This window comes from Giraffa tippelskirchi, chromosome 2, assembly GCF_054371585.1.
Source record: "Giraffa tippelskirchi isolate mGirTip1 chromosome 2, T2T-mGirTip1v1.2.pri, whole genome shotgun sequence".
NCBI lineage: Eukaryota > Metazoa > Chordata > Mammalia > Artiodactyla > Giraffidae > Giraffa > Giraffa tippelskirchi.
This window is the reverse complement of record NC_137276.1, coordinates 155,354,304-155,498,482: the sequence shown is the minus strand read 5'-3', so window position 1 is coordinate 155,498,482 and position 144,179 is coordinate 155,354,304. Positions and strand designations below refer to the sequence as shown.

Below are 144,179 nucleotides of genomic sequence, written 5' to 3'. Positions count from 1 at the left end.
AGGAAGGTTATGACCAAACTAGATAGCATATTTAAAAGCAGAGACATTACTTTGCCAACAAAGGTCCATCTAGTCAAGGCTGTGGTTTTCCAGTAGTCATGTATGTATGTGAGAGTTGGACGGTGAAGAAAGCTGAGTGCTGAAGAATTGATGCTTTTGAACTGTGGTGTTGGAGAAGACTCTTGAGAGTCCCTTGGACTTCAAGAAGATCCAACCAGTCCATCCTAAAGGAGATCAGCCCTGGGTGTTCATTGGAAGGACTGATGTTGAAGCTGAAACTCCAATACTTTAGCCACCTCATGTGAAGAGTTGACTCATTGGAACAGACCCTAATGCTGGGAAGGATTGGGGGCAGGAGAAGAAGGGGACGACAGAGGATGAGATGGCTGGATGGCATCACCGACTCGATGGACATGGGTTTGGGTACACTCCAGGAGTTGATGATGGACAGGGAGGCCTGGCATGCTGTGATTCATGGGGTTGCAGAGAGTCGGACATGACTGAGCAACTGAACTGAACTAAGTTTGGTAGTGAGCTAACGGAGTGCCTCTAATCAGTATGCAGAATTTCACTATCTTTCTGATTGCCTGTTGGTACTCCTTCCCTTAACTATGCCCAAGTTCCTAAGCCTCAAGTCCCTCTGGGTCAATGTCTTCAGAGAATAAACCTCCATTCTTCACTCTGGAGTGTGTAAAGAGTGGTTACAAGGCTGCGTTGGAGTGGAGAAAAGGAACTTTTTAGAAAGGCTTTTAGCCAATCCTCCCACTTCAGACTTCCTAATATCCCCCTTCAGAGATACTTATTGCCTACAGTTTTTGAGCCTTTCTGAAACTATGCCACATTTTTTTGCCTTGCACCTCAGTTTTCCTTTGCCTAACTTCTATTCCAGATCTCTGCTCTATTAAGTCAGTTACACATCAGTAATCTTCAGGTTGGAGTTTCCACCCATTCTCTTTACCCCTGTGAACTGATGCCTTGTTTCCCTATTTCACTACCATGCAGTGGGATTTCAAGAGCGATCAGAAGGAAAAGCATGTGTTGAATCCTCCATGTTTAATTAGGAGCCATTGACTTATTTTATAGATAGAGATACTGAGGCTCAGGGAGGGATAACGACTTGCAATAGGTCATATCATATAACCAGGCTAAAAATAAAGTCTCATCCTCATGTGTATGTTCATTATGAAAGAAACAAAAAGGTATGAAAACAGGAGAAATGCAGACATTCAGTAAAGTGGCTTAAGTATGGGGGCATATATAAAAGAGAGTGCTGCTTATACAAGTGGCGTAAGAGGAAATGAAATGAGATGGCCGGAAAAAAAACAAAAGAAGTGCTTTCATCCTTGGGTTTTCTGCCATCTTGCAGTTCATGGTCTTCAAACTCCTTCAGCATGTTTATTATCTACAAGAACTCCTCCCTGTGTTTGTGTTGGTTTGTTGTTTAGTTGATAAGTCTTGTCTAACTATTTTGTGATCCCCATGGACTGTAGCCTATCAGGCTCCTCTGTCTATGGGATTTCCCAGGCCAGAATACTGGAATGGGTTGCCATTTCTTCCTCCAGAGGATCTTCCTGACCCAGGGATGGAACTCATATCTCCTGTGACTCCTGCATCGGCAGGTGGGTTCTTCAACACTGAGCCAATAGGGAAGCCCTCTCTGTGTTTACCACTCTCTTATTTCAAGCCAGACTCCTCACTGGCTCTATCCTATACTCCATTCTTTTCCAGAAAGATACAATATTTAAAAAATGTTATTCTACTCAAATTGCCCATATTCTCAAATGTTTGCAATGACTCCCCACTGCCTATGAGGTAAAATCCAAATCCCTTCAGTTCAGTTCAGTTCAGTTCAGTCACTCAGCGTGTCTGAGTCTTTGCGACCCCATGAATCACAGCACGCCAGGCCTCCCTGTCCATCACCAGCTCCAAGAGTGTACCCAAACCCATGTCCATCGAGTCGGTGATGCCATCTAATCATCTCATCCTCTGTGGTCCCCTTCTCCTCCTGCCCCCAATCCTTCCTAGCATTAGGGTCTTTTCCAATGAGTCAACTCTTCGCATGAGGTGGCCAAAGTATTGGAGTTTCAGCTTCAACATCAGTCCTTCCAGTGAACACCCAGGACTGATCTCCTTTAGGATGGACTGGTTGGATTTTCTTGCAGTCAGAGGGACTCTCAAGAGTCTTCTCCAACACCACAGTTCAAAAGCATCAATTCTTCAGTGCTCAGCTTTCTTCACCGTCCAACTCTCACATCCATTCATGACCACTGGAAAAACCATAGCCTTGACTAGATGGACCTTGTTGGCAAAGTAATGTCTCTGCTTTTAAATATGCTGTCTAGATTGGCCATAACCTTCCTTCCAAGGAGTAAGCATCTTTTAATTTCATGGCTTCAATCACCATCAGCAGTGATTTTGGAGCCCCCCAAAATAAAGTCTGACCCTGTTTCCACTGTTTCCCCATCAACTTCCCCTGAAGTGATGGGACCAGATGCCATGATCTTTGTTTTCTGAACGTTGAGCTTTAAGCCAACTTTTTCACTCTCCTCCTTCACTTTCATCAAGAGGTTCTTTAGTTCTTCTTCACTTTCTGCCATAAGGGTGGTGTCATCTGCATACCTGAGGTTATTGATATTTCTCCCGGCAATCTTGATTCCAGCTTGTGTTTCTTCCAGCCCAGCGTTTCTCATGATGTACTCCGCATAGAAGTTAAATAAGCAGGGTGACAATATACAGCCTTGACGTACTCCTTTTCCTATTTGGAACCAGTCTGTTGTTCCATGTCCAGTTCTAACTGTTGCTTCCTGACCTGCATACAGGTTTCTCAAGAGACAGGTCAGATGGTCTGTATTCCCATCTCTTTCAGAATTTTCCACAGTTTGTTGTGATCCACACAGTCAAAGGCTTTGACATAGTCAATAAAACAGAAATAGATGTTTTTCTGGAACTCTCTTGCTTTTTCGATGATCCAACGGATGTTGGCAATTTGATCTCTGGTCCCTCTGCCTTTTCTAAACCAGTTTGAACATCTGGAAGTTCATGTTTCACGTATTGCTGAAGCCTGGCTTAGAGAATTTTCAGCATTACTTTAGGAGCGTGTGAGATGAGTGCAATTGTGTGGTGGTTTGAGCTCAAACTACTGCACAAATCCCCTCCGTAACTCAATAATCCAAGTCCCTGACCTGGTTTAGGAGAGGGGTTGATAGGGAAACATAGTGGGAGAGATGGGAGCAACTTGACAAGAGAAAAGATGGATAAGCATTGGTGACAGGAAGGAAAAGTTAAAGATGATTCTCAGGTGATAAGCTTGAGTGACTGAGGCAAATTAGAACAAGAAAACCAGAGATGCTGATGAGCTTGATTTTGAAAATGGGAATGTAGAGTTGGCAGTTTCAGAGCCATGTAAAAATGCCTAACACACAGATGGAAATAGAGAAAGGAAGATGTAGCTATGCATCACAAGATCTCAGGATTGGCAAGTTCTTACATGCTTCTAATCCAAGGTGAGAAGGATAGGTAGCCTCCTTGGGGGTCACCAGACTACTTAAGCCCACCCAAATATCTCCATTCTAAACAATTCTTTTTGATTTGATGACTCTTGAGAAAATCTCTATGGGGTAGGGTGGGAATATGTGAGTTAGTTTAAGTAGGAGAAAAAAAAGAACAAGAGGGGATAGGTATGCTAATATTTCTAATCTATGATCTTTGATGTTGTTGTTAAAGCTGAAGCATACCTAAAACATAATTTTGCCTGATCCCTGCAGTGATGTCAACTTCCTGTTGCTGCTGTAACAAATTGCCCATGAATTTAGTGTCTCAAAATCAATACAAATTTACTATCTTATGGTTTTGGAGGTTAAAAGTCTAAAATCAGTCTCATTTAACTAAAGTCACATATCAGCTGAACTGGCTCCTTCTGGATGCTCCAAAAGAAAATGTATTTCTTTGCCTTTATGAACTTTTAAAGGCTGCATGAATTTCTTGGCTCGTGACCTCTTTCTCCACCTTCCAGAACACATCACTTCAACCTCTAGTTCTCCCGTTACATTTCCTTTTTCTGACTTTGACTGACTTGTGTGTGTGTACCACCTGCTAAGTCACTTCAGTTGTGTCCAACCCTTTGCGACACTATGGACCACAGCCCACCAGACTTCTCTGTCCATGGGATTCTCCAGGCAAGAATATTGGAGTGGGTTGCCATGTCCTCCTTCTGGGCATCTTCCTGACAAGATGAATTGAACCTGCATCTCTTATGTCTTCTGCATTAGCAGGTGGGTTCTTTACCACTAGCACCACTTGGGAAGCCCCTTGACCCTCTTGCCCCCTCCTATTAGGACCCATGTGATTATAGTTGGCCCATCTGGATAACATAGAATAATCTCCTCATCTCAAGATCCTTAAAATTAATCACATCTGGAAAGTCCCTTTAGCCATGTAAAGTAACATGTTACAGGTTCTGGAGACTAGGACATCGACATTTGGGGGGAACCATTATTCATCCTACTACAATAATTTTCTGATGAAACTCAGGACCCTCAGTTCTTGTCAAGATGTGATCTATATATATTGATATCAATGAATGAGTGAATGTACCAGCGAAAATCTTTTAATGATTTAACAAATATTATTGGTTCCATTATCTGCTAGGTCATTCTTTTTAATTGGAGGATAATTACAATAGTGTGATGATTTCTGCCATACATAAACATGAATCAGCCATAGGTATACATATGTCCCCTCCCTCTTAAAACTCCCTCCCACCTCCCTAACCATCCCACCCCTCGAGGTTGTCACAGAGCACCTGGTTTATGTTCCCTGCATCATACAGCAAATTCCCACTGACTGTCTGTTTTACATATGGTAATGTATGTGTTTCAGAACTGCTCTCTTAAGTCATCCCACCCTCTCCCTCCCCCACTGTGACCCTAAGTCTGTCCTTTATGTCTGCGTCTCTTTTGCTATCCTGCAAATAGGATCATCAGTACCATCTTTCTAGATTCCATATACACTGTATATATGTGTTAATATACAGTATTTATCTTTCTGACTTTATAATAAGCTCTAGATTCATCCACTTCATTAGAACTGATTCAAATGCATTCCTTTCTGTAGCTAATATTCCATTGTGTATATGTACCACAATTTCTTTATCCATTCATCTGTCAAAGGACATCTAGGTTGCTTTCATGTCCTAGCTATTGCAAATAATGCTGCAATGAACATTGGGGTACAAGTATGTTTTTCAATTATGGTTTCCTAGGGGTATATGCCCAGTAGTGGGATTACTGGGCCATATGATAGCTTTATTCTTAGTTTTCTAAAAGGAATCTCCATAGTGTTCTTTATAGTAGCTGAATCAGTTTGCACTTCCTGGGTCATGTTTTAAACTACCTGCAGAGGAGGTCCAGGAACCATTGGTTATTCTCTAAACTTGACCCTGCATTGGTCCCAGAGCAAATATTGTCATATTAAAATGGCAGCCAGTTCATTGACTACCATGGAATTAAGACAAAGACAGCTCTTTTTTTTTTCCCCCATCATTCTACTCATAAGTATTTAGACACCAGAAAGGTAAACAGAGCAAAAATACAGACATAGCCCCACCTGAACAGCTGCTCCTGGTTACGGAAATCATTTGAGGGAGGTAATCTGAAAAAGCTGTCTGAAACAGACCCTCTAGGTGAGTACCTCTCCTCCCTGCCCCAGGCAGCTTGACTTTCACGTGAAGGTCCTACATGTGGCCATGTGGGCTGTGAGCTTGAGCCCAGTGGAGGACCCGCCCTCCTTGTAGCCTGAGTGTCTGACCCTACTGTGGCCTTTGGGATTGCCTCCCGTGTGGGCTGTGAGCTTGAGCCCAGTGCAGGACCCGCCCTACTTGTAGCCTGAGTGTCTGACCCTACTGTGGCCTTTGGGATTGCCTCCCGTGTGGGCTGTGAGCTTGAGCCCAGTGGAGGACCTTCCCTCTTTGTAACCTGAGTGTCTGACCCTACTGTGGCCTTTGGGATTGCCTCCCGTGTGGGCTGTGAGCTTGAGCCCAGTGGAGGACCTTCCCTCTTTGTAGCCTGAGTGTCTGACCCTACTGTGGCCTTTGGGATTGCCTCCTGTGCAGGCTGTGAGCTTGAGCCCAGTGGGGGACCTGCCCTCCTTGTAGCCTGAGTGTCTGACCCTACTGTGGCCTTCGGGATTGCCTCCTGTGTGGGCTGTGAGCTTGACCCCTGTGGTGGGGGGCCTGCCCTCCCTTTAGCCTGACTATCTGACCCTGACGTGGCCCTTGGGACTGTCCCTCTGGTGGGCTGTGGCTCTGTCACCTTTGTGGCCTGAAGCCGGGCTCCTTTTGTGGCTCGTGCCTCCTGTGTTGACTGCTGGCCTGACATCCTTATAGCCTGAGAGTACGTCATCCGAGGGGCCTGCGGTCCTCTCCCCAGTGTAGACTGTGAATATGCACACCCTGTAGGTAGTGGGCCTACTGCTTGAATGGGCCGTGGATCTGTCCACCCTGGGGGAAGTGATCCTGCTACTCGGATGGGCAGTGGGCCTGTTGCCCGTGCAGCCTGCCGATCTGCCCTTGGTGTGAACAGCTGGCCCGTCTCCCGTTTAGGCTGAGGGCCTGTCCTAGGCGCTTGGATCCCAGCAATGACACGGCTGGGCCCTGAGCCTATATGGACGCCAGAATACCCACTCCCCACTGCTGAGTGGTTCCTAGATTGGTTTTGGTCACACTCATCACCATTGTGAGGAGAGGAACTCCCAGTCTCCATGTAGGAGAGAGAGGAGTTTTTTGGCCCTGTCATGCAGTTTTCTGAGTTCAGTCCACAGTAGCCCAGAACGCAAGCTTCACAATTGGCCCTGTCATGGGACCCATCCAAAGGTACTTCCGGGATCACGGGTAACTCTGAAACCTTCCTGATACCATTTCTGTAGAATTTCTCCAGAATACGCTGCACCAGGTTTTTCAGAATCCTCTTGCTGCTTTCTGGGGAGAAATCAGGCTTCTCAAACTGAGACCGGGAGCACTTCTTGCACCTCTGTCCAAAGATCCGCATGAGCACCTTACCCGGGGATTTCTGGTTCTCCAGGTACATGTGACATAGGATCTGCACTTGGGCGGAAGCCCAGCTTCGACGGCATGAGGAACACCAGAACCTGCAGACAGACAGAAGATTGTTGTACACTCAGGTGTTGCTGACCTGAGAGAAATGGGCCTGGCCTGGTCTCTGAGGACCCTTTCAACTTGAAAAAGTGCATAGGATATTGACAATTTGACAAGAATGAGAGGGACTGTGTTTCTAATAAAGCTTCTTCCTGTGGCCCACTGAACTCCCACCCAAGTCTGCCTCTTTGCCGGTAAAACATCTCTGAATGTCTCAGAGGGAAAAACATTTCTGCCATTTGCCAATGAAATTTGGTCTTCACAAGGTCACAGAGAACTCTTAAAGAGTATCTATTCTGAAGCAATGTTTTACAGTATTATCCCATTTCATCTTTAAAACATCCCTCTTAGGTAGGCATTATTGATCCCAATATCCAGATAAGGAAACTGAATCATAAAATGATACACAACTTGCCTAAGGAACTCGCAAAGTTAAATGGTAGAGCCATGTTTCCAGCCCCAAGCCATTATCTATCTACTATACCACATCGCCTCTATTGAGCAATGGGGTTTGTTTTGTACCTCACTTAGGACCTGGAACCACAATACTTGAGTTGGAGACTCAAGTCAGTAATTTACATTGTTGTTTAGTTGTTAAGTCGTGTCTTACTTTTGCAGTTCCATGGACTGTAACCCACCAGGCTCCTCTGTCCATGGGATTTCCCAGGCAAGAATACTGGAGTGGGTTGCCGTTTCCTTCTCCAGGGGATCCTCACAACCCAAGGGTCAAATCTGCGCCTCCTGCTTGGCAGGAGCTTCTTTACCACTGAGCCATCTGTGAAGCCCATAGTTTATATTAGGGGAACTTTTTAAAAAAGCACTTCTCTAAGCCTCATTTTTTACATTCATAAAAGGAAAAATATTAAAGAGTTAGATTGTCAGCATTAAATGAGAATATGTGAAAGCATTTTGTAAACTACAAAGTATTTTTCAAAAACTGGTTAATATTTTTCTAAAACTGTGTTGGTAGGTTGCTTTTTCCATCTTTGAATGACTATCAGGTCAATTCATCTGAACAAGAGAAGCACCTGTTCATTTGGGAAAGTGCCAAACTGATTAAAGACATCATGAGTCCCTCAAAGAGCCCTGGCTGGTGCAAAGGGAGACTCTTACATGGTACACTGGGATTCAAGCAGAGCAGAATAACTGCCACATGGGCTCTAGCCAATGGCTTGAAAACCGTGTTCTGTAGAGCCCCGGGAGGCTTTATATAACAATAGGCTCTGCAGCTAAAAATAATTATATATAAGTATATATATGTGTTCTGTAATATGTAATATATGAACAAGTTATTTATAAATATGTTACCAACATATATATATATATATATGTACACATATAGACTCAAGTCAATAGTTTATGTTGTGTGTATATATATATATATATATATATATACACACACACACACCATATATATATATATATAGAGAGAGAGAGAACTATTCATTGTCTTATGAGAATAGAGAAGAAGGAACACTTATTCTGCCTAGGAATTCCAGGGCACTTGAGTTATTCCTTGAGGAATAAATAGGGAGGCAGGAAGGAAAGGGTCTGCTGAATAGGCAGAACATCATGGACAAGGGTATAGAAGTCTTGAAATGTATGTCATGGCTGCTGCTGCTGCTGCGGCTGCTAAGTCGCTTCAGTCGTGTCCGACTCTGTGCGACCCATAGACGGAAGCCCACCAGCTCCCCCATCCCTGGGATTCTCCAGGCAAGAACACTGGAGTGGGTTGCCATTGCCTTGTCCGATGTCATGGCTAATAACCCATAAAGAAGGGAAGAGAGGACATCTGAGGTGAGATAGGAGCAGGCCAGGAAGAAATATAACAATTGAAGTGAAGGTCCCTGCATGTATAAAAAAGTAGACTTGACTATCCAGGTCAGCATTTCTCACCCTCCTGCATGGGCAAGGAAGCTGATCCCGGCAACTTGAAGTCTCACTGGAAGTTAAAGAGGGAGACAGTCAACAAGGGAGGGGCAGTGTTTAGGGACATTAAGAACCAGGTTTTAATTTATTGCATCACCAATCCCTCTTCAGGTCTTCAGTAAAGTAATATTCAAAGCCATTGTCTGGCCTTAGTCAATTCTTGGGGCTGTAAAGGAAAGCCCCAGTCCTAGGCTGGTACTGGCCAGGACTAGACTTGTAGGGCTGCTGCAGCCTGTGGAAGCCAGCCCCGACTGTGGCGGGAAGTAAGATAGCAGAAGTCTCCATGTAGTGGCAGTCTGGAATAAATGGTGGTGAGAGGATAGGGGGGCAGATTTATTTCATCCCCTGGGGATTTCCAGAAATATTTAGGGAAGAAGCCTAGTAAAAGAAGAAATTTCCTACCATTAAGCCAAAATAGAGGCTTAGAACCATGTCATTTCCATACTAAAGAACACTGTAACTGCAAAAGGATGAACAGTCTGGTGACATATATTCTTTTTAACAAGCTCTCAAAAGAATTCATCAGTGCCAAGCTGAGCCTCTTGGCCCAGAAAGGCCCACAGCTAGACAGATTCACATACCTGCCAAATCCTTTCTGCTGGTATTTCCTCCACCCCTGGGCCACACAGTCTGGCTGAAGGTTTCCATCCATCTTCAGGGTCCATCTGGCCCGGGGTTTCTCCTGACAGATCAGCTCTTGAAATGTCTGCTCCCATTCCCTGATATCCATAGCTATTCTCTTGCTCTGAGACTTGGCGTCCATGTTGACAGTAACTTTCAGTTTCCAGCAAGAAGGAAAAAACAGTTTCAGTTTCTCTGAACATACGTCAGCTCTTTTTTTGACTTTCATTTCAGGCTGTCTGAGTACACAGAGCAAGTTTTTGTTCTGAGGACAGGGGGCAGCAGGGATTAGCTAGTTTGTGAACAGGTCTTGCTAAGGGACATCTGAGTACAAAACTCAGGTCTGAATTCTGGAGGTACCTATTAGTTTTTATTTTATTTTTTTCTTATTTTCACACTAGGCAAAGCACTATGCTCGGGCTTCTCTGGTAGCTCAGCTGATAAATAATTCACCTGCTGTGCAGGAGACCCTAGCTCGATTCCTGGGTCAGGAAGATCCCATAGCAACGCACTCCAGTATTCTTGCCTGGAGAATTCCCGTGGACAAAGGAACCTGGTGCGCTACAGTCCATGGGGTCACAAAGAGTCAGACACAACTGAGTGACTAACCACACACACACACAAAACACTATGCTCAGCACTGGGACAAGCAACATCAACTAAGAAGCAGTTCCTACCCCCATAGGTGCTCACGCCCTCGTGCAGACACTGGAGAGTAGGGGTCGATATAGGGGAGCACGTGTCCAAGGTGTCTCTCACGTACCTGACGAGTCCTCACAATAGTCCCTTAAGGGAGGATTATTCCTGATATCTTTCAGGTGAGTGGCACAGAGAGCCAGGTTTGGGGGGTTACCTTGTTCAAAGCCACCCAGCTAGTAAGCAGTATAAGTGAGACTTGAACTCATTCTTGTGTGACTCTTAACCTGCTATGTCTCCATCCACTTCCTTCCCCAAGGAGCACTCAGGATGGTGTTTTTGGATTCCAGGTGGGCATCCTGGAACCAGTGGGAAGAATCATCTTGAGACCCTGACCTAGTGATTTGGTCTAGTGAGATTTCCTAGGTCATGAGGCAGGACTATAGGACAAATGAAAGGATTTCTAAACTCCTCCTTTCATCGTGTAAATTATCATGCAAAGCAATATGCAAGCAGGAGTGGGAGCCATCTTTGGATGTCATGATAGAGTTCCCATTCCTGGGGTGAAGTATTGGGACTAGATGACCTGTAAAGTCAAAGTCACTTCTGGATTTCCCTGGTGGCTCTGTGGTAAAGAATCTGCCTGCTAATGCAGGAGACATGGATTTGATCCCTGGGTTGGGGAGATCCCCTAGAAAAGGAAATGGCAACCCACTCCAGTATTCTTCCCTGGGAAATCCCTTGGACAAAGGAGCCTGGCAGTCTACAGTCTATGCAGCCGCAAAGAGTCAGACACAAGTTAGCAACTAAACAACAACAACAAAGTCATTTTTAACTCAAAACAGCCTAAGATCCCAGAAAGTAAGCTCTGTCCCTCTGATGTTGCAATTCAAGTGAGAGAGATAAGATAAGCAGGATGCTTGTGTCCTTGGAAATCCCGCTACAATCCTTGGAAGTCCCAGACAGGATCACCCTAAGTCTTCTCAGGCTTTCTAGATTTTAACATGCTGTTTGGGAGGCAGAAACTTCTTCCTCTATCCTACCCTCCTGGGATATTCTGTTCTATACAAACTCTCTCCACTTTCATAACTTTATACATTGAGGGTGCTTATGTCTACAGAAACACTATAGGATACTCTTGTCTGCACAGATAGTTGTAGGAACTTCAGGTTAAACCTGTGGAGTATTAGAATTGGAAATCTCTTAGGAATCAACTTGTCCTCTTTTCCTTCTGATTATTATACATAAAAAAGCAGAGACCAGAGACATAGGACTTCCCTAGTGGTCAGTGGTTAGGAATCCACCTGCCAGTGCAAGGGACTTGGGTTCAATCACTGGTCCAGGAAGATTCCACATGCTACAGGACAACTAAGCCCACACTCTACAGCCTGTGAGTCACAACTACTGAGCCCACAGGCTGCAGCTACTGAGACCATGCACCCTAGAGCTGGTGCTCTGCAACATGAGAAGACTATGCAACAAGAATATGGAGAAGCTTCTGCTCACCACAACTAGATAAAGCCTGCATGCAGCAAAAAAAAGACCCAGCACAGCCAAAAATAAATGAATAAGTAGATAAGTAAAAACCAAAAACAGAGATACAAAGGAAAGAATCCTCCTGCCCAAGGTTATGCAGAAAATTATTGCCAATACAGGGCCAGAACACAGACATCCTATTTTCTAGCTCGGAACTCTGCTCACTTGCCCAACCATGCCTAGGCCCTTTCCCCATTCTTCCTCTTCTACTTTCTGCTGAGTTTAAGAGCCCAGTTCAGTTCCATTCAGTCACTCAGTCGTGTCCAACTCTTTGCTACCCCATGAATCGCAGCACGCCAGGCCTCCCTGTCCATCACCAACTCCCAGAGTTTACCCAAACTCATGTCCATCGAGTCGGTGATGCCATCCAGCCATGTCATCCTCTGTCGTCCCCTTCTTCTCCTGCCCCCAATCCTTCCCAGCATCAGGGTCTTTTCCAATGAGTCAACTCTTTGCATGAGGTGGCCAAAGTATTGGAGTTTCAGCTTCAACATCAGTCCTTCCAATGAACACCCAGGGCTGATCTCCTTTAGGATGAACTGGTTGGATCTCCTTGCAGTCCAAGGGACTCTCAAGAGTCTTCTCCAACACCACAGTTCAAAAGCATCAATTCTGCGGCGCTCAGCTTTCTTCACCATCCAACTCTCACATCCATACATGACTACTGGAAAAACCATAGCCTTGACTACATGGACCTTTTTTGGCAAAGTAATGTCTCTGCTTCTGAATATGCTGTCTAGGTTGGTCATAACTCTCCTTCCAAGGAGTAAGCATCTTTTACTTTCATGGCTGCAATCACCATCTGCAGTGATTTTGGAGCCCCCAGAATTAAAGTCTGACACTGTTTCCACTGTTTCCCCATCTATTTGCCATGAAGTAATGAGACCAGATGATCTTAGTTTTCTGAATGTTGAGCTTTAAGCCAACTTTTTCACTCTCCTCTCTTGCTTTCATCAAGAGCCTTTTTAGTCCTTCTTCACTTTCTGCCATGAGGGTGGTATCATCTACATATCCGAGGTTACTGATTGCCCAAGCCTACTCTTTTTGTCCTGTATCATCAGAGCATCCCTGTCTCCTGACTCCTCAAATGGTCCTTTCCCCCTAGATGTTGCCTTGACTGGTCCACTGCACTGCCTGCCATTTCCCTTAGCCTCCGCTTGATGTGTTTCCTTTGGTATACGCAACTGCTCCAGGTCAGCCTGGTCCAAGAACAGGAGCATGACGAGGCCATGGGGTATGAACTGAGACTTGAGAACTGGAGGAAGCCCATTATCTTCCTCACCACCATGAAGGGAAAAAAAAAGAAGAAACTGAAAGAAATCTCAGCCTTTTTAAAACCCCATGGATCCACTGTAAATCATTTGTTTCTTTGTGCCAAGACATTGTGACTTCAGGATAATCAAATCACGGAACTTACAGTTGGCTTAAAACACAACATTCAGAAAACTAAGATCATGGCATCTGGTCCCATTACTTCATGGCAAATAGATGGAGAAACAATGAAAACCATGACAGATTTTATTTTGGGGGGCTACAAAATCACTGCAGATGTGACTGCAGCCACGAAATTAAAAGATGCTTGCTCCTTGGAAGAAAAGTTATGACCAACCTAGACAGCATATTCAGAAGCAGAGACATTACTTTGCCAACAAAGGTCCATCTAGTCAAGGCTATGGTTTTTCCAGTAGTCATGTATGGATATGCGAGTTGGACTGAAAGCTGAGCACCGCAGAATTGATGCTTTTGAACTGTGGTGTTGGAGAAGACTCTTGAGAGTCCCTTGGATAACAAGGAGATCCAACCAGTCCATCCTGAAGGATATCAGTTCAGTTCAGTTCAGTTCAGTCGCTCAGCCATGTTTGACTGTTTGCGACCCCATGAATTGCAGCACGCCAGGCCTCCCTGTCCATCACCAACTCCTGGAGTTTACCCAAACGCATGTCCATCCAGTCAGTAATGCCATCCAACCATCTCATCCTCTGTTGTCCCCTTCTCCTCCTACCCTCAAACCTTCCCAGCATTAGGGTCTTTTCTAATGAGTCAACTCTTTGCATGAGGTGGCCAAAGTATTGGAATTTCAGCTTCAACATCAGTCCTTCCAGTAAACACCCAGAACTGATCTCCTTTAGGATGAACTGGTTGGATGTCCTTGCAGTCCAAGGGGCTCTCAAGAGTCTTCTCCAACACCACAGTTCAAAGGCATCAATTCTGTGGTGCTCAGCTTTCTTCACAGTCCAACTGTCACATCCATACATGACCATTGGAAAAACCATAGACTTGACTAGATGGACCTTTGTTGGCAAAGTAATGTCTCTGCTTTTAAATATGCTATCTAGGTTGGTCATAACCTTCCTTCCAAGGAGTAAGCATCTTTTAATTTCATGGCTGCAATCACCATCAGCAGTGATTTTGGAGCCCCCTAAAGTAAACTCCGACACTGTTTTCACTGTTTCCCCATCTGCTTCCCATGAAGTGATGGGACCAGATGCCATGATCTTAGTTTTCTGAAAGTTGAGCTTTAAGCCAACTTTTTCGCTCTCCTCTTTCACTTTCATCAAGAGGCTCTTTAGTTGTTCTTCACTTTCTGCCATAAGGGTGGTGTCATCTGCATATCTGAGGTTATTGATATTTCTCCCGGCAATCTTGATTCCAGCTTGTGTTTCTTCCAGCCCAGCATTTCTCATGATGTACTCTGCATATAAGTTAAATAAGCAGGGTGACAATATACAGCCTTGCCATATTCCTTTTTCTATTTGGAACCAGTCTGTTGTTCCATGTCCAGTTCTAACTGTTGCTTCCTGACCTGCATACAGGTTTCTCAAGAGACAGGTCAGGTGGTCTGGTATTCCCATCTCTTTCAGAATTTTCCGCAGTTTATTGTGATCCACACAGTCAAAGACTTTGGCATAGTCAATAAAGCAGAAATAGATGTTTTTCTGGAACTCTCTTGCTTTTTCAATGATCCAGCAGATGTTGGCAATTTGATCTCTGGTTCCTCTGCCTTTTCTAAACCAGTTTGAACATCTGGAATTTCATGGTTCACGTATTGCTGAAGCCTGGCTTGGAGAATTTTGAGCATTACTTTACTAGCGTGTGACATGAGTGCAATTGTGAGGTAGTTTGAGCATTCTTTGACATTACCTTTCTTTGGGATTGGAATGAAAACTGACCTTTTCCAGTCCTGTGGCCACTGCTGAGTTTCCCAGATTTGCTAGCATATCGAGTGCAGCACTTTCACAGCATCATCTTTCAGGATTTGAAATAGCTCAACTGGAATTTCATCACCCCCACTAGCTTTGTTCGCAGTGATGCTTTCTAAGGCTCACTTGACTTCACATTCCAGGATTTCTGGCTCTAGCTGAGTGATCACACCATCGTGATTATCTGGGTTGTGAAGATCTTTTTTGTACAGTTCTTCTGTGTATTGTTGCCACCTCTTCTTAATATCTTCTGCTTCTGTTAGGTCCTTCCCATTTCTGTCCTTTATCGAGCCCATCTTTGCAATGAAATGTTTCCTTGGTATCTCTAATTTTCTTGAAGAGATCTCTAGTCTTTCCCAATCTGTTGTTTTCCTCTATTTCTTTGCATTGATTGCTAAGGAAGTCTTTCCTATCTCTCCTTGCTATTCTTTGGAACTCTGCATTCAGATGGGAATATCTTTTCTTTTCTCCTTTGTTTTTGCTTCTCTTCTTTTCCCAGCTATTTGTAAGGCCTCCTCAGACAGCCATTTTACTTTTTTGCATTTCTTTTCCATGAGGATGGTCTTGATCCCTGTCTCCTGTACAATGTCATGAACCTCTGTCCATAGTTCATCAGGCACTCTCTCTATCAGACCTAGTCCCTTAAATCTATTTGTCACTTCCACTGTATAATCATAAGGGATTTGATTTAGGTCATACCTGAATGGTCTAGTGGTTTTCCCTACTTTCTTCAATTTAAGTCTGAATTTGGCAATAAGGAGTTCATGATCTGAGCCACAGTCAGCTCCCGGTCTTGTTTTTGCTGACTGTATAGAGCTTCTCTATCTTTGGCCGCAAAGAATATGATCAATCTGATTTCGGTGTTGACCATCTGGTGATGTCCAAGTGTAGAGTCTTCTCTTGTGTTGTTGGAATAGGGTGTTTGCTATGACCGGTGCATTCTCTTGGCAAAACCCTATTAGCCTTTGCCCTGCTTCATTCTGTATTCCAAGGCCAAATTTGCCTGTTACGCCAGGTGTTTCCTGACTTCCTACTTTTGCATTCCAGTCCCCTATAATGAAAAGGACATCTTTTTTGGGTGTTAGTTCTAAAAGGTCTTGTAGATCTTCATAGAACCATTCAACTTCAGCTTCTTCAGCATTACTGGTCAGGGCATAGACTTGGATTACCGTGATATTGAATGGTTTGCCTTGGAAACGAACAGAGCTCATTCTGTCGTTTTTGAGATTGCATCCAAGTATTGTAGTTCAGACTCTTTTGTTGACCATGATGGCTACTCCATTTCTTCTAAGGGATTCCTGCCCACAGTAGTAGATATAAGGGTCATCTAAGTTAAATTCACCCATTCCACTCCGTCTTAGTTCGCTGATTCCTAGAATGTCGACGTTCACTCTTGCCATCTCCTGTTTGACCACTTCCAATTTGCCTTGATTCATGGACCTAACGTTCCAGGTTCCTATGCAATATTGCTCTTTACAGCATCGGACTTTACTTCTCTCACAGGTCACACCCACAGCTGGGTATAGATTTTGCTTTGGCTCCATCCCATCATTCTTTCTGTAGTTATTTCTCCACTGATCTCCAGTAGCACTGATCTCCCTACCGACCTAGGGAGTTCATCTTTCAGTGTCCTATCTTTTTGCCTTTTCATACTGTTCATGGGGTTCTCAAGGCAAGACTACTGATGTGGTTTGCCATGCCCTTCTCCAGTGGACCGCATTCTGTCAGACCTCTCCACCATGACCTGTCTGTCTTGGGTGGCCCCACACGGCATGGCTTAGTTTCATTGATATAGACAAGGCTGTGGTCCATGTGATCAGATTAGCTAGTTTTCTGTAGTTATAGTTTCAGTGTGTCTGCCCTCTGATGCCCTCTCACAACACCTACCATCTTATTTGGCTTTCTCTTACCTTGGACTTGGGGTATCTCTTCACAGCTGCTCCAGCAAAGTGCAGCCATTTCTCCTTACCTTGGACAAGGGGTATCTACTCACGACGGCCCCTCCTGTCCTTGAAAGTAGAGTAGCTCCTCTCAGCCCTCCTGTGCCCATGCAGCCGCCGCTCCTTGGACCTGGGGTAACTCAGTCCTGAATATTCTTTGGAAGGACTGATGTTGAAGCTGAAACTCTGATACTTTGTCCACCTGATGCGAAGAACTGACCCATTTGGAAAAACCCTGATGCTGGGGAAGATTGAGGGTGGGAGGAGAAGGGGAAGACAGAGGATGAGATGGTTGGATGGCATCACTGATGCCACTGAACAAGAGTTTGAGTAAACTCCGGGAGCTTGTGATGGACAGTGAGGCCTAGCGTGCTGCAGTCCATGGAGTCACAAAGTGTCGGACACGACTGAGTGACTCAATTGAACTGAAATGAACTGATGGTTGGAAGAAACATCAGATATCATCTTGTGACCTTCCCACACATGTCATCGAGAGATAAGATATAGAAACAACATACTCATCTCACACAGGGTGATAGTGGTGAGTTGAATGTTTTCATCAACTGTTGGTGTCTTATCATAGATTGGCTAAAAAGTTTCTGAGAGACAGTCAGAAAAGAGGAAAGATCCTCAAAGAACACAAAGCACAGGTCAGTTTTGAAAAAGGAAAATTTAGATACTCAGCAGTATGGAGCTGAAATGAATCTTCAGGGTCATCTAATCCTTGGATGGCACATGATGTCACTGCCCTATTCTTATTCAAGACAGACATTGCTAATCAATGATTGCACCCTTCTCTTGTGTCTAGGCATAACTTCAAAAACTCTTTCATCAGTGATTTAGGCAGTAGCTGCCAACTGAATATAGATGACATTTTTTTTTTTTTTTGCCATTTCTGCAATAGTCCAGCTTCCTCATTTTACAAGTTGCAGAAGCCAAGGCCAAGATAGATTTGATTAAACTAGGACTAAAGTACAGTTTTCATAATCTTAGGCATGTACCCATTTTCAGAATATCACGTGACCTAGCACAAAGTTTGACACAAAGAGATGTGTTCTTTTTTGGGGCATTTTAAGTGGATCAAAAAAGAACATTATTGATAGGGATTGAGGGGGTGGGGCTGAAAGAGGAGAAGGAGGCCCTATCTATGGCAGTAATCCATTTGATGTTGTTGTTGTTCAGTCATCCAGTTGTGTCCATCTCTTTATGACCCCATGGACTGCAATATGCCAGGCCTCCCTGTCCCTTACCATCTTCCAAACCTGGCCCAAGTTTATGTTCATTACATCAATAATGCCATCTAGCCATCTCATCCTCTGATGCCCTCTTCTCCTTTCTGCCCTCAGTTTTTCCCAGCATCACTGACTTTTTCAATGAGTCGGCTGTTTGCATCAGGTGACCAAATTAATAGAGCTTCAGCATCAGTCCTTCCAATGAATATTTGGGGTTGATTTCCTTTAATCAACCAGTTTGATTCCTTTAATCAACTGGTTTTATCTCCTTGCTGTCCAAGGGACTCTCAGGAGTCTTCTCCAGCACCATAGTTTGAAGGCATCAATTCCTTGGTGGTCTGCCTTCTTTATGGTCCAGTTTTCACAACCGTACATGACCACTGGGAAGATAGTAGCCTTGGCTACATGGACCTTTGTTGGCAGAGTAATATCTCTGCTTTTCAACACATTGTCTAGGTTTGTCATCACTTTCTAACCAAGAAGCAATCATCTTCTTATTTCATGCCTGCAGTCACCATCTAGAGTGATTTTAGAGCCCAAGAAGAGGAAAATTGTCACTGCTTCCACATTTTCCCCTTCTATTTGCCATGAATTAATGGGACCAGGTGCCTTGATCTTATTATTTTTTTTTTATTTAATGTTAAGTCGACTTTTTCACTCTCTTCCTTCACCATCATCAAGAGGTTCCTTATTTCCTCTTAGCTTTCTGCCATTAGAGTCATATCATCCACATATCTGAGCTTGTTGATGTTTCTCCCACCTATCTTGATTCCAGCTTATAACCCATCCAGCCCAGCATTTCTCATGATGTGCTCAGCGTATTAGTTAAATAAACAGGGTGACAACAAACTACCCTGTCGTACTCTTTTCTCAACCCTGAACCAATCAATTGTTCCATACAGAATCCTAACTGTTGCTTCTTGACCTGCATACAGATTTCTCAGGAGGCAGGTAAGATGGTCTGGTATTTCCATCTCTTTAAGAGCTTTCCACAGTTTCTTATGATCCACACAGCCAAAGGCTTTAACATAGTTGATGAGACAGAGGTAGATACTTTATTTCAATAATTACTCTAGCTTGGGAATAGATGGAGATGAAAGGATTGGCTTGGTTAAAGGAGAGAAGCAAGAAACAAGAAATGTAGTCCTTAATGTAGAGATAATTTTACATTTTAAATATCTCCTTCCAGAGAAAACTCTAATTCAAAAATATTTACACACCCCAATGTTTATAGCAGTACTTTTTTACATGGAAGCAATGTAAATATCCACTGAAAGATGAATGGATAAAGAAGATGTGATATATATACACAGTGGAATATTAGCCATAAAAAGAATGAAATAATGCCATCTGTAGCAACATCGATGGACCTCGAGATTATGAGTTTAAGTGAAGTAAGTCTGAAAGAGAAAGACAAATATTGTATGATTTCACTTATTCGTGGAATCTAAAAAAAAAAGATACAAGTGAACTTATTTATAAATCAGAAACAGACTCACAGGCATAGATAACAAACTTATGGTTACCAAAGGGAAAAGGGAGAGAAAGAATGAATTAGGAGTTTGGGATTAACATATACACACTACTATAAAATAAACAAGGACCTACTGTATCACATAGGGAACTATATTCAATATTTTGTAATAACTTTAAAAAGTCTCTTTGATTAGTTAGCATAAACACTATAGATATATGGAACATAAATACAGAAAGACATTTAAGGTGATCAATCTGGGGAATGGTGAGGCTGAATGATTCCTAACCCAACTCCGTTTCTCCTGCCTCAGTGCTTCAGAGCACAGAAAGGTGAATTCTGGACTAGGAGTCCCTGATGTGCTGGTGATACTAGGCAAATATCTTCATCTCTTAGACCCTAGGATGACTTGTTCATAAAGTGGCAGAGTCAGGACTCAAATTTCTCTGATGCTGCACAAAGTCTCATGAAAGAAGGGGCTTGTCTGAGGAAAAAATGAGTTGCTCGTGGTAGAAGGACAGGCAAAAGGTATAGGGAGCCGTCTGGGGGAATCTGAGTGGGGATCTTCCTGCTGCTCCTCTGAGGGTGGCTCTCTCTGAGCTGGGGCTCCTGGGGATGTCCCAGGAAAGATTGCCACTCTGGTTAGAATGGGCATGCGTGCTAAGTCATTTCAGTTATGTCTGACTCTTTGTGACCCCATTACCTTGAATGTAATGGGATGGGATGGTTATACTCTTCATCATGGCCCCTGCACTGCACATATGGATAGCGACAGCAAAGTTAAGAAAAAGCAGCATTAGACAGTTGTCTTGAAGAGATCAAATCATACATTTATCAAATATCTATCACCTACTGGTTCTTAACCTCAGGCAGGGCATAGCCCAGCAGGAAAAGACAGGTATGTAAAAGAGCATCTAGCTTTACTTTGCCCTGTCTCACTTTTCTCAGTTTATCCTTTTAGTTAAAAGCATAGATCTGGAGCCAGCCCTCCCAGTTTGAGTGCTAGTTTCACTATTTACACCTTGGTGGTCTGGACATACATGCTAAGTAGCTTCAGCTATGTCAGACTCTTTGTGACCCCATGGACTGTGTAGCCCACCAGGCTCCTCTGTCCATGAGATTCTCCAGGCAAGAATACCAGAGTGGATTGCCATACCCTGTTCCAGGGGATATTCCCCACTCAGGGATTGAACTCATGTCTCCTGCATCTCCTGCATTGGCAGGTGTGTTCTCTACCATGAGTGCCACCTGGGAAGCCCAGTCCCTTTAACTTCTCTGTGACTCAGTTTCTCCATCAAAAAAGTAGGCACAGTAACACTACCTACCTAACAGGGCTGTTGTGAAGATTGAATGAGGTTTAGAAAGTAGTATTGACACCCATTAGGAGACTAACACATATACACTACAACGTATAAAATAGATCACGAATGGGAGGCTGCTGTAGAGCACAGGGAACTCTGCTCAGTGCTCTATGGTGACCTAGATCCAAAAAGAGGGGATATCTGTCTATGTGTAGCTGGTTCACTTTGCTGTACCACAGAAATTAATACAACACTATAAAGCAACTATACTCCAATAAATTTTTTAAAAATAGTTATTGGCACTGAGTAAACAAATAGAAGTCTTTTCTAGTTTTCTATTGTTGCTACGTTGCATGTTTCTTTGTAAGTTACCATAAAGTCTTTGGTCTATCTGTCTATCTATCTGTAGTGGTACAGGGTGAAAAAATCTACAACAAGTGTGTATGTGAGGACTCCGAGAGCACAGTAGTCACTTACGAACCCAGTCTGGGCAGAGGTACATAGTCCTATCACATCTTCTTATCTACTCTCAACCCCGCTCTGTACCGTGGACCTCCCTGGGTGAGGCCAGGGATACCTCAGGATTCATGTCCAACCCCTGTCTGGATCATCAACCCTTTTGTTTCACCTTTTGTAAAAGGTGAAATAAGAGTTGTGAAAGGAGCAGGAAGCCCAGAGCCTGCGGCTGCTCAGGCCCAGGGCTAAGCCTCTTGAGAACACCATTCCAGACAGCAAAAATCACACTCAGAAGATAATAGAGAAAAGTTTTTAGATAGAACCAGAAGCGATGTATAAAATCAAAAGAACTGAAACAAAAACAAATTTTCAGAGGCAACTTGTTTCACATTTTCTGTGAAAACTTGTTTGGTGTCAGGCCTCGCACAGTCCATCTAGGAAGCTGGGGCTTGCCTTGATAAAAAAGCATTTGGGTATTTTAGGGTAGAAAGACCTATGAGCTGGAAGAGAGCTGACCTCAGACAGGAGAATGGCCAACTCTAGGCTGCTTAACCTACAAACAGAGCCCCGGACTCCCCTTCTTGACAACCACCATCTCTTTTTCAGCACAGCTGGTTTTAGAACCAGAGTCAGAACTATTTGGGCCCTGTTCCAAAGCTGTGGTGAAGCTGTCTCTAGGTTCCACTTCATGGCCACCACAGGCCAAGCCAAGAAGGCAGCAGGTGGAAGCTGCACCCACTCATGGGCTTTTCTTTCATACCTGACTCACTTTACACAGTCCCTCACTCCTGCTCCAGGCATCACCCCTCACATTAACTACTGGCACCAAGTTCTCACCTCAGGCTGTGCTTCCAGAAGAACCCCAACAGAGACAAACAGCAACTTAATTTTCCTTCACTTCCTGCCCATGTGTGAAAAGGCAGTTTCCAGTCTGACATGGAAGGAGCTTAGAAGTCACCACTCCCATCCCTACAACAAGAAAAAAACTGAACAAACAAGATCAACAACTCTTCTTAGATTCATGAGAGCAAACCACTCCCCTGAAAACTGGAGGGACAGGTGGGGGGTACAGAGGATCACTGCTTTTTGCTGTCAAATGCTCAGAAGCATAAGCAACCACAGGAAATAGTAGCAGCAGGAACTGGAGTCTTAATGGCCAAGAATGGGAATTTAAAAAATCCAGGGGGCCCAGACTTAAGGTGTGGGAGTGTTTCCAGCCTTTTGTGAGTTTTCTCTCCAGGAAAAACTCACTAGGAAGATGGAAAAGTTTTCCTGTGCTTCTGCCAGGGAAGGAGGAAAAAAAGCATTTTTCAAAACACCTAGAACTCTGTTCTTTAAGTCTGCCTTTAAGTAAAACTGTTTCACTGGAGCATGACACATTTGGATTTTACAAAAGCCTAGCTGACCTGGGGGATGAGAACTATCCAAATGCTGGTCCTTCCATCCTTCACTGTGGGGGATGAGATGATTCCTCTGCTTTTCAGCTCAGTAATGAGTACAAAGCCCACCAAACCTTCAGTGCCGAGGATGCTGAGCCTGGCATACACTTAGGGTGAGGCTACCTCTGTGCTGCTTTCCAGGAGAGGAGCCAGGTCCCACAAAGGTCAAACTAATTCTCTATTCATTTCATAATACCTGATGGAGGAATAAAGAATTCAGCTATCAAGATTTCTAAACATACAACTAGAATCATTAAACCACCAAGCCACAGAAGAGATTTTAAAGGGCCTCTCAGGTCTATTCTTTACTTCCTTGCTTTGTAATGGTTAACATTTGAATTACGAGTTAAAATTCAGATACTATTTCTAGACCGACTCACGGAGAAAGGCATTGGACTTAAAATTAGAAGACAAGGGTATAGATTCCACCTCTAATACTTATTGAGTTACTTAAAATCATTGAAACTTTAATGTCTTCATCTACCAAATGGAAATAATAATACCCATTTCATTAGGTTTAATGGTATATATACTAATATGTTTTAGATGTGAACCATAACTACAAAATATCAGATAATATTTAAAAAAAAAGAAACTATATAGAGGCTTGAAATAGTAGCTCTTGGATGGAATAGAACCTTTGAACTGGATATATAAAGGGTAAGAAAGAGATAAGGACCTTTATTTGTAAAGGAGAGAGATATATAAGACCAAGAACCTAGAAGATATCTTTATCTTAGATATGTTTATCACCATATTGTTGTTGTTCTTGCAATAGCCCAATGGCTTATGACTCTTAATAAGGAATGTTTCAGAACAGATGTGTATAATGGAGCTTTGTAAAATCTGGAAGTCCAGGCTGACCTCTGGAAATTCTGATTCTGCATATCTGGGGATGGGATTTCCAAGAATGATACCAAAATACTCTCCTGCATAAAACTCAGTATAAATTAAAAGTCTGAGACTCAGGAAGCTTGAGCAAATCCTAAGATCTAACATGCTGCTGTTGTTTAGTCGCTAACTCACATCTGACTCCTTTGTGACCCACCTAGCCCATCAGGCTCCTCTGCCCATGGAATTTCCCAGGCAAGAATACTCTAGTGTGTTGCCATTTTCTGCTCCAGGGGATCTTCCTTACCGAGGGATCAAACCCACATCTCCTGTATTGCAGGTGGTTTCTTTACTGCTGAGCCAAGATCTAACACACAAGTAGCAGAGATAGGAAGTGAATCAAGGTATTTTAAATCCCACTTGTGTGCTTTTTTTCCACTGTGCAATTCTGGAAAGCAAGGTCAGTCTTCATTAGTTATTATGGCTGAGCTGATCCAGCACCAGAAAGCTGCTTGCTCTCTGATGGATGGAGGCCAAGAGACAGCCACAGTCCTAATGTAAGAATTTAATTAACGGCAGCACACACTGGAATCCAGTGTGTGGATTACAAAAACGAAGGCAGACCATCCAGGACCACGGCAACAAGATGCAGGAGACGCCACAAAGTCTGCTACTGTTCACACTAATAAGCCGAACTGGCTTCTCACCTCTGCAGCTTTGGTCTGGCCATGAAAGTATAGCTCAGGCTTCACTGAGAGCCCCAGGGCCTCTCCTGACGTCAGTGAGAATTTTCAACCTGTACAAAGAGCAACCAGGACCCCAGGTCAGGAGCAGGAAACAAGCAGACTCAAAGCCACAGACTCACCCAGGGGTGGTTTGGTGACTTCATGGAAGGACTCCTGATCGTGACCTCAATGTAGGTATTTTGCAAAGATTTGGCATTGCCACCCTACAGGATAGTTCATGAGATTCATGCTGGAGTAGTTTTACAATATAACCTAGAGTCTTCCACTGAAGTTATTGATTTCACTGGAGTTCATTGTGACAGGCTGTTTTTGTATCTGTCCTTGGGGTACTCTTCATTCTCAGCTACAAGATTGAAGATCAGGTTTTCCATTGTTGTTGCAGAAAAAGAGGTCAAAGCTATAGCTCTCCTTGCCAGCTCTTCAGAGAATTTTTTTTTCATTTCATTTTTAAAAATCCAGATACATTATAACCCTGATTCAATGAGGAGGAGTCTGTCTGGCCTGTGATCACTTTTAATTACAAGGTATAAGTTGCAAGTGTCAGGTCTGAAGAGAGAGATCAGTGAGGGCAGCTACTTCAGAACAAAACCTGCCCTGTACATGACCAGCTCCAAAGATGGAGAGGTTGGGAGATTATAGGTGATGAATGCTGCTTAAGGCATCAGCGCTGTTGCACTATTTTCTCTCCCTGCCCTTCCCTTATAGTCCCACGATTTATAATGCTCTGTCATGTCCAATCTCGGTCACGGCATGATGATTGTCATAAGGCTGTAAACACTCTGAGGTTTTACTTTCTTGTGTGTTTTCTCACACTTTGTATTTGTTATAATCCATGTCACCCAATAATGAATTGATTTTTTTTTAATCTATTTTTTTGTTCTTGTTAAGCTCCTGAGGTTTGGGGAATGAATATTCAGAGTACTGATATGTGGAACTGAGCTGAAAAATTATTCTGGCGTAGATATTTAGAGAGAAGAAAATGAGATATTATTCCAGGGAATTTGATAAACATCATTCAGTTCAGTTGCTCAGTTGTGTCCGACTCTGCAACCCAATGGACTGCAGCATGCCAAGCCTCCCTTTCCATCACCAACTCCCAGAGTTTACTCAAACCCATGTCCATTGAGTCGGTGATGCCATCCAACCATTTCATCCTCTGTTGTCCCCTTCTCCTCCTGCCCTCAATCTTTCCCAGCATCAGGGTCTTTTCCAATGAGTCAACTCTTCACATGAGGTGGCCAAAGTATTGGCGTTTCAGCTTCAACATCAGTCCTTCGAATGAATATTCAGGACTGATTTCCTTTAGGATGGACTGGTTGGATCTTCTTGCAGTCCAAGGGACTCTCAAGAGTCTTCTCCAACACCACAGTTCAAAAGCATCAATTCTTCAGCGCTCAGCTTTCTTCACAGTCCAACTCTCACATCCGTACATGACTACTGGAAAAACCATAGCCTTGACTAGACAGACTTTATTGGCAAAGTAATGTCTCTGCTTTTTAATATTCTATCTAGGTTGGTCATAACTTTCCTTCTAAAGAGTAAGCATCTTTTAAATTCGTGGCTACAGTCACCATCTGCAGTGATTTTGTAGGCCCCCAAAATAAAGTCAGCCACTGTTTCCACTGTTTCTCCATCTATTTGCCATGAAGTGATGGGATTGGATGCCATGATTTAGTTTTCTGAATGTTGAGCTTTAAGCCAGCTTTTTCACTCTCCTCTTTCACTTTCATCAAGAGGCTCTTTAGTTCTTCTTCACTTTCTGCCATAAGGGTGCTGTCATCTGCATATCTGAAATTATTGATATTTCTCCCGGCAATCTTGATTCCAGCTTGTGCTTCATCCAGCCCAGCATTTCTCATGATGTACTCTACATAGAAGTTAAATAAGCAGGGTGACAATATACTTGGATGCAATCTCAAAAATGACAGAATGATCTCTGTTCATTTCCAAAGCAAACCATTCAATATCACGGTAATCCAAGTCTATGCCCTGACCAGTAATGCTGAAGAAGCTGAAGTTGAATGGTTCTATGAAGACCTACAAGACCTTTAGAACTAATATCCGAGAAATATGTCCTTTTTATTATAGGTGACTGGAATGCAAAAGTAGGAAGTCAAGAAACACCTGGCGTAACAGGCAAATTTGGCCTTGGAATACAGAATGAAGCAGGGCAAAGGCTACTAGAGTTTTGCCAAGAGAACGCACTGGTAATAGCAAACATCCTCTTCCAAAAACATAAGAGAAGACTACACATGGACATCACCAGATGGTCAACACTGAAATCAGATTGATTATATTATTTGCTACCAAAGATGGAGAAGCTCTATACAGTCAGCAAAAACAAGACTGGGAGCAGACTGTGGCTCAGATCATGAACTGCTTATTGCCAAATTCAGACTTAAATTGAAGAAAGTAGGGAAAACCACTAGACCATTCAGGTATGACCTAAATCAAATCCCTAATGATTATACAGAGGAAGTGACAAATACATTCAAGGGATTAGATCTGATAGACAGATTGTCGGAAGAACTATGGATGGAGATTTGTGACACTGTACAGGAGGCAGTGTTCAAGACCATCCCCAAGAAAAAGAAATGCAAAAAGGCAAAATGGTTGTCTGAGGAGGTCTTGTAAATAGCTGACAAAGGAAGAGAAGTTAAAGGCAAAGGAGAAAAGGAAAGATATACCCATTTGAATGCAGAGTTCCAAAGAATAGCAAGGAGAGATAAGAAAGCCTTCCTCAGTGATCAGTGCAAAGAAATAGAGGAAAACAACAGATTGGGAAAGACTAGAGATCTCTTCAAGAAAATTACAGACACCAAGGGAACATTTCATGAAAAGATGGGCTCGATGAAGGACAGAAATGGCATGGACCTAACAGAAGCAGAATATATTAAGAAGAGGTGGCAAGAATACACAGAAGAACTGTACAAAAAAGATCTTCACTCAACTAGAGCCAGATATCCAGGAATGTGAAGTCAAGTGGGCCTTAGAAAGCATCACTACGAACAAAGCAAGTGGAGGTGATGGAATTCCAGTTGAGCTATTTCAAATCCTGAAAGATGATGCTGTGAAAGTGCTGCACTCAATATGCCAGCAAATTTGGAGAACTCAGCAGTGGCCACAGGACTGGAAAAAGCCGGTTTTCATTCCAATCCCAAAGAAAGGCAACGCCAAAGAATGCTCAAACCACCACACAACTGCACTCATGTCACACGCTAGTAAAGTAATGCTCAAAATTCTCCAAGCCAGGCTTCAGTAATATGTGAACCGTGAACTTCCAGATGTTCAAGCCGGTTTTAGAAAAGGCAGAGGAACCAGAGATCAAATTGCCAACATCTGCTGGATCACTGAAAAAGCAAGAGAGTTCCAGAAAAACATCTATTTCTGCTTTATTGACTATGCCAAAGCCTTTGACTGTGTGGATCACAATACATTGTGGAAAATTCTGAAAGAGATGGGAATACCAGACTACCTGACCTGCCTCTTGAGGAACCTGTATGAAGGTCAGGAAGCAACAGTTAGAACTGGACATGGAACTACCGACTGGTTCCAAATCGGGAAAGGAGTGCGTCAAAGCTATATATTGTCACCCTGCTTATTTAACTTCTATGTAGAGTACATCATGAGAAATGCTGGGCTGGATGAAGCACAAGCTGGAATCAAGATTGCCGGGAGAAATATCAATAATTTCAGATATGCAGATGACACCACCCTTATGGCAGAAAGTGAAGAAGAACTAAAGAGCCTCTTGATGAAAGTGAAAGAGGAGAGTGAAAAAGCTGGCTTAAAGCTCAACATTCAGAAAACTAAATCATGGCATCCAATCCCATCACTTCATGGCAAATAGATGGAGAAACAGTGGAAACAGTGGCTGACTTTATTTTGGGGGCCTACAAAATCACTGCAGATGGTGACTGTAGCCACGAATTTAAAAGATGCTTACTCTTTAGAAGGAAAGTTATGACCAACCTAGATAGAATGTTAAGAAGCAGAGACATTACTTTGCCAACAAAAGTACGTCTAGTCAAGGCTATGGTTTTTCCAGTAGTCATGTATGTATGGACGTGAGAGTTCGACAGTGAAGAAAGCTGAACGCCGCAGAACTGATGCTTTTGAACTGTGGTGTTGGAGAAGACTCTTGAGAGTCCCTTGGGCGGCAAGGAGATCCAATCTATCCATCCTAAAGGAGATCAATTCTGGGTGTTCATTCGAAGGACTGATGTTGAAGCTGAAACTCCAATACTTTGGCCACCTCATGTGAAGAGTTGACTCATTGGAAACAACCCTAATGCTGGGTAGGATTGGGGGCAGGAGGAGAAGGGGACGACAGAGGATGAGATGGTTAGATGGCATCACTGACTCGATGGACATGGGTTTGGGTAGACTCTGGGAGTTGGTGATGGATAGAGAGGCCTGGCGTGCTGCAATTCATGGGGTCGCAAAGAGTCGGACACGACTGAATGACTGAACTGAACTGAACTGATTTAACAATAAGTAGAATTTTTGGATCATGGTGACTAAATTTAGTGGAGATTGCCTAATTTATACAAAGAGGTTAAGCCTATTCATAACTGCCACATGTATGAGTTCCTATTACTTTACATTGACACTGATACAAGATATGGCTATTCTTTTTAATTGTAATCATTCTAGCGAATGTGTAGTGATATCTTCCAGTGGTTTCAATTTTGTATCTCAGGGATTAGTATTGAAATTGGGTGCTTTTTCATACATTAATTTCTTACAAATTTTCATCTTTTGTGAAATGCTTATTCAAAACTCTTGCTAACTCTTGGATTATCAGCCATTTTCTTGTTGATTTGTTTTATAACTTTATTGTTGGATATGAGGGCTTCCCTGATAGCTCAGTTGGCAAAGAATCCACCTGCAATGCAGGAGACCCTGGTTCCATTCCTGGGTCAGGAAGATCCGCTGGAGAAGGGATAGGCTACCCACTCTGTATTCTTGGGCTTCCCTTGTGGCTCAGATGGTAAAGAACCTGCCTGCAATGTGGGAGACCTGGATTTGATCCCTGGGTTGGGAAGATCCCCTGGAGAAGGGAAAGGCTACCCACTCCAGTATTCTGGACTGGAGAATTCTATGGACTGTATAGTTCACGGGGTCGCAAAGAGTTGGACATGACTGAGTGACTTTCACTTTCACTTTGGATATGAATCCCTTAAAAAAACATTCTCCCACTCTTTGGCTTGTATTTTCACTCTCTCAATGGCGTCTTCTGATGAGTGTAATTTCTTCATTTTCTCAAAAATTTTTTCTCAAAATTTTTCTCAAATTTTTCATTCTTTTATTATATGATTATTGCTTTCATGTCCTTTTGCTTTTATTATTTAGTTAGTTTTGACTGCATCACACAGTTTTCAGGATCTTAGTTCCCCAACCTGGGATTGAATTTATGTCTGATGCCATAGAAGCTGAGAGTCCAAACCACTGGACAGCCAGGGAATTCCCCTTTTATGTGCTTTTAAAGGAAAATTTACCTTCCTTAATGTATAAAAATATTTGCCTGTTTTGTCTTGTAAAATGTTTTCTTGTTTGTCTTCCACATTTAGATCTCAAATTATCTTGGAATTAATTTTTGCATATGTTGTGAGGTAGGGGTCCAGCTAATACCATTTAGTGAAAAAAAAAACTGCTCTTCTTCTACTGGTCTGAATTGTCACTTATATATCAAACATCCATATGTACTGGAGTCTGTCTCTAGGCTCTCTATTCTAGTCCATTGGCTTCTTATCCTGTGCTAAATTTACACTGTTTAATAGCTATAATGTTTACATAATTATTAATATTATGTAATTTAAATATTATACTGTTAATTTTTACTTATTACATATTACTTATTAAATATTACATTGTTTTAATACCTTATAATAAGTCTTCATATTTTTACAGCATGTCTTCTTGCCTTGGTTTCTTTTTCAAAAGTATCCTGGCTATGCTTGACTCTTCATATTTTCATATAAATTTTATAATCAACTTATAAAGATAAGCTTTGATATTATCACAAACATGATCATAACACTTTAAGACTCTGATTGGGATTGTATTACATATTTAGATCAATTTGGAAGAAATGTTATGTTACAGTAGGTCTTCGGTTCTTGAGTATATTGTATCTCTCCATTTAGTTTGGTCTTCCTTAATGTTTCAGCAAATTTATGCTTACTTGCAGAGAGGTTTGAACGGCTTTGTTAGATTTTATCCTAGATAGTTCATATTTTTATGTCCTTATAAATGATACACTTTTAGAATTTTATGTTTTAACTGGATACATTTGATTTTTGTACATTGTATATGCTCATGGTCCCTCAAGAAGAGACCCTTAGAATGCTTTCTTTCATTCTATCCTCTTTCTGCCTGCTAAGATGAATTTTTACTCTGAGTTGCTTAAACATTTATTGCAGTATTCTATTATAAGAAACTTGATTTATACTTAAAAATGAGATTTACTGAATTCATTGAATATCAGTATTTTTCTTACATATTTTATCTTCCCCAATCTGATATTTTTTCCTACTGCCATTTTAATAGAAAAGGCATACTTCTTCAAATCCTTTGTAAGAAGTCCATGGCTTAATGCTTTTTGAGTCCTTGAAGTTCTTGGTTGGAAAACCAAAGAATTACAGTCCTTTTCCACTGATATTCTTTAACTATTTCTCAATGTCTTCTAGTGTCCAGCGCTGTGATAGGAACTCTAATGTCAAAATAACTATCTTGCCCTTGTAAGTAAGCTCTTCTCTCTTTCTGAAAGGTTTATAATATGTATTTTATATTCTTGGAAATTAACATTTTCACCAGAAAATACTTGTTTATATTATTTTTATTAATCTTGTATATAATTCTGTGACTTTTAATCTAAAAATGTTGGTCATTTATTCAGCTTCAGAAAATTTTATTTTTATTTTTTAGTGTAATTCCTCCATTCTTTCCTTTTTTTCCTCTTGAGCTGCTTGTCTTTGTCAATTATGCATCCTGAGTCTCTCTTCATTTTGTCTCTCACTTTTAGTAATAATTTTCATTCATTTTTCCAAAATATATTCTGAATATATTTTTAAGTCTATTTTTGAGATCAATAATTCAGTTTTCTGTCCTTCCATATATTTTTACTCCTTCTGGATTGTTTTAACTTCAGAAACTATTTTTTAAATTATTTTCCTAATAATTAAATATTTTTCCTAATAAAAAGAGAGCTGTCTCTCTTTGATAATATCTTCTTGAATCTCATTGAAAATTTGTATCAGAGAGTTCTCTTTCTTGCTCTCTTGCCTCTATTCTGTTTAAACAGGCTCCACTTTATTGATTTCTCAATGCTATAGTTCCTCATTTAGGCTTCTCATTCTTTCAAATATCCAGTGTTTCTTTCTTCTTCTCTTTCTCCTTCTCTTTCTTCTTCTCTCTCTCCTTCTCTTTCTTCTTCTTCTTTTCTTCTTTAGCTTCTTCTGTATATGTGCTTTTTTATTTCTTATGGAAACAGGCCTAGACCTGCCAGCACCATCAGCCAGCGTAGGTTCCTTCACAATACTGATATCAGGCTGTTGTTGACTTGAAAGTATTAGACTCTTTCCAAGTAGATCAACAGCAAAGGGTAGACAAACTAGGATTCCTGAATTCAGATAAAGGACAGACCACTGAGTTCATAAAGTTGTCCAGGTTCATGAGAAGACAAACGGGGCACTGGAAAAGATCAATGCCCCTCAGCTGGCTGGCCCACCAGGATAGCTGATGCCAGTAGGGTCAGCTCCTCCTGGGATCAAACACGCAGTAACTGAAAGACTTGCTTTTCCTGGACTTTGCTCCTTCCTCACTGAGATGCAAGCCATTGCCCATGGCAAGCAAATCCCAGGTGGCTACCTGAATCATCTCCATGGAAACTGAGACTGTAATAAGGCCAGTGGGACCTCTTCCAGGCTTCCTTGCTTCCCAGAACTTTGTTCACAGGGTTAAGCAATCTCAAAGGAGTACTGACACAGGGAATGAGTTCAAAACATACACTTTGAATATTTCAGTTTCCCTTTACTTTTTCAGAAAAAAAAAAAAAATATATATATATATATATATACTTTCATTATTTTAAAACTGAAGGCAAAAATAGCTTTTATTTCTTAAAAAGGGAGCTCATGGCATAGTAGAATAACCTCATGTGCCAAGTCCAATACCCTAAACAAGATTCATGACTTAGAGCCATCCAGGCCTATGTTCCCCCACAGTGAAGTAGAGGTGATGGAACCAAGGGGCCCAGGCCTCTTCCAAACAACCTTTGCAAATCAAACACTATAAATGTGAAGATACTTTCTTGGAAGTAAATCACCATGAAAATGCAAGCCGGTATTACTGTTAATATCAATGAGAATTCAAGTTATAATTAAAAAGAAATGGGCTGCCTCATATAGCAATAAAACTCCCTGTCAGTGAAAGCATGTGTGGAAAGTTGCACAGCCCTCACTTAGAGATATTTGGCTAGATGGATGAATCAGACATTAGAATCATTAATCTCTGAGACCCTTTTCAATTTTCTAAAAGTCTGTGATTCATTCAGCACTTGGAAATAACATAGCCCTGGGAACTGAAATCTTCCTGAAGTTAAACTCAGCTCCATAAATGTGAAATCAAGTAGGACCAAATATATATTTCAAATTGGGATAAAGTATGGCCTTGATATGCGGCTAATGCACACAGACTTCTCTCTCACTAATAACAGAAAAAAATGTCAGCGGGAATTCTTCAGTAAAATGACTAGCTGCAGCCCATGGTCCTCATCCTGGCAGGTGGACAGAGTGATGGATCCCAGGATTAATTAGCAAAACTTGCCAAATTCTCTCTTGAGCTCCAGGCTCCAAGGCCACCTACTCCTGCTGCCTCCTAGGCATAGAATTCCAGTCTCCAATCTGTGCCTAGATAAGGTATAAACAGATGAGTTCATAGGCTACAAGTTATCAAGAAAAACCATCCACCCATAAGCAAATGAAACCTGAGCAAGAATCACATCTCTGTCAATTATCATATCCAATATATTCTGAAAACTAATGAGCCTGTTAAGCTTCCACTGGAAACTGACAATAGAGCCCCATCATCATGAAACAAAGTATCCCAATAAAAAAAGAAAGGGAAAAGGAAATCTGGCTGTTGAGGCTTTTCTTGATTTACTTGATCGCTTAATTCAACCAACACTTAGCAAGAACACATTATGTGTTGAAGCACTTGGCTCAGCACCATGGAGGGGATCCAGAAAAGAACTGGTGACATGTTCTATCTCTAAGATATTTATGGTAATGTACAAACTATGTCAACAAACTATGACAAAGTAGAAAATAACCATGATAAGTAGAAGCAGAGAAAGATGAAGAGGTGAGTGGGACATGTGGGACATGGGAAGCTTATTTCTCACTGAGAGGTTCAGGGAACTTTTCTTGGACAATCAGTATGTGAGTTCAATACTGAGGAATGAAGAGACTACAGATGTGCCAGAATAAAGGTGAGCCAAGCCCCAGGGGCCGGTAAAGATGTGGGACGTCCTTGGGCAAGGTGATAATAATGGAATTTGTCAAGTGCTTACTGTATATCAGGTGCCATGCCAAGCTCTTTAAAACAAATAATTTCGTTAAACTGGGAAAGCTGAAGCACAGAGAGCTTCTTTGAATTCACACAGCTTAGAGGTGATAGAATTGATTCAACATCTGGGTAGAGGTTATAGGAGAGTATGTAAAAGTCACTGATGATAGAGCAAGAGGCTATTGAATGCCAAGCTTAGGAGACCAATGTGTCCAGCTCTTGATATATTCATCCCAGATGTTGTTATTGAAAAGATTCAACACAAGTTATTGACCAAATTTTCCACTCATCACAGTGATTTGGGAAATCTTGAAGAGTTAGACTTCTTTGACAGAGTGAAAATAGTCAACTATTACTTTCTTCCCTACATGGTTCTTAGCTCTAAATTCAGCAGAACTCTGAGACAAACTAAGGAAAAGCTACTGTAGGTTGGAACCACTTGACTTCGGCAGAGAAGGAATAAGGACTCTGGTGAGAGTTTCTTCATGAAATAGATAACTGAGTAGTGTACAGTGAAGTCCCACCACTCTGTTCAGACTGAATAAGAAAGTCCCACTATATGAAGAACAGATAGACTAGACTAGAACAAAAGTCCACAAACTTGGGGTCAGCAAACCAAATTCAACTTGATACCTGTTTTTGTAAATAATGTCTTATTGAGACAAATCACTCATTCATTCATGCATGGTTACCTTCATGCAATAACGGCAGTGCTGAGTAGCCGCTACAGAGACTGTGGTGTGCAGACCCTAAAATACCTGGCCCGCTACAGGAAATTTTTGCCAACCTCTAAAACAGAAAAATCAGAACCCTAGCACATTCATATTGGATAGAAGATAATTTAATCCACTGTTTCCTCCCTTCCCCACCATAGCCCACACACACACAGATAAAGAGGCTGAGCTCCATAGAGAGGAAGCGATTTACCTAAAATTACAGAATTGGCCTGGACTGTGATTGGTTCACTAACCATTAGACTCATGTTTCTTCTACCACACCAGTCCTAAAAGACTAGAGTAACTTCTGAACAATTACTCAGTAACTATAACCCAGCATCATGCTCTCTCAGAGTTCCCTGGGGGATGAGAGTAGTAGCAGATGGGGCTGAAAATCCCATTGCCTGGTCCACACCAAGTGTGGTGATAGACCTTATACAGTGGAGTTGGACCTCAATACCCTCTAAAGTTGGCACATCAGGGAAAATCAAGCGGCACCAAAATCCCCTTTAAAATTAAAAATTTAAAAATTCTGGAAGGCCCCCACAACAGACACTGATCCAAACTCTCATTGAGTCCAACACCACCAGTTGGTCATTTGAGGCTGGAACTGATTTCTGCTTTGGGGGGATGCCTCAGCTGCAGTAGCTGGCTTGTGTTCAGCAGCTGTGTTTTTCAAGATGCCTCACAACTCTGAGCAGCACACAGAGAATGAGGAAACGGTAGTCTCTCATCACCCCCATTCACACCTCAGTGTGGCCTGGGGCCTCTGCTTATTGAGTGGGAAGCCAGGAGGCATCCCCACATTATTCAAATAATTTTCCCACTCTGCTTCTCCCTCCAGCTTTTATACTTGAGTGAGTGTAAGATGTGCCTCCACCAGATATTTGAAGTAACTTGAATCAGTGTGTGGTAAAGTTCTCTGTGTAATAGAGATTTCCATGTCAGAGATACGTGTGTGGGGTATGTGTGTGTGTGTGTGTGTGCGCGCGCGCGTGCGTGGAGGGGATTCGGACATGAATGCTCAGAGGTGAGAAATTTTCCCAAACAGGAAAATCTCAGTGGAAATAGCAAAACTTAAAGTGGTTTTTATATCAGAGATTTACAGAATCTTGGAATTAGAAAGTTATTTGGGGGCCAAAGACTCCCAGATCATGCCCAGTGCAGGAATTGTACCTGTGGCACCTTGACTGGCAGCCTCTCCCCAAATCCTCCAGGTGGTATACTCACTATTTCCTGGGGGGAGCCCACTATGTGCTCAAATAACTTCAGTGGTTATGAAATCGCAGAATACATTTTGGGACTCAGTAGAGCATATGTTCTTCTGTCCCAGGGCAGAAAGAATTCAGTGAGAGGTGGAGAGACAAGGAAAGAGTTTATTACTACAGGACTTTTGTGAGAAATACAAGAAGACAGGCAAGGGAGTGCCACCCGAAGAGCTTAGTGGGCTACAGTTTTATAATCAAAGGAAAAGTGGAGAGGGGAAAGACCAACTTCTTCCTCATTTTGGAATAGACATCAAACTTCCATCATCAACTCCTCCACGTTGGGCAGGGGAGTTTTCTTGTTTCTATGTGGTCAAATTAGGACTGTTATGGTGCAATGGAAATGGGCCAAACAGTGGTAATATACTAAAATATGGTAAATCATCTCAGGTTTCAGTATAATGCCACCTTTTCCCTGTATTTTTGTTTTTAGTATGCACAGAGAAGCCTGTCCTAGGAATCATTAACTTACTGACTTCACTGGGAAGGAAGTAGATCTCATTCCACCATCGTTTTACTGTTTGAGGGGCAAGCCTCGTGCTTCTGTTGCATTGGTTTGTTGTTAGGCAAGCCTGCTTTCTTGTAATCATTAACTAACAGGAGTCTCCCATACCTTTTTTCTCTACTTACAATCCCCTAGAGAGATTAACTATTTAATCATCTACTTTGTCCCTTTACTCTGTTCCTATCAGTTAAATATCTACTCTGAATATTAAAATGAGCTTAATAGTTTCTAATCCTATTTTCCAAAGCCACAAAGAATAAGTCCCTTCTCAGTTTCCTCATGATGGTTCTTAGAGTGCCTGCCCAGGTCAATCAGATCCCCTTTCTGTCCTGTCATCCTGGTAGTGAATGGATGGAGTGTGTGTGTGTGTGTGTGTGTGCACCCACACAAATGTACACATGTATAGGGACATGTAAGGGAAGAAGGAGAGGAGAAAATTACAGCAGTTCTGAATTTAAAACCACGTAAAAACCTTGTGAAAGAGGGAGTAGAAAGATGGGCAGACCACCATGTCCAGTTTATGTGCCAAACTAAAAAGGTTGGGCTTTCAGATAGGAGAGTCATACAGCCTGATTGGCAATTTAGATAGATTATTCTTCCTATATTGCAGCGGAGACATTTGCAGGACCAAGACAGGAAGGCCCATTAAGAAAATACTGTGGGAGTCCAAATGAGAGATGATGAGGTCTGATCAAATCAGAGGCACAAAGCTGGAAAAACAGAGACACATTTAAGAAATGTTCAGGAGAGAACTGAACACTTGGTGATGAATGTAGACTTTGAGGTGGGAGGGGTCAGGGATGATGCCAGGGGGTGGTGGGACAGGCAGCAAACGGAACAACTCCAAAAGCCTGCCACTACCAGAAACATTCATTCTGGGGCCATAGAGCCCTCCCAAAGGAGTCTCTGCGGAGAGACAAATGATACATTAACTACGGGAGCTGGCAAGGAGTGAGGAATAGGAAACACTAATCATAGGCCAAGATAATTAACCAGCAGGTCTGGGATCAGCTGCATGTAACCTCGACTCATCTGCTTCTGCAAATGACCAAGGGAGAATGCAAGGGGAAGAGTGTGGGCAGGACATTTTGCAAATGCTAGGGGAGCAGCTGAGCACAGACCTTGGTGACATGAGTTTGACATGCTTGGCACTCTGGCTCGGGTTTCTGGAGCCCTTGGGGTGCCAAATGCACTGCAGCCAGCTGGCCAGTTGTCCAAATGTCACTTATACCTCTAGGTCTCTAATTACTGGGCTCCCCTTTAGCCTTATAGCTACACTCCATTAGGGGGCTTGCTGGCCACATGCACAGGAAATGGATTAGAGGCCATTAGATCATCCAGGTTGAGAAAGGTCAGGTCTTACCTCCTGGGAGAAAAGCCTGAACTCAAGCTTCATAATATGGTGTCTGAAGCAGGAGAAAGATCTCAAGATTGGGAAAGAGGAATACATTCCTGTCCCAGCCAGCTCCATGGTCTTGAGTGAGCAAATCATTTCACTTCACACAGCCTCTGTTTGCTTATCTGTCACCTGGGGCATTGATAATCCCCAACTGAGAAGATCGGGTGATATCAGAGGCATGGGTCCACGCATGTCAAGAGCTGATGCTACTGCTGTAGATGTTAATCACTAACCTGAACATATAGGTGGTAGACTGGGAGGAAGAAACCAAGGTTTTTGTCCTAGTTCTCCTAGTGTGCTGTAGGACCTTGAGCAAGTCACTTCTTCTAAGTCTCAATTTCTTCATCAAAAAACTGAAGAGAATGGTTTATCTCAGTGATTCTTAACCAAAAACATACACTAGAATTGCCTGTGGCTGTTGTTCAGTCTCTATGTCATGTCTGACTCTTTGAGACCCCATGGACTACAGCACGCCAGGCTTCTCTGTCCTTCACTATCTTCCAGAGTTTTCTCAAACTCATGTCCATTGTGTTGATGATGCCATCCAACCATCTCATCCTCTGTCGTCCCCTTCTCCTCCTGCCCTCAATCTTTCCCAGCATCAGGGTCTTTTCAAATGAGTCAGCTCTTCCCTTCAGGTGGCCAAAGTATTGGAGCTTCAGCTTCAGCATCAGTCCTTCCAATGAATATTCAGGGTTGATTTCTTTTAGGATTAACTTGTTTGATTTTCTTGCAGCCCAAGGGGCTCTCAAGAGCTTCTTAAAAATGAAAGCACCCACACCCTATCCTGATATGTTGAATTAGATTCTCAGAGGATATTAGAATCTCATGTCCACTGAGAACGATTGGAATGGGCATTCAGGACCTTCTTGCCTCTCATCTCTGCCTACCTGCTCCACCTCACCTGGAAAGACTTAATATTCACCCTTAGGAAAGCCCCTCTACCCCAATCTCCTGTTCTGATACTGTACTCAGGCTGTGGATATCAGCATCAAGCCCCCCAGGTACTGAACTGACTCTGACCGCCTGTTTTAGTCTCAGCCCTGAGCCCCAACCAGCTGCGGAGGTGTGGTCTCACTTTGTCCCCTGAAGGAGCTGCATTGCTGAGCTTGTCCAGCTCTGATTGGCAGGAATTGCCTTGGTTTTCTCAGAGTCTGCGGTCCCATCCCCCAACTCCAGGGTAATGAGAGGAGACCTTCTATTGGCTGAAAGATTGCCTTGCTTTGGATTACCTGGTAGGATCATCAAAATATCCCCTTCTGTTGGACCCCTCCAGTATCCACACCACACAAGTCTCTGTCTGCCTCACAGAGAACCCCACTCACATCCAAGGTTCGTGCTGGACACTGTGCTGCAGCTTCCTTCCGAGGACTATATGTGGCCTATGACCCAACCAAGCAGGTGGCATTTTCTGCCTATAGACTTCCTTAAGCCTGTGGCTATCTTCCTTTCCTATTTCAACCTGATTTCTGCTCTGTCCAGCTGCAACCATGGACATTTTAAAGAGCTCTGTCCCACTGTGTAATTTCAGTGGATTCCGATACTCCTTCCAGCTGAAAAGTCAGAACCAGGGAGGTTGCTCTGGACCTGATCTCTTTGGGACTGGGTTTGCTCACCTGTAAAACAAGAGTGCCAACATCTGCCTTGTAGAAGAACTATCTCTTACTCAAATGCCCCTCCCCATCTATGAACTGAACTGAACTAAGTCCTGCTCATCCTCAGGCCTTAGACCTTAGACATTGCTTCATAAAGCAGGTCTCCCTTGCCATCACTTCTCCACTACTGTTATGTCCTCTGATTTCAACCTGTGCCTTTCTTTTTCAACTCCATAAATTCATGTAACTGTTAATTACCAGCTTAACGTCTCTCCCTCCCACTAGAGCATAAGTTCTGTGAGGGCCAGAACTGCCTTGCTCACCAACATTAAGCCCCTCATGCCTGACACAGAAGACAGGAGGTGGGTCCAATGACTGACAGATGAGACATTGGATGTGTCTGTCAAGGAGCAGGTGCTCAGTGAACATTATCCTTTCTCCCTGCTCTTAGGAGATACCACTGAATCTGTCCCAGGATGTGAGACCCCAGCCAGCACAGGGGAGCACCAGGGCAGGGCTGAACTGGTGCTTGAGAACAGTGCTGGCCTTCCTTCTGGGCCATGTGCAGTCTTTCACCCTGGCTGGAGCCATAAGCAACTAGAAGCAACTAGAAGTCTAATGAGAATGATAGCCATAATTCTCAACATCAAAAGAATCCCACCTGGGGATCTTTAAAAAAAAAATACATGTGCCTACATAGAGACTTTGTTTTAATTCACCTGGACTATAGTCTGGGCTTTGGTATTGTTCAATTATTCCCTCGATTATTCCCTGGTGGCTCAGACGGGAAAGCATCTGCCTGCAATGTGGGAGACCCGGGTTCGATCCCTTGGTCGTGAAGATCCCCTGGAGAAGGAAATGGCAACCCACTCCAGTATTCTTGCCTGGAAAATTCCATGGACGGAGGAGCCTGGTGGGTTACAGTCCATGGGGTCGCAGAGTCGGACACAACTGAGCAACTTCACTCACTCTTTCCCTCAGGTGATCCTCATATTCAGTCATGAATGAAAATGATTCATTGGCTTCCATCAACATTTTTCAGATACAAAAGTAAAGGACACGACGGCAAAGAATTGGCCCAAGAATGCACAGTAGCTATGGCATAGCTGGATGGAGCTAGAACTTAGAAGAGTTAACTTTCTACCACGGTTCTTCCCACTGCACCAATTTACAAACTGAAATTCCCTTTATCAACTGCAGAGGCGGCTTTTCTGGCATCAGACAAGGCTGGGGGCAGAGAGCTTGTTCTTTTCTGCTCTGGAAAATCTGTTATTAAAAGCCTGTTTATGCAAGAAGGATATAATTAAAAGTGAATGAGTGTAATTCCTTTATCGCAATGAATATTAATTAAAGGTAAACACAGCATCAATATTCATTTAGAGGAAGACGGAGGCTGAAAAGCAGACTATTCATAACTAGGGTTGTCAATCACATCAGAAAGTAACAGGATGACAGGACCCCAATAGCAAACTGTTGCTCTGTTTTCCTCACATCCTCTCAGATTTAGAAGTTGGCCAAAATGCAAATCTCTTGTCATGTTGGGCTCCATGACCCCACACATCTGCGTGGGCACAGTTCTGCCTTGATCAGGGCATAGTTCTCAGAAAGTTTTAAGCTGTGAAGACTCTTCTTTATGCAGGATCAGCATATTGGAGGGGTAACTGACCTCTTTGGTGCTCTTGAAGAGCAAAGAGACAAACAGGCCCATGAGCAGTCTCATTGTTCTGGATCTGAGCAGTGGGACAAGGGCAGAAGTACATTGAGGAAGAATTTCCAAAGCCATGGTGGGTTCCCAGATCTTACAAATCAGACTCAACTGGTGGGGGAGGGGGAGATTTTGAAAATACAGATTGCCAAGTCTTACCTTGGTCCAACTAAATCAAAATCATTTCAGACTGAAATTTAGGAATAAGCATTTTAACAAATTTTCATGTTATTTCTGATTTTAGAAAAGATGAAGAGCTTTTTTTCCCTTCTGCTAGGTCAGTTAGGGTCTTAATTCATTCACTGATTTGTTCATTTATCTGATAAATGCTGCTGCTGCTGCTGCTGCTGCTAAGTCGCTTCAGTCATGTCCGACTCTGTGTGACCCCATAGACGGCAGCCCACCAGGCCCCTCTGTCCCTGGGATTCTCCAGGCAAGAATACTGGAGTGGGTTGCCATTTCCTTCTCCAATGCATGCATGCATGCCAAGTCACTTCAGTTGTGTCCAACTCTGTGCGACCCTATGGACAGTAGCCCACCAGGCTCCTCCGTCCACAGGATTCTCTAGGCAAGAATACTGGAGTGGGTTGCCATTTCCTTCTCCAATCTGGTAAGTATTTATTAACAATTAAACACTGTGCTAGCCATGGGTGAAGACAGAAACCAGGACTCTGTTTTCTAGTTCCTTCTGATCTAGCTAGAAAAGCTACACATTAGAAATGTGATTATAATACAGTGATAACTGCTGTCACAGAGAAAGCAAGACAGTAGTATAGGAGCATAGAGGCAAGTGAACTCAGCTCTGAATGGGAAGTCCAGGAACAGTTCACAGAGAACATTGATGGAGCACTTGTGTGACTATCATGTTCTCATAGCAGTGATGCTTTGGAGGCTTGAAGAGACGGCTGGAGAATGGGCTTAACTGGAAGGCAGAGAGAGGGTGATGTTCTGCAAGGCTGATGAGCACTAGGTTGTGAAGGGTGTGAATGGCCCGCAAAGGCATTTGGATTTCATCATGTCAAAGTGGGAAAACAGATTCAGAAGACTGACCTACACATTGATGGATTATGGTGGGAATGCATTCAGGCACTGCAGGCTTAAATGCCTCTTAACTGCATTGGAATTAGGATCAAACAAGCATTTGGAGGATTTTTTTTTTTAAGCCAAATAGGAGGTTGACATCTATTTAGGGGCTAAGACAATACTCCTAAGTATTTACTAGGAGTTGAGAGAAAGAAGCCATATCTTACTAGAGAAACGGAGTGTGCCATAAACAGGCAGGGAAGAGAGAGGAGGTATTTCAGGCTGGGCAAGGCTTGCCACTGGGTCCAGCAGCAGTTCTCAGCAAAAGTGCTAGCCACTGTCATAGACTGAGAAGTTCTTAATGGGCTTTTTTTTTTTTACTGATAGGTGTGGGCAAGCTCCTAATGAAACCGGGGTCCAGTGCAAACAGAGCAACTATGTGGATGCCAGCTCTGATGACCAGCAGAGGTGAGCTCTATACACAGACGGGTCCCAGGTGGTAGAGTTTAGAAGGGAGTAAACACATCCTCTTCTTTTTGAGACTGGTCTTACAGAATCAGAGTTCCTCGGCTAGTGCAGGGCATATAGAGCTCCCGCTTGGCAACTCTGAACGCTCAGAGAATATCTGAGTGTGCAAGGACCTGTGCATCAGAGTCTCAGCTATCTAATCCCACCTGAAGTGTCACCTTTTCCATATAGGTTCCCTCCTCTACCCCCTGGTTAGCAAACTCAGCTACACGCTGGAATATTCTGTAAAGTTTTATAAATTACTTATTTATGCCTGGGTCCCACTCCCAGAGATCCTAACATAATCAGTTCAGTTCAGTTCAGTCGCTCAGTCGTGTCCGACTCTCTGCAACCCCATGAATTGCAGCACGCCAGGCCTCTCTGTCCATCACCAACTCCCGGAGTCTACCCAAACCCATGTTCATCGAGTCGGTGATGCCATCCAACCATCTCATCCTCTGTTGTCCCCTTCTCCTCCCGCCCCCAATCCTACCCAGCATTAGGGTCTTTTCCAATGAGTCAACCCTTCGCATGAGGTGGCCAAAGTATTGGAGCTTCAGCTTCAACATCAGACCTTCCAATGAACACCCAGGATTGATCTCTTTTAGGATGGATTGATTGGATCTCCTTGCAGTCCAAGAAACTCTCAAGAGTCTTCTCCAACACCACAGTTCAAAAGCATCAATTCTGCGGCGCTCAGCTTTCTTCACCGTCCAACTCTCACATCCATACATGACCACTGGAAAAACCATAGTCTTGACTAGACGGACTTTTGTTGGCAAAGTAATGTCTCTGCTTTTAAACATGCTATCTAGGTTGGCCATAACCTTCCTTCCAAGTAGTAAGCGTCTTTTAATTTCATGGCTGCAGTCACCATCAGCAGTGATTCTGGAGCCCCCAAAAGTAAAGTCTGACACTGTTTCCACTGTTTCCCCATCTATTTCCCATGGAGTGATGGGACCAGATGCCATGATCTTAGTTTTCTGAACGTTGAGCTTTAAGCCAACTTTTTCACTCTCCTCCTTCACCTTCATCAAGAGGCTCTTTAGTTCTTCTTCACTTTCTGCCATAAGGGTGGTGTCATCCGCATATCTGAGGTTATTGATATTTCTCCCGGCAATCTTGATTCCAGCTTGTGTTTCTTCCAGCCCAGCGTTTCTCATGATGTACTCTGCATATAAGTTAAATAAGTAGGGTGATGATATACAGCCTTGACGTACTCCTTTTCCTATTTGGAACCAGTCTGTTGTTCCATGTCCAGTTCTAACTGTTGCTTCCTGACCTGCATACAGGTTTCTCAAGAGACAGGTCAGAGGGTCTGGTATTCCCATCTCTTTCAGAATTTTCCGCAGTTTATTGTGATCCACACAGTCAAAGGCTTTGGCATAGTCAATAAAGCAGAAATAGATGTTTTTCTGGAACTCTCTTGCTTTTTCGATGATCCAGCGGATATTGGCAATTTGATCTCTGGTTCCTCTGCCTTTTCTAAAACCAGCTTGAACATCTGGAAGTTCACGGTTCACGTATTGCTGAAGCCTGGCTTGGAGAATTTTGAGCATTACTTTACTAGCATGTGAGATGAGTGCAATTGTGTGGTAGTTTGAGCATTCTTTGGCATTGCCTTTCTTTGGGATTGGAACGAAGACTGACCTCTTCCAGTCCTGTGGCCACTGCTGAGTTTTCCAAATTTGCTGGCATATCGAGTGCAGCACTTTCACAGCATCACCTTTGAGGATTTGAAATAGCTCAACTGGAATTCCGTCACCTCCACTAGCTTTGTTCGTAGTGATGCTTTCTAAGGCAACCGAGAGGGGCTAGGCCGGGGGCCGGGGGCCGGGGGCGGCGGCTGACAGAGGCTAGGCCGGGCCGGGGCCCGGGGGCTGGGGGCGGCGGCCGAGAGGGGATAGGCCGGGCCGGGGGCCGGGGGCGGCGGCCAACAGGGCCTAGGCCTGGCCGGCGGCCAGGAGCCGGGGGCGGCGGCCAAGAGGGCCTAGGCCGGGCCAGGGCCCGGGGGCCGGGGGCGGCGGCCGACAGGGGTTAGGGCGGGCCGGGGCCCGGGAGCCGGGGGCGGCGACCGAGAGGGCCTAGGCCGGGCCGGGGGCCGGGGGCGGCGGCTGACAGGGCCTAGGCCGGGCCGGGGGCTGGGGGCCGAGGGCCGGGGGCGGCAGTCGAGAGGGGCTAGGCCAGGCCGGGGCTGGGGCCGGCGGCAGCGGTGGCGGCGGCAAGAGGAATTACCCAAGGCCCAAGGTAAGAGAAACCCAAGTAAGACGGTAAGTGTTGCGAGAGGGCATCAGAGGGCGGACACACTAAAACTAAAACAACAGAAAACTAGCTAATCTGATCACATGGACCACAGCCTTGTCTATCTCAATGAAACTAAGCCATGCTGTGTGGGGCCACCCAAGACGGATGGGTCATGGTGGAGAGGTCTGACAGATTGTGGTCCACTGGAGAAGGGCATGGCAAACCACTTCAGTATTCTTGCCTTGAGAACCCCATGAACAGTATGAAAAGGCAAAAGGATAGGACACTGAAAGATGAACTCCCCAGGTCAGTAGGTGCCTAATATGCTAATGGAGATCAGTGGAGAAATAACTCCAGAAAGAATGATGGGATGGAGCCAAAGCAAAAACGATACCCAACTGTGGATGTGATTGGTGATAGACGCAAAGTCCGATGTTGTAAAGAGCAATATTGCATAGGAACCTGGAATGTTAGGTCCATGAATCAAGGCAAACTGGAAGTGGTCAAACAGGAGATGGCAAGAGTGAACGTCGACATTCTAGGAATCAGCGAACTAAGATGGACTGGAATGGGTGAATTTAACTCAGATGACCATTATATCTACTACTGTGGGCAAGAATCCCTTAGAAGAAATGGAGTAGCCATCATGGTCAACAGAAGAGTCCGAAATGCAGTACTTGGATGCAATCTCAAAAACGACAGAATGATCTCTGTTCGCTTCCAAGGCAAACCGTTCAATATCACGGTAATCCAAGTCTATGCCCCGACCAGTAACGCCGAAGAAGCTGAAGTTGAACGATTCTATGAAGACCTACAAGACCTTCTAGAACTAACACCCAAAAAAGATGTCCTTTTCATTATAGGGGACTGGAATGCAAAAGTAGGAAGTCAAGAAACACCTGGTGTAACAGGCAGGTTTGGCCTTGGAGTACAGAATGAAGCAGGGCAAAGGCTAATAGAGTTTTGCCACGAGAACGCACTGGTAATAGCAAACACCCTATTCCAACAACACAAGAGAAGACTCTACACATGGACATCACCAGATGGTCAACACCGAAATCAGATTGATTATATTCTTTGCAGCCAAAGATGGAGAAGCTCTATACAGTCAGCAAAAACAAGACCGGGAGCAGACTGTGGCTCAGATCATGAACTGCTTATTGCCAAATTCAGACTTAAATTGAAGAAAGTAGGGAAAACCACTAGACCATTCAGGTATGACCTAGATCAAATCCTAACATAATCAATGTGGGGTTAATTAATGTGGGGCCTGGGTATTGAGGGGCTTCCCTCATAGCTCAGTTGGTAAAGAAACCGCCTGCAATGCAGGAGACGCTGGTTCGATTCCTGGGTCAGGAAGATCCCCTGGAGAAGGGATAAGCTACCCACTCTGGATTCTTGGGCTTCTCTGGCGGCTCAGCTGGTAAAGAATCTGCCTGCAATGCGGGAGACCTGGGTTCAATCCCTTGGTTGGGAAGATTCCCTGGAGAAGGGAAAGGCTACCCACTCCAGTATTCTGGCCTGGAGAATTCCATGAACTGTATAGTCCACGGGGTCCCAAAGAATTGGACAGGACTGAGCAACTTTCACTTTTTGGAGAAGGAAATGGCAACCCACTCCAGTTTTCTTGCCTGGAAAATCCCATGGATGGAAGAACCTGGCAGGCTACAGTCCATGGGGTTGCAAAGAGTCAAACATGATTAAGCAACTTTATTCACTTTTTGGGTGTTGAGAGTTATAAACACTATCCACGTGATTCTAATAAACAGCAAAGCTTGAGCAAAGCTCCATTCTTACTTTTGAACAGTCAGCCAATAGATGTTAGAAGGAAATGAGTTGTTCAGTAATTGAGATGTTAGCTAAGAATGTTGGTCCCATTTAATGCATTTCAATGCTAGTCTCTTTTTTCTTCTTTTATACATATCTTATTGATTTTCCTTTCAATCTCTGGAAACAATCCACACCTATTGCTGCAGTCCAAACAACACAATAAACATATTTTTCTATAATCTAAAACTAAACCATACCTATATTTTCCCATTTTTGTAACAATAAAAATGGTAGCTTCCTCTTCCTCATAGCATAAATATGAATCATTTTGTATTTGGGATCTAACATAATATTGACTTATCTTTTATAGTCAACAATTATTAAGGTTTAATTTAAAATTGTCTCTCTGCAATAATTTCTCTTTTATTCATTTTTTATTTTGCTGGACCATAGCTTTCAGAAATGCTTACAATAAGAGTTGTACAAACTTTGTATTCTAAAATCCTTTTATTTTGATGTTATATTTTGGATAATTATAGAATTATAATTAATTGATAATTAACGATCATTTGGATAATCATAGAATTCTAGGCTCAAAATTATTTCCTCTCCTGACATTGAAGATATTATTCCATTATCCCTTGTAGCATAATTGATAATCAGAAGCTTGTTGTTTATCTGATTCTTCCTTCTTTGTAGGTACTTTTTTCTGAGGTTTTTAGATTGCTTTTTCCCCTTCAATGTCCAAAATTTTATCAGGATGTATCTAAGGCTGAATTTTTGTTTCGTTTTGTTCATTCTACTCAGAAGCAAGGTGTGATTTTTTCCATCTAAAACATATTTCTCCAGCACTGGGATTTTTTTTTTCTATTGTATCTTTGATTTTTCTCTCTTTTGTTTTGTCTTTTCTCTCCACCTTCAACTCTTATTATCTATATTTGGACTTTTGACTCTGTCCTCCACATTTCTTCACTTTCTCTGTATGTTTGGCTCTTGGTCCTTCTGTTTTAAAAACTGTAGATACATATATACAATGGAATATTAATCAGCCATAAAAAAGAACAAATTTGTATCAGTTGAAGTGAGATGGATGAACTTAGAGCCTATTACACAGAGTGAAATAAGTCAGAAAGAGAAAAACAAATGTTGTATATTAACACATATAAATGAATCTATAAAAATAGTACTGATGAGCTTATTTCAGGAAAGGAATGGAATGGAGATGCAGACCTAGAGAATGGACTTGTGGACACAATGGGGGAAGGAGAGGGTGGGACGAGTTGAGAAAGTAGCATTGGCATATATACACAATTGTATGTAAAATAGATAACTAGTGAAAAGCTGGTATATAACACAGGGAGCCCAACCTGAGACTCTGTGATGACCTAGAGGGGTTGGATGGGAGTGGGGAGGGAGGCTTAACATGGAGGGGACATATATATACTCATGACAGATTTGAGTTGTTGTGTGGAAGAAACCAACACAACATTGTAAAGCAATTATCTTCCAATTAAAAATATAAATAAATATAGTAAATAAAAACAGGCAGTTAGCTCAGCTCCATATTACTACACACTCATTTCTCTTCAGTTATGTCTAATGTGCTCTGCACTTCATTTATTCACTTTTTCTTTTCAACATGCATTTTTTATCATTTTTGAAATCCTTAATTTGTATTTTTCACAATATTCATGTTTCATAAATGTAAATATTAATTACATTTTTCCATTTTTGTCTAATCTACTTTCTCTTTCCTAGGGTGCCAATATCTCTGTTTGTTGAGTTTTGTTCCTTTCCTATACAATGTTTGTTTTCCTTAAATCTTCAGCAATTCTTAGTACATGCTCAGTTTTTATTAGAGGTTGCCTTTAAGGTCACCTGAGAATGCTTTTTCTTTACCAAAATCTGACTAGCCCTGTAGTGGAGGGTGAAGATGTGCTATAGGCAATGAGCTGCGCCTGTGGCCAGACTTCTGGATGTGGGAGCTCCCAGTTGCTCCTGAATATCACAGGCCCTGCCCTTCTTTGCAGCCTCAGCACTCAGAGGTGTCCTGATCTAAAGGCACTCACTCATGCAGCTTGCAGCTGTCTCACTGAAGGGAGGAGATAGGGACTGATAGTACTAGTAGTGGGTCTTGAGACAGTCTGGACATGGGGAAGAGTATACTACTGATGCTCACATAAAGAGGAAATGTTTCTGTCTTTGAATTTTATTAGAATTAGAATCAGAGACAGGTGAGGACTGTGTACACCCAGCCAGAACTTAACTCCAAGTCCAAAGGACCCCAGGCACTTCACTATTTTGCTTCTTCTTATCCCAAGCATATATCTACATCTATATACAGATATCTATCTAGAGATATATGATATATATAGATAGATATCTATCTGACTATCTATATACAGATATATGCCATGTCTACAGATATATAAATAACTAGATATATATACTACATATTTCTAGATATATATTTGAATATGTACATAAAGTGTTTACATAAGACTTGGCACTCAGTAAATGAGAGCTACTATAAAGAAGCATCATCAGCATAATGTATTACTGCCACCAAACTCAATACTCTCTGCTTATTTTCTCTATTTCTACTCTTTCTTTAAAATCAGATTTTGAGTTGGAGTGGATCTCAGAAGTCATTTACTGCAACCTCTTCATTTTCACTTTTTTAAAGGTTAATAAATATGTTAACATTTTAAGGTCAATTAAAACATTCTCATTGCAGAAAATATGGAAAATATAGAAAAAGTAAAACTAATTTAAAGAAAAGGCTTTTATCTGTAAGCCCATCACAATTGGCAATATCAGTTCCCTATGGTATGAACTGTGGTCAAGAGGAAGAGGAAGTGGTCAGTCGACAATCTATCAGTCAACAAGTCATTGGCTGAGTGTTCTCCATACCAGTCCTTTGCCCTTCTATCTGATATAGAAGACTTTGCTTTATTCTATTGTTAGAGGAACACATGACTGATAAAGCGTGGGTGGAGTTTCTGTCTCATACAAGAGGTTCAGATGGATCCTCAGTTCTGCCTACTCATGCCCTTTCCTCCCCATAATCACGTTGGTCACAGTAATGTCTGTGTCTTGAATCCCATGGCATCTTGGATCTGAAGAAACATTCCACTCTTCGCTTGTCTTAAACTATTAGTGCAGTGTGCGTTTTGTCATTACTGGTGTGGAGGTCAGGCTAAGAGTAGTCTAGGGTATAGGGATGGAGAGAACTATGGCGGGCTGTGCCGTCATTCCCCTGCACTGCCTGGAACACTCCTCTAAGAAGCGTTAATGTCACCTCCAACTTGAAGTCCTCCTTCATCTGCCCAGGCAATTGGTCAGGCCTAGCCCTGTGCGCCTTAGCAGTTAGTTCATTTCTCCCAACAGTGTTTTTAGGGTATGTGTTTATTCATAGGTCTGTATCACCTCATGGATTATGAATTTCTTAAAGACAAGGATTCAATGCCTAGCACAGTTTCAGGCTCATACCAAGGGCTCGATGAAAGTTTAATAAATGAATGATTGAATGTTTGAGTGAATAAACTTCACTGAGGAACTTTACCAAATATTTTAGAGGCATTTTTGTTAACATACAAAGAATGCCCCAATAAAAGTTTCACCTATCATATTAAACATGATATTAACAGTAGTGTACCTAACTAAAACATTTAACTAGCTTTCCTTCTATTAACATAGGCATATATTCCCTGACTTACCCTGGAGCCAAGGGTGGAAAATGTGAGTGGCATGTACTCTAACAGCACATTTATTTCTTGAATTTACTCTTCAGAATCTCAGAAGACTGCTAATCTACATTCCTGAACTTCTCCAGTGTCAGGGATACACCTGCCCTCCAATTCACCCTCTTTCAAAATCAGAAAATCACCGTTTTCAAAGAAAGTATTCTAAGAGCTTAGAAGAGAATTGAATTTTAAATTAAAGGTCTAGATTTGAGGCCTACATCTACTATGAACTGGCTGTTGTGTCCATCTCTTTACTATTTTAAGCTCCATTTCCTTATCTTGAAGATAACTGCCTGAGCAGGGTGGCTGTGGACACAAAATGTGAAAATGAATGGAAAGGTATGTTGTAAACAATGAAACAGTGTATATATTTAAGGGAGGAGTGGAAGGGAGAATGGGAGGTTACTAGGCACACATATATCTGTATTAAATTAAAGAGAATATCTGTCAGAACAAAAGAGAAAAAATTGTTCTCCAGAGAGGAGGAAGATACTGGAATTGTGGAGTATTGTGTTACAGGGGAGGGGAATGCCTTGCTTACAGTCACGTGGAGCCAGTGGAGAGAATAATCTCATAACTACCGATGCCTCATCCTTCCTGCTTCCTTCCTCCCACCTTTCTGGTCTTGTCTCTAAGAACACAGGCTCTGAGCCACACTCTCCGGACTTGGGTTCTGATTGTGCCACTGACTGAACTCCCAGAAGTACTTCCCTTATCTATACCTCACTTTCTTCATCTGTGAAATCAGAGTAACCATAGGATCCTCACATAGGATCCTCTCTTCCCTGTTATCCAATTTTATTTCCACAGTCTCTCATGACAACTTGCTTGTATCAATACTTATCTCAACTCCCTTGATGCTCTCTCTCCTCCCTGTGCTGTACTCACTTTGCAAGGTCACACCCTAATGAACTGTAAGTCTCCCCAAGCTCTCTGCCTGCCCTCCTACAGCTGAGTGGAGCTTGAAATAAGCTCAGGACCACCCTGACTGCTTTAGATGCAGGACCAAGGACCACAGGTGTGCCCTTGAGACTGTTCAGCTTCCATATCTTATCCCCTTAGACCAACCACTCTCCCACCGTGCTAGAAACAACTTCACAACATCCTCCTCCACAATTTGCCTTTGCCTGCACTCTTGGCTAATGGCCTTGCTTTTCACATCACTGAGAAAATGGAAGCCATCAAAAGAGCATGTCTATGGACTCCCACAAATCTATCTATAAACCTGCCAGCATTTTCAAACAAGTGTTCTACCTTCCATTCTGTTACTAAAGATAAATTGTCCACCTCCTCTGGAAAGCTATTATGGTGGAACTGTGCCCTTCAAAACTTTATATTGAAATCTTGACCCTCAGCACCTCGGAATGTGACCTTATTTAGAAAGAGGGACATTGCAGAGATAATTAGTTAAGATGAGATCATCCTGGAGTAGGGTGAGCCTCTAATTCAATACCACTGATGTCCTCATACAAAGGGGAAATTTGTTCACAGACACACACAGGAAGAATGCCAAGCGAAAAGGGAGGTAAGACCAGGGTGATATACCTACAAGCCAAGAAATGACAAAGATTTCCCGCAAACCACAAGAATCTAGGGGAGAGGTTACACAGAGGTCCTCCCTTATACACTCAGAAGGAGCCAACACTGCCAACCCCTTAACCTTGGACTTCTAGCCTCCAAGACTATGAGAAAATTAATTTCTATTGTTCAAGCCACTTGGCTTGTGGTCCTTTGTGTTGGCAACTCCAGAAAACTACCAAAAAGCTGACCCTCAGTCACTTAAGTGACTAGATTCTACCCTGTTTAGAAGACCCAGAGACACTGGCTCCAGCAGCACTTTTCCCCCATAGCGTTAATTTTTTCTGTCTATTGTATCATTCTCATCAGCTCTACACAGGCTGTTATTTGTCCCATCTCAGAAAGATGTTTACTGTTTTTAACTTCCCTCATCACTCATTGCCTTGCCTTCTACCACTTCTCTATCTACAACACTCTGCAGCAAAATTTCCTATGTTGATACACTCATTGTCTCCAATTCCTCTCCTATTTTCTCTTAAACACACTCAAACTTTCTCATGAGTTTGATGCTCTCATGGCCTTTACTCCACACAAAGAGTTCTAGTCAAGTTCACTAACAGCTTCCATATTGCTATGTCCACTGGCCGGCTCAGTCCTACCCTTGTCTGAACCACCAGTGACCTTTGACACAGCAGGTCATTACTGCACCGTCGAGGCACTTCTTCCCTTAGCTTCTGGGACTATGTGCTGCTGACTTTGTCCTCCCTTTCTGACTATACCTGATCATTCTCCCTAGGTAGTCCCTCATCTTGTCCCAGACTCAAGGTGTGGGCCAGCCCAAGGTCATGTCCTTGGTCCTCCTCTCTACCTACACACAACATATATCCCCTCAGTGCACGCATCCAAGCTCTAGAGTTAATTACCATCCACATGCCAAAGACACCTACATGTACACTTCCTGCCAAGGCACTCCCCTGTACTCCAGGCTCGCATAGCCAACCGCCCACTCCCGCAGATACACAAACGTAGCATATTCCAAACTGAACTCCCAGTCTTCCTCCAAAAGCCTGTTCTCCTGCTTTCTTCTCCACTTTGACTGAGGGAAACTCCATTCTTCCAGGTGCTTAGGCCAAAATCTGGTATTCATTTTTACCATCTCACTTTCTCTTCTGCCATAGATCCAAGGAGTCCTATGAACTCTACATTTAAATCATATCTGGAATCTAAATCTTTCTCATTGCCTTTGCTAAGCTACCGCCATCTCTCACCAAGATTATTGCACCAGCCACCTAACTGGTTCCCTACTTCTCCCCTTGCATCCTACACTCTATTCTCATCACAGTGATTAGCTCCTGGAAGACACAGGTCACCTTAAGTAAAGTCCTCCATGGCTTCTCACTTGATTATAGAGAAAGCTGGGCACTTCCAGTGGCTTCTTGGTCCCTTCATGGCCTCTGACTTCATCCCCCTTCCCTCCACTCCAGCCACAGGGGTCCTTGGTGGTCCCAGGGCATCCAGGTTGCTCTTCCTGCAGGGTCTTTGCACTGGAACACTGGTTCCCTGGGTAACCCCATGGACAACTTCATTACCATCTCCATCTCCTCTCAAATGTCACTTCCTCATTGAGGCCTACCTGGACCAACAATAAAATTGTGATTTGTTCTCAGATGTTCCCTTTCCCTTCCCTTGCCCCATTACTTCCTAATATGTAATATAATTTATTTATTCATTGTGGTTATCATATAAATTCTGTCTGCCTGTACTAGGATGTAGGTTCTGGAAGGCAGGGGGTTATTTTTCTGATTCATATATAAATTTATTAAATACCCAATAAATATTTGTTGAATGAGTGAATAAATGAATGGATAAACATAAAGTATCTAGAATACTGTGTGGCACAAAATACATGCTTAATAATATTATGCATCATCCATATTCAAATCAGATTTTGTGGCAGGAAGATCTAGGGCTGGCAGATTTCCCCATGAAAGAAAGATCCTGGGTAAATGGGGGGAAATCTGCCAGTTACAGATGCTTATCCAAGGCTCGTTTATTTCCAAATGACTTTGCACGGGCTCTTTCGGTTCTCCTCTGACTCCCTTGTGCCAGACTTGGATGGATCCCTTGGACCTACCCTGGCAGGGCTCTGCTTGAATCACTGCTCTGTGCTCTTCAGGAGAACTTCAGGCCCAATTTAGCTAGAGAGAAGTAAAAATTAATAACCTCAAAGAAATCTCAGCCTATTTCTGCTGTTACCTCATTTCCAGGAGTTTTCAGTCTTTAATAGACTTTAGGAGAATTAGGTCCAAACCCAAGAGCTGGTAGTAGTTAATATGACTAAACAAAGGACACATAGACTCTGTTGAGCCTGTCAGACATTCCCATGATCAGTAGAGCGTGCAAATGGTTTATAACTTTTTTTTGATAGAAGGGTTTGCAAGGGAATTGATTTAATGTGACTTAGGTTTTACAGGACCACCCTGGGTATAATTTTTTAAATAGAGTGTATGGAGGAAGTAGGGAAAGCAATTAGGAGGCTATTGCACTAATCCTACTGAAATCTCAGATCACAGTAAGAGAAGTAAGACATGGTTGGATTCCGGATACACTTTGAAAATAGAGTCAATAGGATTTCCTGACTGGTTGGATCTGTGGCATAAGAGAAAGAGAGAGGTCACAAGCATGGTTTTAAGGCTGAGCCCCAGAGAGATGGGAGCCCTCACAGCACCTCACATGACCCGCCAGACACTCTTTGTTTTGAGAAGATGTATGTGAGGGCGGGACAGAGGAAGAGTTGTATTAAATAAAATTGTTTTGTACACAACCATTGCACACATGTCTTCTATAAACCAGAGAAGAGTTTTTGAGAGAGAAAAGTTTGTCCTCAGAATTCCTAATAATTAATTCCTGCTTTCCATGCTTCCTTTTTTCACTCTGTCCAGGAAAACTCATTTTCTGAATAACTTGCACATAATAGAATAGCTTAAGTCTAACATATTGGTTTTTTTATTTTTGAAATTTTAGTAAAAGGCTTTATTTATTTATTTATTTTTAGTTTATTTATCTATTTTTTAACTTTACAATATTGTATTGGTTTTGCCATACATTGACATGAATCCACCATGGGTGTACATGTGTTCCCCTTCCAGAACCCCCCTCCCACCTCCCTCCCCATCCCATCCCTCTGGGTCATCCCAGTGCACCAGCCCCGAGCACCCTGTATCATGCATTGAACCTGGACTGGCAATTCGTTTCACATATGATAATTTACATGCTTCAGTGCCATTCTCCCATATCATCCCGCCCTCGCCCTCTCCCATAGAGTCCATAATACTGTTCTATTTATCTGTGTCTCTTTTGATGTCTCGCATACAGGGTTATCTTTACTGATTTACTAAATTCTATATATATGCATTAGTATACTGTATTGGTGTTTTTCTTTTTGACTTACTTCACTCTGTATAATAGGCTCCAGTTTTATCCACTTCATTAGAATTGATTTGAATGTATTCTTTTTAATGGCTGAGTAATATTCCATTGTGTATATGTACCACTGCTTCCTTATCCATTTGTCTGCTGATGGACATCTAGGCTGCTTCCATGTCCTGGCTATTATAAACAGTGCTGCGATGAACATTGGGGTATACATGTCTCTTTCAATTCTGGTTTCCTCAGTGTGTATATCCAGCAGTGGGATTGCTGGGTCATATGGCAGTTCTATTTTCAGTTTTTTGAGGAATCTCCACACTGTTCTCCGTAGTGGCTGTCCTAGTTTGCATTCCCACCAACAGTGTAAGAGGGTTCCCTTTTCTCCACACCCTCTCCAGCATTTATTGCTTGTAGACTTTTGGATAGCAGCCATTCTGATTGGCGTGAAATGGTACCTCATTGTGGTTTTGATTTGCATTTCTCTGATAATGAGTGAGTGATGTTGAGCATCTTTTCATGTGTTTGTTAGCCATCTGTATGTCTTCTTTGGAGAAATGTCTGTTTAGTTCTTTGGCCCACTTTTTGATTGGGTCGTTTATTTTTCTGGAATTGAGCTTCAGGAGTTGCTTGTATATTTTTGAGATTAATTCTTTGTCCATTGCTTCGTTTGCTATTATTTTCTCCCATTCTGAAGCCTGTCTTTTCACCTTGCTTATAGTTTCCTTTGTTGTGCAAAAGCTTTTAAGTTTCATTAGATCCCATTTGTTTATTTTTGCTTTTATTTCCAATATTCTGGGAGGTGGGTCATAGAGGATCCTGCTGTGATTTATGTCGGAGAGTGTTTTGCCTATGTTTTCCTCTAGGAGTTTGATAGTTTCTGGTCTTACGTTTAGATCTTTAACCCATTTTGAGTTTATGTTTGTGTATGGTGTTAGAAAGTGTTCTAGTTTCATTCTTTTACAAGTGGTTGACCAGTCTTCCCAGCTGATGCTGCTACTGCTGCTAAGTCATTTCAGTTGTGTCCAACTCTTAGCGACCCCATGGACTGCAGCCTACCAGGCTTCTCCGTCCATGGGAGTTTCCAGACAGTTTTCCCAGCACCACTTGTTAAAGAGATTGTCTTTTCTCCATTGTATATTCTTGCCTCCTTTGTCGAAGATATGACATATTGTTTAATTAAAATGCAACTTTAAAGATGTCCACACACTCACAGCGCTTCCTGAGTGAATTCAGACCCTCAACATGCAGGTTTTATCTGAAAGCTCTGCGTTGATTTATTTATTTATTTATTTTTAATTGGAGGATAATTGCTTTACAATTTTGTGTTGGTTTTTGCCATATATCAACATGAATCAATCATAGGCATACATATGTCCTCTCCCTCTTGAACCTCCCTCCCACCTCCCAGCCCATCCCACCCCTCTAGGTAGTCACAGAGCACCAAGTTTAAGGCTCCTGCATCATACAGCAAATTCCCATCTGTTGGGTTATCCTACTTTACGTATGGTAATGTATATGTTTCAATGCTACTCTCTCTATTCACCCACCGTCTCCTTCCCTCACTGTTTCTACAAGTCTGTTCTCTGTGTCTGCGTTCCACTGCTGCCCTGCAAATGGTTCATCAGTACCACCTTTCTGGATTCCATTTTTATGTGTTAATACACAATATTCTCTTTTGGAGTTAATTTATTCGGTCTAATAAGCTCTGGGTTCATCTACCTCATTAGAACTGACTCAAATGCATTCCTTTCAATGGCTGAGTAATATTCCATTGTATATATTTGCTACAACTTCTTTATCCATTTATCTGTTGATGGGCATCTAGGTTTCTTCCATTTCCTAGCTATTGTAAATAGTGCTGTGATGAACATTAGGGTACATGTGTCTTTTTCAATTCTGGTTTCCTCAGGGTGTATGCCTAGTATAAGGATTATTGGGTCATATGGCAGTTTTACTCTTAGTTTTTAAAGAAATCCCCCATACTATTCTCCATAGTGGCTGTACCAACTTACATTCCCATCACCAATGCAGGAAAGTTCCCTTTTCTCCACACCCTCTCCAGCATTTATTGCTTGTAAATTTTTTTGATGATGGCCATTCTGACTGGTGTGAAGTGATACCTCATTATAACTTCAATTTGCATTTCTCTAATAATAAACAATGTTGAGCATCTTTTCATGTTATTAGCCAACTGTATGTCTTCTGGAAAAATGTCTATTTAGGTCTTCTGCCCACTTTTTGATTGGGTTGCTTGTTTTTCTGGTCTTGAGCTGCATGAGCTGCTTGTGTATTTTGGAGATTAATCCTTTGTCAGTTGTTACATTTGCTATTATTTTCTCCCATTCTGAGGGTTGTTTTTTCACCTTGCTTATAGTTTCCTTTGCTGGGCAAAAGCTTTTAAATTTAATTAGGTCCCATTTGTTTTCTCTGTTTGTTTGTTTTTATTTCTGTTGCTCTAAGAGGAGGGTCATAGAGCATCTTGCTGTGATTTATGTCAACGAGTGTACTGCCTATGTACTGCCTAAAAGCTTTATAGTTTCTGGCTTTACATTTAAGTCTTTAATCCATTTTGAGTTTATTTTGTGTATGATGTTGATTTAAAGCCCACCCAGTGAGAGGTGTGAGCATTCAAATGACTGAGAGGAGTACAGGGAGGGGAAGGGCTGTATTTTACATCTCTAAGCACTTAGGGTAAGCACCAGCCTCATTTTCTCGTCCAGTGGCCTCTGGGCTGTTGGACTTCTGCAGCTACACAGTGTCAATCTGTTCAATGACAATGTCTCACCCAGACAGAGCCTGACCCAGAGGACAGGCCTTGTTGGAGACAAAAGGGGAAAAGAGTGGAGAAGAGGACCAAGGGTTTCCCAACTCCCTATTACTAGCATTAGATTACTTTGTGTAGGTAGCCTATGATCTGGATATTTGGGATCACAGGAAGCAGTAAGACCAGACAGAAACCTACAACTAGTTGTCTTAGGAATCAACTGGCCTGGGACGCTCAGGAAACCGTGAGGAAAAACACAAGGAACAGGAGACTCAGAGGTGTCCTGGGGTGCTTCCCTGGCCAGCGACGCATAAGGTTTCGTCTCTCTGCCCAAATCTCAGTGGAGAACTTTGTGTTTTGTTTGAATAGTGAAGTCCCCAGTAAAATTGAATCCAGCCTTTGTACTTCAACACTGAATTAAATCTCAGGGACAGAGTTCTGGGTGAAACAGAAAAGAATAGCTTTATTGCTTCACCAAGCAAAGGGGGCCACAGTGGGCCAATGCTCTCAAAATTGTGTCCCCCTTGGAGAGAGAAGTGAAGCTTTATAGTAATGGTTCAAAGAGGGCGTGATCAGCTCATGGACATTATTCTGATTGATTGGTTAGTGATGAGGTAAATGGAAGTCAATCAACATCATCGACCTTCTGGTTCCAGCTGGTCTGGGGTCTACATGTTTATGGTCAGCATCCTGTCACTAACTGTTAACTTCTCCCACTGAGTTGGGGTTTCAGTATCTGCGAAATAGCTCACAGATATTGTGGTATGTATCCCTTAATGGGGAACCAGGACCTTGCCCCGGGGATGCTCTGCTGTTTCTCTTGACTGTTTGTTTCTCCCTGGTTTCACATGCCCTCCCTTCCCTAATTAACAACTGCTTGAATCTGCCTGTTGAAGCTCAGGGAAGATCATGGAGGATGTGTGCATGCTAAGTCGCTTCAGTCGTGTCCAACTCTTTGCGACCCCATGGACTGCAGCCCGCCAGGTTCCTCCGTCTGTGGGATTCTTCAGGCAAGAATACTGGAGTGGGTTGTCATTTCCTTCTCCAGGGGGGTCTTCCCACCCAGGGATCGAACCTGCATCTCTATGTCTCCTGCATTGGTAGATGGATTCTTTACCACTAGCACCAGGTTGAATGAAGCCTATTTCCTGTTATCAAAGAAATGAGGGACACAGAAAGGCTTTTTGCCCAGGAACCCCAGAGGGTCCTGCTTGGTATCACCAGTCCCATGCTCTTATCTTCCAGAAGAAAAATTTCAAAAAAGAAAAGAGGATGGGCAAGGTCAGACCAGTTACAATTTCCCACCTAGCAGGACTGAGTCCATCAACTCTGCTAGGAGGTAACTTCCTCATGTTTGTGTTCTTTGGAGCGCTGAGTCTGTGTCTGTTTGGAACCCTTGTCTCCTGCCACAATAGCCTGCAAAACCATTCACACAAAACCAGTTGAAAGATTGCACGTCAGCAGAGCACTTCGTAGTTAACAGAAGGTATTCAGATATGTTTTCTGATTTTGATTCTCAAACTGGCCTGGACTGTCAGCTTCATCAGGACAAAGAACCATGTCTCTTTCATTCAGTGTATCCACGGTGTTTGGAGCAGGGAGTGGTGCATAATAGGCTGTCAGTGCATATTTGTCAAATAAATGAACCCTGTGGGACCAGAAAAGGGAGTCATTATCCCCATTCTAGATTTAAGGCCTAGAGACTCGCAGTTAATAAATGGCAGAGCCAGGACCAGGCAGAGCCTCCTAACCTAAGGTCATTGCTAGTCATTTTGTCCCTTGATGCTTCTAAGTCACTAGCCTAAGGAAGCAAAGAACTCTAAAGCCATGAGTATGTGTAACAGCCATCCAGTGCACAGAGCAGGCGGCAAAGGTTTCCCAGCACAGAGATAGATATTCAAAGAAAACTCAGGACAGAGATGTGGGCATATAGCTGACAAAAAGCTCCATGCCCTTCCTGTGCAAAACAAAGTGTGTTCCAGCAAGCAGACAGTGGCTGGAAACATACACAGCTCTTCAGCGTCCCCTGGAGCAGAGCTCCAGACTACAGCCTTTCTGCAGGGCTCAAGTGCTCATAGGAAACCCACATCCAAACGCACCATAGTTGTATCTAACTGATGCTTCATGGTCCACTATTTCATTTTTAGCTATTAGCCATATTAAGGTTCAGGATTCATCACTCCTGATATTTCTTCTCTAGGGAAAATAACCAGGAGTTTATTCTAACCACAAATCAGAAAGCATTGTGCATAGCTGACCATGCTCAGTTGTTATGTCCCACTCTTTGTAACCTCATGGACTGGAGACAGCCAGGCTTCTCTGTCCATGGGATTTTCCAGGCGAGAATACTGGAATGGGTTGTCATTTCCTCCTCCAGGGATCATCTCAACTCAGGGATCAAACTCATGTCTCCTGCATCTCCTGCATTGTCAAGCAGATTCTTTGCTGCTGAGACACCTGGGAAGCCCAGCATAGCTGACCACTGAGAGTGAATACATGACCTTAGGTTCTTAAGGCTGAGAATTCTGAGTGGCTCACAGCCTGGGTCCCTAGAAACAAGGTCTGAGAAGCTGCTGAAATAACATGTATATCATGAGTGTTCTGGAGGACAACATCCATGGCTTCCATCAGATCCTCACAGAGATTTCTGATTTTAATCCAGCCACTGAGGATCTGGAGTTACCTCCCCGACTTCCCAGCTTTGCTCAAAGGCCCAGGGATGGGACATAGGTCCCTAGCAAGGTAGCCCAGCCATTTCTTGGCAATTTTCATTGCCCAGGTGATCAATACCTGGCCCCACAGAGACTAAGGTGTGGGCAAATTGTCCCACTAGGACCTGAACAAAACATCTCCCTCCGGTATCTAGCCCATGTTGTCAGAACCAGAGCTGCAACATAGCAATGCTAGGATGACCTTCAGCAGGCATCAGGGGCTGCTTTTCAAAAATGGGTATTTAAAGACAGCTAATGACAAGTTCCCCCAAAGTGAGGTATTCTGCTCATATATCTCAAAAGAGGCTCTTAATGGAAGCCACGCCTGGAGCTGGTGGTGTCCATCAGGCCCAATTCTAATGGACTGCCCCCAAACAAGATTTCAGTGATGGAGGCAAGACCCAAGTTTGTGAAAAAAAAAAAAAGAGATCCTCTTCTGCCATCTGGTGGCTAACACTAATTATGCACGTTTTTACAACATGTATTGTATCAAGTTCAGTCTCAGATCTTTTCAAGGGTTTCAGAACTGAACCCAGGAGTTTATACTCCCTTTACTTACATGAAGTTGCAGCTCAGGAATTGTATAAGCACATGTCATACAGTTTATCAGTGGCAGAGCCCAGACTGAGGCTTAAGCCTTCTCGCTATACTTCAGGAGCTCTTTCACACCCTGTGCCTTGTTTTGTGTTTAATTTTTCCTATCTTTTTTGCCCTTTTCCTAGGACAGGCACTTTCCATCTGGAAACAAGGTCCGGTCTGGTTGTACCCCTCCACGCTCCCACAGCTCCCCACACTTCCCTATATAACAGATTCTCTCTCTACCCAGGGTCTCTCCATCGACTTTCCTGTGTCCTTCAGTCAGCAAGAGACCTGTGAGAGCAGAGACGGCTCACAGCCTAGAGCCTAGCAGATATAAACTGATGAGAGAAGTCACCTGTCACCTTGCTCACCAGGTGGGCAGCACAGTCTGTGTCTGAGCCAGGAGCACCTTCACCACACTTCTCACCACAGCCACTGTCTTCCTTTTCTCGGCTATGGAACCCCATGCTTCTGGGGTCCTGGAGAGAGCAGGTGTGGGTCTCCTTGTGAAGAGCTCCAGGCGGTAGGAGGCCCAGCCAGGACAATAGTGAGTTTGGGGCAGCTTACACCTGGGTGCCCGGAGGGCAAAAAGAGACCTTGGAACGGCTGTCAGTCTCAGGGTAGTTTCGGTGAAGAATGTTCAGGGAAGTTTCTGGGACTTGAAGGTGAATTCAGGAGAACCTTGGTGGAGAGCAGCAGGAACAACCAGGCCCAGAGGTGGAGCAGGCAAGTGTGTTAAGGGTACATCTGGGGTGTGGAGAACTCTTGAGAGTTGTGGGGAGAAGAAGCCAAGCCCAAGAGCTGCACCAGGGCCAAATGACAAAGGCTTTAATGCCAGGATCTGGGAGCTTAGCCTCAGTTTCCAGGGAAGAGAAGGCCACGCAAGAGTTTAAGGAGAACAATGAGATGGGGACTGGACAGCAGTGGAGTCGATGAGTCAGGAAATACTGGATTAAAAAGTGTGGCCCAGTGGAAGTCCATAGAGCTCGTTGTACTCACACTTCATCATGCTTTCGAATTCCCAGGAGAGCCAGCTTGAATGCAGATTCCCAGGTCCCCTCCAGAGATTCTGATTGAGTAGGTCTGTGCATTCGCACTTTCAGCAAGAAACAAACCCTTTGAGTGTTTCTGATACATGTGGCTTGAGGGCACACTTGAGATATCACAGAGAAGAATGAGAAGAGGAGAGAGCAGAGACAGAAGGCAACATGTAGGGGATGGGCAGTGAAGGTGGTGGTGGAGGGAAAACAATTTGAGAACAGGAAGTGGAAGGGAGAAGCAGTGTCTGAGAAACAGAAGGAAGACTGCTTTAAGGAGGAGAGACTATTCCTTCCCAAATATAGGCAAGGGACTTGTCGACACAGTAGGGGAAGGAAAGAGTGGAACAAATGAAGAAAATGGCATCCACGTACCATGTGTAAAACAGCCCAACCTGGAGCTCTATGATGACCTAGAGAGAAGGAATGAGGGGAAGGGAGGGAGGCTCAAGAGGGAGGTGATAAATGTATAGTTACGGCTGATTTGCATTGTTGTATGGCAGAAACCAACACACCACTGTAAAGCAATTTTCCTCCAATTAAAAAATTAATTTAAAAAATAAAATAGGGACCAGTCACACACACAAAAAAAAAGAAAAAGAAAAAAAGGAGAGACTAGTTCCTCAAAACAAACTCAACACGAAAGTTAAATTAGGTATGAATAGACAATGGGTTGATGGGATTTGGACAACTACACAATCATTACTGACTCTATCCAGCAGTGGTTTATTGAATGATGGGGACAAAAGCCAGACAACAGAGGGTAGGAAGTCCCTGCAGGAGAGAAGCACCAATACTCAGGGGATTTTCCTTCTGGAAGCTTGACTAGGAAAGAAAATGAGAAGGGGAATGGAGGCTGGGTGGGAAGGGACTGATGGTGTGGAAGCATTTTGGTTTTAGATGGGAAAGACTGGGATATTTTTCTGTGCGCTGGAGGACACATGGGCTGACATCAGAGCAGAGGGTCCAGGAGAGAGAGGTGGGGCTCCCAGAGCGCAGGCAGGATTGGGGAGCAGTCCTGAGCCTCCAGAGGCAGGACCCTCCTTTCCTGAGGCAGATGATAAGAGGAAAAGTGTGAATGCAAATAGGTTTGCAGGTTGACTAAAGTAAGGGACAAAAGAAAACAAATAGTGTAAATATGTAAACTTACTTTGTCAAAATTTGAGTTAATAAATAAATCTGGGAGAAGTAGAGAGTTCATTAAATAACTAGATTAAGAGCTGAAAAAATGTTGAGTCTCAAATGAAGACCTAAAAACTGACTTTAACCACGCAAATGTAAATTCTGCACTTGGTTTAAAAATTCGCTTCTGAAAATACAAAAGGGCAACTTAACCTAATGGCAGCCAACTATTTTTAAAAAATAATGATTGATGATATTCTCCATTTAACTAAAAAGGATTATGAGGCTTTTAAAAGCTAAGAATTTGAGGTTATCAGTGTAGGATCCAGGGATTTGCAGAATTCTAGCTTAAGACTGTTACTCCATCCCTTTCTAAAGGAATGAAAGTGAGGAAGAGTGGGTGGTGTGATTGTTGAGACAACTTAATCTATACTCTGCTTTATATTTAAGTCATTCATTTGCAAACTTTGATCTTTTAGCTGTAACTGGAAACTAGTTCATTGTGTTCTATCTCAAATCTAATCACACTGATCTCACCAAATGAAACTCACAAATCTCCCTGACCACCTGGGAAGTCCTTCTAAGGCTAAAAAGTCCTAAATCTCCACCCCTCAGATGCTCTAATGGCCTGGGTCTTGGGCGTGAGGTGGGAGGCTATCCATGAATCATTCTCGTGATCCCTTAGGTTTGGAAGCCACTGAACTGATTAGGAAATCTTTGGAGGTGTCTGGTTGCCACACTAAGCTGCTAAGGAGAAACAAAATTTTTCCTTGTGTTCTGCAAGTATTCAGAGCTATCAGATCATGCCTTTGAGGAGTATGACTAATTACATACCTGAAACTATGGCTAATTATGGTCTACATCAAATCAGTCAGTCCTAAAGGAAATCAATCCCGAATGTTCATTGGAAGGACTGATGCTGAAACTGAAGATCCAATACTTTGGCCACCTGATGCGAAAAACTGACTCATTGGAAAAGACTCTGATGCTGGGAAAGATCGATGGCGGGAGGAGAAGGGGACAACAGAGGATGAGATGGCTGGATGGCATCACCAACTCGAAGGACGTGAGTTTGAGCAACTCCAAGAGTTGGTGATGAACAGGGAAGCCTGTAGTGCTATAGTCCATGGGGTCGCAAAGAATCAGACGCCACTGAGCGACTGAACTGAACTGAACTGAATGGCATTTGTTGGTGTTGCATAATGTTAGAAGACTTGCTCAGGCTTATAAACTTCTTTAAAAAGTTTTAGTGTTCAATATAAACCTAATCATTCTATATCTAATCTTTTCAAATGACTAGTATTCATGAGTAGTATATTTATGTGCAATGATGCTGTGGATGTTATGAAGAGAGACTAATAAGGCAATAAGAGGTGGTCCAGAACTAACTCATCACGCCCAAAAAACAACGCAATTGAACAAATCATGTATCATCTTTATCCTTCGGGTTTAATTTTATTAGTTGTCATATATCTTTGAGTTATAATGTACATATTTCAAAGTTCACCCATTTTAGTGTACACTTGGATGAGTTTTAGCTCATCTACAGGGCTGAATAACATTCATGACAGTTTTAGAATACTGCTGTCACTCCACAAAGTTCCCCCACATCTATTAGTTCCCCCCCACACAGCCCTACAGCCCAAGTAAATCTATGATCCGCTTTCTGTCTCTAAGGTTTTGCCTTTTCACATAAATGGAAACACAAAGTATTTAGTTTCCATGTTGTCTTCTTTCACTTCACATAATGTTCATGAGGGTTCATCCTTGTGGTTAACATATACACGTAGTTCACTACTTACTTTTAGCCCTTAATATTTCAATCTAGGATCCATTTTTAATTCACTTGTGTGTGTCATGTGAAGCAGCAGTAAGTGTACATATGCATATATGTATGTATGTATTTTTGAATATGGATAGCCAATTGTGCCACCACCACCTAAAAAAGCTGTTCTTATTCATTGAATTGCCTTGGCACCTTGGTTGGAAATCACTTGACCATAAATGTGTAGGTTTATTTCTGGATTCTTTCTGTTTTCCATTGATCAACGTGTCGGTGCTTGCAGGAAGGGTAAGAGTTGATTTGTGAAAGCTTAGTTTCAGTTACGTATACTAAGTTACTCTGTGAAATGTATTTCTTACTAAGGATTATGGTAAAAATATTATCCAGGCATTGCCAGATAATATTCATAGTAAGACACAAAAAAGGGTCCTAGAATAGTCTATCGGGATGCATAAGGATGGTGGAGCATGAGTGTAGCCTCACACTTTGCAAAAGGGGAAATTGAGGCTGGGAGGGAGGAAGTAACTTACCCAAAGTTACACCAGAATGCAACACAGGTGCTCTTCCTGATGCCCCCATCTTTCCAATGCATCGGCTTTTCCTCCTTGTTCTTCAGCAACTCCTTAAGCTGTTTCCACCCCATCTTTCACTGAGGCTGTTCCGGGAGCAGCTGGCTGAGCCCATGTGGGCGTGCAGCTGGGCAGGAGTCTCCCTTTCCTCGGCCTCCTCTCTGAGACCTGCCAGTCTCCCCAAGCTCTGAGTTGCCTGCAGGGTGGCCCTAGATGACTTGCCCCCTGTGCTCCTGCCCCTCCCTCTTCAGGGACAGTAGAATTGGCTTTTCTTCAGGAACTCTTCTCAGAACAGAAAGAAGAAAGTCATGCCACCAACGTCAAATGGCTCTTACACAACAGCAGCAACTTGCCGAGTGTTGTGTAAATAACTCCAGAACATATGGATTGAATTTCCCTTCACTTATTCAGGAATGTAATAAGTCATTGCCATGGAGGAAGGCAGCCACTGGGCCCTTACACTCACAACACTTGAAAGAGTCGCCTCCCTGTGCCAGGGACCTCTTAGTCTGGAGCTCTCCCATCCATCTCAAGTTCAAAGGGCTCCTACCCTCAGCAAGGCACTAGCTGGGTGGATCACAGAAACAGTGTCCCAGGCACACCACTGCCACCCTCCTTCATAGGAAGACTGTACTTCTAACCACATAAACTGGGCAGAATGTCTGCTCATTAGTTCATTCATCCATCCATTCAATCAACTAGCACATATTGAGCCCTGTGGGAGCAGGGGGAGTAAGAATATCAGAGTGAACAAGAAAGCACAGCCCCGTTCTGGGGTCCAGTGAAAGAACTTTCTAGAAACCTGAGTTATCAAGGCTTTTGAATGGGAGTGAGTTCCCTTCAGAGGTTGATAGAGACTCAAGCATCAGATGAAGAATTGGGTGGCTGAGCTCTGAGATTCTTCCCAAGGTTTCATGAACTTTAAAGTTCTTGGAATGCTGCCACTGCTCCCTTGCTACCTGTGTCTCTTTGGATGGCAGCTGTAGAAGCTTAGACCCAGAGATTTTTGTTGGAAAGCATGGGTGGTCTCTGAAGAAGCAATAGAGGGTCCAAGAAAATCAGATACCTGTTTTTCCTGCTGAGAAAACTCTTTCCTTTCTTATTTCTTTTTATATCCTGTCTTCTCTATCTACTCAGAAGAGATTTGAGAACTTTATCCTCTTTAACCACAATTTGGGAGGTTCTGACTGTGCTCAGGAAGCAGAGCTGAATAGTCAGGTCCTCAGCTTCCTTTTGCCTCAATTCCCTAGAACAGTAATTTTCACACGTTGGCTGCCTTGAAATTACCTGGGGAGCTTCTTATAACAAAGACTGCTGGGCCCCGCCCCTAGAGTTCCCATTCAGTAGGCCTGGTGCCTTCAGGGAATGTGGGTCTTCAGCAAGTCCTCAGATGATACTGCTGCTGGCATGGGTTCTCTGCAAACCCAGCAGAAAGCTACAGGCCCCATGTTCCAGGAAAAAAAAAAAATGCAGATTTGCCAGGGAGCTTGGCCCTGAGGTCTGGAGCCAAAGAGGAGAAAGAGATGCAGGCTGGGAGGAGGGTGACAGGTGGGACGGAGTCTGATAGAGATCAGAGCAAGGACCAGCCCCTCAAGAGAAGGTCGCTCTAGCTTTTCCTTTTCTTTCTCTCTTCCCACTTGAAATGAAGCACTGCCCCCCAGCCCCTCCGTCCTCACTCTCACCCCTGGGAAGTCACCAGAATCAGGTGAGGAGGCCCCAGGCTGAAGTTCTGAAGTTCTCCAGGGCAGAGAGGGGAAAAGGAGCCCTGGGGGAGGACCTCCAAAGCCCAGGATTCACAAGCCCAGAGGGGAGCGGAATGGAGTCCATTCCAGACTGGTTTGTTGGGGGCACGTTCCTGGTAGGTGGGGGACTATGGAAGTGGGAGCTTGCCTGTGGCTGTGCTTGTGTTTGCCAAGACCCCCATGTGCTACAATGGAAAGTGAGGTGGGAGATGAAGAAGAATAGCTAACTTTTATTTAGTACTTAAGTAAGCGTCAGGCCCTGAGTAAGCACCTGAAGTAGGTATTATCCCCATTCTGACATAGTGGATGCTCCCCAGTTACGCAGGCACCTGCCCCAGCTGACACCTGATATCAGATCCCGCTCTCTGCACTATCATGACCTCTGGGGCCCTGTACCCCTACAATCCATGAGACTTTGACCAAATCAATTTTTCTGAGTCCCAGTGTCTCCGCCAGTGTTAAAAAAAAAAAAAAAAAAAAAAGAGTCAATATTGAGCGCTTCCAAAAGGATTTTAAGACACAGATAAAACAGCAAGGTGAAACAATGAGGTGAGATGCAGGTAGCTGTGCTGTGTATATCTCAGCCCTCCACCTAATGGTTAGTACCAATGACCCCACCGCTGGCCTCTGACATTCACTTAGAGGCCTTATGTTTGGTTCTGGGCATCACTGGGTTAACATTTCATCTTGTTTTAAATAAAACCATTACTCACCAGTGTAACTAATGTTTTATTATTACTAATTCCAAAACCATTACACCATGGAGCCAGAGTTTAAAAAGAATTTAATTGAAGACCAAAACATGCCCAGTAGCTTTGCCTATTTTGTAAATAATTTCTGTTCCAAATCCTAACTTGGTGCAGCCTTTTTGGTTGTATTTCAGTTTTCAGTGTGTGATATAAAATGTTTTCATAGTATCTCCGTGCAGAATCCTGAAACATTCAGAAAAATATTCATAACAACAATAATTATCCTTCTCACTTTTGTAGCACCAAATGGTAGGCTGAACGACCACTCATGTCTTTTTGTTATAGATGAGGAAACTGGCCCAGGCAAGCAACATGGGATGCTCAGGTTTAGATCTGAATCCATTCATTCAGGTAGCATGTTTGCAGACCCAGCGTTCTTCGTTTTGTCCATGCTACTTCCACAGAACGTTTGAGGAAAGAACATGCTGCCCGACCCAACACTATCAGCGAGGCTGTCTTTTCATCTGAGTGTGTGCAGCCATCCATAGGAAAATGCCTGCTTAGAACCAACACCCATTCCAAACCCCAGCTGCTAATTTTATGGAGCCATTTCTCAGGCTCTGGGAATGACTTTGGGTGGCTTTGGTCAATAAGCTATGTCCTGGAACTTTGTTGGTTGTGTTCTCTGTAAGTGTCTCTGGGGAGCTGTATGGTTTCACAGGGTCCCAGGAGTTTCCTGTTAAGACCATTGTCCTGGAAAAAGTCTGGAATGACTCCCAAGTGACTTAAGTTTTTTTTTCTCAGGACTATAAGCATGAGGCATTTCCTGGAGTGTGTACTCATATGTCCTCTATTTTCTTGATAGACAGCAGAATCTTGTCTATCTTGTGGTTAAGATTAGAGACTCTGGAGTCGTGTGAATGTCGCTTTGTTGCTTGTTGGATACATGACATTGGAAAACTTAAATTTTTCTGAGCCTCGGTCTCCAAGTCTGTAAAATGCAAATAATAATGATGTTTAACTCAGAAGGTTGTTGGCATAACCTAAGTGCTTGATATATATATACTGTCATTTTAATTATGCCTTTCTTTGCACTCAAAATAATACAGACTCTTTTGCTTCATGAGAATATCTTTTTAAAACAAGAGAAGGGTAAAGACCTTTCCAGATACACTTTAAAGAACTGGAGGATAAATCCGTTAAAAATATGCAATAGAGATATGTTGGGGGAAAAAAAATCAATGAAATCAAACGCAGCCTCTTCAAGGAGGCAATACAGTTGACAAACTTCTATAATAAATGATCAGCACAAAAAGAGAGAAGATACAAATTACCAAATTCAGGAATAAAAGAGGTGACATTACTAAAGATTTTATAAGAACAATAAAGCAATACTATGATAAACAATGCCACGCCATTAAGCAGAAACCAACACAACATTGTAAAGTAATTAACTTCCAATTAAAAATAAATTTAAAAAAGACAGAATAGATAAAATGTACAAATTCCTCGAAAAACACTAAAATTTACTCAAGATGAAACAGATAACTTGTACAACCTTTCATCTGTTAAATAAATGGAATTTGTAGTTAAAATTATCTCCCCAAAGAGAAGAAGGGGGGAAACTCAAGCCTATATAACTTCACTGTATTAAGAAATGCTTAAGAAAGAAAGAATGCCAATTCTATGCAAACTCTTCCAGAAAATTGAAGAGAAGGGAATGCTTCTCAACTCATTCTTTGAAGCCAGTTTTTTCCTGATACCAAAATCATATTAAAATGTTACAAGAAAAGTCAGGCCTCAAAACCATATATAAAAAATTATTAACAAAATTTTACAAAATTGAATTCAATAATATACAAAAAGATTAATATATCATAACCAAGTAGAGTTGATGCAAGATTAACTTTCTGGAGAAGTCAAGAAAATAAATCAATGTAATTTATCATATTTTTAACGTGGTAAACTTTTAACACTGACATTTTAAATATTAACAAATGAAAAATCATATGATCATGTCAATAAAAGTAGAAAATGGAATTCCCTGGAGGTACAGTGGTTAGGGCTCTGTGCTTCCACTGCCTGGTCGGAGAACTGAGATTCCACAAGCCGTGTGGCATGGCCAAAATCAATAAGTAAATAAAGGCAGGAAAAAAATAATTGATAAAATCCAACAGCCATTCCTGGTATAAATTCTCAGCAAACTAGGAATAGATGGGAACTTCCTCAATCTGATAAAGGACAACTACAAAAATCCCACAGTTAGCAAATAACTTAATGGCAAAAACTGAATGCTTTCTCCATAAGATCAAGAATAAAACTTTTATGTTCAGTCTTCACTTCTATGCAATATTACACTTTTGGTTCCAGCCAGTGAAACAAAGCAAGGAAAAGAAAAGAAGTAAAACCGTCTTTATTCTTTTGATGATATGATCATCTATGTAAAAAATCTGATGGGATCTTTAAAAAAGCTATTATAACTAAAATGTAAATTCAGTAAGATTGCAGAAGACAGAAAGAAACCACTTATATTTCTGTATTAGAAATGAGCAATCAAATCAAAATAAAAATGTCAAACGCAATTAAATAAAAATTTATGAAAGACCTAGAGATAAATATAACAATAGGTAGATAAGAACTATTCACTAAGAACAACAAATCATTACTGAGAGAAATTTTAAAGAATTTTGTAAGTGAAGAGATATACGGTGTTCACTTAAGAATACTGAATGTTCTTAATATGAACACTTAATTATTCTTAAGATGTCAATTCTTCCCCAAACTGATGTATAGATTCAACAAAATTCCAATCAAAATCACAGCAGGCTTTCTGGTAGGAATTAACAAACTCTTTCTAAAACAACTTTGAAAAAGAACAACGCAGGAGAGCTAACACTACATATTTCTAGATTTTTCTAAAGCTACAGTAATTAAGACAATGTGGTACTGGCATAAAGATCCACAAATAGATGAACAGAACAGATTGAGAAACCAGATACAAATCCACACTTAAGGACAACTGACAAAGGTGTAAAAGCAAATCAGTGGAGAAAAGATAATCCTTTTAACAAGTGATGCTGAAACAATTGGATATCTAAATGCTAAAAAATGAGCTTCAATTGTGCAATATACAAAAATCAGCTCCATATGGATCATAGACCAAAATGTAAATCAAAGTATCATAGACCTAATGTGAATCTAAATCTAAAAATTTTGGAAGAAAATACAGGGAATAAAAAAAGAAAATATGGGAAAAACTATTGTGACCTTAGTGTTATAGAGTGAACATTTGTATCCCCCAAAATTTGTATGTTGAAGCCCTATGTCTCAATGAGATAGTGGAGGTGGAAACTGTGAAGTAATTAAGCTTGGAGGAGATCATAAGTGTGGTGCCCATGATTAGATTAGCGTCCTTATAAAAAAAGACACCCTCTCTTTCTATCATGTGAGGACACCACAAGAAGGCAGTCCGCAAACCAGGAAAAGGGCTCTCGCCAGAAACCCAACTTGTGGCACCTTGCTTTTGGGCTTCCCAGCCTCCAAAACTGAAAAATAAATGTCAAAAATAAATGTCTGTTGTTTAAACCCCCAGTACATGGTATTTTATTATTATGAATATTTGGGTTAAGCAAAGATTTTCTTGATACAACACCAAAAGCATGGTCTGTAGAAGAAAAAATTTGATCTTGTACTTTATCAAAATTTAAAACTTTTCCTCTGCAAAAAACATTAAAGTAATTAAAAGACAAGCCGTGGACGAGGGAGAAATATTTGCACATTATGCATCTGATATACAGTGGTGTGCTTAGACTCTTCATCATGTCGGACTCTTTATGACCCCATGGACTGTAGCCAGCCAGGCTCCTCTGTCCATGGGATTCTCCAGGCAAGAATACTGGGGTGGGTTGCCATTTCCTCCTCCAGGGGATCTTCCTGACACAGGGAGCAAACCCATGGCTCTTGTGTCTCCTGCATTGGCAGGCAAATTCTTTGCCACTAGTGCCACCTAGGAAGTCCCATATACAGTGGACTCATATATAAATAAATCAATAATTAGAAAAAAACCACAATTTAAAAACAGGCAAAAGGTTTGAACAATTTACCAAAAATGATACATGAATGAAAACACTTAAAAATGCTCAAAATCATTAATCATTGCTGCTGCTGCTGCTAAGTCGCTTCAGTCATGTCCGACTCTGTGTGACCCCATAGATGGCAGCCCACCAGGCTCCGCCGTCCCTGGGATTATCCAGGCAAGAGTACTGGAGTGGGGTGCCATTGCCTTCTCCGCATTAATCATTAGGGGAATGCAAAGTAAAATCCTCAAATTAAATGAGATACCTCTACCTGTATATGATAATGGTAAAGTTTTTCAAAAATCGAACTTACCAAGTTTGGGCAAAAGTACGGCACAACTGGAATGCTCATCCACTATTGGTGGTAATGCAAAATTGTACAGCCACTTTGGAGAAGTGTTTGGTAGTGTATTAAAACATTAGACATACACCTATAATCTGATCTAGCCATCCCACTCCTAGAGATGGACCAAATAAAAACGGTAGCATCTTTCCAAATAAAGACACATACGTGAATGTTCACAGAATCTTTATTTGTAACAGCTGAAACCTGGTAATAATCCAGGTGTCCATGAACAGATGAATAAGCAAATCATTGCATATGAACTAATTACGTGTGTAACAACATGAGGGAATCTCAAAATAATTATGCTAAGTGAGAGAAGCCAGACAAAAATGAGTATATGCTGTATGATTCCATTGGCTTAAATCTCTAGAAAGTGCAAATGAATCTGTAGTGACAGAAAGATAATCAATTCTTTGCTAAGGAAGCAGGAGCAAAGTTGAGTGGGTAATTCTGAGTAAGAACATTTCCTTTTCTCTGTTTCCTATTCTCTAACAATACCTCATTGTGAAGGTTGAAGTAAATAATGCATATCACACCTGGAATGGCGCTAAGTCTCAGTAATATTTCTCATTCTGCGTAATCCCTTCATCACTGAGTCTTATTTCAATTTTTGCCGTTACTGTAGCTCTTGTTTTTCTTTCAGCTTGTTGAAATCCTACTCATCTTTTCAGGCCCATCCTGAAGGCCACTTTCTTTGTATGGTTATCATGGTCCTTACTCTTATTTCTAATTATATTAATAACAATTACTATTGGTTGAATCTCTACCAAAAGGGCCAGGAGTTTTTCAGGCGATCTATAAACATTACCAAGGATTGGCTTCCCTCATAGCTCAGTTGGTAAAGAGTTCACCTGCAATGCAGGAGACCCAGGTTCGATTCCTGGGTCAGGAAGATCCTCTGGAGAAGGGATAGGCTACCCACTCCAGTATTCTGGCCTGGAGAATTCCATATGAGTCGGACACCACTGTGCGACTTTCACTTTCACTTCACCAAGGATTAACCACCAGTCCTATAAATATCTAGATGTGGGAAAATCTTATACTTTTCTCCAGAGAAGATCGACTTTCCTTAGAATCCCAAAGGTATCACTCATTCAAAAGATTTTAAGAACAACTGTGTCCTTGAAACAAGATGTAAAAAAATGTGCTATCATTTCTCCCATCTTGTGGGGAAAAACGGAACAACTCAGGCCCAGAGAGTTACCACAGCTTACCCAAATACCCTCACTGTCCTGATGAGTGTTGAGTATCATGTTCTATTCAACTATCAGGGTCTGCTGGCATGTCTGCAGAAGAGTCACGCTTGTTCACAGTCCTATATGGGTAAAGACACAGATAGAGCTCTGTGCCCCTTCCTGCTTCAGCCCCTTCATCTGGGGCCCGAAAATATTTTGAAGCCCACCATTTTGTTTTGTTTTTTTTTGAAGCCCACCGTTTTAAAATCATTACCTGAGGGGTGGCCGGCTTTCTTGCAATGCTTTTTTTGTGAAATACTGTTGGTCTTAAAATCCTACTTGTAAAAAGTCATTATGGTTCAGGTTCACTGTTTTGTGACAACTGAACGTTTAAATTAGCACTGCGGTTTGGCCAGAGAATGCTGATGGCCCCAAGGCCCATGTGCTCCAAATGCCCCTGGGCTTCAGCCAAGCTGTGCTCCAGGCTGGGTCTGGCCAGGAGGTCTTTTCAGCTCTTTTCCAAACAGCTTTAGTTCCGTTTAGTTCCACCAGGCTTCCCTGGTGGCGCAGATGGTAAAGCATCTGCCTGCAATATGGGAGATCTGGGTTCGATCCCTGGGTCAGGAAGATCCTCTGGAGAAGGAAATGGTAACCCACTCCAGTACTCTTGCATGGAAAATCCTATGGATGGAGGAGCCTGGTCAGCTACAGTCCATGGGGTCGCAAAGAGTCGGACACGACTGAGCGACTTCACTTTCCTTTCCTTTCCTTAGTTTCATTAAATTTCCCCTAGCCTGGGAGTGGCTGAGAAGCAGGCAGCCTGGGTTTGTTAGGTATTGTAGTTCCTGATTATCCTCCAATCTGTTGCAAACTCATTACTGCTATCAAATATGAATTTAAAAACAAAACAAACACTATCTGATCATGTCATTCTCCATTTAAAAACCTTGCCTTTCTCTGGCCTAAAATGTCAGTGTTCCTCAACCCTTTCAAGATTTTGGATAGGATCAAGTCTGGGAGCTATGGCAGAAATATGAATTTTTCAAGCTCCCCACATGACTCTCTCATTTATCCAGAGTTGAGAAGATCCCCAGCCTGCCTAGTAGGTTTTCTGCATCTAGTGTGGCATGCAAGTCCCCTTACACCCTGACCCCCCGCTCACGCCCTGCCACTCTTCGCCCATCTCAGTAAGTGGCAACAACACAATCTTGAGTCAGAATTCTGGGAGTTGTCTTTGCTGTCTTCCTCTCCCTCAGTTCCTCACTCTTAATTTACAGCCAGGTTCAGGCTTTTCTGAAAGACAAAATGTATTTTGTCTTTATCCTCTGGGTTCCATGTTCACCACCACCAGTCTGATCCATCTAGGCATTCTCTCTCCTAATCTGGGCTTTATTCACAAAAATATAAATAAATAAACTAACGTTATATTTTAGTGTTGCATTGCTACAAAAATAACTGGATTCTTTATTATATATCCATTATTATTTTATTTTTTAATTCTGATTTTAAAAGAAATTAAAACATCTTCACAGGCCCCAGGCTCTGTGCCCAAGAGTGCCTAATGGTCCCAAGTACTGCAACAGACTCCAAACTGGCTTCCAAATCCATTTTCCTCACAATACCCAGAGTCCTCTTTTACCCTTAAAATCCCCTGCTTAAACAGCCCTGATCAGTCACTAAAAGTTTTGCTTATTATAAATATGAATAAAGCCTCTCACCACATCCTCCACACAAGTAACTAGTTGTTTGTGATTTATTTCCTTCCATTTTTTTCAGTTATGTATGGAAAATATATGCAAGATATCTATGATATGAGCAAAATATGTATTGTGTGTTGAACCTATTGCTTTTTCATTAAATAGTATCCTAATGCACATACCATTCTTCAACCTGCCCATTTCACCTAACAGTAAATCTTAGAGATAGATCCAGATTGATGCATATATCAATAGATCTTTCATATCCCTTCTTATTGTTGCTTTGTGTTCCATAGTATGACTTTATCATATTTAGCCATTACTTCACTGAAGCCCGTTTTTCACCTTGACAAATAATGCTATGATAAATATGTTTGCAAATGGAAGTTTCTCTAAGACAGATATCTTGAGGTAAGATTATTGGTTTGTAGGATATGCCTATTTTTATTTTGTTAATATCCCCAGATTGTATTCCAAGTAGCCAGGCCACTTTATGTTCTGACAAGCATGATACGCGTGTACTTGAAAGTGTTGAAAGTGTTAGTCGTTCAGTCATGTCCAATTCTTTGCGATCCCATGGACTACACAGTCCATGGAATTCTCCAGGCAAGAATACTGGAGTCAGTTGCCATTTCCTACTCCAGGGGATCTTCCCAAACCAGGGATCGAACCCGGGTCTCCTGCACTGCAGGCGGATTCTTTACCGTCTGAGACACCAAAGTTCTAGTGTGCTTATTTCTCCACAATTTCACCAACGCTAACCAGCTCCAACATCCTCCAGTAACTCTTTCTGAAAGGGCCTGCAAATGGTAGGCTTTTTAGAGTCTGAAAATGTCTTCATTATTTCAGCTTCACTTACATAATCCTTCAGCTAGTAAAAAAATGATAAATTTAAAGGTATTTTCTTTTTTCACATTTGGACTTTCTCTATTTCCGTTTTGTTTCCAGGTGGCTGGTGAAAATGTCTGAATGATAATCTAATTTCATTTTTTCTCTTAAAAATTGGTAATTTTAAGATTCTTATTTTATTCTTAATACATTGACCTTTCATGACAAGGAATCTAAGTCTAATTTTATGTAAACATCTCACTTGGGCCTTGGTAGATCTTTTCAGTCTTAGAATTCTTGTCTTTCCTCAATTCTGGGAAAATTAAGGCCAATATATCATCAAAGATTGTTTCACATTTCCCCTCTTTATTTAATTTTTAAAGAAAATTCTATTAGACATACGTAAGAACTTCAGAATCTATATCCCTTTATTTTTTTCTATACTTCAATTCTCTTTATCTGAGAGAATTCTTCAGCTTGATTTTTCAAATCATTAATTAATTTTTCATTTGTAGCCATTCAGGTATTTATACTTACAGTTGGATCTTATTTTTTAATTTCAATAAACATTTAATAAATGCAAAATTGTTACTTTAATTTCATTAATTCTCCAGTTGCTTCTTTTTTGCATTTCAACCTGTTCTTATTTCAAATCTTTCTCCTTGTCTCATAGATGATATCCCCTCCTTTAACTTTCTGGAGACAGTTTATTTTAAAATCCTGTTCTTGTGGTTCTATTAACTATTTTCTTTCATGAAATCTTTTCCTTATTGAGTTTAGTATCACTTTTCCATATACAGGCTTTGAAAAATATTTGTTGACTCTTGTTTGGCAGTTTTTCTGTGGTGGTGATTCTCACTCCTTTCCCAGTGACTTCACATAGTCTTGTCAGCCCCGGCATGACTATGAAGACCTCCCACGTGGTCAGCATGGGTTCCCACTGTGGGAAACTCACTGCCATAACTTCTCATCTACCACCCTCCTTTTATGGACTTTTCCACTTCCTCATTCATAGGTCATTCCTTTTCCTGATTCAGAGTGCAGCTGTTCACTTATTAACCTCATTTCTATATCTTTATTATTTCTATGAACTGGGTTATAAAAATGGGGAGTTTCCACATGTGTGATGTTCAAGTAGGGTAGTCCATCATTGAGAAATCACCTGCTCTTCACTAGCAAACTTATACTCATCCTATTGAGTTTAAATAACAGTTCATCATGACTTTGCTGACCACTTTGCATAAATTAAGCCCTTCTATTAGCCTTTCTCATAGTTCTCTTTCTCTGTAGCATTCATCATAATTTATGATTATAGACTTAATGGTGTGTTTACCTGTCCTGATATCTTTCTAAAAATTTATTTAGACATCTATGCATTCAATAAGCATTTATTGAGTTGAAAGTACAAAGGATATTGTTCAGACCCTCAAATTATTGTGATGAAAGAACGACACAAGTCAACAAATTTGACACATGCAATTTAAAGTATAATTTAAGTATAAGGAACAAAGGTAGTGTTTACTTCCATGTTGAATGATTGGGAAAAATTTTCCAGAGAAGCTAATGTTTAAGAAAGATTTCAAATGATAAATAAGAGGAAGTTCTGTAGACAAATGAGGAAGAAAATACCATTAAAGACCAAAAGAACCAAGTATGTAAGTGCCTACAGACATGAGAGAGCATGATAAAATCTGGAATATGAAACTAGTTTGGTACCAGTTCTAGACATTGAAGTGTGATGTGTAGGCGTGCTGGTTCTGGGGGAGAATACAGAGGTGAAAGAGTAATCCCATATAAGAGTATTGTGTCAGTCAGAATAGGCTAAATTATCTACAGTAACAGACAATACCAAGAGCTCAGTGGCTTCACACAACAGTTTCTTTCTCACTTAGGCAAAGTCTGCCGTGGATCCAGGCCATTCTCCAGGCAGCTGTCCTCCACATGTTGGCTCAACACCGCAGGCTACTTCAGTTTCATGGCAGCATTACACTTTAAGGCTCAAATGCTATTCTAAGGTATTTTTATTTTATTCTCTAGGCAAAGGAAGGATCTGAAAGCTCTAGCAAAGGGAGAGAATAAATGAGACTTGTATACTTATAAGAGTGGTACTAAAGGCAAAGAAACCAATAAGAAGTTATTGAAATAATCCAATGAAAACTAATGAATCATTCCACTGGTGCAAGGGCAATGGGGAATGGATGTTATGCATAATGATGGATTTTAAAGATACTTATATGTAAACAATAGGAGTTATTGATTGATGGTAGATGAGAAGAAAAGGAAAAAATAAGTCAGCGATGACATTCAAATATCTGGCTTGAATTTCTGATTTGATAGTAGTTCATGAACATTGTTCGTATGAGAGAATGAGCAAGTTGGATATAGAAAATGACTTCTGCCTAATGGAACCTTGAGGTGGAAGTGAGAATAGACATTTGATTTGAGCATGAGGAACTATGGGAAGACATTTAGACTCAAGAAGTAGTAGATTTGCTAGTGATCAGTATGTAATGATTTTTAAAACTATAGTGGGATGTATGAGAAATATTTGAGAAGACTGGTTACAATTGAGCTTCTGAGCTTCATGGTTTTAGGAGAGCCATCAAGCCCCTGAAATTATATCCCAAATTTGAACAGTAGTGCCTATTAAATGTTTCTTGGAAAAAAACTAATTCCACAAATGTTTATTAAGGTTCTGTTTCGTGCAAGCCAAAGGCATTATTCTTGGTACTAGGAATAGAGCAGTAAACAAAAAAATACAAAAATACTTGTCCACTTGTAGACAGTGTTATTCTAATGGGGTGGAGAACAAGCAACAAACCCATAAAAAAATAAATACCATCTTAGCTGGTGGCTAGTGCCACAAAGACAAATGAAGCAGGATATGGGGAGAGCAAATGGGGGTGAGAATAGAAGTAATAGAATAAAGTGGCCAGGAAGGACTTCACTAGTAAGGTGACATTTTCAGAAAGAATTGAAGGAGTGAGGGAATGAATTATGTGGGGTTGTTGGGGATATTCCAAACAGAGGGAATCTGGCTTTCATTAGATTCTCAATGATTTACCAGAAATATGAAGAATCATTCCTCTGAAGTAAGAAGAGAGTCAAGAAACTGGTTAAAAAAAAGAAGAAGAAAAAGAATCCACTAAGGAGTGACAGTGATTGGTTGTGGAATTCAGAAAAGATATAAAGCCAAGAGAATCTGATAGACTGGAAATGGAATGGTGTTAGAGGGCTGGCTATCCTGATAAGGTTGAACTCTAGGGTTATTGAAGAAGTCAGACTTAGAAAGACGGGAGACAGCGGTCAGTGAATGGGGTATCACAAGGGTAATATTTCAGACATAGATATGGCTATAAGTAGAGCAGATGGCTATGGTGAAATGGAAGAAACCATCATTCAATGAGATCAAGCAATGAGAGGCCATTGTCACTCAGGATGTCAGGAGGAATTGGGAAGGAGAGGTGAGCATAGTGTCACATGCCTAAGTTATTAATGAAAGGAACAGAGGATCGGATAAAGAAATTGGAAGATGACAGTAGTAGAGATGAGTAGAGTGTGCCAGGACGATAGAAAAGCAGGGGAATTTAGAAGGAGTTTGGAAAAGTAATTGGTCATGAAACAGCACTAGAGAGTTAGGGAGGTGATAATCCTGAATCCACTGACCTTTCACAAGGTCTGACTCCTGCTATTCATTTGCTTCTTAAGGCCTAATTAATCGTGTCCTATGGTTGTATCTTCTTGATCCATGCAGTCTTAGCATCTGAGGAACTTCTCGGGAAGGAGAGACCTAATATGCATGAATAGCAGCTATAATTTGTATCAAACGTATTTAGGTAAGCAAAGGTAAGGCAAGTATAGATGGTGTACTAGCTTCCTAGGGCTGCCATACTGAAATACCACAGACTGGGTCACTCAAGTAAAAGACATTAATTTTCTCACAGTTCTAGAGGCCAGAAGTCTAAGATCAAGGTGTTGGCAGCTTTAGTGTCTTTTGAGAGTCTTTTCCTTGGCTTGCAGATGGCCATCTTTTCCTGCATTCCCTCATGGTCTCCCTACTGTCTGTGTTGTCTGTATCCTAAACTCTTCTTCTTACATTAATAATTAGATTAGGTCCATTCAGCCCTATTTTAACTTAATCACTTCTTTAAAGCTCCTATCTTCAAATATGTTCATATTTTGAGATACTGGAAGTTAAGGCTTCAATATATGAATTTGGGGAGGAAATAATTCAGCCCATAACAGATGGTCAATGTTTCACGTACCTAACCCTAGGATACATCACCCCTCCTAGGACTGCCAGAACAGAAAAAAAAAAAGGAAATATCCCCAGGCCCACCTTCCGCCTCACTTCTTGCTACACAAGGAAAACAAACTTTGTTTCAGCACTAGTCAAGGTTTCTCTTATCACCTACCAAACAAAACCTTAACTGACCCAGTATTTATTAATTCTGTGTATGTGGTGCTTGAAATTAGCTTGACACTGTGGTGGTTTGGGCTTACGCTTTGGGAGAACTTCTATTAGACAGTCTGTATTAGTTTGCCAGAGCTGCTATGACAAAGGATCAGCGACTAGGTAGCTTAAACAGCAAAAATATATTTTCTCACAGTTTGGGAGACTAGAAGTTCAAACTCAAGGTGTTGGCAGGTATTTTAAGGAAGTTCAAGATCAAGGTTGTTCTTCTGAGACCTCTCTCCTTGGCTCACAGATGGCTGTCTCTTCACCCCATCTTTCCTCTGTGTTATCTGTATCTGAATCTCCTCCTCTTATAAGGATACCAGTCATACTGGATTAGAGCCCACCCTAACAACCTGTAGTTTAATCACCTCTCTAAAGATCCTGTCTCCAAACACATTCTGAGATACTGGGGGTTACGGCTTCAGCATATGAATTTTGGAGGAGCACATTTCAGCCCATAATAGAGCCTACTTTATTTTTTGCATATAAATATTTTTCCCTCTCCTAATACCTTGCAGTCACATGACAGCATGGCTCATGAATGCTCAAAGTCCACAGGAAGGATCAGGGGCCTACAGATGAGGGGAAAGAGAGCTAGATTTAGGGTCCAAGAGTCCAAGCCTCTAGATGTTGATGATCCTCTTGTTGGCATACTTAGTCTCTCTGAACCTCAGAGTCTTCATCTGGAAACACGTGACAACATTACATATGATGATGTATATGAAGGTATCTGGCAGATACTAAGAATATCACATCAAATCTAAGATGTCATTAATTATGACACACCATTATATGTACCCAAAACGGGACACTTGTGCATGGGAGCTTTTAAAATTATAGATTCAAGAGCCCCTCCCAAGCTTCATTTAATTTGAATCTTTTGAGATGAAGCTCAGGCGCTGTTATTTTTTTAATTTCCCATATTATTCTGATGACCTGATAGGTTCTAAAGTCAGGGTTTCCAGTATTCTGTCAGTCAGTGTATTGAATAACCCAAAATTTAATTCTAAGGTGTAGTCTTTGGGGCCATTTATCATTTTTTAGATATTCTATAGGAAGCCTGGATTCACACTTGGCCAATAAAAATTCTTTGCCCAAATAGTTTACATTTTCCAATGCATTCATGGAATTCCAGAAAGTCTGTGCTCAAGAGTTGTATATAATAAACACTTTGGTAGAACATGTAAATGAAGCCCTGTTCTAGTTGTAGGAATGCTGTAGTATTTACTCTCTTAGTAGTAGGTTTCTGATCCATTTCCCTTACTATAAACGGGACGTTGAGCCAACATCCATCATTCTACACTTTTATGATTCTAACCGACAAACTGTTAGTTTCCTATATGTAAGTATGTTAACCTTTTCATCAACATTTTTTAAAACAAGTTGAATATTCTTAGAAATTATCTTTCTGAATACCTATGATTGAATCCTGAGTGATCTAATGACATTATGACCACAGATAAAAGCAAGTGTCAAGATTAGAAGGCCACTCTGGGCTCTTTGACTTTTAACAGATTATTAGCAATTCACCTCACCACCCCCACTGCAATTTCATAGTCCTCACACTCACATATATATATGCTCCATGCTCCCAATGGATTCCTATCCCTTGAGTTTATAGTAGAGCAAACTGATGTCCCTCCTTCCCCTCCTGCAGCAGAGAAAGTAGATGACTTGCCCAAGGTCACATATGAGTTACCCATGTTTGAGTCTATTCCTAGACCACTGTCTTTTCCATTCCTCCCACTCTTCATGATTTATTCATGTTGCTCCAGGACGTTCTTATCAAAAGATCAGGACGGTATCATCAGTACAGCCCCACACAATGGGAAATTGCCCTGAATCCAGGCCAGATCAGTCCGGAGCCACACAGTTTTCATGCAGATTCCATCTGAGCCTTGGCTAACTCCCAAGGAAGCACATATCATCTCTGCTGTGTATTGGCAGAACTTTGGCTCGGAACATATTTCAAATGCCTCCCATTGAGCGTTGGCAGCCTTAAAAAAACATAGTCAGGAAATTATTCTGGGAGGCTCAGTGGCTCTGTGACACTTTACAAGGAGAAGCTGATGGCTTTCCCTCCCAAACTCTCCCCTCTCTGCCCAGAATAAATGACTGCATTTCCCTGGATGTGCCCTAAATCAGGAGAGGACCAGCTCATCTGCAGTACTAATGGAGGGAACGTCTTTAGTGGGCAGGGCCCTCTGCATGGCGCAGGGTGCTTCGTGCCAAGTTCTTCCTCTCTTGGTTTTAAAATGCTTGTATATTCCAAGAGAAATGCAGTCCATGTGTTTCTGATTCATTTACACTTAAATCATTAAAATGTTGTGTGAGAGTTATTTGATGTCTGAGGAGCCTGTGAGTCTTCTTAATGGGACTTTTAAAGGGTTTTTTTTTTCTCTCTTGCCTAAACCAGAAAGCAGTATTTTGCTAAAACAGTGCCTAGGTTCAAACATTTCCTCATCGCATATACTTGCACACACAGTATCAAACACAGCTTCTTAATAATGCCCAGCTTAGCGAAGTTGACCTTTAAAGGTGATAAAACAGAGAAACTGGAGAAAAATGGAACATGGAGAACTTCAGCAAGATTCAAGGCACTGTTCCCCAAAATGTGCCAAAGCAGTGTTATCAGAGTGTGGAGAATGCGTGTGTTTGTCGCCTTGCTTGGAATGGGTGGGAGCCATCTCTTGAGTACACTGAACAGCTAAAAAAGCATAAGGATAATTTCCTTTGTGTCTCATAGCAAACCCCATTTTCCAGATGAGGAAACAGGATCAGAGATGTTAACTACTGAGTCCAAAGTACACAGTTCGCTCGAACAGAAAGGAAAGATTATAGCTAACTCTGACTCCAATTGCTCTTTTCAAAAAACGCCTCAAATTGAGTTTCTCTGTGAATGTGGTATGTATCTGTAATGACGTATGCACTATAATATGTTAGTGAGAAGCAGCACAACATAGTGGATACCAGCTCAGATTTTTCCCCATCACTTTCTAGCTGTGTGATCTTGGGTAACTTACTTAAACTCTCTGAGCAGTTTCTTCATCTGGAAGCAGGAATAATAGTACTACTCAGCTCTGCAAATGTAAAGACAATCAAAAGCAGTTAACCCATTACTAGAACAGTACCTGACACATAGTGCTCAGTAAATGTTAACTGTTAGCTGTGACAGCAGTAGGAGTAACAAGAGGCTGGATAATCTAGGCAAGTTATGGACCTCTCTTGCCTCAGTTTTCTTGTCTGTAAAAGGAGTACAATAGTGTGCTCTCTCAAGTTTGTAGAAGTAATTGAGATGACGTTTGCACCTAGCCCTGTGCCTAACACAGAAAAGGTTCTCAATGAACTGTACTTTTTATAACCAGACATCCCTCTCCTTGTTCAGGACTGGTGGTCATTGTTGTGGAGAAAGGAATTTCCTTATTCAGCTCGGCTGAGATCTGGTGCTGCTTTTCTTCACAGTCCCTAGGTCTAGCCACGTACACAGGCCCAGGTCTCTTCACACCCATGGGGTGTGAGGCTCTCTGGCTGCGGTGGGTCCTCCCCAGGCGGTATCAGGCCCCTGAACAGTCTGAGTTGGTAAAAAGCTCAAGCCTCACTTTCAAGTGGTGAGCCAGCTGAAGGACTGGCTGCTAGCTCACAAGCCCAGCCAGCTGCTCGGTTCACCAAAAAGCCTGTGGTTGTTTGCAGACAGACAAGCTTTGGGATTTTGGATCTTTTTTCTTGCCTAGTGTAGATATTAGAATTGCCTTCTTAGTATTGTCCTTAGTTAACTGATGTCCTTTTGCCAGTGTCCTGAAGACGAGCAGAGAATTATAGCCATCTGGCAAGGGAGACTGGGGAGAGCTGACATTGTCCCTCTCCACTGTCTACACACACACACAAGCACGCACACACACATGCGGTGATACAAATACCTATTCGAGCTGCTCAGTGATTCTCTCCCGGGAACTGGAAGCAGCCGTACAGGATGAAGGAGGGAACTGGAGGAGGAGATCTTGTAAGGAAGAAGACAGATTCTGTTCTGTCAGGTTCCTCTGAGTGTGTGTAAGAGCAAGTCAGAGGAGAGAGAGAGGAGAAGGCAGAGGGAGAGAGGGGGAGAGGGGATCTGTTGCAGGCAGGGGAAGGCGTGACCTGAATGGAGAATGCCAGCCAATTCCAGAGTCACACAGGGACCTCAGAACAAAGATAAGGCTGATACCACACTGGGGACGAGCTCGCGGACGAGTCAGGCCAAGGGGACCAGGCAGCCAGGAGCACTCAAGGCAGAAAAATGAGGTGAGTGCCAGGGCAGAAGTGGGCACGGGGTGGGCGGGGGCGTGGGGGGCAGCTTTCAGGGACCAGATGCCAAGTAGCTCTGGAAGGTCTGACCTTGTCTCTGGGCAGACTCACCTGCATGTCCTATGGCTGGTGCAGGGGCTCCTCATCAGTTCTTGGGGCTCTGAGAAGGGAGCCAGGCCTTGCCTGGGACTCCAGAGACTTGCAACTTGAAACGGAAGGCTGTGGCTGTGTGCAAATGCCGCCGGTGCTGCTGGAGCTCAGATTTCTCCTCTGCCAACGCAGGGTGCTGCCTACCAGCCAAAGCGACTTTTCTCCTGTTGCCCACAAGGTTGAGTTGTTGTTTTCCTCCTTTGAAAAGAACACTGGTTTCTCTCTTCCAACACTCTGTGAGTTAAATATGTGTTTGTGTGTTTATTTGTTCTGACCGGAAAAGAAACCAGATTCCCATTGCTCAGCTCTGTGGCTTCTTAAACCTTCAGAAGTTTGCTAGTTTAAACCTCAGTTTAGAAAAGTAAAAACCTGTCCACATTTTACAGTCCCCTATAAATTTCTGCATTTCTCACTGAAATCAGAGGCCACCAGTAGCATGAATCAGGCTATGAATCGCACCAAATGACTCTTAAAGGGATATTTCAAATTAAAAAAAAAAAAAAGTCTTCCCGATTCTGAACCTAGGATTTTAAATTGCAATTGTTTCCAAGCTCTTCAATATTTCCAATGTCTCAGCCTATACTTAGTTACTAGCTGCTTGTTACCAGACATTTCTTGTAAGTTTTCCTCTCCAAGTGTCAAAATCCAGCCACCATAATTATTTTTACTATTTATAAGTGCTAATACTGTTAAAAATACAAAAAAGAAAAAACAAACACTCCAGAGATGTGTTAAGTCTCTGAACACCTCTTTTTCCCGTTAATTTTATTTTCAATTGGAAAAGGGTATCTATTTGTTTCTCTTCTGCAGTCACCTAGCAACTTTTCAGGGTCTGGGGCCAATGAGGGGCTTCAGGCTGTGTTAACTCTTTGAACTCAGATTACCTGTGGTTTAGAGAGAATCATGTCTTTAAGGTTAATCCAATCACTCCGTTTCTTTTTAAATCCATTGTAATGTTAAACCTGCTGTCTAACTTCATTTTCCTTTCTCCTGAAAGAGATGAGATTTAGGCCCATCTACATGGAATGACAATTTGATTCATCTGTCCAGTATTCAAGCCTTCACCCTACCACCCAGGACCCCAGCCATACCAAACTATAGGGCAGATGATCAGTTCTGTCTTAGCAATTGTTCATCCCTTAACTCTTATTTCCCCTATTTCTAGAGCAGTGGTCCCCAGTCTTTTTGGTACCAGGGACCGCTTTCATGTAAGAAGAATTTCCAGGGATGGGGGGAAGGAGGGAGGGGTTCAGGCAGTAATGCAAGCTACGGGGAGCAACAGATGAAGCTTTACTCACTGGTCCGCTGCTCACCTCCAGCTGCACAGCCCGGTTCCTAACAGGCGGCAGACTGGTACCCATCCTCGGCCGGCCTAGGGGTTGGGGACCACTGTTCTACAAAACTCGATCATTCAAGCTTGCTCAAACATCACCTCCTCTTCCCTGTTCAGCTTCCCCAGAGTCAGAATCTTATCCTTTGTGCTTTGTTTGTCTTTGGGAGTTATCTCTCTTAATATTATCATGTCGAAATGTCCACCTCCTCCTCCAAGACTGAATGTTCCTTAAGGAATAGGATCTGTGGCTTGTTCACCTTTGTATGCCTAGTACCCAGCATAATGTCTGTTTCATACATACAATCATTTCATCACATACAAGCAATACTGGCTGAATTGAATTCAGTTGTTCAATAGCAAAACTTCTCCTGGAAAAGTGCTCCACTATAAGTCTCTAAAAGGTCTTGCCTCATACAGACACAATACTTGAGAGTTTGAAAGCACTTGTATAGTCACTGTCGCATCTGGTCTTCAGATTTTGGATGAGGTAAGAGTTTATGGAGACATGAGGATAAAAGAGTTAAGCAACTTGTCCAAAGCCACACTGATGATCTTGAAAAAGCCCAGACCCAAATTTGGATCTTTGGACTCCAAGTTTAGGATTTCTTTCTATAATACTGTGCCAGACTCTCAACCAAGTATATTATTCTACATCAGCAGCTCTCAACCCTAGCTGCACATTAGAACAATCTATAGTACTTTTTTAAAAATACCAATGACCAGGCCTCACTCCAGACCAATTAAACTAAGATCTGTTGGGGAGGGACTTTTTTATTAGTATTTTTTTTTTAATTTTCACATAGAGCTATGGGTTTTTTAAATTATTTTTCACAGGATTAATTGCTTTGGCCAGATGCCTGGGCATGATATGGGCACGGACCCAGCTTCCTCTGTGAGCTTTTGTTATTGCTGTTTTCTGTGGAAGCTAACTCACCATATGGCATTGGGCATGACATGTCACCTCTTGGGGTACCCTTTTTGTCCTCTGTCAAGTAAGATTGTCAAAGAGATCTACACAGGCCTTTTCAACTCTTCTATCCCAAAACAGTCTTGGTGTTGCGTAGGCTGAAGTGAGGAGTGAATGGAAAGGATAGAAAGTGCTACTCATTCCACAACCATGGCTATATGCCGGCATTTTTTATGCATTCCCCAGAGCCTGCTCCTACAGTAGGGCTTATGAAATCCCGGCTTTATATATTACTTGTGACATTTCAAGCAAATGTAACTAAACTTTTTGATTAGTCGGAGAATAGATAGCAGGTGTCAGAATTTGTACAGCCGGTGCCTGGTGGATAAGAAGCCAAAAACACTCAGAGAGCGTGATGGGAAATGGAAGCCGCCACTTACATTCTTTGATTTGCAGCCCCGCAAGCAAGCAAGAGAGCATATGCTCAGGCTTATTATGTGAAAAGAGAGATTTGTTTCATATGTTTGAAACTGTTTTGAAATGCAAACAAAATAGAACAGAGTGCTTCACAGGCCTTCCTCCTACGCTGACCAGTTGCCTACTACACGTGGTCTGAGGCCTCTGAGGAGAGATGGAGCCATCTGCCTGGGCCAGCCCATGACAGAACCAGCAGCAGGAAGCTCAGGTTCTCCTCCATGTGCTGTGAAAAAAGCAGAAGTGGAGAAAGCTGACCTTTCAGCCTTGCATAATCCGGGTGTTGCTATTGCAGGGAAGTCCAATTTGGGAGCCAAAGCTCATTCCTAACCCCTGCTTTTCGGGAAGCAGCCTGATGGGGTAATAGTAACTAATGTTTGACTAGGGCTGGATAGCTGACAAAGGACTTACTCTCCAATCCTCCTTTACTGGACAGCAGCCTCGGGGCATGTCATTACTATCGACACCTAATGAATGAAGAAGTTGAGAGGGAGACCTTACATGACTCCCCCTAGATGGGTTAGATGAATGAAGTCAAAATCTGGATTGGAATCCAGCTCTTCCAACCCAAGACCAGTGCCCTCCCCTCCTCAAGAGGCACTTAACCAGAATTTCCAGTGCAGGTTGGAAATATCAGTATATTTCCTCATTTCAAAGTGGTGCTGCCAGACCCCTGAAAGCCAGAGTTTTCAGACTTACATCTCCTACTACTTCATCAGAGAGCTTAGACCCATGCCTGCCTTGGAGGCCCTTCCTCCACAGATTGGTTCATAAAAATATTAACCCTGGCAATTGGATGAAAACATTTTGTTTCCTTAGTTGCATCTCACGTGTTGCTATTGTACGGGCCTTGGAAAAAATTTACCTCTATTTTTCTTAATTGAAAAAATAGCACAAGGTCCTTCTAGACACATCTGAACATTTTACATACACAAAAGTAAAATTGAAAGCACTCATTTTTATTGAGTGTAATTTTATATTACCACTTCAGAGATAACCACTGTTAATACCCCAGTGATACCCTTCTAGGATTTTTTGTACTTATGTATTTACCTTTTATGTAAATATTATATAAGACAGCTAGAAAATCTCATTGCAGTTATCTCATTGTGTTTATACACTCAAAAATTCATATATATGCATATAGATACATACATGCATCTTTTTTACTGAGCAGGGCCGGGTAGGTTGGGAAAAACAACTTTCTGATTAGCCAAATTCTAACTATTAATGTTAAAATGCTGGTATAATTCCCCAGAACTTACTTTTTAGACTATATATTAATAAGACTCTGGCCCCACATTCATGCTTTAGCTCATTCATTCATTCGTCATCTATTATATACCAGGCTTTAAATTGGGTCCTTTACATACATCATCCTTAATATTCATGTGAGTTCTGTAAATTAGAGACATAATCTTCACTTTACACTTGAGGAAACCTGAACTCAGAGACTAATTCCCCAAGATTTCACAGCCAGTAAGGAAGTGAACTGGGATTTGAACCCAAATACACCTAACTTCAGGGCTGTGCCTAAAGCATTGCTCTAATTGGAGCTGCAATCTGGAGTGAAGGATATTGCGTGGTATCCTGGGAAGCTTTGAGCTGGATAGTGGAGGATAAATGAGATGACCAGGTGAGGAATGAGTGGGGCATGTGTGATGAAGTTGAGGCCCAGATGGGTGTGGCATGCTTCCAGAATGATGTGCCTCAGGCTGGTATGAGATGAAGCTGGACAGGCAAATCAGCGCTAGATCAAAAAGGGCTCATCAGCCACCCCAGTAGCAGATGCTTTGTCCTGCAGGCACAGCGAAGCCACATGGACACATCTGTGTTTTAGAAAATCAAATTTAGCAGAAGATTGCTAAATGGTATGAAATGGGGCCAAGAAAATCAGTTAAGATTCAGTAGCAATGAGATAAGAACATTTAAATTAATTGACTGAGGAGAAACAGAGGGGTTTCCAAAACATAGGAATCAGAATAAATAAGATTTAGGGGAGAAATTGACGAGCTAGGTTTGGGATGTTTGAGTTCAAGGTCCTTGAGTCTTGCAGGGGAACAATCTACTGGATGCCTTGGTTGTACTGTACATTAACCATTAGGTTTTTGACAAGCCTTGGACATTCTGCTTCATTATTGCATCAGCTACTTGGGTGCGTTCTGTAAGTTTTAGTTAAATTTCCCAGGCCCCTTATGCAACTCTTAACAGTCTATTATCTTGGATTCCTACAACTGGAAATAGATTGTAAGTTTTTGATCCTTTTATAAGAACACTTGTCAAAGGAGGGGGGGCGGAACTTGATTTGGTCATTTCTTCTTAATTCAAAATTTTATATTTCTTGATTAATTTTGTTAAATTTGTTTAAGGTACCACAGATTCCATCATTGAGTACAAGCCTTATCTCAATATTTCCATGTTACTATTACTTACTTTTTAGAAAACTGAATCAAGAGTTTATGATTCTTAAATTAAGCTGAGCTGAAAAAATATCAGCTTTTACCTAACTATGAAATTTATATTTTAAACCAAAAATCAGTATGTCTCAGAGTCCCAGATATGATATTTTCTGGGAAAATTTAATACTATTATTGAATCTTTAAAAGAGCACAACTGGGAGAAACCTTAGAAATCAAGTTACTATCCTCCAGTATTATACAGTGGATAAGCAAGGCCCATAAGGGAAAAAATAATTGCAGCAGGTTAGCGATATGCTGGGAACTTGGTCTCCTGGCTGTTGATTTAGTTAAATGACAAGGACCGTTATCTGAGGGTGAGTGAATCCATTCATGTCTTTCAGGTGGCTCCTTCTCTCTCATGCCCTGTGCTTCTCCTTGTTGAAGGCCTCAGCCCACATTGTGGAGCTTAACAATATGTTTGGTCAGATCCAGTCTCCTGGCTATCCGGACTCCTACCCAAGTGATTCAGAGGTGACTTGGAATATCACTGTCCCAGAGGGATTTCGAATCAAGCTTTACTTCATGCACTTCAACTTGGAATCCTCCTACCTTTGTGAATACGACTATGTGAAGGTGAGATCCTGATGTTCCCGCACCGTGGCAGGTTCTCTGCTGGAGAATCTGCTGGGAGTTAGAGGAACCTAGATGAATTAGATGCTGTGTTTGCCCCCCAGGCTGGCAGTCCAGTGAGGGAGACATACAATATCCTAACATGATAAATGAAGGTTACGGGTGGTATGTTAGGTGCAGGTTGAGTAGGAAGACCTAGAAAAGATCTTAAGGGAAGATGAAATTGGTAAAGTGTTATTCAAATACAGCCTTCCCTTTTCCTTTCTGTTCTCAAAGGCTTTAACGTTTCTGCTAACCTCTGCTCCAATGTCACCTTTAGTTCATCAAGCAAAAGAGACTCCAAAGTAAGCTATCATTACTATCCAAAGCTGAGGCATTAGAAAGCATTGTCCAGTTCCCTAGGGAATGATCAAGGTAATGAGAAGTGTAGAGTGTGCCGCAGGGGAAATAAAAGATGAGGTTGGAAGGTTGGATTGGAGTGAGATTCTGAAGGGCTTTGAATGTAATGCTAAAGAGTTTGGATTTTATCAACAAAGAGTATGGGCAACAGTAAGGGGTCACCACAGAAGATGGATGTGACAATGGATGTAAAAAACAAAGGGAAGAGGAGCAGGAAATGATTGCAGCATCAAACAACAATTTCTCAGAATTTAGAAAGTACCCACAAACAATGCCATAGATAGGAAGCTGTTCTCTTTTAAAAGTGGAGCTAAGAAAGGTCAAAGTTCTTCTGAGAGATGACACATATTACAGTTGCATCTGGTTCAAAAAGAGGTGAAGACCTAAGAACCTACTTACAACCTCTCTCTGGCTTCCTGGAAGAAGCTCTTATCAAACCACTCTAGCATAGACTTCCTATATTTTTGGTATTAGTATAGTTTCATTTTTCTACAGCCATAATTCAGTAAGAATTAACCTGGTATTAACCGGAATGTTTGATCATCAGCAAAGAAATGAGTTGGCAAGATGCTTTTACACTTATAATCTCATTCAACCTTTAAAACAGTCCTATGAGATAGGTATTACTATCCCGTTTACAGGCAAAGACACAACCCCAAGAAGGTGAAGCAACTCACCCAAGGTTGTACAGTTAGTAAATGATGGATCAAGATTCCAAATCCATGTCTTATGACTTTCAATACTGCATTCTTTTGGCTCCGCCAAACTGCTCACAAGCTGTACTCCACTGAGCCCTAGGATACCGCAGAGGCTGACAAGAGCCCTGGGGCGGGGGCCGGGGAAGCCTGGTAAGTGGGGCTGTGAACTCCTACCCTGATTAACTCATTTTGAATGGTGAGTGTTGCTAATTAGTGTTGCATATGTTGGATATGCATCAAGTATCCCTTTTAAAGCAAGTTTTCTGTGACTAAAAACTCTCTAAAATTGGTCCTCCGTGGCACAGTTTTTCAATTTTAGCACTTTTGACATTTTGAGCCAGAGAATTATTTGTCAAAGAAGGCTATTCTGCAAATTATAGGATTTTTAGCAGCATCCCTGGCTTCACTTACTGGATGTCAATAGCACTCATATCCCAGTTGTGACAACCAAAAATGCCTCCAGCAGTTATCCATAGCTCCAGAGGAGCAAAAGCTCCGCCTGTGAGAACCATCGCTCTCTCTGTGCTGCGGCCCATCTTTGAATGTCCTGTGCTAGGAGAAGGCAATGGCAACCCACTTCAGTACTCTTGCCTGGAAAATCCCATGGACAGAAGAGCCTGGTAAGCTGCAGTCCATGAGGTCGCTGAAAGTCGGACACAACTGAGTGACTTCACTTTCACTTTTCCCGTTCATGCACTGGAGAAGGAAATGGCAACCCACTCCAGTGTTCTTGCCTGGAGAATCCCAGGGACAGCGGAGACTGGTGGGCTGCCGTCTATGGGGTCGCACAGAGTCGGACACAACTGAAGCAACTCAGCAGCAGCAGCAGCAGAAGGAACTGTGAGAATTTGCTGCTGCTGCTAAGTCGCTTCAGTCGTGTCCGACTCTGTGTGACCCCATAGACGGCAGCCCACCAGGCTCCGCCGTCCCTGGGATTCTCCAGGCAAGAATACTGGAGTGGGTTGCCATTTCCTTCTCCAATGCATGAAAGTGAAAAGTGAAAGTGAAGTCGCTCAGTCGTGTCCGACTCTTAGCGACCCCATGGACTGCAGCCTACTAGGCTCCTCCATCCATGGGATTTTCCAGGCAAGAGTACTGGAGTGGGGTGCCATTGCCTTCTCCGTGTGAGAATTTAAGGACCCAGAAATCTAGTCCATTACCAAAAGAGATGAGCCTAGAAAAAGAGCCATTGCACAGGTGGAAAAGAGTAATGATGATAAAAGATTGACGAAGAAAGAATGAGAAATGTTGAAACTCTCTGCTCTCAGAGATGATGTGGCTTGGTAATCTAGATAGCTACAAATTCATTACAAATGGAGCCAACTTCTCAGTGTCACAAGGATCAAACAGGGAGTATTCACCAAGGCCCTAAGTGTTCATCATCATAAATTAAAATTTCTAACAAACAGGAATATAGGATATAATCTAGCACCTGGAAGAACCGAACTCCAGGATCCCAGATGTATTATGGGTAAGGGGCATTTGGTTAGCAGAATCCCCCAGCCCATTCCCCTAGCTAATGGTGGCTGTACCACCATTGTATTCTCAAATATTTAGGTTGGAGAGTGAACTTAGCAGAAGGAAAATGACCAAACATTGGCTTAATACAAGAGTAAATTCCATTGATTTAGACAAGGCTAGATGTGAACTTCCTAACTGCTTTTTATCTACTTTCAAACATGTCAAACATCTAGAAATTTTGCCAGTGGAAACATTTGCCTTTATTAGTAGTTGAGGCCTCAAGACCACAGAAATTGCAAATTTTTTTTTCTTTAGCTGTGACAATGACTTATTTTCATTATTTCCCATCCCTCCACTGCAAGAAATCACTCTCAGTTCATTTGCAATTGTTTTTTTCTAACAAGTTTTCCCCTTATTGAGACAGAGGTCAAGTCTGACCTTGTTAGGACAGCTGGTGGCTCAGCTGGTAAAGAATCTGCCTTCAGTGCAGGAGACCTGGGTTCAATCTCTGGATTGGGAAAATCCCCTGGAGGAGGGCATGGCAACCCACTCCAGTATTCTTGCCTGGAGAATCCCCATGGACAGAGGAGCCTGGTGGGCTATAGTCCATGGGGTCGCAAAGAGTCTAACACAACTGAGTGACTAAGCACAGCACAGCACAAGACTCCATTACCAAGATGATAAACATACAATAGAGGACGTAACCCGTTCCTTTGCTCCCAAGTAAGTGGAAATTCCTAACAAGATAGATTAAGGAGTTGACATTGGCTATTTTGTAAAAAAAAAAAAAAAATCACTGTACTTTTCAAGGGCCACAATAGAATATGAAGACCACTTCTGACCCTGAATTAGGGACACTGGAATACATTTATACCCAAAGCTTGGCTTTTATGGCTGGAGAATATTTTGGAGGTTAATTGATGATTTCTATCCAGGGTGATATGACACCTTCCTGAAAATTCAAGGAGACGAGAATAGGCCAGCATGCTCTGGGTCCTTGCCTGGAGTTTGGCAATTTCCTGTTCTGGTCCCAGATCTGCCACTAACTCCCGAATGATCTGGAGTGGACAAGACAATCTTTTAGCACTCACTGCTCCAAAATTAGACTTGTGACCTCTGAGCATAGCAAAGACTCAGTCTGGGTGAGACAACACAGAGTTTGAACCATCTATCTGAAGTGCCCGACAGTTTTCCCAATTCCTTAGGAAGAAGGGATTAACATACTGGACAGAGAGGTATTTCTTTCCTCAGGCTTGCCCAGCCCAATTCCTTCCAGAATGCTGTCCAGTACCATCACTGGCCCCTCTGCAGAGGTTCTAGCACCCATGGGGCCTGAGTAGGCCTTCCCTCACAGGACACTGCACCCTGATCGGCTGTCAACTGGTGCTCACGTGGAGACAGGCCCAGTGCCCTTGCTCACACACGCCTGGCAGAGTTCCCCTCCGAGACTCAAGAACTTATGGAATGTCAGGCTGCAGAGGGCTGCTGGAGACCCACTTAGACCCACGTTGTTGTTATTGTTTTTCAAATACTTTCTCCCCAGTGGATGTTTTTCTTCTTAGAAATCTTCTAGTAGTCCTGATTCAGGAAACAGAAGTGGGGCTGTTGGGGCTGAAGGTGGCTCAGAAGCTCACTCTGCTCACCTAGCCTCCTTGGTCCCCCTGAAGGTCACAGCTTGTAGGAATTACAGTTTGTGTGCGTGCGTGGGCACATGCTAGATTGCTTCAGTTGTGTCAGACTCTTTGCAAGTCTATGGACTGTAGCCCTCCAGGCTCTTCTGTCCATGGGATTTCCCAGGCAAGAATACTGGAGTGGGTTGTCCTGCCCTCCTCTAGAGGATCTTCCCAACTCAGGGATTGAACCTCCATCTCTTACATCTCCTGCACTGGTAGACAGGTTCTCTATGACTAGCACTACCTGAAAGTGAAAGTGAAGGTCGCTCAGTTGTGTCTGACTCTTTGAGACCTCATGGACTATACAGTCCATGGAATTCGCCAGGTCAGAATACTGGAGTGGGTAGCTTATCCCTTCTCCAGTGGATCTCCCCAACTCAGGAACTGAACCAGGGTCTCCTGCATTGCAGGCAGATTCTTTACCAACTGAGCTATCAGGGAAGCCCAACTGGGAAGCCCCAATTACAGATTAAATACTCCCTATGTTCTCAATTCAGGTACAAGACCAGTATTTCCATCTGAGAACTCAGAAGCTTTCAAACCCAGAAGCCTTCCACATACAGTTGAAACCCACTGAGTTTTTCAAATTGCATTCTCTCCCTAACCCTCTACACCCAGGATATGTGGCTTTTCTGGCTATGAATGAGAAAGAGGCTCTTCCCTTCTCATCTGAATGAAGCATAAGCATGCTGGCCGTATCACCCTCAGATAAGTCAATACCCTTTTACAAAATTCTGTTCCTTCATTTGTTCCATGAGGAGTAAGATGAGATGATCTCTAAGGTCCCTAGAACTCCAGAATTTTAATCTTAATTCTCCTTTCTGGAGCTTTCCAGATGACCTCACTAAATCCTCATTATCCTAGGTAGGATAATGCCAGAAAATAGCAATAATATGGTACAACAGCCACTTCTCCAAGTTCCTTGGCCATAAGCACTCCGTTAAGAGACCATTGTCTGCTGGAGTTGCCTTAGTGATGTGTCATTTAAAGAGAACTTGTAAATATATCATTCTAGTGCTGTTCTTTTTCCAAGGAACTTTGAATAGCACACATTTCCTTCCGGTGAGATAATACTCCTGTCCTGAGGATCTTTCACTCTGTGACTGAATTCCCCTGGCAGGCCTGGGAGTGGGTTTAAAGGACCCTCCAGTTCACAGGACTCCTTTCTGCCCAGCCACAGTTCCACAGACTGCCCTTCCCACCCTGGCCCATCAAGGTCATGATGACAGAATTTCTGACACTGCACATCAGCAGCTTGAAGAAGAGCAGGACCCCAAGGCTGTGGTCCAGATACTCTCACTTTATGAAAATTCCTCTCCATCCTGATCTCTCGCAGTCCTTGGTATTCAAGGCCCATGAGCATCTGCACAACAGTATTTGCCTCCTTGGAATGTGGCTGCAATGTATGGACTCCCGCAGTGCACAGGCAGGCATAGGAATCACATCTGGTTAATGCTGCAGGCGAGGGGCAGAGCACAGACACGGGCCAGGGAACAGGAGGCCTGGATTCTTGTGGCCATTCTCTATAACTCAGAGACCCTGGGCAAGGGATTCCTCTCTCACATACAGGGAGTTGAGCCAGATGGTCTCTAAGGCTCATTTAGCCCTGATATACTATGTATCACCCCAGGAATCATGGTTCAACTTCATGATCATCACGCTGAAGCCCAGGGAAGGGCAATTCTTGTGCCAAGGTCACACTGGGACCAGAATTTATACCCCAAAACATTCAGTCTTTTTTTCCTTTAAAAATACTAAGTCACAGTGAAATCCCCCATCATATGGATGCTTAGGCTTTTAAGTGTAATGTAAGGCAAGTGTTGTATGGATGTGAGAGTTGGACTATAAAGAAAGCTGGACACAGAAGAATTCATGCTTTTGAACTGTAGTGTTGGAAAAGACTCTTGAGAGTCCCTTGGACAGTAAGGAGATCCAACCAGTCCATCCTAAAGGAAATCAGTCCTGAATATTCATTGGAAGGACTGATGCTGAAGCTCCAATACTTTGGCCACCTGATGCAAAGAGCTGACTCATTTGAAATGACCCTCATGCTGGGAAAGATTGAGGGCAGGAGGAGAAGGGGATGACAGAGGATGAGATGGTTGGATGGCATCACCAACTCAATGGACATGAGTTTGGGTAGTCTCTGGGAGTTGGTGATGGACAGGGAGGCCTGGCATGCTACAGTTCATGGGGTCACAAAGAGTCGGACGCGACTGAGCGACTGAACTGAACTGAAGGCAAGTGTTGTCTATAATCAAACTTAATCTCTTAAATATAGTAGGGCACTGTCTTAGAATGTCCAGAAGAGACTTTTTTTTTCCTCAGAAATGCAACCAATTATGGTTCTTTTAATTGAGCATCAGGTGAAGTAACTGATTTGTACTGAGAAAGGAGCCCTGGAGCTATACTTACTGGAAAAGCTACTCAGAAATCAGAACCACCAAGGGAACAGCAGATTCACACATCCTATTTTCAAGTTCACTTCATGGCATCTGTTCATTGGAAAAGGAGATAATAAAAACCTGCATTTGGCTTTCATTCTCTTTCTCTCTTTTTTCTTCTCTTGTTGAATGCATACAACTCAACTGGCAACTGTTAAATGCTCTTATGATGTAACACCATTTTTCTCCTCTTAATCCTATATTCTTGATATATTCAACATTTTCCCCCCATTCTCTTCACTTTAGCCCCTTAGTTCCAGTTCTTGTTCTTCTCACTTAGTTTATTATAATAGCCTCCTAAATGTCTAACAGTGGTCCATCTCTCCCCATCCAATCCTCCCTCCACATGTGTCCAGAGAGGTGTTCTTAAACATTGCTTGGACTGTGCCACCCTCAAAACCTTTCCCCACTGTCTATGGAATGAAGTCCAAGAATTCTATTGAAATCCTACCGTAAGTTGGACACTGCACCAAAGACGGGGCCCATGAAGATGAGTAAAACAGTACCTGCCCTACAGGAACTCACAGTTTCATAGTATATCATACTGCTGCTGCTGCTAAGTCGCTTCAGTCGTGTTTGACTCTGTGTGACCCCATAGACGGCAGCCCACCAGGCTCCCCCATCCCTGGGATTCTCCAGGCAAGAACACTGGAGTGGTTGCCATTTCCTTCACCAATGCATGAAAGTGAAAAGTGAAAGTGAAGTCACACAGTCATGTCCGACTCTTAGTGACCCCATGGACTGAAGCCTGCCAGGCTCCTCCGTCCATGGGATTTTCCAGGCAAAAGAGTACTGGAGTGGGGTGCCATTGCCTTCTCCGGAGTATATCATGAGACAAGTATATAATTAATAAGCTAAAGCCGGGAAGAGGAACACAAGAGTATGATGCAGTATATATGCTGAAAAGTGGTCATTTCTGGAGATTCAAAAAAGGCTTTGGAAATGGTTGATGTTTGAGATAAGTCTTGAAGGATAAATAGGAATTTAACAATTCTTATTTAACAATTCCCTAAATGCCTTGATGTCCCTAAGCATTGGTTTTGTGATTATACCAAGAAAAAAAAAAAAAAGACTTAATAATACAGTACCTTCCTCGAAGGTTATGTGAGGATTTAAGTGAAATGATGGCTGTGAGTGGAATCAATACTGTGAAAAAGCAAACATTTTCAGTGGTTTGGAGATCAGGGTCTAGAGCCAGTCAGACCTACCAGCTGCTACTGCTAAGTCGCTTCAGTTGTGTCCGACTCTGTGCAACCCCATAGACAGCAGCCCACCAGGCTCCCCTGTCCCTGGGATTCTCCAGGCAAGAATACTGGAGTGGGTTGCCATTTCTTTCTCCAAGTCAGACCTAGAGTCAGGCCCTATCTCCACTACTTATGGTAAAAGGGATATCAATAATGCCTGATTCCTAGGCTTATTATTGTGAATGCCAAGTGAGGTAAATGCTATATTTGCATGTGTCCAATGCCTATGTAATGAGGTCAGTAAATATTATTTCAGTGGTGATGATGGCAAGGGTGTGAGTACTAAAGCGCCAGCTGGTATTACTAGATGCTCAGTGAGTGTCAGTTTCCTCATCTCCTCTAACACTAACTGGTTGCCTATGACCTTGCTCAAGTCACTGAGTTTCTCAGTCAATTTATGGGAAAGTACTTTGAACGGACTGATCAAATGCAAGAGGCTGTTTATTTCTGCTGTGTGTTCACTTTGTAGTAACACAAGTTTATGGCAATGACAACTAAAAAATTTAGTCACAGCCTGAAAGTAGAGAGCTATTTCCTTTGGTGGGAATGTTTAGGACTCCAAGCCCGGGAGGCAGCATCTCACTAGCTTTGAGAAAACTGTTCCAAGGAGGCGGGAGGGGGAGTCCAACTACATACTAGTTTGCAACAAAGGGAGCAGGCAATCTGAACATCAAAGATCAGATTTCAAGTGAAGGAATTTAGCATTCTATATATGGGAAGATACAAGCTTCTGGGCTCAGTGAATTCATTCCTTTCATATGCACCTACGCTCTCTGGGGCTAAATCCTGTTTCCTTGTTCACCTTAAGGAGTGGCAGATGGCTGCTTCTTGCATTCCCCCAGCTCCTTAGCAATCACGGTAGAGGGATGGCAGCATCTGTTGGATGCCAGTTTTGGGAGCCCTCATTCACAGTTGGAGGCCAGAAATCAACAATGGCTGTGATATTTCCTGTTTATTGATATGGCAGGAGATATTTTCATTTCACAGCACTTTCTAATCTATAACCTTCTTTGATGCTCATAGACTAGGGAGAGCCGGAATTATTACACCTAATTTACAGGAAAGGACACTGAGCATCAAGAGCTTAAGCGCATTCGTCTAGGAATTTATAGCAAAGCCATGTCTCAGTCCCTGGTCTTCTTATTCCCAAGTTAAGATTGGGTCTCTCTGTTTGGCCCTTCTCAGAACAGGTTTTATCCTGAATTTTCATATGCTTCCTGGTTACAAGAGAAATTTAGTAAAATTTTGTAAACCTGGGGGACCTTGAGGGCCCCTGTGTTGTCTAGGTTTTGTTAAAGAACTTTCTCTCTTATCCTGACTTTGCGAGGAAAAAAATATTTTATAAAAATAAGAGGAAATGGAATCTGTGCTATGAAGGATGGAAAGTGTTTGATTTATCTGTTTGTGGTACACAAGTTCTAATAGTAAACTCAAGGTCATTGCATGGACTGTCAGCACCATGAGCCCAGGGCCTATGTCTGTGTTTGTTTCTTGTGGTGAACACAGTCCTGGAGGCCAGAACAGGAAAAAGCATGGGTCTCCTGGCGGTGAGCATAAAGGAAAGAGCTCTGGTTTAGAGGTGAGCCACTGACTCCTGCCAAGACATTGGCAAGTCACCTGTCTGTTCTCAGCCTCAGTTGCTCCATCTGCTCAATGAGGAAATTGGACTGGTTGGCCTCTCCCAGTCCTTCCAGTCCTGATTCTCCTTTCCCAAGCCTCACTGGGTCAGTCTGCATCCTGCTGTATAATTAAGAGATAAGTCCCTCCTATGGCCCTGCTCCAAGACTGACTCCTCTGACCCCCCAGCTCCTAATTTCTGTGCAATGCTCTGTGTTTACTCTGGACATGCCCTCAACCTTCAACTACTGATGCAGCTCTGCTCATTCTCTGGGAGTAGACAGGAGAACTTGCCCCTGAAGGAAAAGAAGAATAAGCAAATGTTTCTCATGAATTTCAATTGTATTCCCTAGTGGAATTCCTCTACTCCAGAGATACCCGGTTCCCAAATCCATTCTAGTTGATTCAGAAAAATCAGGAAGTGAAAATGAGCTTCAGAAACAGTGTGACAAAGGCTTATTTTATGCAAGAGGTGCAAGCAGCACAGCCTTGGGAGTGATGGAAAACAGAAGGACAGTCCCAGCTCTGAGGCAGAAAATGTGGGCAAGAGTGAGGTGGAATGCTCTGGAGAATAGGTACCCCTGGTGTGCAAATCTGTGGGCATAAGTGTACACAGGCTGCTCTCAGACACACCTTAGTAAAAAGCAGAGTGTGAATTTACTTTGGTGTGCTCATACAAGAAAAAGGGAAAGGGAAGTATTCATTTGTTCAATAAATCTTCATCGAATGCCTACCATTTACTAGCACTTGGAGTATGGCAGTAATTAAGACAGAAATGTTTATTGGCATTGCTTACATTACACTGGGGGGAACAGAAAATAAACACTAAACACAATCCAAAGTTTTTTATGGTAAGATATGGAAAAGGAAATGGCAACCCACTCTTTCTTGCCTGGGAAATTCCATAGACAGAGGAGCCTGGCAGGCTATAGTCCATGGGGTCGCAAAGAGTTGGACCTTGATCAGCAATTAAACCACCACCACCACCAGTAAGGTAATAGGCAAAGAAATGAAATACAGCAGGGTAAAGAAGGGTGGGTATTACGATTGAAATGTGTTGGTCAAGGCAGTCCTAGATGAAAGAGTGACATTTGAGCAAAGACTTGAAGAAGCTGAGGAAGTTGGCCATGTGGCTTTCGGGGAAAAGCTCTCAACCAGAGAACAGCCAAGACTTTAGAGGGAAAATGCCTGGTGTATTTGAAGAACAGAAAGGAAGGCTGGCTTACCTGATATCTCAGTTGGTAAAGAATCCGCCTGCAATGCAGGAGACCCTGGTTCGATTCCTGGGTTGGGAAGATCCCCTGGAGAAGGGAAAGGCTACCCACTCCAGTATTCTGGCCTGGAGAATTCCATGGACCGTGTAGTCCATGGGGTCGCAAAGAGTTGGACACTACTGAGCGACTTTCACTTTCAAGGAAGTTTGTGTGGCTGGAGCACAAGGGAGAAGGGTAGAAGATGAAGGCAGAGGTACAGTTGGGAGCTGGATCGCCACGGGGCCTGGGAAATAGGGTCCATGCTGAATGCTCACAGGCAATGGCAGACTTTACTAACTGCTTTTCTGCCCGTATGTCATTTGACTTCCTGACTCTTAGAGGATAGAAGGAAGTTCCACCTAGTATGTTTGTGAAAACTGAGGCAGAACCCAGCAGTATACTTATCATAATCAGCAACTGGGGGGTGGATCGGGAGGGCATACAGGAGCCCCCTCTTCACCACTCCAATATTCTAGAAGTTAGTAAACTCAAGTGCAGAGATAATGGTAAAATTTTAGAATTGTTAAGAGGTGATGAGTTTTTACATCATTTATTTCTTTTTAATATAATTTATTTAACTGTAAGTTTATGAAACTGAATCTTTCATAACTGCCTTGTCTAACGAAAGCATACAAAATCCCTGAGAAGTGACAGCTGGTCCCTATAGCTTGATACAAGCCAGCTCCAGGGCACGTGCTAGGGAGAGGCTAAAATAACACATAGTGGTAGGGTGGTGGCCAGAACCCAGGTCTTTAGGTCCCTATTCCAGGTACCTTAAAAATTTCCCCGGGAAGATTTGAGGATGTACTTTCAGAAGGGTGCAGGGCAGAGTCCTGGATGATATTGGAGGGGCACACCCACTCACACATTCCTGGAAAGTGCCTGGCGACGCCGGCCCGCGGCGGGTCCCTTCTCGCTGCTAGGCACTTACTTAATCACTGCTTTCACTGGAGTGCTGACTGCAACTGACTTGGAGCCAGGCTGCCTCTGCCACAGAAGAACACAACAAGGCTTTGTTTTTGCCTGTCCCCAGGCTATTTTCCTGCCCCTGAACCATTTGGGGCTCAGCCTGCCAGTCCCAGAGGAGATTTGCATGTGAATAGGCCTGTCTCTGAAGTCACAGAAGGGGTGTGTGGAGAGTCTAAGCCATTCACGGGCCAATGAGAGTAAAGTCCTTCCTGGCCCCCCTTCCCAGCCATGACTCCCAGACGCTTCAGCCCACATCCCCCAGCCCTGCCACACTGAGATGCCCGGCACCACCAGTTTCCCACCTGTGGGATGCCTGCTTCCCACGCTGGAGGTTACCCCTCCCCAGCCAGCTCTTTCTTCTCCCCATGCTCTGCTCCCTGGAGACCATCTCCTTTTCTGCCCAGGGCCCTCCTGAAAAATGGGCAATCCTTCCTGGTAGCAGTGGGATTCCTGGATTCTAAGGACCTGCCAGCAGGTCTAAGCCCTCACACTGTTCGTGGCATCCAGTACTGATGTCCAGTATTTGTATGTGCACAATACATACTTTGCTAGGGTTAGGAGGTTCCTCCAGCTCCATTAAGAGATTCTTACTTGAGCTAACAAATATGTAAGAACACTTTACTGGGACTCTCAATAGAGCTGGGCCTTGACAGTGGCTTCACCATTATGTGGCCATGTGACTTTCAACCAGTTACTTCACTTCTTTGAGCTCAGTTTCCCCATCTAAGAGAGGAAAAAGATAGTCTTTAATACCCTTTTTATTTCTGACCTGCTATGGTCTTGTAATTCCAGTTATTGAACCAGGGCTGACTCATGTCGGGACATTTAGGTTTTGTCTTAGGTCTGCTACTCCTAGGCTATGTGAGCTTGGAGATTCATATCACCAGTCTGGTCCAGAAACTACTATCTACCTGAAGTGCATTCACTACAAGACTACCTAAAGATGGCTGAAAATACCCTGTCAATTGGAAATTCCACATGGAAAGTGGGGGTGGATTATTTGTATTCCTACTACTACTGTTACTGCTAGTGGGCTTCCCCAATAGCTCAGCAGGTAAAGAATGTGCCTAGAAATACAGGAGACATAGGAGATGTGGGTTTGATCCCTGGGTCAGGAAAATCCCCTGGAGAAGGAATTGGTAACCCACTCCAGTATTCTTGCTGGGATAATCCCACAGACAGAGGAACCTGTTGGACTACAGTCCACAGAGTTGTGAAGAGTTGGACACGACTAAGGGACTAAGCACACACTACTAGTAGTACTCTAATTATTATTATCATTATTATTTTATAGCCAAATGACTTGGTCAGGACTGAAGCAACAACCTACAGCCCCTCTCAAATATGGCCAACTTGAGTCTTAACCACACCAGCTGTGCTATTTTTACTTACATGGCTTTCAAGAACTTCTAAAATGCAACACACACACATCTCCTTTTTTTTTTTTTAGTCCCAGGTTCTTGTTTAGCATCTGGTACTTTTAATTTGCTCCTTCTCATGGTCTTTGGGCTTCCCTGGTGGCTCAGCTGGTAAAGAATCTGCCTGTAGTGCAGAGACCTGGGTTCGATCCCTGGGTTGGGAAAATCCCCTGGAGAAGGGAAAAGTTATCCACTCCAGTATTCCAGCCTGGAGAATTCCATGAACTATATAGTTCATGGGGTCCCAAAGAGTCAGACATGACTGAGCGACTTTCACGATCTTTACTCAGCAGTTTGGGCAGCTGAGTAAAGTAGTAACATTGGACTATTGCCCCTGGCCTAGTCCCTAGAATCAGGAGTTCTGGGTCCAGGGCTGTCACTGAAACACTGGCCTAAATTCACACACCTAGAGAAATCCTTTGAAACCCAGGAAAGTAAGGGGGGTTCCTGGACTTAATATTATTCTCTTGTGGATGAAAGCTGTCAGAGATCCTTTAAATTACACTGGTCTGCTCTTATAAAATTAGAAAAATATGTTTGCCATGTCACCCACCTCCCAGGACCATTAGGAAGCTTGTAAAGTACAGAGAGTCAAAGAGACCTAAGGTGCCACCTGTCAAATAAGGAGGCCGTGTGGCGAGGGCTCCCTCAGTTCCCTTCCCACCCCATTAACCTGTGATCTGGGGCCTCATAAAAAGAGAGGTCTGTGTTGCTGGCTCCAGTGAGGTTAGGAATGAAGGAGAGGAACCAGAAAACAAGGCATCCAGGAATGGTTTCAATCTCTTAATTCTTCTTCAAATGTGTGAAATTACCCACACTCCACTTAGCTGGGAGTCCAGAAAGATGTCACTTCAGTTGGCTCAATCTTAGTGCTCCTGTTTTTCTCTCTGATTTATTAAGTGCTGACTATATTTCAGGTAACTATCTACATGGTTTACATATATGTTCACCAAGTCCTATGATTTATAAACACTATTATTTTCACTATTTTACAAATGAGAAAAACCTACTTACAGAGCATTTTCAATTCATAGGGCTGTCATAATAAATTACCATTAACCTAGTGGTTTATTCATTTACTTACAAATAAATAAATACATAGCGATTTCTTCTGTCACAGTTCTGGAGCCCAGAGTCTGAAATTAAGGTGTTGGTGGAGCCATGTGACTTCTGAAGGCAATCAGCCCACTCTCTGAATATCTGCCTAAATTAAGCCTGAACAGCTCTTCAAGGGCCTAGAGAAGATGTCAAAGGGGCTCAAGGATATAGCTTGGGAACATTGACAAGCAAATCTCTGAGGTATTTGGACTTATAGGACAGCCTTTTTGGAAAAAAAAAATTGAGGTAGAGTTGATAGACAGTTGTAGTTCAGTCGTTCAGTCATGTCCAACTCTTTGCGACCCCAAGAACTGCAGCACTACAGGCTTCCCTGTCCTTCACCATCTCCTGGAGCTTGCTCAAACTCATGTACATTGCATCGATGATGCCATCCAACCACCTCATCCTCTGTCACCCTGTTTTCCTCCTTCTTTCAATCTTTCCCAGCATCAGGGTCTTTACCAATGAGTTGGCTCTTCACATCAGGTGGCCAAAGTATTGGAGTTTCAGCTTCAGCATCAATCCTTCCAATGAATATTCAGGGTTGATTTCCTTTAGGATTAACTGGTTTGATCTCTTGCAGTCCAAGGGACTCTCAAGAGTCTTCTCCAACACCACAGTTCAAAAGCATCAATTCTTTGGCATTCAACTTTCTTTATATTTATTATGTAAGTTACAGGGGTACAACATAGTGATTCACAATTTTTAAAAGTTAAACTCCACTTATAGTTATCATTAAACATTAGCTATATTCCCTGTGTTGTACTATGTATCCTTATAGCTTACTTGTTTATACATAATAGCTCCTTCTTCTTAATCCCCTACTCTTATCATGTCCTCACCCTCCCCTCTCCCTACTGGTACCCACTGGTTAGTTCTCTGTATCTGTAAGTCTGTTTCTTTTTTGTTATATTCGTCAATTCATATTATTTTTCAGATTCCACATATAAGGGATATCACACAGTAGTGGACAGCCATTTTTGTTCACCTTGTGTCTTAAGGGAGCGTGAGACATCACTGTGGAATCAGAAGGCTGCAGGATGAACCTGAAGCCACCACTCACTAGATAATGGCTTTGATTGATTCATTGAAATCATCTCGGCTTCAAGTTTGTCACTGGGTGGATGTCAATGTATTGATAGTCTCTGATGAGATCATTTTATGGACACGTGGAAAGAAGCCATAGCTGTCCTCTTACAGAAAGTTCACCAAATTTTCTGCTGCCCTGCCTTAACTTTGCCTAGGAGGTTTGTGCTGTTTCTACTAAGGTAGACAACTCATGGAAAGCAGACTCTGGTTTCTCCTCCTTCAATGTCTCTTCCCTGCTCCCTGTCCTCAACAGAACCCTTTCCTATATCATGTGGTGGTGGGTAAGGAGGGGCAGTTGAGACTCCAAATGCACTCAGAACTTTGCTACTCCCTCTACCTAGATGTCCTCCCTACTGCCCCCTTCCCAGCCCTCCACCTACGATTTCTACCTGCCTATGTCCTACTCACCTTTTGGTCCCAGCTCAGAGACCATTCTCTTCTTCCTGTTTTCTGATTCCCCTCAGCTGGATACAATATTTTCCCATCTTATAACCCCAGGAACTTCCTAGCTTTCATTGCAATAACTATAATCTGCTAATTCCCTAACACAGACATGTGAGTACTTATTCTCCTACTAAATTTTATATTCCCAGAGGCAGGGAACTTGCTTATTAAGCACATGCAACAAATTAGTAGTTTTTGGCATCCTTCATGTTATAATGAGGACAGAACTTGGTATATAAATATTTGTGGAGATGAAAGAAAGCAAATTGAGGACATGCATCCATATGTTAGTGCCGAAAATCACAATAGAACACGGCTGAAAAGACATGGCTGCCCATAATAAGTAGAAAAATAAAAGAATCTGTGATCCCCAGCCAAATGGTTTTCTACTATTATGAATTTTTTGTTTTCATTTGATAAGGTATTCCCCCCACTCCATCATGTTAATACAATGACCCTAGTACAGGGACAGTCCAAACAGAAGCCAGGGCTTAATCCTTCTTCTCTAAATTTGTAGAATTTTACAATCATAGCAAAGGCTGCAAATATTAAGTAGGGCCAGTGACCCCCCTGTTTAGGTTATGACCAGAGCTGTCACTGAGCCACATCCTCTCTGGGAGACAGTCCATGCACCCCAGATAAAGCTTCAAGAGGCCCTTGAGCCAGAAAAGTTGTTTGGCAAAGTGCCTGTGTCGCTTGCCTTGAACTCTCTGGATTGGTGGGCTCCTTTCTCCAGGGTCAGAACTAGTCCAAAAGCAAATCTGGTATCAGGAAATGCTCGTGGTTATCTCTCTAGTCTTGAGCAAGTCATTGCCCTTCTCTGGACCTCAGTTTCCTCTAGGAGGGGATTGAAACAGCTCTTAAAGGGCCCTCCCTCCAGGCTCTATTTGGAGCTGCAGGCTGAATTCCCAGGGCCCTGGGGCCTTCTCTTCCCTGTTTCTAAAGGTCTATCAGACTTAGATTTTCCCATGGGTTTCAGCTGGGGCATGCTTACCTGTCCTCTGAAATAGTGAGGCTCTACAGGTGAGGATTGTGTCTCTGCCATCATAAACTTAGGTATCCTTAAGCCTGGAAGTTACAAGAAGGAAGGCTGTTTATCATAGACCTTCATTAGGTCTCTCCCTGATCCAAAAGATCTCTGCTTGGTTTCACCTGAAAGTCTCATGCTACAGGTACTATAGAACCCTGGAGACCTTGGGGATAACAAATGAGGAATGAGGCTGCTGTGTCTAGAACGTTGATGCTCAAGGCTTGACTCTTTATTAGTAATTGCTTCTAGAGCACATGGGTATAGACCACAAACAAGTTCAAGTTCTTAAGTAGGAAGCAATCTCTGTGTTGAAACTCCTCCTCACCATTCTCTAGTTCAACGAATCCCAACTTTTTTAACACAACTGGTTTTGTGGAAGATAATTTTTCCACAGACCGGGGATGGGAGATGGTTTCAGGATGATTCAAGTGCATTACATTTATTATGCACTTTATTTCTATTATTATTACATCATCTCCACTCAGATTATCAGGTATTAAGATCCCAAAGGTTGGGCCCCCTGCTCTAGTTGGTTTATTTAATGTATGGATATAATGCCTTGTTAGAATACTAGTATGTCAGGACTGGAAGAGAGCATAGAGCTCAGCTAGTTCAAACCCCTAGTTTACCAGGTGGATAATTGAGCACTACAGAAGTCAGCCATATACCACTTTTCGTGGAGTCAGAAATAGGGGTCAGGACCTCTAACAGCCAGCTCCATACATTTCACTCCAAAGCAGAGGTCACCGAGATAGTTCACTCCAGCTCATGTGGTTACTCATAGAAGAAGCCTTCTCCCAGACCCTCACTCTTTATGTATTTAGTCTTATTCTTATTAAATTCTAATGATAGCAGCTTAATGAGTTTCTACCTGATTTTAAAACAGTAAATAAAACCCTGTCTACATAAAGAAGACATAAGAATTACAAAGGCTTTATAGTCTAGGGGCTTTCAATGTAGGGCAAGCAACATTACAAAACTCAATATCCCCAAGAAACTTGATGTTCATAATACTGTCCTTGGATCACCAAGAAGGATTAGTATATTTTACCTGAGAAAGCAGGGATTTGAATAAAGCACTTTGAAAAGCATTACACACACAAACACCCCAATTTTTAAAAAAATCATAGTTAGGTAAAACTTTAGCTACGTGGAAAACTCAGATCATCAAAACAACAAAGCAGCTGAGATATTCAAGAAAGTGACATTTCAGCTGTGTGCAGATTGGAACACTCTATAGTATAGCAATAAGGCTGGTGTGAGTTTGGCTAGTATCTGCAGAGAAGAGGAAAACATAGCAAAGCCATGATCTCATCTTCTGTTTACACTTCAATTCCCAAAGTTAGTGATTAATTGTCCTCATGTTTTGTTGCCAGGGCAAATTGTTTTCCTTTAAAGCTCCCATTTATTTTAAATAAATAAATCATTAGTTTCAAAACAGAAGTGTCAAATGTCAAGATACTTCTGACATACTAAGCTAATAAACAAAACAATGAATTCATTAGAAGCTACTAGAGATAGGCAGCCTTTGAGAACTTTCCTTTAAAGACTTTGAAAGGCAGCAGACATCATTCTTGGTCAGATTTTTCTCATGCATCTTGGCTAAAACATCAATCTGGAGGATGCAGATAGAAATGCTTCCTTAAAAGGATCAAAATAGGTATAAATGATAGAATGGTAGGTAAGCAAAGTATTGGTAGTCATATAAATATACCAGCCAGCTACAACACTGCTTCCCAAACCAAACACACAAAATCTGCTTTAGACAACCAGTTTAGAATCTCTCCTTGAGTCTCTGAATCTTCCCAGGGTCCCTGGCTCTTGCAAAACAGGGAATTCTTTAGCAAATAGGCAATTTTTGCAGCTGAGTCTTAAAAAAAAAATGCAACTATTTTGGGGTGATTCCAATAGTTTCTGTATTAGTAAGACTACCTATTAAATACAGTTCTGATTACGTGACTTCCCTTTTTCTTGTTTAGTCACTCAGCTGTGCCTGACTCTTTTGCAAACCCATGGACTGTAGCCCACTAGGTTCCTCTGTCCATGGGATTTCAAGTCACTTGTTATGTGATTCAAGGTCAATAATAATCTAGTTTCAACCTATCCCTACAAATATATCTTTTCCTACAATCCCCACAGAATTTCTGGTTTCTCATTGTTCTCAGAATAGGTCTTGTACTTTTAGTTCTGGATGACAAATATTTATTGGATAACTGCTATATTCTAGGTCCTATTCCATGCACTGAAGATATATCTGTAAAGAAAAGAATCTGAAAAAGAATATGCATGTGTGTGTATAACTGAATCACTTTACACCTGAAACTAACACATTGTAAATAAACCATACTTCAATAAAAATAATAATAATAAAAAGCATATTTACATTTTTAAAAATTCCAATTCTGATATAGGTAATGTATTATTTTAAAAATAAAGCTCAAATATACCAATAAAAAAGTAATTAACTAAAATTCTCACCTTCCCATAGCTTATATTCCAGTGGGGATCTTTTGCCTCCTTCTGAGTACATTCTTCACAAGACACTTGTCACACTGTACGATAGCTCTGTCTGTTTTCCGCCATCTGAACACTGCCTCCCCATGGGCATGTGCGTGCTCAGTCGCTTAGTTGTATCTGACTTCTTGTGACCCCATGAACTGTAGCCTGCCAGGCTCCTCTGTCCATGGACTTTTCCAGACAAGAATACTGGAGTGGGTTGCCGTTTCCTTCTCCAGGGGATCCTCCTAACCCAGGGATTGACACAAGTGTCCTGTGTCTCCTGCATTGCCAGGTGGGTCCTTTACTACTGACAGACCTGGGAAGCCCTTCCGCATCCACAGCTCAATGGCTTACTCATCTCCCATCATCCCCATCCCACGCTTTGCTCTGTGGTTGGCACACACTGAATTCTCAATGAATGACTTACATTGTATATAAAGTTTCTTTTCCTGGAAATGTAAGTTCCTGTTGTGTCTAGAATCCATCTGTGAAATCTAACTCTTCTGTTTTATTAAATATGAAAATTTATTTTAACATTGAATTTTTTTTTAACAAATAAGCCATTTTGTTGCCAGCTACTTCTGATGGACCTAAACAAAATGAATGAAACAGGGACTGAACAGACACATTGGCTTAATGGACCTAGACAAAATGAATGAAACAGGGAGAGGACAGGCACATTGGCTTAGCCTGTAATGTGTCTTTCCTCAGATTCCAGAATTCCTAAGCCTCTTTCTTTGGGCTTCCCAGGCTGCCTGATCCACTTGTGGGCAGCCCCTCTGTCTTTTCTCCTTGCGACCAGCAGAGAAGCTAATTTGGGAAGCTGCACATCTTGTTCCCTTTCTTTTTGACCCTAAAGGTAGAAACTGAAGACCAGGTGTTGGCAACCTTCTGTGGCAGGGAGACCACGGACACAGAACAAACCCCTGGCCAGGAAGTGGTCCTCTCCCCCGGCTCCTTTATGTCCATCACTTTCCGGTCAGATTTCTCCGATGAAGAGCGATTCACAGGATTTGATGCCCACTACACGGCTGTGGGTAAGTTGGAGAAGTGGGTAACTCATCCCCACGTCTCCCTTCCTCTCTCAAAATTAAAAGTGCCTTGTGCTCTCTTCTTTAAAATGAACACCTACTACGTAAATTCTGCCATTAATGTCTTACTGCATTTGGTCTATCGCACATCTATCCATCTATCTATCCTCTATCCATCAATTCATCTTTTTTGACACATTTCAAAATAAATTGCAGACATCAGTACTCTTCTTCCTAAATACTTTGGCATGCATATCGTTTATCTAGGGTTCAACAGCTATTCACATTTTTTCTTTTCATGTAAAATCTATATATTCAATGAAATGCATAAATCTTAAGTACATTTGTTAAGCTTTGAAAAATTTATATTTGTACATAACTAAATCCCTAACAAGATGTTGAGCTTTACCATTAACTCCCAAAGTTCCTTTATGCTCCTTTCCAATTACACCAAACTCCTACTTCCTTAGAGGTCACCACAACAGTCCTGATTTTTTCTACCACCATAGATTAGTTTTGCCTCTTGCAAAACTTCATATAAATGAACATATACAGATTATATTTTGGAGATGAGAAATATTTTACTCAGCACAAAGTCTTTGATATTTATTTATGTTGTTCCAATTCATTAGTAACTGCTACTTTTCCTGGCAGAGTAGTTTTCCATTATATAAATATACTACAATCTATTTATCCATTCTCCTATTGACAGACACCTGGGTTCTATCCATTTTTTGGCTCTCATTAATAAAATTTCCACAAACCTTTTTGTACAAGCTATTTTGTAAACATATGTTTTCATATGTTTCACTTCTGTGGGGTATATATTAACATCTAGGAGCAAAATTGCTTAATCATAGTGTAGGTGTATGTTTAGTTCTATAAGACTTTTTCCACAGTGTTTGCACCATTTTGTATCCCTCCACCAATGTATGAGAGTTCTGGCTGCTCTATATCCTCACCAATATTTGATGTCATCAATTAAAAAAAAACAATTTAACCATTCCAGAGGACATGTAGTGGTACTTCACTGTGGTTTTAATTTGCATTTTCCTGGCACCTAGTGATGCTGAGTATCTTTTCATGTGTAAGCTTCTTGGCCATTTCTGTATCTTTTGGAAAGAAATATGTGTTCAAATTGGGTTGAGAACATACATCTTTTCATCTTTATATTTCCAGTGCCTAAGATAGGGCTTGACCCACCTTAGAGACTTAGACAGAGAGAAGCAACATGGAGGAGAGGTTAAAAACCCAGATTTTAGAGCCAGCCCACCTTGATTTGAACGAGGACTCCACTTACTCTCTGTGTGACTTGGAGTAAGTTCTTTAATGGCTCTAAGTCTCAGTTCCTTCATCTATAAAAGGGGGTCATAACTGTCCCACTTGCTGTCATCACAACTGTTAGAGAACAGTGGCACCACCAGGAGTCAGGTTGCCCAGGTTTGACCAGGCTTTCTGTAACCTTGGGTAAGTTTCCTCATTTGTAATTGGAGGCTTAGGTGAGGCTTAAATGAGAGAATGCAGGTATCTCCCAACACAGTGAGTGGCCCCACTGAGTGCTCTATAAATGTTGGCTATTCTCTTCACCATCACACTTGCATTGGTTGTGAGAGGCTCTACCTGCCCTGCAGATGTGGACGAGTGCACGGAGCGGGAGGACGAGGAGCTGTCCTGTGACCACTACTGCCACAACTACATCGGCGGCTACTACTGCTCCTGTCGCTTCGGCTACATTCTCCACACAGACAACCGGACGTGCCGAGGTGGGGCCCAGCATTGATTCTGTGCATCACTGTTAGGAGTCATATTTTCCAGTGAGATGAGGGGAGGCTCAGAGGAAGGACAGACAGGCAGTAGGAACAATTAAAAATGAAATCAGGCCAGGGATAAAGATGCTGAAATGCCCACCAGCCTGGAAGTCGGGTTCAGGTTCTCAGAGAACTGCATTTGAGAAGCCCTGGCCTCTAGGCCATCTTTCTTCCCGGGGCACAGGGCTTTCTGCTCTTTAGTCCCTGTTTCCTCTCCTCCTGTAAGTAACAGGCCAAGTCAGGGAAAAGCCAGGTTTCCCAGTCCTGAGCCCTGAACTAGGTTTTACCCATGAGCTCCTTTTTTCTGCTCTTCCCTGGTCTCTCACTCTTATATTATGATACAGAGAACCCCAGTGCAAGCGAGAGAAGGGGAGAGAGGCAAAGATAAGACAGCAAGAAAACATCCCTTTCCTTCTTGCTCCCTTTGCTTTCCCCTCCCATCCATGTGCCTTCTCTGCCATAGTATCCAGGCTGAGGTGGGGAGCGAGAAATAGGAAGACTCAGACATTTCCATGAGGACCTCCTGGCTAGCGGGTAATAGCCACATAGGCAAATGGTAAAATGTAGTAAATGTTGTAAATGAAGTGTGGCTGTGGCACCGTCAGACCTGAGTCTGCATCAAGTGAGCAAGCACTTCCCAGAGATGATGCCCTTGATGAAGGAAAAAGAACAAGGAAAAGGAGGGCACGACAGGCAGAGAGAACAGCTTCTGCAAACATTCAGAAGCGTGTCAGGATTCGGAATGTTTCGGGAATTGCCAGTAGATCGGTATGACTGCAGGGTAAGGATCTGGGTCCTAGAAAGACCAATGGAAGCTGAGTGAGGGAGCGTTGGGGGAGGGCATGCTAGAAACAGGATTTCTTTTCCTTCCTCCTTCAAAAACTTCTACTTCCAAATAAAACCCATCAGTAAAAAGCAGGCACATATAGGAGTTTTCTTGAAGAGAGTTGTCTTTTCCATGGTTTTCATTCAGTAAGTATTTATTGAGTATCTACCATGTGCTGAGCACAGAGGGGCTAAGACTGAGCAATGTTTCTGAATCCTGTTTTTCATTTTTGCTTCTGCCCCCCAAGAGCCTTTTTAAACATTCTCTTCCTAATTGTCTCACCCATGAAATTTAATACCACAAATATCCTGTATATATGTTTATGTACTATATGTCTGCCTGTGTGTTATGCATAAAAAGAGTAACAACTTCCCCTCTCTAAGAACCAATTTTGGCCCCTCTGGGAGCAATGTCATCCCCATGAAAATGCTTGGGGTAGAATATTAAAGCACAGGGATTCAGATACCACTCTAAATCTTATTCTGTAGCTTGTAACTGAAGGACTTTAGGGTTAGCTATGCCCCCTTTCTGGGCCACAGTTTTCTCATTTACAAATGACCAGAAAGAACTGACATGCCAGATCCAAGGACAATAGTTCAGTGGCATATAACAGGGCCTTTGCAGGGTTAAGCCATGGTCAGGATCCAAGACACTGGTTGCTGGGTTGCAGCTGTGATGGGGAGCAGAGCAGACTCCCTGAGCTCAGGGAACTTACAGTCTTGTGGGGGCAGGAAAATCCACTGAGAAATACATTTCACATCGGTAAGCAGTGGTCAACAGCATGAAGAGAAAAAAAAGCAAGGCCAGGGGCCAGAGAGGGAGGGTATGTGTGAGGGTCCTGCATTAATGAGGGATCAAGGATGGCTTTGAGCAGAGATCTCATGGAGTCCTGAGAGCAGCACAAAAGAGAAGATCCTCCCCCTGATCACACATCTCAAAACCTTCCATCTGAGACCCCTCATGTCCCACACCAAGATCGGAGAATTGGACAAAAAGGCATATCACACTCACTGCCTTTGAGTCTTAACCCTGCAAATTAGTTGGTTATGTGACCTTGAGTAAATCTCTTCCTCTCACTGAACTTCATTTTCCCCATCTGTAAAATGGGGATAGTGACTCCTTCCCCCACTTGCCTCTCAGAACCACTGGGAAAATTGTACATAGCACATAAGAAAGCGAATGCTGTGGCCGTGAGTGTGGTACACCACTTTGCTCCCATGTGTTTCCTGCAGTGGAGTGCAGTGACAACCTCTTCACCCAGAGGACCGGCATGATCACCAGCCCCGACTTCCCCAGCCCTTACCCCAAGAGCTCCGAATGCCTCTACACCATTGAGCTAGAGGAGGGTTTCATGATCAGCCTGCAGTTTGAGGACATTTTCGACATTGAGGACCATCCTGAGGTGTCCTGCCCCTATGACTATATCAAGGTAAGATAGCAGTGGCCATATATGTCCTGGGGATGCTGACAAATCTTGGCTGAACTGGGAAAATTGACATTCTCTACCTTCTTCCAGGATAGGGGGCCAAGCAGGTGGCTTCTTAAAAAGTAATTATTTAAAATAACTTCTACCACCTTAATTGGACCCAGTCTAGGGAACTTCCCTGATCCCAAACCAGCCCTTTGCCCCACCTGCAAAATCCTTTCTTCCAGGTAACATAACATCATCATGAAGTGACACCAGGGTGAAGATCACGGGGACCATCTTAGAACTCTGTGTGTGTTAGTCATTTAGTCAAAAAATGTCTGACTCTTTATGACCCCATGGACTGTAGTCCATCAGGCTCCTCTATCCATGGAATTTTCCAGGCAAGAATACTGGAGTGGGTTTCCTCCTCCAGGGGATCTTTCCAACCCAGGGATGGAACCTGGGTCTCCCACATTGCAGGCAGATTCTTTACCATCTGAGCCATGAGGGAGCCCCAGAACTCTGTCTACCATATATTATATCCCAGGAGCTATGCTATGAGCTTATCATTAGGCAGGTAACTCTAGGGGCTTCACTGTTCCCCTCACCACAGTAAGGGTGACAAGATGAAGACACACCCAGGATTATAGAAGTCATCAAATGAGGGTTAAGAAGTGCTGGTCCTCAGAGGAGGAAGGAGAAAGAGTTAAAGCAGAGGCAGGACGCAGGCCTGGGGACTGGAAATCTGGACCAGCCCAGAGTGCCTCTTCCTTCTCTCCATCTCCGCTGCCTCTACCTGAGTCCAAACCCTGCTCTCGTTGGTCAGCTGCAAAGCTACCTGGAGGGTTTTCTGGCATCCACTCTTGCTCTGCATGGTATGTTCTCTTCTAGCATCCAGGGTAAATTTTATAAAAGCCAGGTTATATCAAGATTGTACTTGGAATAAACACGAATTCCTCAACACAGTATGGCCTGTGGCTGCCTTCCCATCCTCAAGCCATGGCATTCCCTCTCCTCCAGCCTCACTGGCTTCCTTCCTGCTCTTGATACTTACCAGGCTCTTTCCCACCTTTGGCCTCAACCTTTATATACAATGTTTTCCCTGCCTGGAAAGTATCCTCCCCTCCTCTCCAAATGACAAGCTCCTACTCATCCTACATGTTTCAAATCCAATGTTACCTCCATGAAGAGGCCTTTTCTAACTACCCATTTAAAGTTATCTGTTATACTGAAGCTTCCCTGGTTGTACAGTGGTAAGGAATCCACCTACAATTCAGGAGACATGTGCAGGAGACAGGGGTTCAATCCCTGGGTAGGGAAGATCCCCTAGAGAAGGAAATGGCAACCCACTCAGTATTCTTGCCTGGGAAATTCCATGGACAGAGGACCCTGGTGGGCGGCAGTCCATGGGGTCACAAAAGAGTTGGACATGACTTAGCAACTAAACAACATCTATTATATTAATTATAAATTATATAGACTACATAGATTTTACTACTTAAATTATAAACATAGAGCATACATTTATATTATATATGTATATCATCCTGATTATTTTTGTGATACTTACTACAGCTGGTAATTATTTTTTTTTATTATCTATTAGTCTGCCCCGACTAGACTGCAGGGTCCTTGTGAGCAGGGGCTTTTTCTGTCCTATGCACCTGGACGGGGCTCTGCCCTTCTCTGAACCATAATATGTTCATCTCTGAGAAGAGGATAATCAGCCTGCCTTGTCCACTTCCAAGGTCATTGTAATTTGTGAATGGGAGAGTGGAGATGGAACCCTTTGGTGAATGGTAATGCCCACTAAGAATGTGAGTGAACACTATGGACTCACATGGAAGCTTCCAGAAAACCCTGGGTGAAGAGTAGAGATGATCCCAGAAGCAGTCACTGCCACTCAAGTGTGACCCTGATTTTTTTCTATCTTGCCCCTCACAGATTAAAACCGGTCCAAAAGTTCTGGGGCCCTTTTGTGGAGAGAAAGCCCCAGAACCCATCAATACCCAGAGCCACAGTGTCCAGATCCTGTTTCGCAGTGACAACTCAGGGGAGAACCGGGGCTGGAGGCTGTCATACAGGGCGACAGGTAACACATCCTCTCCCCTCCTGGGTCACACCTGGCTTCCATGCTCAGCCCTCATGGCGCAGCGGCCAGGGAGTGTATGGGGGTGCTGGCCTGGGGCTCCTCCGGGGATGTGGCAGGACTCCAAACCCCACTGAGCAGCTTGGGACCAAGGCAGATTCTCTCTGCTGACTAGTTTCTTATCTATAAATGGGGTAAAGGACAGCAATGATGGTGGGTTTGGATAAGACGTTTTCAAAACTGGCTACACTTCAGAATCATGTGGGGAGATTTTTAGAAACAAAAAACATATATGCATTAGTATATGATACTTGTTTTTCTCTTTCTGACTTACTTCACTCTGTATGACAGATTTTAGGTTCATCCACATCTCTACTAATGACCAAATTTCATTCCTTTTTATGGCTGAGTAATATTCATTGTATATATGTATCACATCTCCTTTCTCCATTCATCTGTTGATGGACATTTAGGTTGTTTCCACTATTATAAATAGTGCTGCAGTGAACACTGGGGTACACATGTCATTTTGAATTATGGTTTTCTCAGGGTATATGCCCTAGAAAAAAATGGTACAGATGAACCTATTTTCAGGGCAGGAATAGAGATGCAGACATAAGCGAATAGACATGCAGACACAGGGTGGGGCAAAGGGGAGGGTGGAACAAATTGGGAGACTAGGATTGATATACATGTACTACCATGTCTAAAATAGTTAGTTCATGGGAACCTGCTATAAAGCACAGGAAGCTCAACTCAGTGCTCTGTGGTAACCTAGATAGATAGGATAGGGGAGGAGGGTGGAAGTAGGTCCAAGAGGGAGGGGATAAATGTATACATATAGCTGATTCACTTTGTTGTACAACAGAAATCAATACAATATTGTAAAGCAATTAGACTCCAATAAAATAAATAAATTTTAAAAAACTATAATTAAAAAAAAACAAACCACTTTCCAGAACTTCACACTGTGATTGACTGGGCCTGGAGAGGATCCTTCCAGCCCCAGGCTTTCCAAAGTCTGGGGCAGAAATTTGGGTGTGAGCCTCTAGCACAAAATGTTTCATCATGGTGGTATGCCTCCTTGTGCACCCAGAGTGACAAAGCCCACAGGCCTCATCGCCCAATACCTTGAGGCACCTGGTCCTGGTCCAAACCCTGCTGGAGTTACTTGACCCAAGGGGCCCACAGCAACTGGAGGAAGAGGAGCAGTGCCAGGACCACAGCTGGGTGTGACTAATACAGTGCAAAGACGCTATATCCTGACCTTGGCTCATCACCAGCTTCAGTGCCTGCTTGTGGGGAGAGGCAGGAAGAGGATATTAATGAGGGAGAGTTTATCCAGGAAATACGTCAGGCATAGGAATCCTATCCAATTTTGGCCTTTTGAAGTGCAAATCACAGTCTGTCTAGCACTGTGAAGAATGATCTTGGGAAGAAAGAGTGGGGGTCATCGTGAGTGGCCCCAAAAGAGCCAACTACTCCCACTGAGTAAAAATTTCAAGGGTATAAATTTCAGCTGAATATGAAAATTCTATTCCTCTCATCGGAGGAGTCTAGTATGAAAGGTACACACTGGTAGGTACTGAGCTCCTTGTCCCTGTAGGAATGTCCCACAGGTCTACTGTGGGACATGGAAAGGAAACATCAGACAAGAGTTATACTCAGATATTTAATACCTTTTCCTACCCTGAGTTTTGATGAGATCAGTTGGCAAACCATCTCATTTTACAGATGAGGAAATGAAGGTCCAAGTTGGAAAGTGACTAGCTCAAGTGTCCAAAGTAAACCTTCTTCAGGGCCTGGTAGTTCTAGGTCCCCATACCCTGGGGGTGTGGTTTTCACATGTTTTTTTCCACCTCCATCAGGCCTTGAATTCTAGGGAATGGCTTCTCATGACCACACTTTCCTGTGTTTTCTCACCTACTCCTTTCATTGCTCCCCATCAGGGAATGAGTGCCCCAAGCTGCAGCCTCCTGTCCATGGGAAAATCGAACCCTTGCAAACCACGTATTCCTTCAAAGACCAGGTGCTCATCAGCTGTGACACAGGCTACAAAGTGCTGAAGGTACAGGGTCCTGCCAGAGGAGGGGTGGGTCTCCAGGCTAGAGAAATTCCCCAGAGCCTCCCAGGGCAGACGGGCTTCCAGAACTTGTCTTGGTCCCACCACAGTATTTCCGAGCTTTCCCACAATGTGTCAAAAATTCCAGCCTTCTGAAAATTCAGAACATGTGTCCCAGACTCTCCCTTCTGAAAGTGGCACAAAAGTCCAAGCAAAATATCCATTCAGCCCGACAGTCAGTACAAACAGCCTTAACAAAGTTCATCAGGCTTACGGGGTAGCCCTGGGACAGAATCTGAGCAGGTGAGCATTGCTCATTCTCTGAAACAGTGGTTCTCCTAGGAATCTTCTGGTTAACTTAATAAAATCATCTCCCAGGCCCCACCTGAGATCAATTAAAACAGAATCTCTGGGGCGGGGCCCGTGATCATTTTGTCTGTTAAGTTGCCCAGGTGAGTCCAGTGTAAGCCAAACTAGTGGACTGCTGCTCTCATGGAATGAAAATCCAAGTGGGGTCCCCACCACATCAGCACATCGCTAGTTAGAAATGCAAGGTCTTGGTCCCCAGGCCAGAGCCGCTGATTCAGAAACTCTGGGAAGGGGCCTGGGACACTGATGCTCACTGAGGTTTGAGAGCCACGGTTCTGAAGAAGGAGTCACCGGTAAAGGTGTCCCTTTGCAGACAGCTGCCCAGCCCCTAACCCACAGCACCACCCACAGACCCTGCCCTGGAACTAGGTGTCTCTCCAGAGTAGGAACGGGGGACATGAACTCAGCGTCTGTCCTCCCCTTTACTTCAAGCCCTCGGAGGCCCCCATTGGGAAAGCCCAGCGGAGGACAGCCAGCTCTGGAGGGTGAGCTGGTTACACTGGGAAACAGCCACCAACCCACCCCCTCCTCCTTTCCTTACCTTCTTCATGTCTCTTCCTAGGATAATGTGGAGATGGACACATTCCAGATGGAATGTCTGAAGGATGGGACATGGAGTAACAAGATTCCCACCTGTAAAAGTAAGAAAACACTATTGGCTGCTTATAAGGGTCATGAGCCCCCCAGCACTGGGGGGATGTGAGCAGAGCCCACACGGGGTGGGGAGATCCTGGCAAGTGCACCCTGAGAGGGATGGGGCAGGACTTTTACAGACACAGTGAGGTTGGATGAAAAGCTCTCAAATGTTCCTTTCAGCAGTAAGGTGTTAGGATTTCAAAAGACACTGCTTGTGGCTCCCAGTTTGCTCTCTAAATACTAATTTTACCTCTGCCTGCAGACAGGTTGCCAAATTTGCTGGAGGAATAGCTTGTCTCCACATTTGAAACTAGCTCTGGCATTTGCTAATATTGGACACTATTTTGGCGCTGGTGACCTTGACAGTCTTTATGTGTCCATCAGCCATGTCCACTGTCTCCTGGGACGGCTGTGAAGGCAGGGTGGTGAGGTCAGCACAGTGGACCTGCGCGAAGCAGGGGACTCAGCTCTGCACGGGTTCTTGGAACCTAGAGTTCTTGCCTTGGCTCTGCTTCTAACCCATGCTGTGATCATGGACAAGATCCTTCACCTCAGCTATAAAGAGGTTTGGACTAGCCTTAATATTCTAGAATATATCCCAGTGGTTCTGAAATAATGCAATCCATATAAATCCTCCAGTAAGTTTTGTAAAAATACAAATTGACAGCTACCACACCCTCTCCCGCTACCCAGGTGATTTCAATGCAAGACTTGTAAGGACCACAGTTTTAGAGGACATCTGTGGCAAAAGTGATGGGAGGAGGCATGGTGACGGAAAGTGAAAGAGAAGAAGGGAAGGAGGGGAGGAGGATTTATTTTTGAATGGAGAGTTGAGATGTCAAGAACTAGAGTGGGTCCCCACCCAGCCCAGCCCCATTTCATCACCCTATATAAACTTTGAAGTGCTATTCCCTTCCCTTGTCCTAAATGACTCAGGTCCAGTAAGCAGGCAGATGCACTCCCAAGGGGACACTCCCTTGAAGAAAATCCCAGGCATAGTTTTGGAACGGAAGGTGCTTATTTTAAATTTTCTTTTTAATGTGACATTGTGGCTGGAGTCAGAGCCCAGTGTAGGAAAGAGGGGCATTTTATGACTTCAACAAAAAGTTTCAACAGACGTTTACTGGTTGCCTATATGGAAGTCCATAGGGAATTCAGATGGAAAAGACAAGGTCCAGACATTAAAGAACTCAAATGTCGGCAGACATGTGTGCCACCTCCTCCAGCAGGTGGCTCCTGTGTGGTGCTGTGCCTGAGGCCTTTGTGAAGGACTCTGCAGGACAAGGCAAGGGAGCGTTCTGAAGGAGACGGAGGACGAGGGGTAGAAAGGACAGGATGTTGCTTTGGAGACAAGAAGTTCTAGATTGCAATCCAGACTCCAGCAGTTCAGCATCCCTGAACCATTGGCTCGTCCTCACTTGGCCTCAGTTTCTAGCATTGTTGATTGTTCTGAGGACTAACTGAGACTCAGGTTCAATCCCTGGGTCGGGAAGATCCCCTGGAGGAGGAAATGGCAACCCACTCCAGTATTCTTGCCTGGATAATCCCATGGACAAGGGGAGCCTGGCAGGCAACAGTCCATGGGGTCAAAAGGAGTCGGACATGACTGAGCAAAACAACTGAGTTAATGTACACATCATACCTAAGGTGCACCAGGAATAAGTAAAAACTCAGTAAAAGCTTGTCCATCTCCCCGATCCAACCCCCTTTATCAGAAGAGGTTTTGGTCTCTCTTTCACACTTTTGGAAATTTTGGTAATAATTTTTTTCCCTAATGAGACACACACTTTTTATTGTAACAGAAGTGTTGATAGAGTAGGGCAACTCATGTGTTTGACGGTACTTTTATGTGACATATTAATATACAAAAGTATCAGGAAAAGAGGAATTTTTTCCTTCCTAATATGGCCTGGTTCTCCCACCATAGCCTTGATCAGGACTAGTAGACTCCGCTCTCAGACACACTGGCATCTCTGCTTGTTCACTGAGTAGGTATTTATTGAGCACTTTAGTTCCAGGCACGTGCCGGGTCCTAGGAGAGATGCAAAGGCAAAAAAGATTGAGAAGTTGAGAGTTCCCAGGGAAAGGGATTGAGAACAGACAGAAAGTGTACGTGTGCTGTGAACAAACTTGCGTGGGAACAGGAAGTGGGAATGATAGGCTGTAGTCCTGGCCCTGCCTCCACCTGCTGTGGTGACTCCAAACAAGTCTTGCTCTGCTCTGATGCCATCTGTCAATGAGGGTTTGGAACAGATGAATGCAAAGCTTGCTCAGGGAGCAGAATGCTATCATTGCCACGAGCCAGGACTTCTGACTGTGCGAATCCTCAGAATGGTACACATCCCACAATCCCAAGCTGTCCTTCACACTAGCTGTACCTGCACTGCGCATTCTTAATCAATTCTGGTGGAGCGATTTCTGTATTTCCTGCATAAACCGTTTCTGCTTTGCTTGCTAATTTTTCTTTCTCTTCTTTTTCTCTCTCCCTTCTCTCTGCTTCCTTTCTCTGCACCTCCTAACCCCTCTTTGATCTTCATCATGGTGGCAGAAACGGAAATGGATGTGGAAAGCGAACCTGAGTCAGAGCAAGTGGCAGAGTGAATGCTGGGACCCCACACTGTGCAGACATCCAGGAATGGACCACTCACAAGACCCCGGGTCCCGGGGCTCCTCCATCCCTCCCCATCCTGCCAACACTCCATTTCCCATTTCAGTGCGGATTAGAATGGATGCTGAACAAGGCAACACAGGCCCAAGCAGTTGAAACTGCCTCGTGTATGAGAACAACTCTCCTTTTGAGGGTTCACCCATCATTTAAACATTATGCTGGAAAATAGTGAAAAGACAATGGGGGGTTTCTTTTTTAGCAATTCTGTGTGGACTATACTCTTCTCAAAGGAAAAATGATTTAATTTATATTTAAATGCTTAGGAGGACCAGATCAAAGTGAGCCCTGATTTCTACTCCACACTTCAAAGTTAAATGGGCCGGAGTTACTTTGTGACTTTAATATTTGTACCTGTTGCTACTTTCTTAACAACCCTGCATAGGTGAAGTTAACAATAACTCATATAGTATGGGTTTTTAGGAAACCTAGATCTAGTCTCATGCCCAAAAGTTTCTCTTCCTCCTGTACCTAAAATGGGGTTAAAATCCCATCACCAGAAGATCTTTCCTCTGGGGCTTACTAAGTTTGCATTTCTGAAATTTTCCTAATTAAAGATTTTCAAAAGATAGGCATCAGACTTGAAAACAGCAGTGTTCAGCTTTGGCATCATGGGACACCACTGGATTATAAATAATGATTAAGAAGGGGCTGCAGAGGTTGGGAATCTCTGCTTCAGCCTGAACAAAATCTGGGTAGACGTATCAGAGAACGCCTGCATTACACCATGACTGCTTATTAGTTTATTCGCTGATTGAATGGCCTCTTGATGAGGGCAGAATCCTGCAAAGTTGGCCAAAGAAAGGTCCAGAGACTGAAGTGCCATCCTAGGTCAAGGGTGCCCCTGAGAGAGGAGCTGGGGCAATCACTAAAAATAATCATCAGTTGAATCAATATTTTTAACAGCACAAAGGATAACAGGTCTTGCACTGGGTGTAATAGAGGGGATCATCATTTAGGCAGAAGATATGAAAAGAACCCAAATAATTACAATACCAGGAAACAAAAGATACATTCATTAGAGAGTGAAGAATAAAGGGTCATGCAAAGAAAAATGAGGAAGCAGCTCTATCCAGTTAAAAGAATGAGAAAATGCTTTCAAGAAACAGCAATGTTTGATCAAGGCCAAAGGGTGGGCAGAGCATGAACCACATGGTTTCCCCACGTGGGAAAGCAGCAGCACCGTGAGGGGTCCTTGACGCTGGAGCACAAGGGCACCACGGGAGGGATGAGATGGGGCTGGGGTCAGGGTGGGGTGGACTGGGCAATTCTGGATCTTGAGGACCAGGTGACCCAATTGTGTGTGGTTCCCTAGGAAGCCCCTAGATTGTGTCAAAGCATCTTCAAGATGGCAGATCAAGAAAGACATGACTGAAGGAAAATAAATGACAGCAAGAGTGAGAGTGGAGACAGGGTGTGGGTAGCAGAGCCCAACCCAGAGACTAATGAGAAAGGGAGCCCAAGGGAATGGAGGAAGGAAGAGTATTTTGATTCCAGAGTGTGGAAGTGACCAGGTGCACTTTAGAGAAGATGTCAAGACCCTTCCTCAAGCAAAGAAGATAGACTGAGGAGACAGGGCCTGATCTAGCATCTTGGATTGTGCCAAGCAGAGTTCAAAGGGTCTTCCTAAGGGAAGTTGTCTCCAGGTCCTATGGAGATACAGTAATTTGCCTACCACTGTCGACCTGGGGAGAAGGTGCACCTCTTCTCCACTCACTATACCCAAGCTGAAGTGACCCTCTGTTTCCAGCTATTTGTCACCCTCTTTGTGTGGCTGTAAGAGCAGCTTCATCAGTGGGCCAAGTGATTTCCCTGGAGTGAAGTGAAAGCAGGCCCTCAGTCTGGACAATCTCCGCTAGTGCTGGACACGTACAGGCTCTCAGCGGCTTGGACGCCTAGCCATGTCTAAGACCAACCCTGGAATTACTCCACCTAGTACTAGATACTAGGTCTTGAGGATAATTTGGGCAAAATAAACTGCTAGACCTAAGTTAAGGGAGACAAGGCTCATACAAAGATCCAGACACTAATCAATGATATTTCCTAAAAAAAGGAAGAAAAAGCTGCTTTGAGACTCAGCAGGAAAATACATGTAAAATTGTTTACAGTTTTAGAGAGTAAATATTATTGCCTCTTGCTGTCATAGTGCTGACCCTTACACACTTCCCCCGCACCTGCCTCCCAGAGTAGAAGGGTTTCTCTACTTTTGGGAGATCAAAACAAATGGGAGTATTCATCCAGGGGGACTGGAGGCCAGGAAACACCACTAACCAGTTCTTTGGGTGTGTTTACCTTTCTTGTGGATAGGAGGTACCTACCTGCATTTATTTCCATCCTTCATCCCTCTCCTCCATGCTAGAGGCTCTTAAGATCACCTATGTTTTAAGCTAGATAACACTCTATTCAATAAAAAGGATAAATTTGGAATTCTAAAGTTAAAAATCACAATTTCTGAGTAGCATCTCACAGGTAAATTGCCCCTGTTTCTGTTTTCCAAGGTGAGCAGGTAAAATTCAGGAGGAGGGAAACTGGCTTTAGAATGTGATCCTCTGACATCAGACAGCTAATGTCCAGCCTTACCCAGAATATTGATTACAGGCCATTTTCACTAGAAAACAGATTCTAATAACTGTCAGTCCGGTTTACTTAAAAAAGCATTGAGTTTAAGATCAGGTCTAGTTCTCTGACTAATTCACTGTGTGACCTTAGACCAGTCAAGTCTCCTCCCTGGCTCATCTGTAAGTAAAGATGATGTTCTAGATTGCTTAACTTCAGATTCCATTCCCCCTGGGAAGTTCTGAGCCCCCTGGGATTCTTCAGTTCTGACAGAGGCTGTTTGACCTAAGATTATGATTTCCTTAAAAATGAGCATCATCCCCTAACAAAGCCCTTGAAGAGATATTGACAAATTGAGTCCTCAGCCCCTGTCCTGGCTCCTGGCAGACTCGTGCTGGCAACTCCCAAGATTTGCCTGGACTGACAAGCTCTCCTAAGACCACCTCTGAGGAAGAGGCATCTTTGGTCTTGTCCTTCAGCCAGCCCCTGGGAACAGCCACCCACAACCAGAGAAAATGTACAGGTGAAGATGAAAGTTTGGTTCACCCTAATCGCCCCCATCCTGCCTTCTGTGCCTGTGGGGAGCCAGCAGGGTGGGGCTGTGCAGGCATGCAGGAGCTGAGTTTTCGTTTATTTTTGTTTTTTTTTTTTAAATGCCAAGCTTCCAAGTAAACACAGTAACTGCTCTTACTCAGCATGTGGTTGGGGCTGGAAGAAGTGAAGGTTCTTTAGTTTATATGAGCCAGAATTTTCTCACTGAGCCACGGGTTTCATATTTGGACAAAAGAGGATAAGAGGATTGCACAATAGAACTGGAAGTCAAGGAGAGGGCCCTGGTGGGGGAAAGTCTAGGATCTGCTTGAATCTCAGCAGACCAGCCCCTGCCCTGGAATTGACACCAGGCCAGGTGAGCTGACTGCCCAGCAGGACTGTCACAGATGGGAGAGACCCCCAAATGCAAGGCCGTAACGTTGCTCTCTGGAGCTGTGCGCAGTGGACAGCCTGCACATCATATGAGACAGACTCACCAAGTGGCCCCAAGAAGAAGGGGCAAGGCCAACGGAGGGGTCTTGCTCTCTTCCCTCTCAGTTGCGGACTGTGGAGCCCCGGCAGAGCTGGAAAACGGAGTGGTCACCTTCTCCACCAGGAACAACCTCACCACATACAAGTCTGAAATCAGATATTCCTGCCAGAGGCCCTACTACAAGATGCTACACAACACCACAGGTGAGCCTTGCATGCTTACCCAGCCCACTCCCTCCTCACCCTTTGGGCTCAGGGTTAGGCTGGGGGCTGACACAGCCAGTCTGCTGACCATCGTTTGAGAGGAACTGGGAGGAAAAACCCTTGGAGATGTGCCTCACCTCTCCCTGCCTCAGGCCTGCACCCCGAGAGTTAAGCTTCATGACACCCCAGCAGCATGACATACTGCTGGGACCTATATGACATACCCACAGAGACACACTCACAGCTCCCCGCAGAGAAGGAACCCTCAAAAAGATGTGAAGGCCAATCAGTTCTGCCTCCACCACAGATGAGCACAAAGAAAATGCTCCGAATTTCCCAGAGCTTCCAAGTCCTCTCTTTCAAAGAGGAATAGTGGCAGAGCACCAGAGCTAGTGTAAACCTCATGAGATGGTGGGCACGAAGTCTGGTTTATGAAAGGGTTTATTAAGTGGGGAAGCAGGGGCAGGGCAAGTGCACCACCCAGAGCTGTGTGACTAATGATGAGAAGTGCCCTCCAGGGCCTGGGTGGGGCTCCCACAGGCAGGAGTCAGATTGCTCAGAAGCTCTGACACCATACTGAAGAGCATGCCATTTATTTTGGAGGTCAATGGGGAGCTATTGTGATTTTGAGCAGAGACAGGTCGAGATCAGATTTCCATTTTAGAAAGATGCTTCAAGTTGCAGACCAGACTGGCTCAGAGAACAGCATCAGAAAGACTGTTTGGAAGACTTACAGTGTTTCACAGCGGAGGAGTTAAGAGCTCAGATCTATTTTCCATGTGCTATGAATCAACCACGTTCTCCTTTTTCTTCAACCTTTTTTCCCTCACCCAGGTGTATATACCTGTTCTGCCCAAGGAGTCTGGATGAATGAAGTCCTGGGGAGAAGCCTGCCCACCTGCCTGCCAGGTACCTGGCTCTCAAGTTCTCTGCCTCAAGGTCTCCCATGCAAGGCACTGGGTCCACGGGTGCTCTAGCTGTTAATGGAGTGAGGGGTAGGGGGCATGATGCTTTGATTGCTTTTGAAGAGATATCTTTAGATGGTCAAAAGTCAGAAAAGCCTAGCCTCACATCTTCTAGAACAAACCAGCCTCTATGTTCAACCTGTTCTATCACAACAGGACCCTTCCTGCCTCCTCTCTCTGCCATTCTACTCTCTTCCTGCTGGGCTTCTCATCTCACACAGTTGGTATTTGTACCGGCTGTGCACCAGGAAAAGTGAGAAAGTGGGCACCTGCTCCTCCAGCACTCACTGTGTGGTAGAGGAGGTGGAAATCAGACAAGCACCAAATAACCTAGGACATAGCAACAAGTTCTTCCAAAAAGCAGTATGCCCAAGTCTTAGTGACTGCCGTCTCCCTTGAGCTTACTTACTGACCCTACTTTAAAATGAACAGAGTTTTGTAGTAACAGGAAGTGTTCCTGTGCATATAGATTTGGGGGATATTTTATGGATATTTGCATTGGTATTAAACGTATGAAGGATTTACATCGTAATCATGATGTATGCACATATTCAAATTGACTTAGAATATTATAGCCCTAAATGCACACTCTAGGGTTAAATAAATAACCCACCAAAAATTAAAAATATTCACAACACAGAAATTTACACTTCAAAAAGAAATAAGAATAGTGGTTAAATCAAGTGATTGAAAGATATAATCATTCAAGACAAGCAGCATTGATTTCATCATATGGTCGAACAGCAGTAGCTTTGCCATATGGTTCAGGGTTGAGTGGCATTCATATTTTACTGAATTAAAGTGTTTGGTAAACTGAGAGAGTGTATTATTTGAATGGTGCATTTTAGTAACCTTCAATATTCGCTCAGTAGACTTCTAGATTTAGGCATTAAAATGGAAAGGCTATGGAGCTGTCTACCATTATCCTTGAGACCTGAAGAAAGTTTTAGCATTTGGGCATCAGCTTTGGCCATCACAGCTGCTACAAGATCTCAGAGAAAGAAGACATTCCTACATGTGGTTGTCTGGGAGCAGAGAAATGAGGATGGGTTAGGAAGACTTCACTTAAGAGTGATTTCAATCTAAGCAAGAATTTAAAGAATTCGTAAGGATCTGGAAGAAGGAAAAGGTCAAACCATCCACACTCTTCTGGCCCCCATCATCTCAGTTAGGCTTAGCCAGGAGCATACCTAAGGGCCACAGCTGGGGAAGCCTTGGAGAAAATGGGGAATGGTAGAGCTGTGGCAAACTGGAGATCAAATCCCCATTTTGCTAATACTATGTGGGCCAAAGAAAATGGCAATGTAGGTGGGTTCCATCCTGGTCAGTCCTGTCGTGATGTCTAGAAGGGGATGAGGCACGGAGCTGGGAGTCAAGGGCCCAGCTCCTAGTCCTGGTGTTGCCTTTTCCTGATCTACATCTTTGGTAAGTCATTTGACCTCTTTGGGGCTAGGATTTCATACCTCAGAAGCAGGGGAGCAGAATCAGGTGATCCATGACATTCTATGACTCTTGATGGTCATCATCCTCTAGATTTATACAAAGCCTATTGGATATAATGAGTCATGAAATTCTTGAAACACCTAGTCTTGAGTAGCACATGCTGTATCATTGGACCAGACCAGAGAATTCTAAATTCTCTTCTCCTAAAACACTGAGATTGAATGCAGAGACAAGCAGAATAGAGAAAGTCTTTTCATCTGGCATCATAATATCAACCTTTCCATGGAAACTATTAAGCAAATATTATCTTCCCCTTATTTTACATTGAGAAAACTAAGGACCAACAAGGTATAATGATTTGACCAAAGTTATCTACAAAAAGTTAGAGGCAAAACTGGAAGGTGGACTCAAGACTTTTGATGTCAACACAAGTAATGCTGAGCCATTCTTGACTCTGCCATCCTCAGGAACCCAGGATTCCAGACTATCACAATTTTGTTTTTAGGGCCCTCCCTCAGTACCTCTGGTCTTCTAGAGCCCAAATCTTATTTCAGCACAGCGGAAGCTCTAGTATTTCAAGTCAAGTCTTCTGTCCCAGGAAAGACATGATGGAGAATGGTAGCAGACAAAAAGAATGGCCCCATTTCAATAAGCATTCTCGAAGGCTTGTGGCATCATTCAACCTCTTGAAAGGAGAAGAGCATATAAAGAAGAAAAGTAGAAACTTTAGTGGAAAAAATGAAGCTAGAATCCAGAGAAACAGGCTCCACTCCTGGCTCTGTCACTAATGACTTTGAATATATCTCTTGCATCCCCTGAACCTCAATTTTGCCATCAGTAAATTAGCTGTTCTCCAAGCTTCCCCAGCTTGGAGACATTCTGTGACCTGGGGCATGCCACTGGCTCCTTGGTTGGAAAAAAGGCACCGTTCAGTGCTGGCTTTGTTCTGACCATGGATTGAGCCACAGGCATGTCCCTCATCAGATGAGGGCCTTTCAGCATTCAATAAGTTTCTTCACAGGGCTAGTCACAGACCGGCCTTGGGAAGTCACTCTATAGGCTGCTGCTTATAATTGGGAATCTAGCCTTCAACTCTGAAAGGCTTGGCCACAGCCAATTAGCAAAACCCAGCTCACATCTGGTCTTGGGTGAACAGCAGGGTGCTTCAGGGTCACATAAAACATCCGGAAGAAGAGCATCTGAAAAGCATTAAGTTGCTGGAAGCCTGATCTCTCAAAGTTGCCAGGACAACTCAAATGCTCCTTGGTCTTTAAAAGATTACTGAAAGTATCCAGGGGCAAGAGGTGTAGCCCTGGCAATTTGCAACCAAGAAGAGGTCCATGCTCACACCAGGCTTACCTACCAGACCTAAGCACTCTGCTGGGAGGGGCTCTCGTGAGCTTGTTCTTAGCCAGCAGGGGGCTGGTACTGAAGACCCTCTGCTCATGGGCCAAAGGCGATTGGCTGCAGGAGACTGGTGGTGCATGTGCATGCTCGGGGTACAACTCGGTGGAATGAAGTTTGATCAGACCTTTCTTCTTCCCCTGAAGGTACTACTGGGTTCCCGGGTGCAATGATGGATGGCTCAGAGCAGAGCCCATGCATCATTGCTTGTAGATTACGCCACCTTTCTCTAAGCTTGGATGCCCTGGCCGTCCCTTCACAGCATGTGTCCCATAGGCCAGAGAAGAAAAGGTTACAGGGCATGAGACCATGCTCTTCATATGTAATGAGGCATTGTGGATTACAGGATAAGACATTCGTCTTAGAATCTAGTTAAGCCCTTGCTACCCAGCTTAACAGCAATGTGACCTTGGATCAGTCACTTACCCTCTGGAGAGTTTTATTCACCTATAAAGTGAGAGTGGCCAGGGCAAATGAAATAAAAATCAAAGGAATTTGTAATTTAAAGGATCCCTGAAGATCATTTTGACCAACAGTCTCATCTAGCAGATCAAAAAGTGAAATCCAGAGAAGGAAATTTACTTACCAGAGTCACACAGGACATAGGGGAGAAAAGCCAGATCAAGACCCCAGGTGTCTCGTTTTCCATTCCAGTGTTTGCTGTGACCTGCTAGACAGTCTTTTAATCTCCTTCTGTCTCTCAAAGCCATTGACCTGTGGTTTTCAGAAGTTTTCTAAGTTCCTAAAGCATGGACCACATCTGGGTTCCGAGATGCCTTTTCGAGAGAAGAAAGGAGCAAAGGGACTACAGCTGGAGATAGCCCTGGTTAAAGATGATCCAGACCACAGGTAGTCTTGGCTGGAAGGGTTCAGGATGGTGAAGGCCCACAAGTAACCTGGTCTGGTCCATAGAGGGTCCTGACTACAGAAGGGTCAGACTACAGAGGAGCCAGGCTAGAAAGACTTAGGCCAAAAATGACCCCATTCAGAGCTTTCCCAGGCCAGCATGGCCCCCGGACGTAGGCCAGGGTCCACGGTGGCATAATCTACAGTGGGTGAGATGTGCATTTCTTTAAGAGGCTCTTTTCACCTGGCTGACCTGACCAGTCTCCTTCTCTCCTCCCGCCCCCTCCTTCTCCTTGCAGTGTGCGGTCAGCCCTCGCGCTCACTGCCAAACCTGGTCAAGCGGATCATCGGGGGCCGCAACGCCGAACCCGGCCTCTTCCCATGGCAGGCCCTGATTGTGGTGGAGGACACCTCGAGGGTGCCCAATGACAAGTGGTTTGGGAGCGGGGCCCTGCTCTCTGAGTCCTGGATCCTCACGGCCGCCCACGTGCTGCGCTCCCAGCGGAGAGACAACACGGTGACACCGGTCTCGAAGGAGCACGTCACCGTCCACCTGGGCCTGCACGACGTCCGGGACAAATCCGGGGCTGTCAACAGCTCGGCCGCCCGAGTGGTGCTGCACCCGGACTTCAACATCCAGAGTTACAACCATGACATCGCCCTGGTGCAGCTGCGGGAGCCCGTGCCCCTGGGGCCCCACATCCTCCCCGTCTGCCTGCCGCCGCCCGAGCCCGCAGGCCCAGCGCCCCATGTGCTGGGGCTGGTAGCCGGCTGGGGCATCTCCAACCCGAACGTGACGGTGGACGAGATCATCGGCAGCGGCACGCGGACCTTGTCAGACGTCCTGCAGTACGTCAAGTTACCCGTGGTGCCCCACGCCGAGTGCAAGACCAGCTACGAGTCCCGGTCGGGCAACTACAGCGTCACCGAGAACATGTTCTGCGCTGGGTACTACGAGGGCGGCAAGGACACATGCCTAGGAGACAGCGGTGGCGCCTTTGTCATCCTCGACGACGCCAGCCAGCGCTGGGTGGCCCAAGGCCTGGTGTCCTGGGGAGGCCCTGAAGAATGTGGCAGCAAGCAGGTGTATGGGGTCTACACCAAGGTCTCCAACTATGTGGACTGGGTGTGGGAGCAGATGGGTTCCCCACAGGGCCTGGGGGAGCTGCAGGTGGAGCGGTGAGCTGCCGGACTCCCACCAGCCACCACCCAGCCCAGCCCCAGCAAGGCCGCACCACACCCTCCTAATGACAACACACTCCACCATTACTCACAAGACCAAGGGATGGCCATGCTGCTCCCACCCTCCCAAGATGGCTCCTGGGTCCCTGAGAGGCAGCAGTGTGGTACAGGCAAAGGAAACCTGGGACCCTGGCCCTGGGACAAGTCCCTTTCCCTCTCTGGGCCTCACTCTCCCGCAGGACGGGGAGGGAACTAGACTCGAGGGGCCAGTGCCCGGGCTCCTCTCCTGGAATGCCCACCCCAAGGGCTTCATTCACTCCTAGTTGTTCATCAAATCCAGTGGCCCCACCGTTGGTGTAACTGAGCTTTGACCTGACTATTAGAAAATGTTTCCTTGGCTAGAGCTGAATCTATTTATTTTCCCCACTCTGCCCTCTGGGTCTAGACCCTTTTCTAGCAGAAAAGCCCTCAGATTTGAGGAGACAGGGATGACACCTCAGAGGCCCCTCTCTCTAAATATAAGGCCTTGTGGTACTTGCATCCCTGGGTTTTCTCTCCCCAAAGCTTCTTGCAGTCCAAGCCTTATCCGTTCTGTTTCCTGTTAAAGGAATCTCAAAGGACAAAGAGAAAGCTGGGAAACTCTGTGATAACCGGGGGGAGGAGAAGAGCAGTGGGAAGCTTTCCAGCCCCATTAAATTCCTATCATCAACGCAGAACACTTATCTGGGTACATCCACACCTGACTCTCCTGACAAGCACGAAGCAACCTTCCAGTCTTGAAATGTGTCACATGAAAGGGCTACCCAAGCCCCAGCCCTAGTTGTGGAAATTCAATCCGATTGCTTGGAGAAAGAGAAAGCTCACACCATGCCTGCTGTGCCTTTGGGCAGGGAAATGAAAGAAGGGAGGACTCAGGGCATATGAATGACCTCCTCCCACCAGACCCCCCTCCCCCCATAGCGTGCCTGCAGTCTGAGCTCTACAGAGAACCCACCTGGCATGAATGCTCTGAGGGACCCACTCCTCCAGCTTCCAGGAGCGAAGTCAAGAGAAGCAGGGACTTGCCCATGAAAGGCAGTAAGAGGAGATGGAGAGCCCAGAGTCCTGGGTTCAAGCAGCAGCTCTGCCCCTAAACTGGCTTGTAACTTTTGACAAATTGCTTTCCCTCTCTGGCCTCAGTTTCCCCATTTGTAAAAGGAAGACATCGGATCCCCCTCAGGGTCCTTCCAGCTCCAGCGTTCACTGCTTCCAATGCCAGCAGCCTCTCCCTGGCTCTCCGCAGCCTGACCATCTTCCTTCTTCCCGGGTTTGCTCTCCTGGGGACTCCCCACCAGAGACAGAAGCCTTGAGAAGGATTCCAACTGGAAAAGCCCTGAGAAGGATTCCAAGAGAGCAATTGGGAAGCATCTGCTTTTCCAATTGGGTCCTGATAGCACACTCCTGTGTCTATGAACGGTGCATATAGAGGATGCTATATCTTGTATATTTATATCACAAGCTTCACTCCTCTGTAAGGTGCCTCTGCACTGTTTCCTCCATCAGGGGACTAAAATGGAAATAAATCCTCTGTGGATAACCAACAGACTTTGTTTTGGGGTTTGGTTATTGTTGATGTTTGTTTGTTTTGACCTTTTGAAGAAAATCTGACCCCTCATTAAGCCACAGTCTCTCTCACTGTGGAAAGGGTACAGTTTTTGTCACCTGGACATTATCCAAGAAAGGGTGATGAGAAATGGAGTTGGTTATGGACATGTGTCCTCTCAAAGGCTACCTGTTCCATCATAGAAGTGCCTGCCATTTAAGTCCTTGAGTTCAAAGTGCCCAGATAAGCATAGGAAGCAAGATCGTGTGCATCCAAGTCTCATGCAGGCAAGGGGAGTTCAATGTCATGAGAGGAGTGGAGATCGTGGTGTTATGGGAATTTAAGGAGGGGGAGGTTCACACAGCTGAAGGGGGTCTGGGTAACTTTTCGAAGAGGGTACAAAGAATACACTGGGAGATGGGAGGGCAAGGCAGAGGGGACAAAGGTCAAGTAGGAAAGTGTGCCCCGAGTGGATGGGAACAGAGGGTGTAGGGGAGAGTGGACAGTCTTGAAGGTCATACTGTGTTGGTGCCCCGTCCTGTAGCCGGTGTAGTCACTGTAGCCAGTGACTCCCTAATTTGGGGCTATCAGAATCACTTGTGTTTATTAGGAATGCAGGTTCCTAGGTCTCACCCATGGGAGGTTCTGAATCAGTAGGCTGAGTGTGGGCAGCAGGCTGTGGAAAGTGGAGGGGGTGGAGGGAGGGACCAACCTAGAGAGAGTGATTGGGAAATCACTGCAACCATTTTGGAGAGAGGTGGTGGAAGCCACCAGACCAAGGGCGTGACACTGCGGATGTGGGGGTGGAGTCTGAAAACATTTAAATATTGTAGTGGGTAGGACTTGGTGCAGAGGCATTGTGTGAAATTGTGCAGACAGAAGATGTGGTGTAACGCAAACTAATATGTTAGTGAGGGCTCCCATGTCATATGCTCATAGTTTGTGTTTGAGGTTTGTATCATATTGAAACTGTCATGCTTTTTACACTATTGAGAACTAAAAGAATCCTACATTATACCTTACACTTTATGTGTAGCTGGTTTCAGAGAGTATCAGTCTTGTGTTCCATCACATCTTCTAGATTTTTGGACTTTATATTGTTGATGTATTGAGACACTGAGGTGTCATGGGGTTGCATGAAGAGCACACTGCAACATTACTCTCTGCTTCTCCTGGTGATTTTTTTTTACCAGTGGCTGATTAAAGATGGTGGCTGAAGAAAAGGGAGGCAACGAGGATACTGTCTGTGCAGACATTAACAGACATCTGGTATAACAAAGGGGAGATGGGTGGTGAAGGATGGAGACCAGGACTTAGTTTTGCTGTGTTTGAGGAGTTTATGAGCAATCCAGCTGGAGATGTATAAAGGAGTCCAGCAGAGAAGGTAGGTTAGAGACACTGATCTGAAATTCATCAGGGTCTAAGTGGTGTGATCACATGGGAAGAAGTGGCATCATCCACTGGAAAGGAAAAGAAAAGAAGAGGGGGCCGAGGACTAAAGAAGGGAAACATCAGCATGGATTGCGTGGAGAGAAGAAGAAAAACCCCAAGAAAGAGATAGAAAAGGGAAATCAGAAACACAGGAAGAAGAGTTTCAGTAGCCAAGGAGAGAAAGTGTCAAGAAGAAAAACGTGATCAACAATGCAAATGAGCCGGGACAGTCCAGAGGACACTTCCAGGCTGGGTGTTCCTAGACACCAGGACCATCAACTCTGAAAGAGGATCCAGGCAACAGACCCATGCTCATGTTCAAGCCCCTAACCCTTCCTCCCCCTTCCTTTATGCTCCATGTCCCTAATCCTCCTCCTCTCCCTCCTCCATAGCCTCTTCCTTCTTTCCCACTTTCCTCTTTCTCGCTCTCTCCCTACCTCTCCCTCCCATTGTCTCCCTCCTTTTCTTTTTCTCTCTCTAGCTTCCCCTAGGTTTTTTTTTATCTCTTTCCTGAGACAGCCCACTGCCCTTACATTCTCCCTTCTCTGGGACTTCTTTGCCCAGTTCTCTAGGTTTTGCTTCCTTGAAACCGATTGATACAAACCTCTTGTCCTTGTCTGACTCTCCAAATGAGTTTGTATTTTCAAACTTTGGTTTATATTTTTCTCTTTCATGAGTCAAAGCTATATCTAGCCTCACCTAAAACAACAGATGTTCCAGCTTTAACAATGGGCAGCTACAAGGCGAGGAGAATTCTTAGAGATGAAGAATACATGAGAGAAAATTTCAGAAATAGTGTCCTCCTATACATGTGAATATCACCACTGAAGTTCCAGTTATGGGTCTGGAGCCATTCTGTCTCCATGTATGATTACAAATCTGTTAGATTGTCAAATTGCCACTTTATGTCCAAGTTTGTGTGAACCACAGTACTTTGTTCTTTTGAGTCCACCTCCGAAGGACAGGGAAGGATGTAGATACTGAGTGTCAATTTTCTTTCCAGAAGCTTGGCTATGGAAGAAGGGACAGGGAGAGACTATGGAGTGAATGAGAAGCTGAGAAAGTGGAAAATTCAATTTTTAGCATGGAAAGTCTTGATCATGTTTTGGAGGCATAGACAAAGTAGAAATGCCAGACAAAGGAGAAGGGCACAAATCCTCAGAACCAGGTCCCCAAGAGTTTGGAAGTGAGGGGATCCAGAGCCCAGAATCAGTTCTGAGAAGATGTTTAGAGAGGGAGTAGATAGAGAGGAAGATGGTTTCTTGTGGGCTTTGTGTTTGTTGAAACTTTTTCTACAAACTTTCTATAAAGTGATGGTTGGCAGGTCTGGGCTTATAGTCTGTAGTCTAGCAACCCCAACTTCTAGCAAAATTAGCAAGGCAGGCTTTTATTGGCCTGTCCAGGGTTACATTCCCATCTCTGAGCACTACTGTGACCAGAGTATAAGAGGCTTTCATTAGTCAGGTCATGGTCACATTCCTACCCCTAGAACCAGAGGTAAGATCATTGCAACTCAGGCTAAAGGGACAAGAAATGGGGGAAGAGAGGACCCCAGAGGAAAATTGGGGTGCTATTACTGAAAGGGGCAATGGATGCTGAGAAATCAAAAATAACAGATATTCCTAATAGAGGGTGATGAGCTAGCAGCTCTCGCAAAGGGCAAGGTGGAGCTCAGAGTGTGACCTGTCCTCCTTCCCTTGGCTGCAGTGTGTGGGATCCCCAAGTTCTCCCGGAATCTGCTGGCCAGGATCATCAATGGACGCCCAGTCCAGAAGGGCACCACCCCCTGGATTGCCATGCTGTCATACCTGAATGGGCAGCCCTTCTGCGGGGGCTCCCTTCTAGGTAAGGAGAGGTGAAAGGGTGGGGGACCCAGGATTAGAGGGTGGGGTAGAGGAAAGGGACCTGACCCTCTTCCTGGAGACTGACAAGGTTTCTTCACTGAGAAGCTTCCACTCTAGCAGCAGGGCCCAGAAGCACAATGTGGTAGAAAGAGCCCTTAGCTGGAGCAGGGAGACACTTGTTCTGTCCCAGCTGGCTCCTTCAGGCAACACCTCCTGAGACCTGGTCACTCTCTGGCACTGAGAAGGGTCAGGGAGTCAGACCCGTAAACATGGACTACAACACAAAGCACTTCCATGCAGCTCAAAGTCAGGGTGTGCCTAGCGCCCTGGGGCGAGGGAGAACCAGGAAACCCACCCTAGAGGAGTCAAAGAAGGGAGATTTACAAAGCTTTGAATGCAATGCTTGGGAATCAAGATGTATCTTGAATGCTACTCCAGGTTTATAATCATGTTCTTAAAAGTCCTCTCCCGAGACAACATGGATTGAAAGAAGGGTTAATCTGGAAGCCAAGGGTCCAGTGAGGTGGCTAGATTGCAGTAGTGAGGAGTGAAGTCATTAGCCTCAGAATAAGAATAGGGGACGAGGGACGGAAACAAGGCAGATTCAGATTCAAAGCCATTGGAAAAGAGAACTGTCAGACTTTTGTAATGGACTGAACATGGTTGGGAGTGGGAGCAAAGGCAGGAAAGAAATGATTGATGGCTCTTCCTATCACAGTTCAGCCCAGATGATCTAAGGTCCATCCCAGTTCTGACATCATAATAAAAATTAATAGCAATCCAGAGTCCCTCTGACCCCATCACAGAGGAGGAAGGCATGGTCGGGTCCACCTCTGCCTGGGCAGCTCTAGGGTTACTGGCCTCCCCTCGCCCTGACTCACCCTTCTCCTCCAGGGTGCACTCAGGGGAGGACAGCTCCCCGAGAAACAACCCCTGAAGGAAGGTGCAGGCACTGGTGAGGCTGCAGCCTGGACATCTGGGATACGTGAAATGGTAACCTGGCAGAGGGGCTGATCCTTATATTCCCACAAACACAAAGACATTAGCTCTCACTCTATGGAGGCTCCCAAACGGTCACAGTAAGTGAACACAGGTTACAGGGGAGCCCAGTGGGGAGCAGGCAGGGGAGAGAACCAAGAATAAGAGAGGTTAGAAGGACAGAGACAAAAATAGAGAAAGAGGGCATGTGAGAGACCTAGAGAGGGGAGCGAAGGGAGATGAAGGGCAAAATGAAAGAAAACAAGTACAAACAGAGAAAGAGAAACTGGTAGGGCAGGAAATGAGAGATAGAGAGAGAATCATGAAAGGCACAGAAAATCAGGGGGCACCCAGAGGAGAAGAAAACATCAGAAGAGAAGAGAGAGAGGGGAGGAGGAGACAGGGAGGGTGGAAGAGAGGAAAGACACTTCCGATTTTGTTAGAATGCATTATATGTAAAAGAGATGGTTAAGTACCATGGTTTAAGGGTTAGATTAGTTTCTGAAGCCTTGGGTGTTTCGGTTCAATGGTGTTCAGTGCTCACTGTTTCTATTGCATATTTGTTCCCACTTCTCTACCCTCAGCCAAGCTACAAGAGCTCTACAAGATATCCTTAGCCTTGCCCATAGCCCTTCTCATCTAGAATCTCTCTCCTCTTCCTGTTCTCTAGTTTTGTAGAGGGAAGGAAAGGGAGGAGAGGGCGGAAGAAGCAGAGAAGGAGCTGAGGGATAGACAGAGGGAACTTGCCCATTCAGTGCCCACCATGAAGCTGGTGCAGAGGGGTCCTGACTCAGGGACTCACTATCTGCAGAGCTGGGAGAAGAAGCTATGTCTTTGGGCTCATCATTGCCCTCCGCAGCCCCACTCCATGGTAGGCTTCCTAATCTGGGTACCTCATTCCACTTTATCCACTTGGAAAATTAGCCAAGAGCCCCTGGCTGTAGACAGGGATCAAAAATACCACCAGGGGAAAGAGGATGGCCTGTGTAGGGCACTTTCCGGAAGCCAGTAGCCAGAGCACATGGCTGCTCCTGAGAGAGCCAGGGACCTGCACAGAAAGGGACCTCTGCCCTCAACTCTGAACTCTGCTATGATACCCACACTCCAAAGCCCTGGTACCTTTCTTTCTGTTTGGCTCATCCCAGTATGTCTCTGGGCTCAGCTATTTATGGGTTTGTCACCTGATTCACCTTAGGGATGAACCAAGGCCTGATCCTATATTAAGCAAAGAGTAGGAATGTGTCCAGCAAGGGAAAAAGAGCCAAGATACAAGAGATGTGCTAGGCTGATCATCAGGATACCCACAGTCAGCCCTGGTCCTGCCACCCACCTGCAGAGCTGCCCAAGACATCCCCATTCCCCTCAGCCCTCAGAATCCATATCTATAAAGTGAGAGGTTTGGATCAGAGCAGTGGTTCCCAGCCTTCGTGAGAGCAGGACTTTGGGGACACTTTTAAAGTGTGTTTGTACCTGGGCCTCACTCCATGACTTAGATGGTCTGGCTCAAGCCCAGACATTGTTTGGGGAGGATTTCTTTGTTTTTAATTGCCCACATGATTCTATTATAAATGTGCACTTGCATTTGAGAAGAATCATGTACAACAATACTTTTCAAACTTTAATACACCTAGAAATTACTTGAAGTTCTTTTCAAGATTCTCAGATTTTACTACTGAATATAGATTCTGATTCAGTAGACCTGTGTGGGGGTCTGAGAGTCTGCATTTCCAAGAAGCTCCCTGGTGAGGCTGCTGCCACTCATCCAGGGACCATACCTTGAGCAGCAAGGCCTAAGGGGCAGCCCATGAGCAAAACTGTGGACACCTTGGGCTGTCTGGAACTTGCCAACCCCATGCGTTTAAGGGAGACCTGAAATCATTTTTAAAATGTTCAGTCTTGACCTAGGTTGGGGAAGCAGATGAAATCATAGATTCAACTCCTCATCTTCAGATTAAGATCAATGAGTTTCTGATGGGGCTGTGAAATGCAAGGGAGAGGAGTGCCACGGAGAGGGGTCTGAAAGCCCTCAGCTTGAGATAGTGGGACGCAAGGTGGGGCCATGAGCACAGTGTGTGTTCACAATTCTGTTCTCAGGCTCCAAATGGATTGTGACTGCAGCTCACTGCCTCCATGAAGTGCCGGATTCAGAGGATGTAACCCTGCATCATTTGGACTTGCTCAGCCCCTCTGCCTTCAAAGTCATTATGGGTGAGTGTGGGCCAAGCTGATTCCTGAATCCAGCTGTGGTTCTGGGGATGGGGTGTATCTACTCACTCAGTCATTAGGGAGGGAGCCTAGGAATGAAGGACAAGCCAGGACTGGAGTCCAGGGACCTGCCCAAGTCTTGGATCACAGTCTAAGCCCAAGGCAGTGATTCTCGAGTGGTAGGACCATGAGCCGATCATTGAAGGTGAGGCCTTAGATTTTATAATAAAGACTCCCATTTGGATAACTTCCAAAGATGCCTCAAGCTTCTATGGATCCGTGGTTTCAAGTGATTCATACACAAACAATTCAAGCTTCCCCCCTCCTTTGTAAACTGGCTGATGGAGTTCAGTTCACCGCATATTTATGTCCTGACACAATGTCAGATCTAAAGACACAAGTTTCTGCCCACAAGGACTTACAGTCTAATAAAGGAATAAAATATGAGCACAAAGCCCTCTAATAAAACGCAGGAAGCAGTAAGTTCTGTAGGAGAGGAATAGGGGGAGTTCATAGGGAAGAGACTCCTAACTGAAACATCTAACTCAAGAATCTCCGAGGTTTCATGGAGGAGGCAACACATGACCCGGGCACGGAAGGGTGATTATGGTTTGGACATACGGCAATGGGCACTGGAATAAGTATTACAAGGCAATGGGATCAGATCAGATTATGAAGAAAGACAGAGGTTCGAGCCCAGGAGAATAGGTGGGGAAGGGTAAATGGGGAAGGATGGCTTAGAACAGGTAAGTGAAAGGCACTGTAAGGGTTAAGGCTGGAAACGTGGGCTGGATGGGACAGGGGCTGACAGGGAACAAGGTGTGACTTTATCCTCCAAGCTTCTGCTGCCCTCATGTCTCACATGCCTTCTTCTTGCCCAGGCAAGCTTCGGAGGGTCCAGTCAGATGAGAATGAACAGAGCCTCAGCGTCAAACAAATCTTCCTCCATCCCCTGTATAACCCCAACACGTACGAGAATGACGTTGCTCTGGTGGAGCTGTCGAGGGGCCCGGTGCTAAATGACTTTGTGATGCCCATCTGTCTACCCCAGGGGCCACCGAAGGAAGGTACCACACCCGCCTTTGATTCCACCTCGGCAGAGCCTCCATGGAGGCTTTTACTCCAGCACTGGTCAGGCTTCAGTGCCAGCTGAGTCAGCTGACTGTGTCTGTCTGATTCCTCAGCCGCCTTCCCTAAAAGAGCTAAGCGAAAACAGGTTTCAAGATGGTACACAAAAGCAGGCAGGCTTGATCAGTATTGCAAGCATGTATCCGTCAGGGTCCAGATAGGAAAACAGAAACCAGACTAGTTACTGTAACAAAAAGAATTTAATATAGGGTATTGGAGGGCTGGAGAAGTAAAGCAGGATGTTGAGATCAGAGAGACAGCACTTGCAGGGAGGAACTACCACTCCTGGGGCTGGAGGAACAAAGGGAAGAGGTTGGAGTTACAGAACCTGGAAGCTTAGACAGGGGCTCTGTGAAGTAGGAACTCAGACTCTGCAGAAGAGGCCCTGTGCTGATGGTGCTAGGGAACCAACCGCCACTGGTGGGGTGAGGAGCCATCACTAGGGTGATGCCATCAGGAATAGCAAGGCTGCCTGGAAGTGCCCCCTGTTTTCAGGAATATTCCTGACAAAATGGATCTGCCGTTTCAGAGTCTCATTCGCAGCATCACGAAGCAGAGTATAAAAGGGTACGTCTGGAGCTGAGAGACTATAGCTTAATCACTAGCACAGGCTCAACTCTCCACGCTGCCATCTCCTAGTTGGACAACCTTGAAGAAGTTGCCTAACTTCAAGCCCCTTCCCTTTACACTAGGAATAATACCCCATGGGTGGTTATGATGTTTAAGTGAAATAATAATCAAACATATTCAGCATAGAGTGAGAGTCCAACTCGGGGAAGTTGGTTTTTGTTTCATCCTGTTCTAAATTCACTGGTGCTGTGTCACAGCCAACCTTCTTTAGTTCAACGAAGTTATTTTTTAAAAATGGCTGAATGGAATATGAGAAGTATTGAGGGGAAGTGAACCCACAGGAAAGGCCCAAGTATGTCTCTGATGCATCAGATACCATGTACCTGCCATGTGCCACTTGATTTACATTAATTAATTTATGTGCTACTTATAAAAGCCTTGTGGAGTAGTACTGTAGTCCCATTTTCCAGATAAGAAAACTGAGGCTTGGCAAAGGGAAGTGATTTACCCAAGGTTCAGCTTGTAATAAGTAGATCTGGGGCTGGAATTCAAATCTTCCAACTTAAGGCCCAGAGCTGTTTTCAATATGCAGGCTCTTTCCAAATGATGAAACAAGTAAGTGCTCTACCAGTGCCCAGCCTATTTCCACATTGCCTCAAGATTTGCCAACCTTACAGACTTCTAGAACATCAGAGCTGGGAGGGGTTTTAGAGGTACCAAGTCTGACCTCTTCACTTTATGAATGAGAAAACTAAGGCTCAGAAGGGGAGGGAGCACAGTGTATTGTGGGCTAGGCTGGACTTTATATTTATTCAGTTATTGATTGAGCATCTACTATGTGTCAGCCCTGCTGTAGGCATAAGGATACAGCACTGAATAAGGCAGGTGAGGTTACTACTCTCACGGAGCCGAGGTTCCAAGCTAGTTGGGAGTGGGAGAGAACAGACAACTAAACACATAAACCAGCTAACATCTCATAGAAACAAATGCCCAAACCATTGTCTCAGGTAGGCTCCAGCCCAAGTCTTCCTCCCCACCATGCTGCCATTTTCTCAGGGGGAAAATTCAGTGCTTCCTCCACATGCAGGGGATGAGGGGGCTGCAAGGTGCCAGCCTCCAAAAACCCGTAGACAGCCTCTCCGCTCTCACTGTGTCTTCTCTCCTCCAGGGGCCGTGGTCATCGTCAGTGGTTGGGGGAAGCAGTTCTTGCAAAGGTTCCCAGAGACCCTGATGGAGGTGAAGTTCAATATATACCCTTCAGAGGGTGACGCTTGTGCCCCACATTGGACCTTTCTGAGCCCCAGTGTCTCTCAGGGGTTTGGAGGTTTGGACTGGGGATGAGTGAGACAGGTAT

At 43.5% G+C, this 144,179-nt stretch overlaps 2 protein-coding genes and 1 long non-coding RNA gene across 9 annotated transcripts; 1 reads left to right on the top strand and 2 right to left on the bottom strand.

Moving 5' to 3' along the window:
* Positions 1-4,590: 4,590 nt before the first annotated feature.
* On the bottom strand, positions 4,591-9,865 carry RTP4 (receptor transporter protein 4). Of its 6 annotated transcripts, none has more exons than XM_081535513.1 (3): positions 9,661-9,865; positions 5,876-7,143; positions 4,591-5,731 (listed from the first exon to the last, which is right to left on the bottom strand). In XM_081535513.1, exons 1-3 carry the CDS (start codon positions 9,840-9,842, stop codon positions 5,547-5,549), a joined length of 1,635 nt encoding a protein of 544 aa, XP_081391639.1. In that variant the 5' UTR covers positions 9,843-9,865; the 3' UTR covers positions 4,591-5,546. The 6 variants fall into 6 exon arrangements, with proteins under 6 accessions (XP_081391639.1, XP_081391629.1, XP_081391643.1 ...); XM_081535503.1 differs by having other exon boundaries at positions 4,591-5,882; positions 5,973-7,143; XM_081535517.1 differs by having other exon boundaries at positions 4,591-5,792; positions 5,973-7,143.
* Positions 9,866-68,501: 58,636 nt separating this feature from the next.
* On the bottom strand, positions 68,502-85,109 carry LOC145523993 (uncharacterized). Its single transcript, XR_014067009.1, has 2 exons — positions 84,978-85,109; positions 68,502-69,470 (listed from the first exon to the last, which is right to left on the bottom strand). It is a non-coding gene; the product is annotated as an uncharacterized LOC145523993 (long non-coding RNA).
* Positions 85,110-85,275: 166 nt separating this feature from the next.
* On the top strand, positions 85,276-134,669 carry MASP1 (MBL associated serine protease 1). 2 transcript variants are annotated; one of them, XR_014067007.1, is made up of 11 exons: positions 85,276-85,338; positions 91,006-91,237; positions 111,430-111,607; positions 113,233-113,364; positions 115,468-115,664; positions 117,588-117,735; positions 119,682-119,800; positions 120,726-120,804; positions 123,348-127,247; positions 128,082-128,156; positions 132,205-134,669. XR_014067007.1 is itself a non-coding variant. In XM_081535320.1 (11 exons), exons 1-11 carry the CDS (start codon positions 85,334-85,336, stop codon positions 133,086-133,088), a joined length of 2,187 nt encoding a protein of 728 aa, XP_081391446.1. In that variant the 5' UTR covers positions 85,276-85,333; the 3' UTR covers positions 133,089-134,669. The 2 variants fall into 2 exon arrangements, 1 of the variants encoding a protein (XP_081391446.1); XM_081535320.1 differs by having other exon boundaries at positions 127,110-127,247.
* The last annotated feature ends 9,510 nt before the right edge of the window (positions 134,670-144,179 follow it).

Coding starts and splice junctions, on each gene's coding strand:
- RTP4 (XM_081535497.1), bottom strand. CDS start 9,842: ATGGACGCCAAGTCTCAGAGCAAGAGAATAGCTATGGATATCAGGGAA. Junction 7,144..9,660: donor CAGCAGAAAGGATTTGGCAG/GTATGTGAATCT, acceptor GTCTGTCTGCAG/GTTCTGGTGTTCCTCATGCC.
- MASP1 (XM_081535320.1), top strand. Junction 91,238..111,429: donor GTGAATACGACTATGTGAAG/GTGAGATCCTGA, acceptor TTGACCCTAAAG/GTAGAAACTGAAGACCAGGT. Junction 128,157..132,204: donor CCTGCCCACCTGCCTGCCAG/GTACCTGGCTCT, acceptor TTCTCCTTGCAG/TGTGCGGTCAGCCCTCGCGC.